At 34.4% G+C, this 112,041-nt stretch overlaps 5 protein-coding genes and 2 pseudogenes across 9 annotated transcripts; 3 read left to right on the top strand and 4 right to left on the bottom strand.

Moving 5' to 3' along the window:
* Window positions 1-5,730: 5,730 nt before the first annotated feature.
* On the top strand, window positions 5,731-11,372 carry LOC132276581 (histone deacetylase complex subunit SAP18-like). 2 transcript variants are annotated; one of them, XM_059778065.1, is made up of 6 exons: window positions 5,731-5,907; window positions 6,979-7,011; window positions 7,126-7,219; window positions 9,481-9,596; window positions 10,894-10,971; window positions 11,096-11,372. In XM_059778065.1, exons 1-6 carry the CDS (start codon window positions 5,797-5,799, stop codon window positions 11,129-11,131), a joined length of 468 nt encoding a protein of 155 aa, XP_059634048.1. In that variant the 5' UTR covers window positions 5,731-5,796; the 3' UTR covers window positions 11,132-11,372. The 2 variants fall into 2 exon arrangements, with proteins under 2 accessions (XP_059634048.1, XP_059634049.1); XM_059778066.1 differs by having other exon boundaries at window positions 5,733-5,907; window positions 7,126-7,236; window positions 9,501-9,596.
* A 1,274-nt stretch (window positions 11,373-12,646) lies between these two features.
* LOC132276580 (polygalacturonate 4-alpha-galacturonosyltransferase-like) lies at window positions 12,647-25,972 on the top strand. 3 transcript variants are annotated; one of them, XM_059778063.1, is made up of 11 exons: window positions 12,647-12,997; window positions 13,113-13,266; window positions 22,000-22,034; window positions 22,121-22,180; window positions 22,295-22,432; window positions 22,547-22,613; window positions 22,758-22,804; window positions 23,083-23,417; window positions 23,520-23,877; window positions 24,335-24,922; window positions 25,343-25,972. In XM_059778063.1, the coding sequence occupies exons 2-11, from the start codon at window positions 13,116-13,118 to the stop codon at window positions 25,619-25,621; spliced, it is 2,058 nt and encodes a 685-aa protein (XP_059634046.1). In that variant the 5' UTR covers window positions 12,647-12,997; window positions 13,113-13,115; the 3' UTR covers window positions 25,622-25,972. The 3 variants fall into 3 exon arrangements, with proteins under 3 accessions (XP_059634046.1, XP_059634045.1, XP_059634047.1); XM_059778062.1 differs by having other exon boundaries at window positions 13,103-13,266; XM_059778064.1 differs by having other exon boundaries at window positions 12,648-12,997; window positions 13,103-13,266; window positions 22,547-22,610.
* Window positions 25,973-32,645: 6,673 nt separating this feature from the next.
* Window positions 32,646-34,536, top strand: LOC132278298 (gibberellin 20 oxidase 1-D-like). The gene is made up of 3 exons (XM_059780097.1): window positions 32,646-33,235; window positions 33,467-33,788; window positions 34,273-34,536. The coding sequence occupies exons 1-3, from the start codon at window positions 32,673-32,675 to the stop codon at window positions 34,534-34,536; spliced, it is 1,149 nt and encodes a 382-aa protein (XP_059636080.1). The 5' UTR covers window positions 32,646-32,672.
* Window positions 34,537-42,014: 7,478 nt separating this feature from the next.
* Window positions 42,015-55,112, bottom strand: LOC132276579 (UTP:RNA uridylyltransferase 1-like). 2 transcript variants are annotated; one of them, XM_059778060.1, is made up of 6 exons: window positions 53,602-55,109; window positions 51,705-52,073; window positions 48,110-48,333; window positions 47,958-48,021; window positions 43,643-43,839; window positions 42,015-42,411 (listed from the first exon to the last, which is right to left on the bottom strand). In XM_059778060.1, exons 1-6 carry the CDS (start codon window positions 54,931-54,933, stop codon window positions 42,201-42,203), a joined length of 2,397 nt encoding a protein of 798 aa, XP_059634043.1. In that variant the 5' UTR covers window positions 54,934-55,109; the 3' UTR covers window positions 42,015-42,200. The 2 variants fall into 2 exon arrangements, with proteins under 2 accessions (XP_059634043.1, XP_059634044.1); XM_059778061.1 differs by lacking the exon at window positions 43,643-43,839 and having other exon boundaries at window positions 42,153-42,411; window positions 53,602-55,112.
* Window positions 55,113-58,810: 3,698 nt separating this feature from the next.
* Window positions 58,811-63,075, bottom strand: LOC132278297 (cytochrome P450 76T24-like; annotated as a pseudogene).
* Window positions 63,076-79,397: 16,322 nt separating this feature from the next.
* On the bottom strand, window positions 79,398-81,726 carry LOC132276578 (cytochrome P450 76T24-like). Its single transcript, XM_059778059.1, has 2 exons — window positions 80,577-81,726; window positions 79,398-80,211 (listed from the first exon to the last, which is right to left on the bottom strand). Exons 1-2 carry the CDS (start codon window positions 81,480-81,482, stop codon window positions 79,600-79,602), a joined length of 1,518 nt encoding a protein of 505 aa, XP_059634042.1. The 5' UTR covers window positions 81,483-81,726; the 3' UTR covers window positions 79,398-79,599.
* Window positions 81,727-94,508: 12,782 nt separating this feature from the next.
* LOC132278296 (cytochrome P450 76T24-like) lies at window positions 94,509-101,787 on the bottom strand (annotated as a pseudogene).
* Between the last annotated feature and the right edge of the window lie 10,254 nt (window positions 101,788-112,041).

Raw genomic sequence — 112,041 nt, 5'->3', positions numbered from 1 at the left:
TGGCCCAGTTCCAGCTATAATACAGTAGTTTTTTATTTTTGGCTAACCGACCAAATTCGTTTTGTGTCTTAAATTAAATTCTTTTTACCATTCGGAATTTTTTTTTTTTTTACATTCTTTAGAAGTGCCCTGCCTAGAACGGTTCATTGGAATGCCTTTGGCAACAGAGCTGTTGTTGAGTTATGGCTTGGATTCAAGACCCTGGACATCCAAATTCATGCCCAAAAAGGGGAAAAAAATTTGACCCCTCTTTTGCAATTCAATCAAAACAAGAATGCTAGAGCTCGTATGTTTTAAGAGAAGTGATATGTCTTTCGATCTCGGTTGTCGATTTATTCTCTGAATATAACGTGGTTGGGGATGAGTCGAAATGAAAGAGATGTTTGCGGGATTTTGTTTTAAGAGTTCCAATATCATCCAACCACATTGTATTCGAATGATAAGTAGTCAATTTTAATCGGAAGACCTATCATTTCTTATGTTTTAATTAGGAAAAAAACATCCCGAAATAGAGAGAAGGGCAAAAGGGGGCCTTGGTGCGGAGTTTCAGTGCATTGGCCAAGTGCAGCATTGGCCCTATGTTGGGCTTTGTGCCACTGCCTTTTACACTTCACTGACACTGTAAGACGAGGGTACACCGAATGGTGCACAAATCCCTTTTGCACAAGAGGGTATTGGGCATCACGCCAGTACACACAAACGACATTGTTTTGGTGTCTTTTGAGTCGGGGTACAACTTGGGCTAACAACCCGAGCTCAACTCTATTTTTTGATGTCTAGACAACTGTCTTTATAATTATGGTTCGGCTTGGATTAAAAACCCGAATCTAATTAGGGTTAAGCTTGGATTGAGGTGTTAGCCGTCCGAATCAATCCAAATCTGAATTATAATATTATTTTTATATATATAATTTTTTTATTTTAAATATATTATATATAATATTCAAATTATGATCACGTTTTTTTCAACTTTACTTGTATATTGTATTTTAACATTTTAGAGCATCAATTACATAAGAATTCGTTTGTAATTTATTAAAAACTTAGAATATATTTTAAAAATTTTTGTGCGTAGGAGTAATTTAATCTGAAATTAACTAAAGATCACATTAAATTATCATGTTAATTGGTTATATGTGTAATCCAAAATCTCAGCCTAAATTACAAACTCGAATTTAAAAATAAAAGAATAGGTTGAATTCGGATTGAATAGTTGTGCCTGAATATCATGTTAGAATTCAGTTAAAATTGAAAATTTCATATGTCGGTTGAGATCCACATATAACACTAACTCATCCAACCCCGGATTCACTGAATGGTGCCTATTCAAGTCCTTGAAAGATTTGTACATCACTTCTTCTTTGTTGCATAGTGAAATCCCTTCCATGTTTTTATCAGTTAACATATAAGCTATAAAGCCAAACACATTAAATTTGTTCCACGTGTTATTTGGTGTTTCCCTTTTGTTTCTATTTTATTTCGTTTAACTTTGTACATTGTCATATTTTGTCAAAAAAAGTAGCAAGAGCATTTAGACCTAGTTCTCCCTTCCATGAAATTGCAATCAACCCATGTGAAGTCAAAGCTCATACTTGCCCAAAATTGACATCCTAAAGTCTTCCAATTTTTTGGTTCTTGGATCATCATTAAACTCACTTTTTTCATTTTTTTTTTATTTAATTTATCTCAGTGGTAATCATGACTCACTGCATAACATCTTTGCAGTACAAACAACCCTCACACGATTAAGCAAATTGGAATGACTATGTATACCCCTTCTCATTTCATGAAAACCCCTTTAAACCAAACACCCCCAAACTTTCAAAATTTTACCACAAAGAGGTAGAAGTAGGAGGAATATTGAAATGATAAAAGATGAACAAAAAGAATTATACAGAAGAATTAAAAAGTAGCACATGGATTTTGCTAATGTGGGTACCACTGCATTGAACACTGATAAACCATACATACCATCTGTACTCAAATAAAGTTGATAGTGGGGTCTACTCTTATTAGGGCTTTCCTTTTATAGAAGTTTTTGAAGGTTGAGAAGGGTTCTTAATTGCATTTTTCCATTTTTAACCCATCCCTTCACTATCAGCTGAGTTTTCAATCCTCATGCCCTACTAGCAACAAAGAGGGTACACACAGTCAAATAGGACTTTATTGGAATTATTCTTTAGATTTTCTTCTGTATTGTTACATATATTCATTAAAATGTGTATAATTAATTACATGTTGTTTTGTATGGTTGTAGAAATTAAGAGAATACTATATTTTAATAGTCATGCTGTTAATATGGCACTATATTGGCAGCATAGTAGGTTGAACTTTTAAAGCAACTTTGTATGGCATGAGAGCCATCCCTGTCTTGGTACTGCAGTTCATGTGGGTAGGGACCAGGGTTTTTTAATTTGCCGGATTGTGACATTTTTAGCCCAAATTAAATCAATAGACATACAAGGATGAATATATATATACATATATAACTTCATAAAATAGTATATACGTATATAACTTACTAGAATATGTTCTTGTGTGTGTCTACTTATGAAGATAGGTCATTTTGTGGGAGTTAAATTTATTGATCCTTCACTCAACAATTGAAGAGATAAAATGATGTTGCTACGAAGCTCAAACAGGTATGAGCTCATAAATTGCCCACTAGGGGCATCTCGAACTCCTCATCTCCTTTTTTGAAAAAAGAAAAATTATACCATTAGACTACTTAGCCATTGGTACCATTTTTGTTTCATTGAACACGGATATTTTTGAAAAAATTTAGTTGGACAGAAAAGAACCTGAGAATGGAATGAGAGGGATGGTTATTGGCTGAACCTTGTGGCCCATTTTAGCTCTCTATATTTATCAACAATGTATATGTAACACATTAAGCATATAGCAGCCCACAGCTGGACAAATTGATTAGTAGTTATTGTTATTCCTTTTTTTTTTTTTTTCGTAAAGAGAAGGTTTGTGGAGATTTTAAAAAGGGTAAATGTAGAAATATGAATGTTAGGTCGAAGGGTATAACTGAGTCAATTTTTTATACAAGTAGAAGTATATTTTTACAGTAAAAATATACTGACTCAGTTATACCCTTCTAAAAGTATATTTTTATACCAAAAAATAATAATAATAATATAGTAATAATATATACTATCTACACTAATGATTGTAAAAAAAATATAAAAACAATCATTATTAATGTTAAATAATTATGGTAAAAAATTCTTAAATGAGGTCTAGTTCATTAAGTGGATGATTCATCAGGTCCCATCATTTGCAAATAAGTTTCAAAGCTAAAACCCTTAAATGGGATGCCCAATTAAGGCCAGCTTGAACTTGGGATCAATCTGGAAGTGAGCCTGGACTGAGCTTAAGGTGGGTCGGATGGTGTGTGACTTCAATATGATGGCCCAACCAAAATTAAATGCAGATCTATGGACTAAGGCCCATCTAGCAACGTTCTTGTTTTCTATTTGATTCTCTTTGTTTGTTGTATCGTCTGAAACACAGAGAGAAAAATAATTTGGAGCACATGAATTTCGTTTTCTTGTCAAAAATAAGTTCTAGATTTTTGTCCAAAAATTCAATATAGAAATGTGCCAACAAAGAAATACGAATTGAATTGCACAACACCTTTCTTGTCGTGAAGGTGTCACATAATTTCCATAAAATTATTCAAAATTTTAAAAACTTCTTTTTAACTCTTGTAATTTTCTAGTCCTATGAGTCAGTATAAAATTAGGGACCATTGGTGATAAAATATTTTCCCTACCAAGCGTAAATGTAAATACAAATCATAGTAGTCACTTGATGCCATCATATCAAATATTAGGTTTGAAATTATAATTGGAAAAGGAATTGAATTGTAATTAAAATATAATTTTATTTGCATGTTTATTTAAAATTTAAATTTGTGATCAACGGGTCAATGACTTAGCAATATTAGGCTCCTTATTTTCAAAAGGATGTAAGAGGTTCGAACCTCGGTGGCGACATGTGTGTGTGAATATCAAGTACCAACTAGTAAAAAAAAAAATTTTGAAATTTGTAAAAAGGAATTTGGCCTATCAACCTAATAATATATTTTATACCTCCTAAAGTGAATGAGAAGATTAAGTGCGAAAAAAAAAAACATATTGAGATAGTCTTTCTCCTTAAGTGTCCCGCGTGAGCAAATGTATGTGTGTTTCTTGTCATAAAAAATAAATAAATAAATAAATAAAACATGAATTTGAAAAAAAAAATAATTTTATATCATTTTATGACAAAGAAACATTATTCTTTTATGAACCACTTTAAATTCTCTCATTCTACCAATTTATTTCACAACCGTCACGTTTATGATATTTTAAAATCTCATCATTCTAAACAAGTTGTGAAATTTTATTTCAAATCTAATTCCTATATATGAAATCCCAAATTTCCAAATACAAGTAGATAATAATCCTTTGAAATTTAAAAACAATATTGTATATAACAAAAGAAAGGATATACCAAAAAAATATGGCTTGAGCAGTAGTATGCCACCAAATAAGAAAGAGTTCAATTTCTTATATTTGAAAACTAATGTAAAAAGAAAAAATCCTCACCCACTCACATTTTTTTTTTTTCAAGCATGAGAAGTAGAAGATGAAGTGAGTCAAATTTGGACTCCAACTTGATTCAAGCAGGCGTCTCTATCAATTGGATTACCCAACTCATCATTTTCCTTTTCTCTTTTAAAACAACTGGATTACCCAACTCATCACTTACCCTTTTCTCTTTCAAATATTTTCTTTTGTAAAGATAACAAGAATGCTATTTGAAGAATTAATAAACTAAAAAAAAAAATCGTCATTTCATCTTCTTTATTATTTTATTTTTTCTCATCAATTGTAAATCAATATTCTTCTATAATTTTCTTCAAACTTTTTATTTCCCCAAACAAAACAAATAATTTAAGTAGATATTTACAGAAGGACCTTTTACTTTGAATTTAATTATTAAAAATTTCCAATCTTTGTGTTATTTTGATAATTATTTATCAACTATTTATTTATTATTTATCAAATACATAGTAAGATTTGCCTAAAAATACTAACATAGCCTACGGATGCAACTTGGACCGGGCAACTCGAACCTAACTCAAGCCTAACTTGATTTTTTTACAAGCATGAGTAACCATTTTTATAATAGGATTGAGTATGGGTTGAAAATTTTAACCTGAACTTAATTAGGATTGGACTTAAGTCAATGTGATAATAGTTCGAACCTGAATTCTAATATTCTTTATATATATATATATATTTTAAATACATCATATATAATATTTTAAATATGATTGACATTTTTTTTTTCTAGCTTTCTTTATTTAAAATTTAATTTATTATAGGTTAATAGTTAACACTTGAAAGTTTTGAAAAATTTAAATTTTTATTTGTAATTTATTAAAAATTTGTAATAAAATTTAAAATTTTTATGTGTCTGAGATTATTTTAATTCAAAACTAATCACATTAAATTTTGAATTGACCATGTGTGTAAAACCCAACTTTTTATCTCGAAATCTCACAATCAATTGTAAACGCGAGGTTACAAATAAAAGGATAGACATAAGAGTAGTTAGAGTTGTTAGAATTGAAATCGGGTTAGAATTGAGTTAGGTTAAACATTGTCTATGTCGGGTTGGGCCTCCAACCCGGCTGAGTGAGCCCCAATCTGGTGTAAATGCCCTATTACAGTCATAGATGATTGAATACAGAGAAAGCAAAAGAGTGTGAAGCAAGGAGAGAGAATCTGAAGAGAAGAGATGGCAGAAATGCAAAGAAGAGCTGGAAGACTTCCTCCTCCCTCCGCCAGGGCCCCTCCTCCTCTTCCGCCTAAAGTTGACCATCACTTGGCACCCGTTGATCGCGAGAAGGTCCGCGTCCATTCCTAACTCTCTCTCTCTCTCTATATATATATATACATACACACACATATATACATAGATTCACACATATTGTGTCCATACTTGTGTCTATGTGTTTATATATTTATATCTGTGGGTTTTTGCTTTTCTAGGGTTTCTGTGTACGCGTGGGGGAGTTTAGTTCAAGTTTTAACATTACCGTTATTTATTTATTTATTATAGAGTTTCTTGTTATAATTTCACGGATTGGATTCGAACTTATGTATTTGATAGCAGTAACACTTTGTTTATGGAATGAAATTATGCATGATTTCATTGATTTGTAGTGGGGTTTTTCATAATTCGGGCAACTGTTATTTAATTATTTATGTATATTACTTTGGGGAAACAATGTACACTGGAGGAAGCAAGTTGATAAAATTATGTAAGAATTAGGTCTAAACTCAATCCAACTCAACTAAACAAAGCCTTTCCCTAACATGGCGAACCATGTGCGCGCGCGCTCTCTTTTTTGTAAAGAAAATCCCAAAAAAGGCTGGTAGGAAGTAAATGAAAAATGAGCAGAAGTTAGAGGGGTCCCTCAGATTGAGTTTTATATGGGATTAGGAGTCACATGCACACTGTAAGAAAACACCATCTTTTTATTTCATTATATAAGTGTGATTTTGTGCAACATAAATGGTAGTAATTATATCTAAAACTAGAGAAATCTGGTGCAAGGAGAATTGTACTTAAATGAAGAAGAGAAACAAAATAAAAGAGCGTTTCTAAACAAACCCGAATTTCCTTAATAAATGAAAGGAAAACCTACCAAGCAAAGAGAGGATGAGTATGGGATTTTTTAAAATTGGGCACTAGGCACTTTGTTTAGTATTTTAATCTATCAAAGTCGCATGTTTTCTAGTCGCCTACTCTGTGATTGTCACTCTCTCTCTGATATTAGGTACATAATGACACATGGTTTATTGTTCCCTCTTAGTGATGGACTGTGACTTCTGTATTTTGATTATTTATTTTTTTGTTGTTGTTATTGAAGTATTTATTATGCATATTGATCATTTATTTTTCATTCATATGCAGACCTGTCCTTTGCTGCTTCGCGTTTTCACAAAGGTATGTGCAATACACTTATTTTTAGTTTGTACAAAATGTAAACATAAATTCAGAGTTGTTCTAGATGTAAACTAAAAACTGAGAGGACCATTTTGTATCTCTTGAATTCTACAGACTGGTGGTCATCATTCTGATACAGATTTTGCAGTGAGGGGCAAGGAGCCGAAAGATGAGGTCCAAATTTATACATGGAAGGATGCTACTCTTCGTGAGTTAACTGATCTGGTATCTTGAAATGTTGTGCCATTCGCCTAGTTTTCATTGCTGTCCTTTTATTCTTGTTCTTTGTGTTTTCGTATATGGCAACGGACGTACCTTTAAGTTTATTTTCTAGATATTCTTTAACAACTTCATGCTTATGTCATTGAAATTGTAAATCCATTGAAATTGACATAGGACCACTTAGTCTGTCTAAGTTTTGGTAAGAGGTTGGGAGGGATTATAGATGTAGAAACTACCATAAAAGTTTTATGGGAGGAAATGGGAGAAGGGGCCTACTGTTATGATGTGCAACTACAATTGATGCAATATGAAGGTCTATTATCTTCATGTTGGGTGGTTGTCCCTTTTGTACTTGCATATGGAATTTTCGAGACCTCCACTGAGAGGTTTGTTGTGTATGGCGATTCCAGTTGTCTTTCGTTATATTAAGTGAGTTGGTGAAAAATAGTCAGGCCTATTAATTTGGATTCTGACAAGTTTGGGTAATGTCTAAATCCAAACCAATGATACAAGGAAGTTTGGATATGAAATCCAAGTTTTAGCTTAATGCTATGTTTGGTTGGAGGGAAGGATTGAGAAGGGATGGATGAGAGGAGGGATGGATGGAGCTTTTCGTGTTTGGTTGGAGGGAAGGGAAGAGAGGGAGGAAGGAAGGGATGAAGCATCCCTCCTTTCTTTTTGTTTTTGTATCCGCCCAATTTTAGGGGAGGAGGAGGAGAGAGATAATGAATAACTACTACACATATACAATTTCCAATTTTAAGCTTTTCAAAAAAATTCAGATGGATATCTACTTTTTATTATTTTATACAGCGAGGGTATATTGGTAAAAAATATATAAAAACTCTCTTTCCCTTCAAACCAAACAAAAAAAAGTATCACTCATCCATCCTTTCTACTATTCATTCCATTCAACCAAACAAAAAATGGGAGAGACACCTTTCCTTCCCTAGGGATTCGTCATCCATCCCTCCCCCTACATCTTCCATCAATTTTTCCATCCCTTCAACCAAACGAATCATAAGTGAATCTTTTGTCTCTCCAAAGGAGAGGTGAGCCTTATATTCAGCTGAGATACAAGTTCTGTGTTGAGGTAAGCCTTATAGTCTGTTAAAATATGAGTTCTCGCATATGTTTGATATGATTACCTAATGCATTGTCATAAAGATTAAATTTTATTTAGTACTTGAAGAAATACCAGAGAATTTGAACTTTTTCGGTTAGTGAGTAAGGTAGAGTTTATGAGTTTTCATTTTAGTAAACATAGTAGTAAAAATCAGAGTACATTGAAATTTGATGACATACAGATAAAAGTGCCCTTTTTTATTTGATTGATTTTTCATATGGAATAATAGTAGGAAAAATTGAGGATTATGTTCACCATTGAGCTAGATTAGGATGGATGAAGTGGAGATGACTTATGGAGTGTCATCTGACCTTTCAATTCGTACCAACTTATCAAGTTATAAGAAAAGGTACAAGATGGTAGTAAGATTGGTTTTGCTTTATTATATACTCCCTCCGTCTCAAATTAAATGTCCCTTTTTGGGAATCTAACTTTGTAAGAGGATGAGTTTTAATATTTTTTTATTGTATTGGTAGTGAATGAATTCCCAAATATGTCCATAGTGGGTCCACAAGATGTGATGGTTTCCTTTTTATAAGTTCAATGTAAGAAGGTTAAATTGGCAGAAGGTTACAAAAAGTATTACTTTGACTTTTCAAATGGGACATTTATTTTGAGATAGCCAAAAATGGAAAGGTGGACATTTAATTTGAGACGGAGGGAGTACTATGTTTGAAATTAAAGAGCCAAGTAACCAACATGGTTACAGAATTAGGGTAGTTAAAATGAGAATTTTAAGATGGATGAATGACAACACAATTAGTGATAAAATAAAAAAGAATGCATCTGTAAGAAGAGGTGGCACTAATTCAAAACAATATGAGGAATCATCTAAGAGGATGGTGATGGATAATTAATGTATTGCGATAATCGAATGAGAACAAAAAAGTCAGTTGAGGTTGTGAGATGCATATGAGGGCCGAGGATTTAATAGAAATAAGTAAGTTGTGGTTGTGATGATATGATTGCCAAGGATTTTGTAGAAATATGGCATCCAAATGGCCTGTTGGAGTTGGTTTGAGGAGAAGGATGTGTTGTTGGAGACAAGATGATGGAGCTGTTCTGAAACCTGCTAAACAGTAAACACTAGTCCTTTTAGTTTTCTAACATGCCAATTTCAGTTTCTTGTGCTTCTTTGCAGGTTAAAGAGGTAGCTCCCGATGCAAGAAGAAGAGACGCAGAATTGTCCTTTGCTTTCGTATATCCTGATAAAAGTGGGCGTTTCGTGGTTAAAGAGGTATCTCACACACTCTCTCTCTCTCTGTGTTTGTCCGTGTGTGTGTGCATGTGTGTGTATTTGTTGATCCTGCAGCCATATGCATGTGCACATGAACTTGTGTTGATTTTTCTTCCTAGTGTTTTGATGTCTGATGGGCGATTATGCATCTTTTGTCAATTAAATTGCACACATGTCTATAAATCGGTTCTTTCACGCATTTGTGAAATCTGTACCCCTAAATTGTTCAATTCCTTCTTTCAGAGAGTTTTTGCTACAAGCCTACAACTTCAGTAGTATTAACATAATTATTTTGATACTAAATCTTATGTAACTACAAACCATTGAAACCTTCATGAAATTTTTTCCCTACATTTGAGAAACTACTACATTGCATTCACATTTTCTTATCAAGTATATGTAACTTTATTACTTATATATGTATTCAAAATCCCGACTAGCTCTAAGTAACCCAAATTATATATATATATATATATATATATATATATATATATATATATATAATTTGGGTTACTTAGAGCTAGTTGGGATTTTGAATACAGTTCAAGTTATTAGGCCTCTGGCAGTGACATGTAAAAAGAGAGTGAAGAATAACTAAATAATTTAATGAATTGATATAGATTCAGAAGATACAAAGCCCTATGACTAAATTCATCAAATATTAAAAATAGTAGATTTGAGACTAAATCTTCGTAACTGTCATTAACCTCATCTAAAGCAGTTAAACCTAATTCAGATACAAACAATTCACAAGGTTTCATCACTGAAGTACTGTGAATGCTGCAAATAATTCTCAATCTGTCTTCAATTTTGCTTGTTTTTTTTTGAAAACCCATAACCACATTTTCCTCTTCTTCATAATCTTATTTTTGCTGCTAAATCGTGTGATATTTGTTAATCATTTTTAGGACTGAACACGTTGCTGGCATTAAAATAGTTTCCCAGTTAATTCCTGAATTTAGGTGTCTCCTAGTTCAATTATTCCTTAGCATTTAAAATTGTCTCTATAATTGACAAATTAGGCTAAAATAAAAAAGAAAAATCTGGTCTGACTTCTAAACATGGTCTGTATTGTAAAACATATTTATCCAATGTGATTATATGCATGGTGGAATAAATGCATTTGGATTGATTTTTCATATATGCTTGTGGTTGATATCCGGGCTTAATTTAAAAATACTATTATATATCAACTTGAGAATAAAAAATGACCAATTTGGTTTCCACGCCAAATCATGTTATTAGTGTAAAAGCATTGTTATGCGTTGATTGTTGAACTCTCTATTGTGTCATCAAGGTGGGAAGAACTTTTTCTCATCCAAATGGGAGACGACCAGACAATGGCAAGAGGCAATTGGGTGACCTTAGCTTCCGGGTAAAACGACTTGATTTCTTTTGAATTACCAGAACGTCCCCAAAAAAATAAAATAAAATAATAATAATAAAAAGATCTGTACTCCTTGTAGTCAATTCTAACTTGTATTAACATACGTCCACAGATTGGAGATTACTTGGATGTGGCAATTCTACATTGAATCTATCCAACTTGTTGAGTACACTCTGTTTCGGTTGCCCGTGGTGTGGTTAGGTCAATACATCCCATCTGTTTCATGATAAAAAGTGATAGACTGTTTTATGCATGGATAAGTATGGATATCTAAGGTTCTACTTCGAAATGTAAAGCGGGCAAATAATGTTTTATACTGTGTTTGGTATTGTGAGATGTTTTTTTCCCCGACGATCTTTAATTGCCAAATCTTTGTTAATTTCCTTGAATTCCTATCATGTTCCGAATATTTCTGATGCAAGTTCTGCAATGATGTCACTAGGAGAAAAGTGAGCTTTTCCGGGCTCATATTTTTTGCCAAGATTTCTTCATATTAAGCACATATATTTGTTTTGAAACACCACAGTCCATCTGGAGTTTTCCGTTGGATCATATTTTTTGGTTTGTAACAGTAGTTAGATGGGTATTCTTCATTTGTTCTACGGAAAATGAACGAGTCGTTTTATTCTGGTTTTGCATTCCTTCAAGGGTGATGTAACCTAATAATATGTTGAACGTGACGTGGATGTAACATATGATTTTGAAAACAGCGCAATGAGAAGAGTAGAATGGTTAGGGAGACGCTTTTGGTATTAGTTTGAAAACTTAGGGTCAGATTGTAACTCCTTGAATAGTTTTCTGTTTTAAAAAAATTGAAAATAGAAAATTAAATAAAAAACTCGTTCGGTTTTTTAAAAACTCAATTATAAAAATGTAAGTTTTTTGTTTTTAAAAAATTGAAAATAAAAAACAGTATAAAAAACTCTCTTTCTTTTATAGTATTAGAAAAATAGTTTCTGTTATCTGAATTTTTTTAGAATTGTTTTAAAAGTAAACAAAGTCTTTATTTTATTTTATTTTTAAAAAATAAAAATTATGCCCCCCCACCCCCCCAAAAAAAAAAAAAAAAAAACTATATGGTTTCCGCTAACGGCTTTTATAATATTCCAAAAATGAGTAAATTGAAACCCAAGACATCTTGGGGAATTTTTTTTGCTTAAAATGCATATTCTTATTTCTTTGTAAGAAATAAAAGCAGGAAAAGAGGGCTGCAACTTGGGTGTGTGAGCTTAACCTTCAACCCTTAGTACTCAGTTCCATCCATCCTATCCTTCCATTTCTAAACTCTTTGCAACTCTGAGATTTTTGGCCCATATAGTCAATTTCCACACTAAAAATTATATATGATCTTGAATTAATTTAAGATTAAATTACTCTTAAACACAAAAAGTTTAATAATAAATTACAAATAATTTCTTGAAAATTTAATTTTTCAAAAGTGTTCATACAATAAATTAAATTTAAATAAAGGAAATTGAAAAGAAAATTAAATATAATGTATTTATATAAAATATACATAAGAAAATAATATTAGAATTTAGTTTGAGATTTTTTTATTTTGAATAATTTAGTTTGAGATTGCTAGCACTACCCCTAAAAAAAATAATTGTCAGCACGACGTCGTATTTATAGCAAATTAAACCGAAAGGAAAATATATACAAGTCAAGAAACTAGAAAGAAGGAAGACCATATCGAAGAAAGTAGAAACTTGAAAGAGGAGAGAAACCATACCCGAAACTTCAGATCTCTCTCTGTCACACACACACCAGGGTCGCCGATAATCTCTCTGTCTATACACACTTCTTCCTCACCACTGATTGTTCGATTGCCACTGTATAACACACACTATACCCTGCATTTCTTTTCATCCTCCCACATCTCATCTCTGTCTCTCTCTTACATACACACGATTCAAACCTTATATATATAGATTCGATCTTTCTGATGCTTGCTAATGGGCTTAAATTAGCAATGCTCATAAATTGTGGTTTCTCAAGATCTTGAAATTTCATCGTAATTTTCATTCTCTATCCACACATAAACATGAAGTTTTTACTTTTTATTTATCTGTATCTATTTCTACTTTCTCTACTAACCCCTATATCTCTATCTTTCAAGTTTTTGATAGGAAATGGCAATTAAGAGTGGACTACACGGTACGGGCATTCATAGGAATAGCGTCGGTGGGTCTCGTTTTCCGATCGCAATTCTCATTTTTTTCTCAGTTCTCGCGCCGTTGATTTTCTTCGTTGGAAGAGGACTCTATATCGCAACTCCGATTGGTTAGTAATCTATTTATATATATACATATGTATGTACACATGGTTCTATTTTCTGTTTCAGTGTAGATTTCACTCTGTTAAAGTTATAGATTCATATGGGATGTATGTATGTATGTACACATGGTTCTGATTTTCAGTTTCAGTGTAGATTTCACTCTGAACTAGGACTTCAAATTTGATTAATTTACATGATTTGAGTTTAGAAAAAGAGGATTCTATGTTGTTTAGTGGTCAAGTCATGCCCAATTGATTAGTGGAACTCGTGCAAATGTTATTGGAATGCTTTTACTTGTTTCTATAGTTGCTGAGTGGAGCCACGGTAATTTTTTGTCTTCTAGATTGTATAAAAAAACTACTGTATTCAGTTTTTTTGTCACTAATAAATCTAGGACTTCTCTCCATTTACACCTTAGAGAGTAGCCCAAGTCTAAAGACCCGTGTGTCAAGGGCCGCATTGTTGTTGTTCATTTTACAGAGAGATATGAATTGTTTAAGGAATTTGTAATTAATAACCAACAGTTGTGTTGTATTATGTGGCTCAAAAATTATTACAACCCAATTACACAAAGCTTACATATTGGCTACAAAAGTGTGATGGTGAAGCTTCCAAATTAGCTTCCAAAGAAAGCTTCGAAATTCTTGGGCAACAAGTACCATTTGGCTTCCAAAGGAAGCTTTTGAATATACTTGGACACCAAGTATTTTTGGGCTATGTATAGCCTTACACACATTTTATGAAAGGCATCCAAGATAATCAGTTAAGTGAGTTTGTAATATCAATTAGAGAGTGAGAGAGTTAGGGTGTAATTGGGTTTTTGGGTGTGAGTCACTTTGCCTTGTATCTCTTTATTTCCATAGCAAAATATCGTTCTGTTTTCTCTCTGTGGACGTAGGCATAGCCGAACCACGTAAATTCTTGTCTCGTTTGTGTGTATACCTATTTATTTTTCTTGTCATTAATTTTTCTTTTTGTTTTCATAAACTCCTATTCGATCCTTACTTCGTAACAAACTGGTATCAGAGCTTGGGTTTGTGTATTGTGTACAAATAATGTTCACATGTACAATACTATTCACCGGCATTGTTCATACGTACGGTACTGTTCACATATAATATTCGGGTACTGTTCACAAATACGGTACTATTCACCAACAAATATTTTGGGAAGTTTTTTGATATGTCGACCAAATACGAGATTGATAAATTTGATGGCAAGATTAGCTTCAGTCTTTGGTGCATTAAGATGCAGGCCTTACTGACTCAGCAAGGTCTAAAGAAGGTGTTGTTCGGGAAGGACAAGTTGTCAACAACTATGTCCAAATGAAGACAAGGATGAAGTCGATGAAAATGTGCGCACTGCGATTCTTTTGAATCTAGCTGATGAGGTGCTGCGTGAAGTTATTGATGAAGACACGACGACAAAGTTATTGCTGAAATTAGAGAGTTTGTATATGACGAAGTCTCTCACTAGCAGACTCTACCTGAAACAGAGACTTTACACCTTTTGTATGAAAGAAGGTATGCCTCTTAAGGAGCATATTGATAATTTCAATTCTGTTATTATGGATTTGAAAAATACTGATATTAAAATTGATGACGAGGATCAAGTCCTGATTTTGTTGTGTTCTTTGCCTCCTTCCTATAAGTATTTTGTTACCACATTGCTCTATGGAAAAGACACTATTGGTATGGAGGATATTAAATCCTCATTGAACTCTTCGGAGTTGAGGAAAAAGGTGTCTGGAAATATTGGAGATGAATAGGCGGAGGATTTATTTGTAAGAGGCGAAAGTGAGACAAAGAGTTCTGGTAGTAGGGGCAAATCTAGATCTCATAAAAATGTAGAATGTTACTACTCTCACGAGATAGGGCACATCATCAAGCACTGTCCCAAACTAAAGGCAAAGAATGAGAATGACAAAGAGAAGGTTTAAGAAGCAGCTTCTGTGGCAACTGCTACAACGAGTGATTCGGAAAGTGACGAATATGTTCTCATGACAACCTTGTGTTCAGGTATGTCATTTAATAATAGTTGGATTATTGATTCTGGTTGAAGAGGTGAAAGGTGGTTTGATTTTGACGGCGGACAGGAAAGCTTTCAAAATTTTGGGAATTAGAATAGTCAAGATCAAGACACACAATGGGTTGGTGAGAACATTGTCAGATGTGCAACATGTACCGGATCTGAAGATGAATCTTATTTCAATAGGTGTGCTAGACTCCAGAGGTTACAAGGTTGTAATAGAGGGTGGAGTAATGATGGTCGTCATGGATTCTCTTGTGGTGCTACAGGGCACCAAGGTGAAAAATTTGTATATTCTCCAAGGGAATACAGTAACCGGTGGAGCTTCTACAGGGTTTTCTACAGTTAGCAAAAATCTGCATTCGGGTCTTGGCAAAAGAAGAGTTAGAAAGAGGAGTTACGATCCTAGTTCTCAAAAGAGTTGCGAGGGGACTACACAACGTGGTGGGAGAATGAAATCCGTTTTCAGATGGCAATTGAAATTGCAGCTGTTAGGGTGGCAGACCCATGAGGACAGGTTTGATATTGACTTGCAATAATCTTGGTGGCAATGAGATAGTCCATTCGAGTGCCATTAAGATCCGTGGGCGGTAAGTAGTTGGTCACAATAGAAATGCGAGAAAAAATCAAGGACGTCCTATTCTTCACAAGGGTGAGAAGATGACTTTTCATTATCAACCGGTGGTTTGTGGATGGTTGGAGAAGGTTGCTAAAGGAGATGTCAAATTTAGAGTTTCCGAGGTTGCTTTTGGTAAGCATTTAGAATTTGACAGAAATACTGGAGGTATGCTTGTGGCTGCGCAAGACATGCATGGGTTGAAGAATGAGAGCCCGAGGTTTAAGTTTGAGGATGACTCAAACTTAACTAAAATTCTTAATTAATTTGTTTTGTAGAGAAGACAGGTTGTTTGGCGGAGATATAGTGGCTCATTTGGAATTTTTGGCCAAGGTGGAGATTTGTTGTATTATGTGGCTCAAAAATTATTACAACCCAATTACACAAGGCTTACATATTGGCTAAAGAAGTGTGATGGTGAAGCTTCCAAATTATCTTCCAAAGGAAGCTTAGAAATTCTTGGGCAACAAGTGCCATTTGGCTTCCTAAGGAAGCTTTGATATATACTTGGACACTAAGTATTTTTGGGCTTATATATAGCCTTGCACACACTTGATGAAAGGCATCTAAGATCATCAGTTGAGTGAGTTTGTAATATCAGTTAGAGAGTGAGAGAGTTTGGGTGTAATTGGGTTTTTGGGTGTGAGCCACTTTGCCTTGTATCTCTTTATTTCCATAGTGAAATATTGTTTTGTCTTCTCTCCGTGGACGTAGGTATAGCCGAACCACGTAAATCCTTGTCTCGTTTGTGTATGTGCCTATTTATTTTTCTTGTCATTAATTTTTCTCTTTGTTCTCATAAGTTCCTATTCGATCCTTATTTCATAGCAAGTTGTATTCCATTTTTTTAACAGCAACCTAGATGAATTGTCAATAAAATGAGGTTGGCACAGAGAAACTTATGATCAAGCTGTGGATCCAAAATAATGAATTCTTTTATTACTTGAGACTTGCAAATGACAAAAAAATGAAATTCCTACAAAACTGCAAGCAACTATAAGTAGCACTAGAAAATTGTACTCAGTGGGTGGAATTTATAAATCAATAGGGGATCTTGTGGATTTTGTGGATAGCTTAAAAGTATAGGTGGCCGCCTTTGGCCATTTTTGTATTCTCTTGGGAGCGCCTTTAATGGTATCCTACCTATCTAAAAATAAAAATACACCATTGCTTAATCACTTGAGCGCTTGAAATGGGTTTGTAAGGAGCTAAGAAGCACGGACACTCCAAAATGGGCGAAGAATCCGTGTCCGACACGTGTTGGACACGGACACTCGTCGGACACGCCCCGACACGTGTCGGACACGCCAAAAAACGTGTCTAGAATTTTTTAATTTTTTTTAATTTTCGGACACGGCTTGGACACGGCTCAGACAGCTCGGACACGGCTCGGACAGCTCGGATACGGCTCGGACACGGCTCAGACACGGCTCGGACACACTTTTCTGGATTTTTTTTTTTAAATTTTTAATGTTGATATGTTATATTTTTTGTTTTGTACTACCCTAAAGATGCTGATATATATATATATACTAACCTAAAGATGCCACAATTCGCCGTGTCCGTGTCCTAAAGATGCTGATATATATATATACTAACATATCAGTGATATATATATATATTCCAACCTAAACATATCAGTGTTTTTTTTTTTTAAATTATTAATGCTGATATATATATATATATATATATATACTATTCGCCGTGTCCGTGTCCTAATTTTTTTGGATTTGCCGTGTCGCCGTGTCCGTGTCGTGTCGTATCCGTGTCCCGTATCCGTGTCCGTGCTTCTTAGGTAAGGAGAAGTGCACAATCTGATATGGTTCCCTTGCAGCATGTTTTGGAGAATGGTATGACAGGGAGATGCAGTCCTTTGGTTTGCTATGTTTAATGATATTGAGATGGCTGATAGATACCTTTTAAACTGGGTTGATACTTATAAAAAAAAAATGAAGCAGGGTTTGTCATTTGACAGTTAAATTAAATACACTTCTACTAGGAAGTAAAAGGAGAATGTGGGTTGTGCCGATAAGAAAAGCTAGGTAGTGTACAATTTACCAAAAGATATGGCCCTAGATAAAGAGCTGAATGGTGAACAAGGATTCATGTATTCAGTCACAAGTAATAAGGATATAAGGGTTTGTGGAGTTGTTTACTTGAGCTATATTAAAGGTCAAACAATTGCTTTTCCTAAAAAGAATGGGAGATTTTTTTAAAAATTTGTAGGAGTTTCCGTGGCCAACATCTTAGATTTTCGCATTTAGAGAGTACGAATAATACTTGCCTAAAGTATGAATTATTAAGATGTATAAATAAATGTATAAGGGATATGTGTGTTGTTCATAGACGCATATACAAACTATTAAGTTTTAAGTCGGTATATAATAAGTGGATTTAAGATAAGGCAAGAAGATATTTGCTAACTTGTTAGATCAAGTGGAAGGGGAGCCCACACAATTCCATAAAAGTACTTCCATTGAGGTGCCTGGTGGAATATTATGATAATAAGAAGCATTCTTCCTGCCTGTAATTATATTCACAAGATCTCGGCAAAAGGAGGGGGAGCGGTTGGTTTGACACCCAAGTCCTTCCTTGGGAAGGTATATGTATTAAGGACTTCGTTTAAAAGGAATTAAAAGAGAAAAAAATGTTTGGTAATATCTTATTTAAAATTCCTTTAAATACCAGATAAATTTTTAATTGACAATATTATCCTTTGCCTTCTTTTGGCACTCTAGAACGGAGTGCCCACTTCTAATACAATTAGTTTTTTTGCATTCTTTGTAATTCATGCCACTGAACCTTGGATATTAAAATGTCAGAATACCTTACTATTTAGCCATGAAAAATGAAATAAGTATATAACCTAGAAGGAGGCTGGTTCGAATTCAATCTGTGCTCCCTTCCATTTTCTTTTTCATTCTATTAGAAATGACGTTTTTTCTTTTTCTTCCTCACCCAAGAGGAGTTGAACCTTAGACCTGATGCTTCCTAAGGCACTAGGGCCAAGTTCTTACCCAATTGAGCCGACCCCTTGCAGTTGATATGACATTAACCTAAAAAAGAAAAGAAAGTTAGTCATAAAAACAGAAGCAGAAAAACGATACAAGATCTAAGATCACCCACTAATACATCAGGCAAGTAAGTGGTTGTGAGAGCGTGTCCTGGCTTCCTCTTTGGCCTAGAACTTAGCCTCCTTATTGGTTGACCTGTTAATCCAACTAAAGTTGTAAAGAGAAGAAGACCACTTCTGATGGGACACAAACCATTGCATCGATGGCTGGGCTTTTTCCATTAGCTTTGGGAACACCCTAATAACATGTCCCTCTGATCATAAAAAGATGCCACCATCAACAAGTCTTTATCTCATCTACTGGCTGTTTGATAGATATATAGATACACATCTACTATTGACTCTGTGAAGTGATAAAATCTTATCCTCAGTTGATCCTTTGGCAATTGTTTCCTTTCCTATATAGCCTCTGTTTTTTGGTCATCCTCTTGCCATTTTAGCACATTCAACTTAGAACATGTTTCTTTCTTTATACCAGTTCTGTAACATGCCCAAATCATGTTGAAGGATTCATTCTCATTTTATTTTCAATTAGTGCAACTTTATATTTCCGCAGATTCATGCCTTTCTTTTTGTATCTTTTCAGCACCATTTTCAGTTTAAAAACGTTGTATGAGTGACTAACAGAGTATAAGCATGTAATTTTTGGGGCCTTTTCCTTCCATATCAACTTCCAATTGGAAAGTACAGGAATTGTTATTTTTATTGAGGAACCTAAGATGAGCTTTAGAAGAAAACGAGCCAGTACTTTTAAGACACCTACATATTTTATTATGAAAGAGTGGAAGAGTAGATAAAATTATATTGTTATCATGATCGTTGAGGTTCTTTCATATTTTTCTTCTAAATACTAATGGTATACACTTAAAGAGCTTAAATAAGCAGAACCAACTATAGGACTTAAAGCTTGGTTTTTTTGAATGTTGGTGAGCTGCAAGCTTACTAAAGTTTCTTCTGGCCCTTGTTGGAGAGTTTGTGATGGATATGTGTACTATATACGTTTGTTTTGGTTATGCTTTAGTTGGTAAGAAGTTGGATAGTTTTTGTAGTTGTTTTCATTTTAAGTAGTTGGATAGTTCTTTTTTTTTCTTCTTCTTTTTTCCCCACTTGGTTAACTTTCAATTTTTTATTCTAAGGTCAAAGTTAGTAATGCTTCATAAGATACACACCTACTTCTTTTCGTCAAGGGTTTTACGCGATCTGATCGCCTAATTAATATATGTACAAGAGATGCGATCAGTATTTGATAATATTATCTACAAGTGTTTGTTTGTTTTTTTTTATAAATTTTATCACGTTTGATAGTGATAAATTTTATCATATTCTTTTGAAAATAGAAACATATATATGTATGTATGTGTGTGTGTGTGTATATATATATATATATATTTTACCTGGCAATTAAATATTTTTTTTCTTTCTTTAAACAGATCTTAAACCTTGACAACCTTGGGCAAATATATGAACTTTTGATTTTGACTTGGTACTGCGTATGGGGCTATATTAACGTTATTATACTCTTTTCAACTCAACAAAGAGATGAGATCTTTCAGTCTGCATCTAACATCTATCACCAGTTCTTTCTTATTGGTTGTTGTTTCTGTGCTTTCTTTATATAACTGGTATGGAGGTGGAGAAAGCTCATGGTAGTTCGCCACATATTTAGGAAGTTGGAACTTTCTAATTTTTATGTCATGTGTTGGTCATTGGAAAATATGTGTACATATATTCGTTTAAGCATAGCCCCTCAAGTTTTTACCATGTTGCTTAGATCTGTCAACTCCACACAAGGCAGATTATTAAGTGTTGCTCATGTCATGAGTTTTTTTTGGTTCTAGTGATAGTAGGTTGAAGCTTTGTGTCTATATTTTTAAAATGTTAATAGTCTTCATGGATTGTCCTTAGAGAGCAGAAGAATTCTTGAAGGCAAGTGAAAGGGGTGGCATTGTTGACCCTTGGCATTTTAGCGTTCTTGATTAATTTAATTTTGTCGAGTCTTGTTTTGAATGTACATTGCAATGATTGGATCAATTTTTTGATGTGTCCATTGCTTGTGCTGTTGCTTTAGGGTTCCATTCTTACACAATCCTCAATTATTCTTTTTCTCATTTAGTCAAAGTTTGTTGCATATCATACTCCAGGTAAAATTTGAGGAGTGAAATAGAAGTGTCCATGGGACGCGTTCCCCTATTGAACGCCTTTTTTAATTTATTATTACTTATCAAAAAAAGAAAAGAAATAGAAGTGAATATTTGAGGAAAAAAATGGAGTTCTAGAAGGTTGCAATGAGCTTAAGTATAGATAATCCTTGTTGAAGATTATGCAGAAAACCTCAATTTAAGGTTGCATCGTAATCTGTACTTCCATCAGCTAGAATCCTTTAGCTTTAATAAGATTTAAGTAGCTAGAGAAGTGGATCCTTGTGGGCGATTATCCAGAAAACCAATTCAAGGCTGCATCATGCTCCGAGTGTTACTTCCATGAGCTATAGTAAGTAGTGGAAGTATAGGCTACCATGTGCCCATGTCTACCCTAATTCCTGGAGGAGTGTCCCAATCTATTTGTGTAATTATTGCATTACCGATTTGGTGAATTACAACTAATATTGTTCCTTAGTGATTTTGGGGATTGTTCATTTGTTATAGATATTTCTGTGAGTTTGGGTGTTATTCTATATGATAACAACTCAACAACTGATCAAATCATTTTCCTAACTTTTTTGAGTTGTTGATCTCTTGTTGTTAGGGTTTGGATTAACACCCACGCTCGCAGGAAAATCTGTAACAAACAAAGAAGCCCCAAAATTTTCCAATGACCAATATTAATTGATTTACCAAATGTTAATTTTGTTAATTCACATATAAAAGTTTAACATTTAAGCGTTCATAAAAATTGTCATTATTTACATGTTCCATTAATGTGATAATACATGTTGTATTCTGGTTCGTGAATTTGTGCTATTCTATTTCTTTCACTCATTAATAGATATCAGCTAATGGTAAACTAATTTTTCTTCTGCAGATCAAAATGATATTTCAACTCGATTTGGTGGACAGGTAGCCTTCTTTGTCTCCGTGTATTTTGAATTGCAGTTCCTGGATGCTTCTCTTATCTAATGAGTAAAAAGTACTGGTTGTTTTAGGATGTAGATTGGAGAGAGAGACTGGCTTTGCAACACTTTAAATCTCTATTCTCGAGAGAGGCAAGTTCAAGTTATGAAGACCTATTTATGAGTTTATCCAGTTATTGTGATCTACCTTCTCAGTTTTTGTAGTTTCTTGCTGTTATATTAAACTCTGATTAAACATGTTTTTAGGTAATTGATGTCATTGCAGCCAACACAGATGATCTGGGACCTCTGAGTCTTGAGTTCTTCAGAAGGAATAATCTGTCTGCTTCTTGGAAAGTTGTTGGTCAGGAATCTTCAGTTGAGAATGACAACACTTTTGCTGAGGTCAGGATGACTATCATGCTTTGCCTTGAATTTTTTGCTTGTGTGTTTTCTTTTCCACTTTTTATGATGGATTATTCTTGTGAACTTATGGTTTATGATACATGATGTGTAAAGCCAAACCAAATAGCTGCAAACATCAAACAAGATGCTCGTAGAAGCAAACAGGAGGATTCTTCAGGTGGTAATATCTCTACTGAATCAATTTCCATGAAAAAAAAAGAAAAGAAAAAGAAAAAAGAGTCTTTCTTCTTAATATATTGATTTTAGATTTTACTATGCTTTGCTTACACTTTATTCTGATAGATGAATCTCCTGTCCCTTGCAGATGACCACTCTCAGTTTGTTGATACACCTGCCAGACTAGTGCGGAGGGTAAATGTCATTAATGGATGCATTTTATACTTTGATTGATATATAGTTCTTCACATATTGAAGACATAGTATTATGGAGCATTCTGGTAATTGCCAACTGGAGTATTATGGTGCTTTTTGGTAATTGCCAAATGGAAGATAAAGAAATAAACATCTGTGAAATCTTATGTCGTCTTTCTCTCTCTATATGTGTGTGTGTAATGTGTATATATATATTTAAGAAAAAAACTGTGTTATCCTGTTGAGTTTTATTTTTACTTGTTCAAGCTTTTCTGCAGCAATTGAGAGAGATAAGACGCGAGAAGCGAGTGGCTGGCTTGGTAAAACAAGATGATGAAGTAATTGTAAAACTTGAAAATGCAGCTATTGAACGTTCAAAATCGGTTGACTCAGCATTTCTGGGGAAATACAATTTATGGAGAAAAGAAAATGAGAATGAGAACTCTGATATAACAGTACATTTAGTGCGAGATCAAATGATTATGGCTAGGGTGTATATAAGCATTGCAAATATGAAGAACAAGCACGACTTGGCCAAAGAACTACAGAATCAACTCAAAGAAAGTCATCGCGCTTTAGGGGAGGCAACTGCTGATGCTGATCTACATCACAGGTAGTCTGGATCTGTGCATTTATTATCATTGGCATTTCTTCCTGTGCTACATATTGACGGTTCTGGTACTTTCATTTAATTCCACATCAAACATGTTTACAGTCCATCCGAGAAAATAAAAGCTATGGGCCAAGTGCTGTCAAAGGCTAGAGAGCAACTATATGACTGCAAGCTGGTCACGGGAAAGCTTAGAGCAATGCTTCAATCTGCAGATGAGCAAGTCCGGAGCTTGAAGAGGCAGAGTACATTTCTGAGTCAGTTAGCAGCCAAGACAATTCCAAATGGAATCCATTGCTTATCTATTCGCTTAACCATAGAATACTACCTCCTTCCGCCAGAGAAAAGAAGATTCCCCAGAAGTGAGAATTTGGAAAATCCAAATCTTTATCATTATGCCCTCTTCTCTGACAATGTCTTGGCTGCATCAGTTGTGGTTAACTCAACGATTATGAATGCGAAGGTAAAGGACTGTCATTTGACACTGCTGTCTCATGTACTTTTCATTTGTTAGATTTTGTTTACTTATAGTGACATGCCTTAAAATTACTGTCTACATTTCAGATTTTTGTATGTTGAAATTTTCAATCTGAATGCTTGGACCACTTAGGCCTCATCATTTTCTGGTATATATTTTCACGATTAATTGGTCACACATCAAATATGTGCTTGCAAAAATACTGGAATAGTCCGATGTTTGTACAATTGACCTTCTTAAAGAAATTGTAAAATGAGGTTTCTGAATCCTTCAGAATTGTTCTCTATCTTAATTTTGTTTGCATCAGCATTCTTTTCAGTGGGTTGACTTTGTTATGGATTTTTCACATTTTCGATGTGCTCAGAAACTGTGAATTATAGTTTTAGATTGTAGCTCAGATGCAAGTTTTTTAGACTGAATATGCCATTTGGCTGAATTGCAGGAGCCTGAGAAACATGTATTTCATCTTGTTACTGATAAGCTGAACTATGGAGCCATGAATATGTGGTTTCTGTCGAATCCTCCTGGAAAAGCCACCATTCATGTTGAAAATGTTGATGAATTTAAGTGGCTTAATTCATCCTACTGCCCAGTTTTACGGCAGCTAGAGTCTGCTGCCATGAAGGAATACTATTTCAAGGCAGATCATCACACCACTCTTTCTGCCGGTTCTTCTAATCTTAAGTACAGGAACCCAAAATATCTTTCAATGCTTAACCACCTCAGGTTTTATCTTCCCCAGGTTTATCCGAAGTTGGATAAGATCCTGTTTCTTGATGACGATATTGTTGTCCAGAAAGACTTGACTGGATTGTGGTCGGTTAATCTCCATGGTCAAGTGAATGGTGCAGTAGAAACCTGTGGTGAGAGCTTTCACCGTTTTGATAAGTATCTGAATTTTTCAAATCCTCATATTGCAAGAAATTTTGATCCCAATGCATGTGGCTGGGCATATGGGATGAACGTTTTTGATCTTAAGGAGTGGAAAAAGAAGGATATCACTGGCATATACCACAAGTGGCAGAATATGGTTAGTTCTATAAACCTTCTCTTTTGTGTCCTGTGTTTTCTTTTTCTTTTGTAAAAATCATTCATGTGTACCTTCAGCTTGAGTAGCTTAATTTCTGTGGGGTTGACATTGGCAAGTTACTGTTTTATTGAAAATCAGTCATATCGTGACTTTTGGATAAATACATAGTTTGATGTAGTTATTCCAGAAAAGAGGTTTTCCAGTTAATGATTCCCCCTGCCCCTCTTTAAAATGAGCACGGTCCTTCTATGGGCAGTTATTTGGCATGATGTAAGTGGCATGTCTTTAAGTAAATTTGTTGGTGTCACCTCCTCAGGTTTTATTTTTTAAATTACACTACAAGCATAACAGGAAATGCATCTTCCAAATGTTCTGATTTTTCCTTTCTTTTGTTTCTTCCTGTTCTTGTGGTGGTATTAGAATGAAGAAAGGGAACTCTGGAAGCTTGGTACTTTACCTCCAGGACTGATTACATTTTATCGCCTGACACATCCTCTTGAGAAGACGTGGCATGTGCTTGGTCTGGGTTATAATCCCAGTGTTGATCGGTCAGAAATTGAGAATGCAGCTGTTATACACTACAATGGGAACATGAAGCCATGGCTAGAGTTGGCAATGACCAAGTACCGATCATACTGGACCAAGTACATTAAGTTTGATCAGCCCTACATTCGCAGCTGCAAACTGGTGAGTAAATGAATGTTGGAATAGTAAGGTACAACCAGATCCTCTCTCTCTCTCTCATTTGAATCATCAGTTTAGCTTGATTTAGTATTGGACAGGGGAGGTGTTTTGCCTGTTCTGTGCTTTGTTTCCTTTCCCTATTTTTTAAATTGTTCATTCTTATGTGTAGTTCAAATTTTCTTTTCCATTTTTATCATCCCCACTTTCTGGAACTTGCTCATGAAGCCTACACTTTGTTGAATTGTAACAACTCCCTTCTGTATAAAAGTTATGTCTGATTTGAACTAAGGCAAACTTTAATTTTAAGATTTGATTGCGAATTTGGTGTATTATTTGAATGGAATCTTACACTTTTTTCGTAGTTAATTTTCAATGGGCTTGGAAATATTAATTGGTCAGACCTACGATTTTAATTATTTTAATATTAGTTGTTGGTATTATGAGCACTAACTGTATTTCAGGAGCACTGTGACAGGTCACCCTCTCTTGTGTTTTTTCAGACAGTGGCGTTGAAAAGGGTAAAAGGAGACATTTTAACTACAATGCTTTTGTCCTCCATCCTCCTTTTCTCTTCTTCTCTCCCCCATTTAACGAGTTTTGAGTCATCCGATTTCTTTTAAGTTTTGATTTAGCTTACGTGATAGAACAAGACCTCCATGCCAATTTGTGGTTCAGCCAAGTACTTCCCATTTTTATTGCTGCTTGATTTCATAGTAAAGTATTTGAGTTGTTTGTGATGTAGGTAGAGAATGGAAGTTTGTTTGTTACTTTGCAGTGGCATTGTAGGCTGAAATTAGTTGCAGGGAGGAGTTTATTTATACTTTGGGTCTCCCAATTTTGGACTTTATTTATACTTTGGGACTCCCAATCTATGATTAATTGTTGCTTTGCAGTTCCATTGTAGGCTGAAATTAGTTTCAGGAAGTAGTTTATTTATACTTTGGGACACCCAATTTATGATTAATTATTGTTATGAGCAATGTGGAAAGAGCAATGGTTCATTTGGACTTCAAATTTTCATTAGAAACAAGTGATGTTACCTTCCCCATATGCTGGAGGAACTGTAATTTTTTTTTTTTTTTAATGTACCCTTGGTAACTTGTTCATCCACATAGGCAATCATAGTACTGAACCCTTCTTTTATAATGGTTTTACAGAATCTGTAAATTTTAGTTGTGTACTTGGGTTATTGGAAAGACTATGACCTTGTGTGCATCAGATTCTATTTGGCGTAGAAGCTGCAGGTTTTTTGCCTGTCAAACAAGCAAATTTTTTGGAAGGGTATTTCACTGTAACAGGCAAGAATGTGATTGTTATTTATATGTATCATCAATCTGCTATTGAGCAAAAGAGTTGTTTCAGTTCAGTTTTGTGCTGCATTTTAAACCACTGGGCTTGTATGTATTTCGACTGTGAATTGCACGGTGAACTACTTTCTTCAGTGTCAGGTTCGTTCCATCGCCATTTTTGTAGACTTATCTTTTATGCTCTTTGATTTATCTAAAGATTGGACTGGGATTATTTATCATCTAATTGTTTTGAAAATGACACTTAACCTTTTGTTTTCCCCTCATTTTTAGAATGATGGGTTTGATTCAAACATGGACCAGTAATGGTGATTTTGATAATACAATTCATAAGTAGATGCTAAATTCGGCCAACTTATGGTTATTATTATTTGGTATTTTGCAATTCCACATCTTTGGTCTTATCACTATCTTTTTATGTATATCTGAGTGTACAAATGTTATACAATATATAAGACATACAAGGATGTGAAATGCAGAGGTATTTTGTCGTCCTGATTTTTTTGGTATCACAGCCAATATGGTGAAGACAGAGTAGCATCCCACCCAGGTCCAATTCGTTTGAAGTATAGAATGTCCTGATGGTCATGTTGAGTCGATGAGTTGAGCGAAACTAAAAAAGAAAAAGATTCTACAATCAACGATCGGGCAGTCAAATTCGATCTACGAATTGGACAAATTATTCAAGTAGACCACTCTTTGAACTTCAAAGTGGCCACAGCACAAACTTATCAAAAACAAAAAATTCAGGTTCTTGTCCTTCAAAGAAGAAAGTTCCATAAATTGGCACAGTCTCCATTTCTAGAGCTGCCGGTATCTCCTTTCCTCAGATGTGATGTGAGGTGATTCTCTTCTTTCTTTACCACTTGTTGTAATTCCTTTCATTTATCTTGGACAAAACATCTTTTCTAGCTTTTTCTCTCTCTACTTTCCTGACCATAATCAAAATGTGAATATGGGGTAGTATCACATCTGCTCTCCAATACCTCAAACACTCAAAAACCTGTAACTCCCCCACCACCTAGTCAAAATTTCTTTACGCATCAAAGGGTAAAAAGCTACGGTTCACATGTACGGATCATCAAAAAGTTTATTTCACTGGTGGGAATGGAGGAACTCTTGACTGGTTACATACAACTTCACAAAAAAGGGGTTGCGTCCTACCGTGTTAGTGTTACTAAAACAAAAAATAAAAATAAAAAACACCAAGCAAAAGCAGTTTATCAAGAGTTAAATGTTTTTTTCTAATTTAAATGAAAAGTGAATATCCTGATGCACTAGTTTTTGTGTGTGTGCGTGTGTGATGGAATAATGTTAAACAGGATATTATGATGTGTTGCATGACCAACCTCACAAATTACATCCCCACATTGAGTGATCAAAATCAATGTTTATAAAGTCAAACCACACACACACACACCATTTGTAATTTTTGCATGAGATCGGGAATTTAATTACTTTATGCTAATGTCTTTTCCATGAGTTCTTGCAGGCCATGAATTCAACATTCGTGATTCAGTCCGCAAATGGTGGGCTCTCCAACTCCTTACAATCTTCATGATTCACATTGTTTAAGATTGTACTATAATTGTTGTCAAGACTTTCATGGGAGTTTTTTTTCCCAGTAATTAAATATGTATACAAACAAGAAAAAAAAAAAAAAAAACAACCAAGCACAAGAACATGGAAAAACCAGAGAACAGAACAGATAAAATAAACTGAAGAAATAAACTTACCAACTGCAAAGCTCACCAAGAGTTTAGTGGGAATCATTCTAGTTCCTGAATTTCGTTAAATTTCTTATTTCTTTATTTATTAAAATATAAATAAGCTGCTCAATATAATAAATTACATTTATGGCCTCTACATCAAAACGGGTTTATTTGGTATGAAATTGAGTTCGAATAGCACAAGAATTTTGCAATTTTTATACTTAATTTTTGGTGTCACGTGGTATTATACAACCTTTAAATATGGTTGTGCAATGCAATACTTTATCTGTTTGTATAATGAAGATGGAGACAGCTTACTCTGTTTTATGCATGCGGTTAAAGTGTTTGCCATAACAGTTGTAACATTATGTGTTTTATCGGAAATGCTCAAGTTTGGTGGCTGAATTTAAATGTTTGGTATGTTAACATAATGTTGTAATTTTATTTTTTTTTATTATTATTTTTTTTCTGCAAATATAACTTTGAACTTTTGATAAAATTATATATAACTTTTGAACTTATAATATGTTTACAGTGCGAATTATACCCTTCAAAAATATCCCTAAAGTTTTAATTTGTGCAAATAAGTCCCTCTTAAGTCCTGCCACATTTAAGGTTAAGTTTGCCTAAATTGCCCTTATTTACACATTTTATATACATAGTATTATTTAAAACTACATATTTTGTGAAATGGCTAAAATGGACACAAAGCGAAATGAATTCATTCAGCATATGAGGGGTGTGATACACACTCTAAGCATATTATAGGGGTATTTTCTGCATTTTACTCCAAAAATTGTTGTTTTGAATTCGAACAACAAGTTTTTGCTATGTAAAGAATTATATATAAATATATATTTGTGAAAATTTATTGCAAATTGTAAGTTTAAAAAATTAAATGTATTATATATATATATATATATATATAATGAATAAGTATCATTAATTTAATTTTTAATTATATATTTAATAAAAAAAATGACTATTATATTAAATTTTAATTGAGAATAATTTTTTCTTTTTTATAATTATAAAAAGAATTGAGGTTTTCATTCCATGTGATATACTCTCCATTAATATGATAACTGTGAGAGCAATTTTTTTTTTGGAGATATTTTTTGTATCTCCATTTGACCAGTTAAAAAAAAAAATACATATATTAGAAATTTCTAAATTACAAGTGACATTAAGTCTTAAGAAATGTATAACTCTCAAGTCCGAGAGAGATAACACATTGTTGGGGGAAATATATAGAGAAATTATTAATTAAATTTTTTTTTTTTTTTTTTAAAGGTGATAAAGTGGGTTAAATGTGCACATAATACCCCTATATTATGAGATTATTAGCATACACACCTCTTGGACATTTTCAGAAAAGTAAAAGAGCAAAGGACATTACAACATTACTTTATGTCAGATTTATGTTTGAGGAGTATTTTCGCACAATGTTAAAAAAAATAAAATGATTATTAGTACATTTTTTCAAATATGAGTGGAAGTGTTAGGCAGTGTTTTCTGCATTACACCCACATATATATATATATATATATATATATTTCATGGTAGCTATAAACAATAAGACAATCAACAACCTCTCAAAGTTGAAGACAATTGACAAAGAAAACCTCAATGAAAATGCTATGTATACGATGTGACAAAGCAAAACATAAAACCCATTAATTTAAAGCGTGAAAATATGATTTTAAAATTAGCACGCGATAGTCATGAAATTGTCTGCATCAAAAGTGAGATTGCAATTGATGGAAAGACAAAGTTTGGCCATTTGATATTCATTTATTGAGATATTTTTACTGTTAATGGGAATGCCATTATTTCAAAGCTTCCATGTGAGGAAGGACGTTTTAGAGAAGAAATCATTCTAAAGACCAAACACGTTTAATTGCTAGGAAGTTATGTAGTGAATTTAAACACATGATTGTGAACATACCTAACAGTAACAGAGCACATGCATTTGGCTAAAATCTTAATATCTACTCTCAACTTTCTATGTACATTCATTGATGAGGACCTCTAGATGTTTGCAACTTCTTCATTGTGTGCATTTCGCGTGTTCGCTATATGATGTGTGTGTGTATGTATATATATGGTTCGATATTTCATTATTACAGCACTCAAAGCCAAAGAGGATATTAATTATTTATGACCTTTAAAATTTAGGCATGCATTGGATATAATGGCTAGCATAGGAGAAGGTATACATTATGATTCCTATAAAATGAATTTTGGGACGGTTACACTTATGTTATGTTTGGGAGCATTGAATCGGTGGCTTGAATTTAGAATTGGAGAAAGTTTATTTCAAAGTTTGTATTAAATTTTCTTCAATCCCAAATTCAGTGACACCAAACATAGCACAATCTTTTTTTTATAGATTGTCCATGTTGACATAATCTTTTTTTGTAGATTGTCTGTGTAATAGTGATTTTTCTTTAATTTCAAATATAACACGACATTCCTTTTGATTCAGGTTTGAGTAATACTGACCTTCGATCTCATAAAATCTGGCACTCTTGTACGCTGATCTCATAATGCTCAAAGTTGGGTTGCTTGTAGAGAAGGTATGCATTATGGTTGTAATGAATGCTTCAAAATTAATGAGTAATATAGAATTAGAAAATAGGCACATTATTCTGTACCAATTATTGATGATTGAAAGGAAAATAGTTTCTCATGCTCAAGGAATGAGCTATTATAAATTAGTGGAAGACCAAATTGAACATAAATTATAACAAAAAGCAGAGTCCTGATCGATGAGCAATGATTTATGTGACATGTAACACAAACAAGTTACACATACATAGATATACCTTTGTGTGTGTAAATGAAGGAGCAAATTGAACAGAAAATTTAACCAAAAACAGAGTCCTGGAGCTAGTATTTGTGACATGTAACACAAACTAGTTACACACACTTACATAATTTGTGTGTATACATACATACATATATATATATATATATATATATATATATATATCTGTATGAGTGTGTGAATGAAGGTAACCTAAAAGTTAATATGTAAGGCAGACATGTCAACAAATTAGTGTCCATATCCATATGTTAATATAAGATTGAGCATAAACGGCTAATAAAAGAGTTCTAATGCAAAAGAGAACAGCATACACTGACAAATACAGTTGTTGAAGATATTTATAAAAAATACATAAACGAACATAGCATGACTGTGACACCAATATATCTCAACATAATCCTATTGGTGAGAGAAAGGCATCCAATGAAGAGAACCTTTATCTCCCACAGCTCTCAAATCATTTCTACAGTATATATACACACACACACACATCACCGTACATACACCGTATGTACTATATTACAAGTCTTATTTTTTATTTTTTGGTTATATATATGCACTTATCTATTTATTTTGTTTCCAGACTTAGAGGATAAGGGTTCGAGTTTACCAGGACTAAGTTTCTACTTACTTGGTTCATTTAGTCAATATCGAACTCAAACTCAGACTCCAATTTGAGATCAGGATTTATGTGAAAAAATCAATCATGCTTATGTTTACACTTTCAATGAGATTGTATATGAATAGTTAATATATCTGGGTCGGGTCATACATAGCTAGGTTCTTTAAGTTTAACTTGTTTACATCGAATTCAACTCATTTACGTAGCAGTTAGCAAATCAATACACTATTACAAAAAAAGAACAGAATTAACGCACATAATTATTATATAGTATATACTGAGAGATCGAAAGCACACTGTATATACGTCTTTAATTTAGTCATTTCTTGTCAATTGCATATTCATTTGTATTTGGTCTAATGAAGTCCATGACAAAACACAAAATATTTTAATGTATGGAGAGGAATGACGCAACAGTGAAATTCAAAAGATTCCAACCATTGTATACCGACCTCCCCAATGAAGGGCTTTGGCTTTTATATTAAAGCTCTCTTTTCACTTCCTCTTCTTAAACTCTCTCTTCGACTCATTTCTCACCATCTCTCTCTCTCTCACACACATACACTCTCTCTCATGGTACAAACTTACATATCCAATGCCAACTGATTGTTGCAATACTTCAAACATGTCAATGTCTCCAACAATAGACAAAGCAGCAAGTGATCAAAAGGAAACTAATCTGGTTTTTGATGCATCTGTTCTTCAACATGAATCCAACATACCAACACAGTTCATATGGCCCGAAGATGAACAAGCTTGCCCTGAGCCAGTTCCACAACTTTATGTCCCTCCCATTGACTTGGGAGGCTTCCTCTCCGGTGATCCACTCGCCATCTCAAACGCGACTAGGCTCGTCAATGAGGCTTGCCAGAAGCATGGTTTCTTTCTAGTCGTGAATCATGGCGTCGATCCAAAGCTCATAAATGAAGCTCACAAGAACACGGACTTCTTCTTTGGCTTGCCACTATCACAAAAGCAAAGAGCTCAGAGAAAGCCTGGTGAAGTATGTGGTTATGCTAGTAGCTTCACTGGTAGGTTCTCCTCCAAGCTCCCTTGGAAAGAAACACTCTCTTTTCGATATTGCAACGATCATCACTACTCAAACATCGTTGAGAAGTACTTCTTCAACTTAATGGGCGAAGAATTTAGACAATTCGGGTATGAAAGCTACTTACCAATCTCTGTCTTTATATATTTTTTATTTAATTTCTTATATAGTGTGGAACTTGACGCAATGTTAAAGTTGCTCCATTGTGACCTGAAGGTCAGGATAATTCAATTTTCATTTGTATTGATTAGTTGGCTAGCTCATTTTAATTTATTATTATCATTGTTTTTCATTCTTTGAAGCATTTAATTTGAATATTTTCTTGAACTTGGTTATGTTAGGAGGGTGTGCCAAGAATATTGTGAAGCCATGAGCAAACTCTCCCTTGTGATCATGGAGCTTTTGGGCATGAGCCTAGGGGTTGGACCATCCCATTTCAGAGAATTCTTCAAAGGCAATGATTCGATAATGAGGTTAAACTACTACCCTCCTTGCCAAAAACCCGATCTGACTCTCGGGACCGGGCCTCACTGTGATCCCACATCTTTGACAATCCTCCATCAGGATGATATTGGTGGCCTTGAAGTCTTTGTCGACGAAAAATGGCACTCCATACGTCCCAATTCAGAAGCTTTTGTGGTCAATATAGGCGACACATTCATGGTACGTACGTCAAGAAAATGCTATACTTTCACTTTGAAATGATCTCTTTCATGAAAAAGTTCTCTCAGTACTTTTAGTGGGCTCTGTCAGATTTCGTAGATTTAATAAAGCTTGTTGGAATGGAGTCACATCAATTTTTACATTATGTCAAAGTTTTTAACAGCTTGATCTATGTTTAAGAGTTTAATGCATGGCTAAATTGAATAAATTAAGGGACTCAATTATTTGGAATCAGTATGAAGTCCCTTTCAAGCCACTTGATTAATAAGGTTAGACAATTGTAATGTTGCTTCATTGTGATTTGGAGGTCACGATAGGAAACAATCTCTTTACATACAAAGATAAAAAGATAAAGCTACATACATCTGACGCAACCCTACCAAGCACCGCAATGACGAGAGCCTAGTTTGCCTTTTTCTTAGCATAAACTTCAATATATTCATATATGATGCAAGTTAATTGATCTGAGAGGTTTAATTTGCAGGCTCTATCAAATGGAGTTTACAAGAGTTGCTTGCACAGAGCAGTGGTAAACAATCGAAGTGCAAGAAAATCTCTAGCATTCTTTCTATGTCCAGAAATGGAGAAGGTGGTGTCCCCACCAAAAGTGTTGGTTGATGCTGATAATCCAAGACTGTATCCAGACTTCACATGGCAAGCACTTCTCGAATTCACTCAGAAACATTACAGGGCAGACATGAAAACCCTTCAAGCATTCACCAATTGGCTTCAACTTAGAAACAACTGATCATCAGAGATATATATATAAATAATATATATATATATATATATATATATATATATATATATATAAACTGATATGTCCATTTTAATTAATTAACTACACTGAGAAAATGGACACAGAAGGGGGAAGAGAGAGAGACAGAAGAAGAAGAAGAAGAAGAAGAAGAAGAAGTGGGGACTTTGGTGTCCTTGTTGGTGGTTTACGGAGGAGAGAGCCAACAGAAAAACCAAAGAGAAGGGCTCTGGTCTGTAACTATCTTTTAGGGTTTATGTAATGGAGAGAATCATATGTATATGATAAGCTACTTTGAAGAAATAAATGAGGTCCTCTTGTTCATAAATTTGAGTAGTGATTGGTCCATTTGAATAGAGTTGGACACCCTTTTCGGTACTCTCTCTTAAAAAACAGTATCATTTTTCTCTCTCTCTCTCTCTCTCTATAGATATATATAAACTTTCGTCCATATCTCAATTAAGAAGCAACTTGCATGTAAGATATAGTTAAACTTTGTTTTTGTTCACCTAATTCTATTTTTGACCTTGACTGACGGGTTCAGTTATCTATAGTTCAAGCAAAATTACATCCCAATCATTCTTTACTGAAAAAATGTTACATGTGTGGCGCGTTTGACCATATCTATAACCTAATAACCAATACACTTACATGCACGTGTGGATGTTACTGTCTTTCTCTTCTTCTTCTTCTTTTTTCTCTTTTTTTCTTTGTTTTTTTTACATTAAATAGACTATGCTAATAATCTTGTACTATTTGGCAACATGTTGGTATCTGAGTAATTGAAAAGACCACACTAAACTGAGGCCATGGAGTACTTTAAAAAGAAAAAAGAAAAATAAATAGAAGAAAAACTAACTGAGGCCATGATGAATCCTTTATAGTAATAGTGTTTAAGTTTCATTAATATTAGACTACACTACCTTTAGTTACTTTCATATTCACCAATAACATATTTTAAAATTATATTTGGAACCCGTATTAAAAGAACAATTTCAAAAAAAAAATACACACTTGTGTTCCAAACATGTTCTAGAAACTAGAGGGATCCCTCATGTATCGCAATGGTGTCCAAGTGGTGTTTCTGAGATATTCTAGTCATATATATATATATATATGAAACCACACTCAAAGACACTGTCCTGCAAGGCTGCAATGTGGCCACGTGTCAAACCTAGGACCCTAGGAGAGAGCTAGTTCATGTTTTAGAGGAAGGAAGTCATTAATGAAAACTAATTTGTAGGTATTTTAAATAACACTGATCCAAACACAAACCCTGTTAAGGTATGTGCAATCCTTACACTAAAGACCAGCTTTATGGTACGAAAGTGCTTTCCGAGTGTAAATGGCATTAGCAAAAATCATATTGAGTCATAAGCTTTCAAGACTAGATAGCATTGGCATATATGGTTTGGGTTGGTCTACAAAAAGCTACAAAGAAAGAATGCTATTAACAGTCATTGTATTTCTTCACATGAAAAAAAGAAAGCTAATAACATATATATATATATATATATATATATATATATGTTATTAGCTTTCTTTTTTTCATGTGAAGAAATACAATGACTGTGAGGTTCTCAAACAGTTGAAGCATTTTCTGATGCCGACTTATATGGAACAACACGCTTCAACTAACTTTATTCATTAAAAAGTCATCCCTCTCTCTCTCTCTCTCTCTCTCACACACACACACACACACCGTGCACACTGCACACACTCATTATATATGATAACAGCCACAAAGAAACAAGTAAAATGTTAGAAACAAAATGACGTATGCAGAAACAATTTGATATGGAATGCATAATCAAAATGGAGATATTTTAAGCTGTATCTTGAGTGGGGATTTCTTTTGAAGTGCATTGCACTTAACCAATCAAAATGAAGATATCTCAACTTGTATCCTGAGTAGGGATTTTCTTTGAAGTGGATTGTGCTTAAGTTGACATTTTGGTGTGACCTCACTCATTCACAAACTCCTGAGTAGGGATTTTCTTTGAAGTGGATTGTGCTTAAGTTGACATTTTGGTGTGACCTCACTCATTCACAAATTACTTTTTGTGAGATATATATTTTGTAGTTGGCGAATTTCGGTGTCAAAATAAGTCCGATCGAATTTTCTCTTCAAATTTAAAATTCAAGATCGAGATCGGTTGCGGAATTGAAGATTTACTCGTGTTTGATAGGTTGAAGTCTATGAAAAGGTAAGAACGACACTTTAGGAAGTTGAGTTAGAAGGTTAGAATACTTGCATGTATGAGTTTATTTTAAAACTATAAAATTTTCTAAGTGTTAACCATCAGTTCAAGTCTGGGCAACTTGAATTGATTCCATGCAGCTAAACCGGCTCAAGATTCATTACTTTGAATTTTTCAACACTGGCCAACTTGAACTGGTTCCATGCAGCTGAATCGGCTCAAAATTCATTACTTCGTTTTCAACACTGACCAACTTGAACCGGTTCAACCTTCCTGAACCGGTTCAAGGACTTTAAACAGTTTTGATAACTTAGTTTACTGATTTGTTTAAACTTCCTCTTTGGTATAGAATTCATTCCAAAAACATGAGCACGAATTTAACTTTTTTTCCAAGTATATCTAGGTTTCTGAAAGTCTATATTAACATGTTTTCTCATCTAGGTTGGTATGACTTTTTGCATTAAACTTTTGATTTCTTTTAAAGCCTTTTTATGAGATTTTTAAGAGTATACACACTGTATACACATGAGTGATTTTAGAGTGTTGTTCAAATCCTTATCATGTTCAAGTCAATTGAATATTGAATCTATAATGATCAGAGAAAGCAGATCTATTAATTTTTTATCAAATTTAGATTTGAAGAAAATGGGTGAAGCGATTACACTTTGAAATGGTCAAAGTATTCGTGGAGTGTTAATTGATCTACTTGCAACTCTTCTATAGAGATTAAGTGTAAACCTAAGGTCGAGAGCTGTTGAATAGAGGAGTCGCAAAGTCAAGGATTGTCAGCAATTGATTTTTATTAAAACGGTAGAGTGTAAGCTTGAGTCAAAGTTCATTATATTTTACTTCAAACATAGTGAATTGTTTTGCTCTGGACTGTACAGTCTATGAGGTTTTTCCCACAACAATTGATCTCTTTTGCCAATCAGGGTTTCCTCGCTAAAAATCCTGATGTCATCTCTAAACTTTACTTGCTTTTATCTTGCATATGAATGTTTAATTAATCATTAAATTTACTAGAATTAATTGAATAGAGAAGCACGAGATTAAATCCTCTCTAGATAAAAACTTAAACTTTCCACAATATATTCCGTTGCACAACTCACATTTTTTACTGTTAATTTGTATGAAATTTTAGTATCAGATGCTAGCTTGTACTATTAATTATGTTTATTAGGGATTATTAAAACTAATTAAGTTATTGCATCAATTTTTTTCCCCCCTCTTTTCTATTATGCCTTACCCAAAAAAAAAAAAAAAAAAAGGACGAAGAAATGTAAGGAGTTTGTTTAATGGTCATAATTTAGAACTCAAAACAAATGGTATATAATATCCCAACGTATATAGTGATATTGTATATTTTTCAAGCATTACATTTGTTTTTCAACACGTTACATATATTTTTCAATATAATGATTTTCAACTCATTATATCTGGCTAAAAATAATAGATGTAAATGTGTTAAAAATAAAAGTAATAGTGATGTAGAAAATTGCTATGCTACAACATCAGAATTTATAGCAGATTATCTGGACGCCATAATTTAATGAAAATTGATTCTCTGTTCTAACAAATAAGGCTCCTCTTTTCAGTTTTGTCTTTGGCTAGTGTCACTCCTCTCATGAAATTGGTGTTACGTTTGCTTCTCAACACATTATATTTGTTTTTCAATACATTACATTTGCCTAAAAAAAATAGATATAAATATGTTGAAAATAGATGTAATAGTGTTCAAAATCACTATATCACCAAAATTTATAACAGAGCGGGTGCCATAATTTAATGAAAGTCGCTTTTATGTCAGAAAGCACGAGATTAATCAAATAATGGAGTATTGAAATAGATTTTGGAGTGAGGAGGATGCACCAAAACAAAATAGGGCCACATGAAAATATTCAAATATATAGTCCGATCATTATCATCCCAGTGTGATATTGACATGAGGGGGAGGATTCCTAGGCCAGGGTCATGCACATTATGTGAGAGTTACATCTATACATATATATGTGTGTGTGTGTGTGTGTAACAATGACATTGAGACAGATTATAGTTCAACAAAACAGACAATTGAAGCTGCAAACTTTTTTTATTATAGTGAATCAAACAAAAGATTTTGAACTTGAAAGGGGGATAGAGCTAATGCAACTTCGTATATATTAATCCTTCTCAATTAGGTTGAAAGAGTTTGATACTAACTGTCCCTGCAAAGGCCAAATAGTACTTTATGATGAATGCTGCCAAAAACATCATATATTCATCTTAATTTTTAAGGAGTGCAATTAAGGCTCGTAACAACATCAGCTATATCATTTCGGTTCTATCTCTTCAGCTATTCTTTTAATTTATTTTTACAGTGGTATTTAACCAGATGATATTGAGATATTTTAGTGTTTGGAGTTGTCTCGTTTGTTTAAACTTACCCCAAAAAAAAAGAAAAAAGAAAAAAGAAAAAAGAAAAAAGGAGGAGGAGGAAACTCTTAATTATCAAAGGTTAATATATAATATATGTTGGGTAAATTACATTAACACTCCTTGATGTTAGGTCAAATATTATATAAATGAACATTTTAGTTTTAATTTTTACTTACGCCCCCAAATTATTTTTTGGACTCTGACACATGCGAATTGATTCATTTACTTCATTTTTTTAAAATACAATTTAGTACAAAATATTTATAAATTTAAATGACAAAAACACCCCTGTATAATATTTTCATAAAACCCAGACATCCAAATCACATTCTCTCTCTCTCCCTATCTACAAGACCCATATTATGTTTGAAGTTTTCCCTATATTCTGATTCTCTAGTACTTTTCTCATTTTAGTTAGCAACTTGGGTGAGTTATCCCTATAAATAACTATTAGATTAAAGACACCAATTAAATGATAATAATGATGTTTTGGCATGGATTTTTATGTGGAATTGAGTATATATGCATGATAATTTATTTTTTATTTTTAAAAGAGAGCTCGTTTGCTTTACCAAATTAACAATATTCTAAGAAATTCTCTTTAAGCTTTTCTTTACTGATCATGTATATATAAAGCAGTGTTTCAATGGAGCTTTAACTTTTACATTTTGCTGATCTTTTTACACATATATTCTTGGAGGCATGCATAGTTTGTGTAGGTATTAAGAAATATTATCTTCTTTTTGTTCTTTTCCACATTCATGTCTTTAAACATAAAAAGAGAGAACAATGGATGGGCCAACTCAGACTATGCTTGGCCTGGTCTAAATATTCCAAGTAGGTGAACAGGTTGAAGCAAAATATTCATTTATGTGAGATTTGATTTAACTTCAAGAGGTGTTAAGTGTAACTTAGCGTTAAATATTTGTACATATGTGTCTTTTTTCCTGTGTCATCCTGTTGGATGTATGTTTACTCTCTCTATTTGTATCTATATATGTGTATATGCATTATACACAATCACACAAATATATGTGTATATAATATATGTGTGTTTTTGTGTGCCTGCCTGCCGTCACTACAGACGAAAGCGTCCTCTCTTTGTTCAACTTGGAAAACGCATAGTTTCACGAGGAAGCATATGGTTTTGTATCACTGTATAGGTTCTCTAACCCCCATTGTACAAAGAAAACTCTTCTCAGAGTCGAAATCGGCTTAAGCCGAGTAGACAGTTGACACACCTCTATGTTTATTCCCTCGTCGCAAGTTCGATTCACCAAATAATCGACACTATTTATGTACATATTGTGTGTGTATTCTATATATTCCGTCCCTTGTGACCAATTATTATTTGTGGATGTGTGTTTGAGTGTCTGTTACACCTTATGAAAAGTGTCCATACATTTTTAAAGAAAGAATTAACCATCACCGAAGATTCGATCATTTGTATCATGTCACATGTGGTCAATAAAACTAACCAGACACAATTTATTACTCGGAATTTATTAACATGCTATTATTATGTTAACTATTATCCTAAATTAATTTGTATTAACTTGCCTACTCTCACTCCTACAAGCTTCAAAGTAAATCTAGTTGACAGATCTCGTGTCACTATCTTTCTACGTGGATATATATTTATTTTTACCTGGTTAGAAAAGGATGGACATCATCATCCTTCGCCATAATTGAACCGCAAGTGACAAATGTGAATATATATAAAATGAAAAAAAGAAGAAGAGAAAAGCATGAAGTGACTAATCTGCGAGACCATTATTTTTCAGACCAACAGAACAACATTTTTTTCATGTTGTAATGAGGAATATGCTGGTTAATTTGGCTTGTGCATGCATGTATATACTGCTTTTTGGTGTTTATACAGAATCATCTAAAGAGACAATAATAAGATAGAGAACAAAAGAAACAACAAAGTAACAAAACCTAACAACAGTCTGATCCCCCAAGTTGTTCATATTTATAATGCATATTGTCAATTGACCCTTCAATCATTCCAATCGGTGTGCACTACCTCCTGACTTTAATAATCCAATTTCATAGGGATCCAATAATATGTTATTACACTATCAAATATTGCACAACACGTTATATCTTCTTTGTCTGTGAATGATTCATTCATACAAGTGATGCTACAATTGATGACATTGCACGACAATTGAGAGAGAGGAAAGTGCGTAGAGTCCACCACCTCACACTCCTATCTCTTAATTGGTGTCGCAATGTCGTCACCTAGCTCTTAGTTAGTGTCGCAATGTCGTCAATCATAAGCTTTTCTCATGCAAAATACATCTAAACATCTTTTTTCTTTTGAGTTCCTTCTAATTAACAGTCTACTTTTGCTTCTTGTATTTTGGCATACTGTCTACTATTTTATTATCAGGTCCATGGTATGTCTGCCTATAAACCAGAAAACATAAAAATTAAAAAATTAAAAACAGACGCGTAACCAAGTTAAAGAAGCACAAACCCTAACCATAAAAAGTTATTTAGAAATAGGTTTCATTCGAAAGGTAAGTGTGATGCGGCTACTTGATCCTCTGATGCATGTGAAGTTGTCCAAATATGGATACCGGTAGAGAGTCACCAGATACACAGCCAACTGGGTTATACCACAAAGGGACTTTAGCTTAAATTTGGTCAAGTAGATCCTCCCACGTGATACCATCTGCTAATATACTAAGACCTTCGTTGCAAAATTGAAGATGCATAATTTTGACCTAATTTTGTAAAAAGTGAGTAATCTCATACTCCAAACTATATGTACCTTCAAGCTTGCTAGTCTTCTACCGTTAGACCTAGCAATGCCCATGTGCCATCTCATAATACAGCAGAAAGGGGCAAAAAGGCAGTATATGGAAACCTTGAGGAACTTGTAAAGCTCTACAAAACATTTCTTTACAACTGGGGTAGAAGTCGAATACCCTAAATACATTATATATAATTAAAGGGCAACCAAGATAGATAGAGAGGGAATTCACAGGCAGAGCCAAAACGCTATAAATACTCAACAAAATATGCGAGTTAACTAGGAACATAGGGTTCAAAAAGTTTTACACAAGGATCAGGAGCATATTGCATAATTTCTGCAGCAACTTCAAATTCCTCCCGCAGGACTTTTATGCTATATTTGTCCACCACTCGACCTAGATCGTGAGACATCACAAAGGGATCCTCTATGCATATCAGATGACGATCATTCCCAATCCTCCTAGTCCAGTCTTTGGCTCGCTTGCTGTAAATATAATAACATTAAGAAGCTATTAGTTGGATAGTCGAAAGAAAATAGGATCAATGCTTCGATTTCTGTGGAACTTCTATATATTAATTTGCAATTTTAAACTATTTGAAAATTTCAACAAGAAGAAGAAATAGACACTAGTGCAAACACCCATGAATGTGAGTCCTTAAATGAGGCACAAAAACATTATGGTAACTACATATCACGTATGAAAGAAATTGTTAAGAGTTGTTGGATGCCACATTTATACATATATATACAAAGACAAACTTTGAATTCATTACTTGGTTAAAACCAATACACTCGATAAAAATTTCCCACAGTAGAAATTAACCAAGAAAAGAATCTTTAGACAGCCAATAGCACTAAAATGGTATAGCCAGGGTAGGAATGAGGAACCCAGCATAGAGACAATGGCTCTACTACTTCCTCATGGGCAGCCTTCCAACTTCTCCGGGCTGTCCGCATTAGAAGAGGCTTGACAAGATACAACAGTCCCTAGCTGACATCAAGTAAACCACAGCGAGCATCCTGATTGCATGGAGTAAGATGAACTTCTTGAAGATAAGATGCTATAGCTATTTCTAGGATTAAGATACTGTGGTCAGTACTTAGGTGCTAGTTTACCTACTGATATTTTGTTTCTATTTTGACATTTAGATGAGAAACTTTAGTTGTTTACTAAATACACACATATTCTCTCATGACTTGTTTTATCCATATTTCTAAACTGCATGTGATGTGATTTGGATTTGTGGGCCGTTTAGTCATATCAAGACACCTTTAAATATTCAAAAAAAAAAATCTACTAAAAATCATTAAACACATTTATAATTGAATTCCCAAGTTAAAAAACATTTCTCAATTTGTTTTGCCCAATATCAGTGAGGTTGAAAAAAATTCATGATTGCAACAACCGATACCGTCAAGTAATCCCCATGACAGGTTTACAACCCAAGTTTGTGTTGCCACATTTGCATCAATGTCAGCAGCCGTGACCGCATTTTGAACCCTCGTGTGTGGCATATATTAAGTGCCTCAAAACTATGTAGGAGTACAACAAGGAGCAAGTTAACACACAAATATGGAAAGAATCTACACCATATGAGAATGTTAGAAAGGAAGATGATAATACACATAACATGCTGTTACATTCCACATACCCATGTAGTCAACATTTACCATAACAATAGAGTTCATGTGTAACATAGAATGTGTATTTTACCTGAGAACACTTCCTGTGCGAATAGATATAACATCATTGGCATAATCATGACAATACGCCCAGTAATTGAAGAATGCCCATACCAACTGAGCAATGCTTTCATTATTACCGCATCCGAAATCATGAAGTTTCTCAACTTGATCAAAATAGGCACACTCAACGTTTTCAATATTTACCACATAAGTTTTCTCCATTTCCTAACAAAGATTATCAGAAAATGAATCAAAAGTAAGGTCAATCACATCCAGGTGAAAAGGTTCCATGAGAAACATAAACGAAAACCATGTTCAAGTTTGAAATAAATGTCTCTCTGACCACCAAAAGTTGTGTTATTGCACAAGGAAAAACTGATTATCAGAAACAACTAAGCTACTCTTCCAACTACGATCTTAACAGGATGACAACAATCAGCATCATCTCATTTGATTAGGTATTTGTATCGATTCTGTTTCTTCAACTATCAACAAACATACTACTTAGAGACCGACAAGTTATGAGTGAACTCAATAGTATTTGCAAGCAGAAAAGCATCTGAAGCTGACCCTAGCACTTCACACACGACAAGATATCATTCAAGTTTGAAGCAGGTTGACACACTATAGCACAGATACGCAATACAACAAAGGAAATCATGAAACCAATTAAAATGAATGTCTCATAACTCTGTCTCTGTGTGTGGTACATGTGTGGGTGGAATACCTGTTTTGACAATCTGGCAAAATCCATGTGATGGCAAACTAAAAAATGTTCTTGTCCAATACAAATAAATCAAAAAAGCTTTTAAAAGATCAACCTAAAAGAATACTAAAAATAAATTATTATTAGCATCTGACACAGCCAAAAAGATTTTAGAGAAGGCATGTCCAGAACATTCCAGTTTCATAATTGAAAAACATTCACCATGAATTTCAGGGACATTTTAGCATTCTAAAAGATTCATTCAGTTTTTTTTTTTGGTGGGTGAGGGTTGGTTTAAGCAATCTATTCTGAACAAAAAGAAGTGCAAACAATTACAACTTCCAACGTCCATCTGTTGTGATTCAAGAGGTTAACCACCGCTGCATCTAATGAAAGATTTGAAGAGTTTTTTTTTTTTTTTCCTGAACACTCAAATCCTCCTTATTTGTCTGTCTTCAATTTCCATATATGAATAATGGAACATTAATCAGTGATCATATTGGTGATGATTATAATAATAATAAGGGTAAAGTGCATTAAACCCCCCTGAACTACTGGGGTATGTGCAAGAAACCCCCCTGAATTATAAAAGTTGCAAAAAATCCCCCTGAACTATTGGGGTATGTGCAAGAAACCCCCCTAAACTATAAAAGTTGCAAAAAACCCCCCCTGAACTATTGGGGTATGTGCAAGAAACCCCCCTGAACTATATATTATATTTTTTTGCAGTTTATCCCATCCGCGCAAATTGATTGACTGAAAGGGATGATGAAGCCGAGGAATAATAGCTCCATCATAGTCATTGCACCACCCGCCAAATCCGTCGGCCATATATATCGCACTTCTCTGCACCGTTGCGTCAGCCCATCGCCGTCACCGCCTTGCCCGCCGTTCAGCTCACCTTGCTCGCTGGTCCATTCCATCGTCCATTCCAAGCTCGCTGGCTCATTCCGCCATCTCCATAACCGAGCACACCGCCGTCCGTGTTTTGAGCACACAGCCGTCCACAGTTCACCACCGAGCCCCCTTGAGCTCACTGCCGCTTTCACAGTTCACGGTTGAGTCAACCGAGCTCTCATCACAGCCGAGTCCTCCGCGCACAAGCCGCCATCATCCGAGACCGAGCCATTCCGCCGACCTCGGATTTCTTTGGTCTTTTCTCTCTCTCTCTAGCTCTCTGTTTTGGGTTGTGTTGGGTGAAAAATATATTTTGGCAGAAAAAAAATGTAAGAAGTGTATAAGTTAAAACGACGCATTGTTTTATAAGGGTAAACTGGTCCTTCAAAATTTTCGGTGCCGGAAGCTGATGTCATGGGGGTAAATTGCAACAAAATCATAGTTCAGGGGGGTAAATTGCAACAAAATCATAGTTCAAGGGGGTTTTTTGTAGTTTAGGGGGGTTTCTTGCAAATGACCAATAGTTCAAAGGGGTAAATTGCAACAAAATCATAGTTCAGGGGGATTTTTTGTAGTTCAGGGGGGTTTCTTGCAAATGACTAATAATTCAAAGAGATTTAATGCACTTTACCCTAATAATAATGATAACTCTTATTTAGATTTTTTTTTTTAAATCAAGAAAATTTCAACTCCAGTGATATTCACAGGACCTCATTACTCTCTCATCGAAAACAAAAGTAGTGGCATAATTATCATCCACCAAAGGACAATTCAGTATAGTTGAAGAAAATAGATCATAGACCCACAGCGACATTATTGTATTAAAAATATCCATTGGGTCTGTTAGAGAGTTTGTTATAGTCTTGGCCTATAAGGGATTTCTTGTAAGCAAGTCTTGGGCTCTAAGAAATTGTGTTGAAGAGGGGCGGTCCATAAGGCTTTCATATACAAAGAGAGGTTGTTTTTTCTTTTATTCATCAATGGCATGATTGTGTTTTTGTCTACTTAATATATAATAGGTGAGAGGCGTGGGGTAACCCCAACTTTTGACTCTCACCATCATAGAACTCCTCTCTTTCCTCCTCCCCTTCTTCTTCTTCTTCTTCTCCACTTCTATAAACCCTAGTTTCTTAAATTCTAACTTGGTATCAGAACCATTTCAAGCCCAGAACTCATTCACACTCAGTTGCCCATCACCAGAAGTGGTTGACTTCAGTGTTTGTGCGCTAACATATGCAGTTCGAGGACCATACCAACTGGGTTGGCAGTCGTTCTGATAGGCGGTCTACGTCTGGTTATTGCACCTTTGTTAGTCGTAATCTTGTTACTTGGCGAAGTAAAAGGCAAACAATCGTTGCTTGCTTTAGTGCTGAGGCTGAATGTTGTGCTATGGCTCACACCGCGTCCGAGAAGTTATGGGTTCGCTCTCTCCTTCAAGAGATGGGTATTGACATTTCTATTCCTTTGACAATGCATTGTGATAATCAGGCCACTATCTTCGTTGCTAGCAATCCAGTTTTCCACGTGCTTACCAAGCATATCGAGGTGGATTGTCATTTTATTCAGGATTTGTTACTCCCTATATTAGCTCCGAAGACGTGCTGGGTGATATTCTTACAAGGTCACTTGATCCACCTCCAAGCTGGGCATGTTTGATAGGTATGCTCCAGCTTGAGGAGGAGTGTTAGAGAGTTTGTTATTTCTTTTATTCATCAAGGGCAGTATTGTATTTTTGTCTACTTAATATATAATAGGTGAGAGGTGTGGGGTAACCCTAACTTTTGACTCTCACCTTTCACAGAACACTCTCCTCCTCCTCCTCCTCCTCCATCAACTTCTACAAACCCTAGTTTCTTCAACTCTAATTGGGTCAATGTAATATGATTAAGCAAATAATACTTTACACGTGTTTGGATATCCCATCAAAATCATAACCTTGTACAAAACACAACATTTGAAATGAGTAACCCTGCCACATGTAAAGGGATCATCTATAGTGACCCCCAAAAAATCAAGTAGTCTCCATTTTCTTCGCATGGCACCATATTCTTCAATGGCTCCATCCTGAAGGACAGAATTGTTTCTCAAATGAAATGGAAAACATATGCAGTTGCAACTTTCATAAGAGAACCAATTGTTCCTGTTACGACGAACACAACGAACCAAGAACCAATCACGAATCAAGACATAAAAGTAAACACATCACACACAAAGAACGCAAAGGTTTAGTGTGGTTCGACACAAGTTGTGTCTAAGTCCATAGTGATCCTGTAAAAGTTTTCACTATGCGAAAAACAGGAGATTACAAGTTTCAACCCCGAAACCGTAGCTCTACTCTCACTCTCTTTCTCGGTGATTTTCAGTGTTCTCACTCTGCCACTTCAAACTCTAAGCGCCCTCCCTTATATTCCGAGCTACAAGAGAGTACTAAACAAGGTCAACAACCCGCAAGCGGAAAAACCAGTCCAAAAATTTCCTTGGGACCACTACCCTCGATCATTGGGTTGTAGGGTCGTTGCGACCCGGAACCAAATTTGGGCCACAACATCACAGTTCCCATGGTTAGGATTGGTCAAACTTTACATAAAAAAGGGTTATGACTTATAAGTACATACATCAAGCAAAAAAAGGACAGGAAAGCCATTATTTGATCTAGAGCCTACACCCAATGCATTAAGACATTCATAGATATCTTCATGCTCAAGGGACAGGAATCAAGAAACAAAAGAATAGCACACACCTGTAAACATGGAAGGATAGCAGGTTTACGCTGTTGTAAGAAATGAATGCACATTAGAACATACCTGAAAGGCAGCCAAAATAATCAGCAAATGAAAATAAAAATAAATAGGCAACAAACTTTTTTGAACAACACAAGCTAAGCTAACTTACGCATAGCTAGAAAGTGTTCCTTGGTAAGTTTCATTTACTCCTCTTGATTTGGCCCAGTGTTTCACAATAAAAGTCAATTGTCGCAATCTCACGTCTATTTGTGCGTAATCCCGGAGAAGTTTTGTATTTACAACAGCCAATATGTTGTTTATGCATATATCACAAGAGATTCCAGTCACTGGATCCATAAGCTTCACTATGGGGACCCTAGCGCGTGTAAGTGCCTGCAGATAAAACTAAAATGTGAACCCATATAGAAAATTGCATGTAAGATTCATAACCCTTTCTATTTGATGCTAAAGATGTATAGACATCGATAAAGCTCCTAAAAACACCATTATAACTAACAACAAATAAGAAAACTTCCTTGCAAAAAAAAAATAAAATAAAATAAAACTTGAAGTATATGATATTTACAGCATGAAGGACAGAAATAGAGATTTTGAGGATAAACTCAATTCAACATTTGTTTGAAAGGGTTTTAGTACTCCATCTGCTAGGATTTTAATGTCACCTGAACCATCTAAACAAGAAACCAGGAGACAAAAATAGATCACTTATCTTTCTATTTATTTTTGTTCCTTTGATACTTCCAAAAACTTTAGTACATCATTACATCGTCTAAGTTATTGAAGTAATGAAAAAATGATCAGAATGCAAAAAAATTTAGAATTTTTCCAAACTTAAAGAAAATCAACTTCAACAAAATAAGTAATGATAATGATAACAACAACAACAACAATAATAAACATCACAAACAAATAGAAAAAGGGGGGAAAAAAAAAGAAAAAAAAAGCAGATGATGAAAAGGAAGAACAAAGTAATTTCCTAAACTCTTGGGTAAATGTACCTGAATTAGAAGGCCTATATTCAACTTCCTACTTTCAGGCATTTTTCGTGCCACTGCAATCCACTCATTAAGAAAAGGCACTCAAACCACACATTTCTAAAACATGGGAATCTTTTTTTTTTTTTTTTTCCCCTTTTTCTTTCTCCCTTGTGGTAGGCAATTATTAAGAACCTTTCCTTTGATGCAATCTAAAGCATTGATTCCCTTCTCAGACCTTTCGCATTTATGATACTGTCTCTTACCTAGAGTACAGACAAAAGGTAAAGAACTATTCAACTTCCTTCTTTGTAGACGGGCAAGAAGAGTGCAACTATGTCCCTGCTTTAGTTGCAAACTAAGACTAGAAGTGTTGTAGCCTACCCGACAACACCCCCACCCCCTTTTTTCTCTTTCATTTTCTTCTTGGACTTGTAGACTTGCATCCCCTAGGACAATTGCTGTGTTATAGAAAAGGCATATATTGTCAAATAGAGAAAACCTTAAATATTCATTATGCCTTGATACAATTCCCACCACTTCATTTTTTTCTGGACATGCAGGTTGGAAAGCCAGGTATGGGGTTGGTTTATTAATTTGTGTGGATGGGAGGCTCTGCTGAATACTCTCATTCTCTGGAAGCAACTACCATGTGGTTCATGTCCAGTTTGTTGCTGATTCTTCTATAAAAAGTAAGGTTTCAAGGAACTTTTACAAACCCATCATTTGGAGCTTATGGTCCCATAGAAACAAGGTGTTAAATGGTGGATCTCACAGAGCAGCTGAAGACGTAGCTGGGGAATCCTGCTTGGAATGACTTAATTCAACAGGCCTCTCTATAACTGATTTGAATGCTTGGTTTTGAGTTTATTTTTTATGTTTCATTGTATTGTCTCTAGTCTTGAGCATGTCCTTGACTAGTTAAAGGTTTCTTTTGCGATCTCATGCTAGTAGGTCACTTTTCATTTTGTACTCTATTGTCTACTTGTATCAATAAAGTTTCCAACATTCAGGAAAACAAAAAGAAACTTTAATGACATAAAATTCTGGTAAAAGTATTCAACTAAATTTAAATCCAGATGAAATTCCTAAAGCAACTTGTTTAATCTTTTAATTGCCAACTAATGCTGCAAACAAGGCCAACATGCTTGGACTTCCTAAATCTCAAGAACACCATAGGAACAAGTTCCAAAACCTAATCTAAAAATAAACAGGAAAAAATGCATTTACCACAAAGTAGCGACGCCTTCAAATGAAAATTTTCAGTGTCCCTCAAAATAGCAAGGTTTAGAAAATATCAATATCAACTTCACCTTCCCATCCCCTTTCCCTCTTATTAAGATCAGCTTCACCTTCCCATCCCCTTTCCCTCTTATTAGGATCAGCTTCACCTGCCCATCTTATTAACTCACTCCTAAAAGGAGCGCGTTGCTTAAGATATCAAGAGTGGAAATTGCTCTTCTAGGTAAGACAATATTAATACAACCTTCACTAATTCTGAATTTGTATATATCAATAATTTTATGTGTTACAAAGAAAATAACACGGTTTTACACATTCATACACTTACGTACATATATATGCACGTGTATCATCATCTTATATCACGTATTGCAGGATTAAGATTTGAACCATTTAATTGATTTTAGAAGAAATTTATTAAGGACCCGAGTAGTTATTGCAAGTTCTTGGATCCCCTTCAGAAAACATATTCAACTTTGGCATAAATTATTATGCTACTGTATACAATTTCATGTTATGTTTAGGCATGAGAAACTAAATTAAAATTTAAAATCTGAAATGGGTAATATATATATATAAGCATGAAGAATCTTAAACTATTGAATTAAAGGCTCATATGTGATCAAACAATTGAGCCTTGAATTATTGAATTATTAACATGAATTTGCGAACTCTCCCTGTATCTCTTTCTCCCTTTTGTTCTTGCTATTCTCAGTCTCTCTAGCCTATCTCTTTCGATCCATCTTCTCAAATCCTTCATCTGCTTTCTCACCTCTTTCTTCTAGCCTCTTCTCATCTTCTTATTCCCATCCCCTTCATCTTCTTATTCACATGTCCAGACTTTTTCTATTTCTGAAAATGATGTACCATGTACAGCTGAAAGATTCACCAAGTTTAAAATGCCATATTGAGATTGATGGGAGGCAGCAAATTGGAAACAAACTTAACTTTTGATATGATTCACAGAAAGTGCTGTATGCTCACACGCTTAGCTGCCCAAGCTTTCGAACCTGAACCAAGTAATTTCATATGCGGTTGGCCACAATATTATGTCACAATTCAACTCTCTAATCCGCTACATAAAAATTAAAGATATTAAAAGGAAAAAAACAAGAAGAAGAAAGAACACAGGTGAGTTAAGGTGGAGGCATAAAATATGCATAGGGTAATGAGTAAACCACAGGAGTGATAATAAGAAGGGTAGTAATGGTTGAGATGGTGAAATTTTTGTGAGAAATGGTTGCCATGGCTGCTTTCTAGATGAAGTATTTTCCTCTTTGCATGGAAAATCAAGCCTAATAAGTGTTATCCTTGAACTGTAAGGGTGGGCTACCCGGCGGTTATTCCTAATTTCAGTGAGAAGGCAGCATCACACCCTTTTTCAGCTTTTAACCAAAATGAAATTAGCACCACCAATATCAGAGCAATAACACCACAAATTTTTAATGGCACCATTGAAGTAAAATAAAGATGACATCTTCCATAATTTGATATAATGCGAACAAGTCGGAAAGGCAGACCAATTACCTGGACATTCTGTAGATTATTCGACTGCAGTATATCTGCCAATGTCAACAAGATCTCAGATTTGTCAACATCTGTATCCTTAATTGCAAGGCAAACATCAATATCACATTTTGAAACCCCAAATGAGTTAGCACATGATCCATAAAGATACAACTGAGCTTCAGGCCATTCTTTGCTAACAAGATTCTCCAATAATGTTAACAATTGCTTCTGCTTTGCTTTTTCTTCCTCTGCTGGTATTAGGGATTCATAAATTGCAAGAAAAGGAGCATTTAGCCTGTTTATGTCAGCTCGACATTCAATCTGTCTCTTGAAGTTTCTCATCCTCTGGCCAAGAATGTTTTGTCCTCTCATATCTGATCTGTAACCCTGAACACAAATAGAACAATTAAATCCTCAAGCTCAAAAAATCCACACACCCAGACCCTTACTTCTCGAAGAGAGGTCAAGGGTTCAAGTCTCAGTAGAGACGTGTATGTGAGTATCAACTATGACAAAAATAAAATAAAATCCACACACTAAGCATTTCTATGCAGACAAAAAGACACCCTTGCACAGATGCACCTATCAACTATCTTAAGAAAAAAAAGTTCCTTACAAAAAAAATTAGGTTATGTTAAATCTAAAATCAATATGCCCTAATATCTTGTTGAACCGTTGCCCAATGCTCTGATTAGGTCAGAGTGCGTGCAGTTAATTAGACCTAGAAGAGGGTGACTACGTCTTATGGATATTTACTTGCAATTAACTAACCTTTTGAATTTCCGTCAATTCTTGTTCAAAATTCAGTTAATTAGCTTGATTTGTGTCTCAATTTCCCTCCTCATTTTAGCAGAGATGTTTCGCATCCTTTCCTTTTACAGCATGTATTACACCACATTGAATTACAATGGGCACTGCGGGTGGAATAAAAGGCAAGCGCCGCACCAAAACAAATAATCAGCCAACCAAATCCAATCTCAAGGGCTCAACAATACCATGCAAAGGAGGATTAAGTGACAGTACTGGACCTACTTGCAACCTTTTGGTTAGAGTAAGTTTAGACATTAGCCTATAGCAAAAGCTCCAGGAGTTGGCATTGCGGAAGTACAGGTTTGAGATTTTGTTATATTTTCCATGTATCCACCTAGAGATGACTCAAAATTAAATTAAAGTAAAGACCATCACTGCCCAATGTCAACTCTTACCAAACCCAACAAGATTGGCTTTATATGGGGAGTACAAAATTTTTAAATTAACCGGTTTGAATTTGATCTGTTGCTCGACAAATAGAAGGATAGGCTCAATAATTCATTCAGTATCCAACAAACTAAAATGAGATAAAAATCCATCTAATCATATGAAACATCGAAAACAATGTAATATCATATAATACTCACTATTAGATCATTAATTATCTGAGTATAAGGCCATAAAATGAGTTGAGCTACAGGTCTAATTTTCGAAGAGAGAACCCTTTACTGTTGGATGCATGGTAATGCAAGATAGTTCATGTCTCCTCATACGAGAGTAACGAGATGACGTTGTTAAATGATTAGTAGTTCTTTAACAGCCATTAGCTCCTATAACATAGAAGAATCCTACAATGGAATATTTTCCCATGGTGGTTCAACACGGCTCAGTGTTTAGCTTCTCTAACAGAGTGCGTCTTTTGGTACCAAGATCTGACACTGGGCTAACTTCTTCTTTCCCCAACTAAGATTTAGAAAATGAAAATCAAATCCCAACCACTAAAAAAGAATGCAACTTTGCACACTTTAAACTTTAAAAATCCTTGAAATTAAATCATACAATCAAATTTACAGTAGTAAATAGATTTCGATTCCAATTGAGCTCTTGATTTATCAATTGAATATAATCAACAAAAACACAGGGAATGATTGGACAAAGCATTTACCTTTTCACGAGAACTTTTATGTTTCCTTTTATCATTTTTGTCGTCCAATTCATCTTCAGGTGCTAAAGACCCCATAAGCTGTTCACCAAAATCATCCAATTCAAGGCGTCTTCTACCACCATCCTTCTTCATCTTGTCCTGCCTCCGAACTTTGTCCCCATCTTCACCAATTTCACCATGCAATTCCAACAGAGACTCTTCAATATCAGACACCGAAACGGAATGAAGATTACTTCCTGTTGGTGGGCCAGGGGAATCAAGCTGACGAGTAAGCCCCAAACCATCCAATACATTGCCACGAGCTTTCAAATGACCAGATGACAATTTTCCTTCTCTATCATTCTCAGCATTTGAAGTAAAACTCATGCGATGAGGTTCACCAAAACGACCCCTTTCCCTATCCACATTATGCTCAAAACTTCTCCTCCTATTCCTAGACTCCCGATTCACTGCATCCTTTTGCTTTTGCTTGCCAGAAAAACCAGGTGGGGGTCGCCTCACTTCCCGTGATGGCGCCATTGTGCTATAATTACCTCCATGCTGATGTCTATCAGATCCACTGCCACCACTTCCTCTCCGTTCTTGCTCGTGATTCCGAGATGCACGCGAATTCGCTGGCGGATCCCGACTCAAATCGACAGAATTGCGAAACTCATTGTCCACACCATTCAATCTTCTATCTCCTACACTGATATCTCTTTCTTTCGACAATAAACCCTCTATTTTAGCCCTTGTAACTAAATTATCATGTGAACTGCCATTTGATACCCCCTCATTGTTTCGAATTTCACAAGGCAATGATCCAAACATGAGTTTATGTTCTTGCTGATGAGTTGAGATAGGTCTAGGATTCGTACCAGAAAATCCTAGCTTTCGGATGTCATCGCCGAATAATTGGTGATTGAGTTGGACAGGTTGGTGATGATGAGTCTGATTGAACCCAGGCGGAAGCGGAAGCGGAAGCGGAAGCGGAGGCGGAGAGGGCCAATTAGGATTTGAATTAGGGTTTTGGGGAGGTCCTCGGATGAAGTAGTTGTGTGGTGCGAACGGAGGCAATTGGGGCCAAGGAGGGTGGTAGGGAAGATCGTGACCGTTGTTGGATGGGAATGGCAGGAAGGGAAGGGTGGGGCCCACTGCTGCGACGGCAGGATCGTGAGTAAGTGACTCTGGCGTAGGTGGTGATGGTGTTGGCGGTGAAACTCCGGTGACTGCGTATGGTGGTGGTTGAAGGGGCGTTTGGTGTTGATGGGGAGGTTTTCGTAGCATTTTGAGGAGAAATTCACCCCCGTTTTCCGGCGGTTGCAGCGGCGCGTCGCCTTCACCGCCTAACATGGTGGTGGAGGATCGGAAGATTAGATGGTGAGAGACGTTTTAAAATTGAGGCAAACTAAAGAGAGCGAGTCACACATCTTGAAAGACAGAGAGAGAGAGAGAGAGAGAGAGCGAGCAGAAGAGAGTATGATCAACAGACCCAGATTGATAAACCCAGTTGTAAGTATTACTTTTTCCGGGTTTATAATTTCCAAAGCTTGATTAATTATCTAAGGAATATATAGAGTGTAATTACTTATACTGAAAGATATGGAGTGGACGACCTTTGCCTTTTTTTTCATCAATCTTGGTCTGCATGTGTATTGTATATGGTTGGATTTGGAACCGCTAGATGAATAGTTGAGGTTATCAAAGGTGTACAGTGTCGCGATCATTTAGTTGCTACGATGTAGGGAGTTACATTGTGTGATTTGTTTGTAATGAGGTGTGGGGCCTAATTCGAGGTCAACAAAGTGGACGACTTCTATAGTTCCTAGGTGGAGCGAGGAAAATAATGATAAAACTCCTGATGTATTTATGAAACCTCAAAAAGTCCATCCAGTTTAAAAAGAAAGGACTTTTTCCATGAAAATTCATTTTAGACCAGTAAAAATTTGTTAATTTTGAAATCTCATTTTAAGAAGTTAATATTTTTTAAGGATAAATTCATTATTTTACTAATTTGCTAATGTATTTTTTAATAAATTGATAATATTGTCCTATATTTTTTATTGGTCTCTCCTTCCATCACCACCACGTGACCTTCTACCACCTTTGTCATTGCCATCGCCATCGCCATCGCCACCGCAACTTTCCATCATCACCTTCCCGCCACCACAGCCATTGCCACCGCCACTTTCTATTACCATGGCCGCCACCACCGCCACTACTATCTCCTTCACCACCTTCCATAGCTAACACCACCGTCGTTGCCACCCTCAATCACGACCTTCTATCATTGCTACCACTGCCAACATCATTACATTTTACCACCACCACTCTTAACTGCCACCTTCCACCGTCATCGCAATTGCCTTCTGTCACTGCCACCACCAACATCGACATTTCACACTTCTTTTTGGAGACTTGCAATAATTACCAAGGATATGATATTGTTGTCAAGAAAAAAATAATCTAAAAATTATAAAGTAAAGAATAATCTAATAAGAATTCCTTTTAACTAAATTCCTTTCACGAAAACCTTATCAATGAAAGACATTAATATGAGAAAATTCTCCCAAACGGGGTATATCAAGTGATGAAATAATTATTCAAAGCCTATCTTTGGTAGCACCAATTCATCGTACTCTGACAACTTATAGAGTCTGATTTTATTTTATTTTTTTTATTTTATTTTTTATTTTTTGTGACAGTAAAAAAGTTAATAGAAAAATCACCCTTGCAATTTGAATGAACTAGATTTTTCAAATTCAAATTAGTAATTAAAGTTACACAAAATTGGGTCTACAAATAGAGAAAATGGAATCTGAAAAAGTAATAACACCAAGCGAGTGCTTTCAACTTTTTTACACTTTCCCTTCTTATTAAAGTATTCCATCAAAATCACTTTTCTCCTCGTTAAAATTTCTTAAACTAACATTATCATTTTTTTCTACAACAAAATAGGATACTTATCCAAAGAAAATGAAAATATTAAATTCATCAACAAAACTACAATTATAGAACATATTTTATCAAACATGAGACTTTTATATTAAGGCATTGAGAAAAAAAAAACTAAAATAAGTTACATTAACATTATGGATTCTCAAAACGAAGTTAAACCTTATTTTTCTTGTATAATTGTTTAATGTATGTAATTGAATCTTTACGCAAGTGCGCTAACAAGTGGAAACAAAATTAGGAAAAGAAATATTTTGAAGTTTAATTATTAATTAATACTAGGGAAAAAGTTTTTTGATTTTGCAGAATTTTATTAAACACTATTGATTAATCCGAATCCAAATATTAATTAATTATAGGGAAATATTTTAATTCAATATTTTAATTCTAAAATTTAACCTGTGGAAAGATCATTGTCCAAAATTTCTGTCAATTTTAACTTCAGCCGCCGCGTCCCTATTAATGAAAAAACATTTGTGTGGTAAGTACCATATTTTATGGTAGAAAAGTTGGTAATGTTAGTTTAGGAAACTTTAACAGGGAAAAAGGGGTTTTGCTTCTCTACCCCTAAAAAGTGTTTTTATTTTAAAAATTTGTGTTATGTATTTGATAGTCATTATAAGTATTTTTAATAGTTACCAAATTTAGTTAAGTAAAAGTTATAATTTAGAACTTATAAAAAATTACATTTTGAATAAAGATTGAATATTTTAGGTAATTCTTTTTTATTAAACAATTTTGTTCATTTTATTTTTTATAACAACAATTATACACATTCCTTAATAAAGTAGTTATTATCAAATATGATAACATTAAATTTAAGGATATTATTGTAAAATCAGCAATAGAAGTATTTAAGAAAAAGAGATAAAATTATTTTTTAAAATTATTATTATTATTATTTTGAGACTTACAAGGCAGCTTGTAGGTTTTGTTTAGAGAATAAATTCTCTTCATTATTCCGACTACAAGTTCAAACTAGATTAATTTTTTAATTGGACAACAGTTCTTTTAAAAAGGGAGGTTGAATATTGGAACATCTATAGAGGCATGCGCATGCAAGTGTTTACTTAACCTTTTTAAAAAAATAAAGTTCAAACAAGATTATAAAAACAAGATTTAATAAACAATGGTCAATTAGTGAGTTTCTCTTTGCCAGAAAAAAATAAAATAAAAAAAAATAAAAATTATACTCAGAAGTCACGTGACTATCATGGCCGGTGAGCTTACATTTTCAATATCAAATAAAAAAATTATTAACCTACTAATTATTTATTTATTTTTAAATTTTTTTATCACACACTTACTTACTTTCATTTTTAACCTTAATTGAAACTTTAGAAAACTAATTAATATTTCGATTAAATAAAAAATAGATTTACCCATAATTGTACAAAAAACAGATTCAGTGTCAAAAGTTATGAATGCGATTTCCTCCGCAAAAGCTAAAAACCTGAAGACTTGTTTGATATGTTTCGTGATTCTCAAAGCCAAGCTCATAACAGTGGCATTAATGTCTAGTTCACATGTTTGTGCCCAATTCGGTATGTAACTAAAAACCCACTCCACTCATTTCTTCATTTGGTGAATCCTAATTAGGGATTTTTGCTTCTTGTTCATAGAATCTGTAAATGCATTTGCCCACATGTATTATGTATATGCTTCTTGTTGATTTGAGTTGTACATAGTAAAGGTGATAATTTTTGGACTATATATTGCAATAATTAATTTCTAAGTCGTATTATTATTATTTATGCTATTGTAGAATGATTAGGGTTTTAAATTCCGGTTTGCATTTGTTGTAATAAGTAAATAAATAACTTCAAACAGTGGGGAAAATAATAAAATTAAGGGATAATGAATATATATTTGCTGTGCTGTCCTTGAAATGATCTTACCATCATCTCTATGATTAAACTGTAAAATTTGATTGCTATTCATTCCAATGACTCTGGCAAAGTTATATTTATGTTGGAGTGGCATTTTAGTGGCTTAAATTAGAAACTCTTGTTTGCAAATGTGTTGGGAGTTTCATATGTGCATATTTGAGTAGGCATATATATTGACTATTTAATGTAGAAAAGTTGTGTGAGGTACAGTTAGTTGTTTAATGTAGGAAGATTTTTTATTTTAATGTTAACACGCACGTCTAAGATTACTATTATCATGGAAGTACAAAACATTCTGCATCTTCTGCAACATCCTATTTTGGTCATTTTAGGAGAACAATTCGAAGATATAAAATGCTATTTAACATTTGAAGTGTGACAAGCACTAGCCTTACTCCACCATAACATAGCATTGATCTATTTAGTGTTTGGAAATTCCAAGGTTACAGAATAGAGAAATTGACGGTCACAGTTTAATTGCAATAGCCTTGAGTGGTAAGGCCTTCTGCAATGTAATCCCAAACTTGTCATTCATGTCAATGTCTTCTGGTTTCACTCCTCCTTCAAGCTTCCAATCGACAGAGTGCAAAAGAGAGGCCAACATGAGATGCACCATCCGAGAGGCCAATGGCATTCCAGGGCACACCCTTCGTCCTGCGCCAAAGGGAATTAGCTCGAAATCTTGCCCTCTAAAGTCCGTTTTATGCTCTAAGAACCTTTCTGGCAAAAATGAACTAGGGTTCAACCAAATGTTTGGATCACGCCCCATGGCCCAAACATTAACAAGGACTTGTGCATTTTTGGGCATAGTGAAACCACAAATTTGTATGTCAGCTTCAGCCTTGTGAGGAACAAGAAATGGGGCAACTGGATGCAATCGGAAGGTCTCTTTTACTACTGCTTGCAAGTAAGGGAGCCTTGGGATGCCTGATTCTTGAACTAGTCCATCCCTGCCAATGGCTTCCTCAAGCTCATTTCGTGTTTTTGCCATCGTTTCAGGTCTTTTCATTAGCTCTGTCATTGCCCATTCCAATGTGGCTGATGTTGTATCTGTCCCTGAAACAAATAAGTCCTAAAAACTAGAAGTATAAGTTTTGATGAACAATCTATTTTTACATTGGTCGTTTCAATGTTCAATAAGCATGTGCATATTTTCTGATAAGATAAGACTCAGCCACCAGAAGAATGAAATAGGGAATTGTGGGTCATAGCTCACCTGATAGATGAGTGAACAAGAATAGCCATAGTTCTTATTTCGAGGGCTTACTCATCATCCAATAAATGAAGAACCAAAATTGTCACACTCCTCGGTCCTCATAACCAAGTGTTGCATCTATAATGCAGTCATAAGATACATTATAGAAGCAACAATCAGTTTAGCGAAACAACTTAAAATAGTGCTGTGCACATTTCTTGACAAAATGGCCCTAAAATGATTATGAAGTTGATTTTTTCTTATATAGATTCATAGGATTTGGAAAAGTTGTTGTTCAAAAGGCACTATTAAGGTTAAAAAATTCCTCCATTCTAGATTAGAAATCACAATCATAGTTGTAAACAAAGTGGAACCATTTAACACGGGTCCGGCTTGTTGTATCCCATCGCTGGTGGTCCTATGCTTGGTGCATGTGCTTTGCACGGTGTCCCGGATTTAGTCGATACCCCAATTACCTTACAAAAAGAAAAAAGAAAACAAAAGGGTTGTTGGCCCTAATTTAGAAGTTTATTAGTAGGACAGTGTAGGGGCTTGGTAATTAAGGACCAAAAAGGCCACACACATGCTCATTTTCCGGCCATCGAAATGGCCGGACGACATTTTATCGTCCATTGTCAATTTCCGGGCACTATCTTATGTTTATAAGAATGTAACAAAAACTTGAGAATTTCTTTTTCATGGGTTCATCATCCCAACACACCAAAATTTTTTTAAAAAATTACTATAGAGTAGTGAAGTAAAGACTTTAAAATTAATTAATTGATACTTACCAAAAGCAAATGCTTTATGTCATTGAAGCTGATCCCAATATCATTTTCTTTGGTGAGATTAAGGAGCGTTCCTAATACATCATTGCCCAACCCAGAGGAAGCTCTTGATTGTAACCTTTGGTTGATAATTCCTTCAAATATCTCTAACAACTTTTCAAAATAAAATTTCATCTATCGCCGAAAATGTTGTGGGTCGATCAATTTAAGTAGAGGAAGATAGTCTGCAATATTAGGCTTCCCAACAAGTTCCATCATAGCCCGCACAATATCTTTGAATTATTGAGACGAGTTAGATTGATAATGAGCGAAATCAATAGAGAATAAAGTGTTTGATAGCAAATTAAGGGATGTGGTAAAGGCAGTTCGGCTAATATCCACAGCCTGACTACCAGTGCGGCTTTCATGCACATTGTCAACTAGTTCTTGCACCTTTTTCTGTGAAGGTCTTGGCTAGTATCTAGGACTTGGGTTGAAAACTACTCTTTGGATATCTTTCGGAGTTTTCGCCACTAATTTGATGCCGGCAGCCACACCATGGAGACTATGGAGTGATCGAGCGCATGGACGGAGTCGGGGATTACCCCGGCTAGAAAAGTTCAGGTGATGTTTTTGCAGCACTTCTTTGGCAATTTTGGGTGATGATACAACTATGGTAGTTATACTCCCTAGTTTGAGAGACATAATAGGACCGTAAGTTTTGGAAAGGGTGGATAGTGACTCATGGGGTTTGCTGCCGAGTGCTAAGAAGTTTCCAATTACCGGAAAAGCAAAAGGGCCCGGTTGGAGTCTGGCTCTGCTGGACCTCTTGCAAATTGGGTTGGAGACAAGGATATGAATTCATATCGACACAAAGAACAGCACAAGAACAAGAAAAAATGTGATGTAGTCCATTGGTGTTTGTTAATGAGTTGAGTACTGATGGAAATGATTTATTGGCAAATTGTCGCCAGAGCATCCATAACCTTATAGCAAGGACAATAGAAGCAAAAGCAAAATTGTGGATGTAATTCCATTGATGAGACTCATCCCTAACCTTATAGCAAGGACTTGGGCCGAACCACATGTGGTGAGACTTAGAGAGTGGATTCCACATGCATTTTACATAACACATGTTCTGCTTTGGTTCAAGAATTTGGCCAACTCTTATCAATTTCAGCCCTTTCATCTGTCTTGTCTATTTGAAGGGGAAAACAAAATCTCTCTTTGTCTATTCATCATTTAAACCTTATAGTGCGCAATATTCAATTGTCGCCAGAGAATCCCTAACCTCAATGGACAGTCAACAACGAAACATTAAAATTAATACAAATAACTCATTCTGCCTATTATTCTTGTTAAAAATTATTTTTGGAAAGAGTATTTAAATGTATTATATTGGTATCAATAAATAAAAAAACATTAGATAGGTCTATAAAAAAATGAAAATATCTTGGAATAATTTTAAATTTTTTTATTTTTTGAAAATTAAAATAGAAAAGAAAACCTAAAATGAAAATCATTTTAAAGAAAATCTATTTTTAAAAAAATTTTATATTAAGAGAAATTTTTATTACTATAACATGGTCCAGTTAGGATTTTTAGGTATTAAAAATTTTCAAAACTTATTAAACCTTTCAAAACATAGAATAATATTAATGGATACAGAATACGAGAAATATTATGCTATGTTTGGTACTCAAGAAGAGATGAGAAATGATAAGAATAGTTGAGAGAGAGAGAGAGAGAGGAAAAAAAAAAAACAAATGAAAAAATATTGTTAACCATTTATCATCTTTGCTTAATTACTAAAGAAAAATAAAGAAAATGATAGTAGGAAAAAAGAAAAAGAAAAAGAAAAAAAAAAGTATATTAAAGAAGATCAAAGTGATAAAAAACATCCCTAATGCTTACATTTTGGACAAATAACACCCCTATTGTTCATGTTGTGTATATAATTCCGTTTAAGTTTGAAAAAATGAACAAAAAGGGATTGAAGTCACTATTTCGTTAAAAATTTAGTCATGGACATTGTACTTGACATTTTTAAGATATTAAATTCCGAAAATAGTCATATGTCTTTCGATAATGCCTTTATATACATATACACTGAACCGAAAAAAGGGATGCTTTAGTCATTTCACATTTAATTTGTTTATTTATTTATTTTTTATTTAATTATAGATGAGCATTTTAATCTCTTCAATAGTCAAGTCCTTATTTGCTACAAAATTAAATGTTAGGGATTTTTTAGAACGTACAGGGAGTTACACGCTCTATATGTTTACCGCATGGTGTTTTTTGCTCGCAACCCTTTAAAGAGTTTACTGTACCATTTTTCATAGATTTTGTCTTTTATAAAAATAAAGACAATTGGGTATTAACAAAATTTTATTAAAAATGTTAGCATTTTCATCTATTTTTACAATGATAATATGTATAATTTGTATCCCTCTGAATTCCTCAATTTATTTTCTTTTCTTTTAAAAATTCAAAAAAACATAATATTTCATTTTCCTCCCTTATCTCTTATTATTATTATTTTTTATTTTTTATTTTGGTTCTTTTTTCATCCAATACCCTCCAACCAAACAGTGCCTTAAAAGACGCTTTTGCAGAATAGCATTTGCAAATATCCTGTGAATCTTAAAGCCAAACTCATAACAATATCATGTGCCTTAAATGGCATCATTAGTGATTATTATTAGGGTTTTATTATTTATGCTATATATGTAGAATTAATTATTAGGGTTTTAAAATTCAGTCACAGGTCTGCATTTTTTGTTATAACTTATAAGTATTAATAAATAACTTCATACGGTTGGGGATAATAAGATTTAAGAATAAAATTATGGTTCGCAATCGCGGTATGGGTTGCGGTGTAACGGACTCGGGCGAATATCGGTGTAAACCGGCCGAACTGGTCGATTCATGGGGGTGTTTAACGATATCAGTCTTATGACGTCCCAGATTTTTCGGTATTTTTCGGACATTTTTCGTTCTATTTTATTTATGCACGGGGATGCGTGCCACAGTATTCTGGGAGTTGTGTGGGATGTTTCCTCGGGCTTAGAACCCTTAGAAACTCAATTGGGTTCGTTTCAATCAATTTCGATTTTCGTGTTCAAGAGGTGCCGGGTGGCCCCCGAGACAGATTTTCATGTTTGAAAAATTTCTCGACATCACTGTGTTCTTCGTTTGCGTTGGAATTATCCGTTTTGCACTGCGTTACGTCGTTTGCGAGTGTTTGGGACTTAAACGGGCTGTTTTATGATCTCGGTTTTATCTAACAGGTTTACTCTAATGAGCTAGCCCCTTGGTTGGAGGATGAATGTGCCAATGTGGAACCTTTGGCTGTTTTGCAACCTGATTCTTTTGCAGATATAGGTAAGGATTGGGTGATTGATAATATAGGAACCATTAGCAAGTTGTTGGGTGTCTTATCATAGGGTAATAACGATCAAACTTTATTTATCCTTCATGATATAGTGGAAGGAAGAGAGATTGCTGTGACCACTGAGGTAATGAATACCAGGCTTCTATCATCTTGGAAAGGCGTACAGGAGGCCAAAAATCTAATTTCTGAAGTTAACTATGAAGGGAAGAAAAGGGTGGTGAAGGAAAGGGGAAGGACCAGAAGTAGGAGTTTAAAGAAGGAGGGAGGGGAGTTATTCTTATCTGGTTCTTAATGAAGTTACGAATTATTACTTGGAATGTTCGTGGTCTCAATGACCCGAATAAGATGAGGGTGCTGAAGGTAGCTTTAAGGAAATGGGGGGCTCAGGTGTTTTGTTTGCAAGAAACCAAGTTGGTATCCATTTTTGTCGGGGTGGTTAAAAGCTTGTGGGGAGGAAGGTTTGTGGAATGGGAGGCTTTGGATGCTACAAGTTCTTCGGATATAATTTTAGTTATGTGGGACAGCAGATGGTTGTCTAGAATGGATGTGTGGATGGGGAGATTTTCTATTTTCTGATAGTTTAAATGGGAAGAGGATAATTTCAGATGGGTCTTTTCTAGGGTCTATGGACCACTTGTTGATAATAAGAGACCTATTGTTTGGGAGGAGCTAAGCCATGTTCAAGGAATATGGTCTCTCCCTTGGTGTTTAGGTGGGGGCTTCAATTCTGTTAGATCCCCGTTTGAGAGGTCTACTGGGGGAAGGAGGTCTTTAGATATGGATCAGTTTTCTGACTTCATTGATGAGCATCTTCTCATTGATCTACCAATGGAAAGTGCAACCTTTACTTGGTCTAGTGGCAGGGATCCAATTACTCTCTCAAAACTGGACAGATTTTTGATCTCTGGGAAGTGGGAAGAAAAATTCTAGGATGTTGTTCAGGCGGTCTTAGCAAGGGTTATTTCTGATCATGTTCCTCTGGTTTTGGATTGTAGGGGTTGTATTATCGCAAAACCCCGTTTAGATTTGAGAATATGTGGTTGAGATCAGAAGATTTCCAAGGGAAAGTTCAATCTTGGTGGGAGGGAGCAATGGTTACAGGTGCACTCAGTTTCATATTAACACAGAAGTTAAGAGCTCTCAAATTCAATTTGAAGCAGTGGAATAAGGATGTTTTTGGGAATCTTGAATGGAGAAAGAATAGAGTCCTTGCTAAATTTTTTGAGATTGATTGTCTTGAGGAAGTAGGTAGAGATATGGAGTCTCTTTGTACTAGGAGAGCTTCCTGTCAGGCAGTTCTTACCGAGATTGCTAGTATGGAAGAGATTTTGTGGCTACAAAAATCCCGGGCTTTTTGGTTGAAAGAGGGGGATCGTAACACAATTTTTTTTCATAGATTAACTAATGTTTATAGAAGGAGTAATCATATTGGACGCATTCGGGTGGAAGGTGTGGAGCTGTAGAGGGAGGAAGAGGTGCATAATGAGATAGTTTCTTTTTATCAGAAGCTTTACACAAAATCATTAGGTTGGAGACCCAAACTTGATGGACTCCCTTTTAAGGCTATTTCTGAGTTGGAGAGAGATGGGTTAGAGCTTCATTTCACTGAAGAAGAAGTTCTAAAAGCCTTATCAAGTTGTAATGGGGATAAAGTTCCGAGGCCTGATGGGTTTACTATACGTTTTTGGATGGAAAATTGGGTGGTAGTGAGAGGTGAGGTGATGGGTACCTTTCAGGAGTTTCATTTTACTGGTGTCTTTGAGAAGTCGCTAAATGCATCATTTATTGCCCTCATCCCTAAGAAGGGAAGCGCTTCTGACATTAAGGATTTTCGTCGTATCAGTTTGGTGGGTTGTATTTACAAACTTATAGCTAAGGTGCTTGCTCAAAGGATGAAAGAAGTTATGGATATGATTATCTCAGACTCCCAGGATGCTTTTGTTGGAGGTCGGCAAATTCTTGATTTAGTTCTTATTGCAAGCGAATGTGTGGATTCAAGATTGCGTAGTGGTGTTCCTGAAATTCTATGCAAACTTGATGTTGAGAAAGCTTATAATCTTATTAACTGGACTTTTCTACTCTATTTGCTACAAAGAATGGGGTTTAGAAACAAATGGAGGAAATGGATTGAGACATGTCTTTCATCTGTCAAGTTCTTAATTCTTGTGAATGGTTCTCCTGCTGGTTTTTTTGGGTGTTCTCGGGGAATAAGACGAGGTGATCCATTGTCATCTTTCCTCTTTCTTATTGTTATGGAGGGTTTTAGCAGACTTATGCACAGGGCAGAGAATCTTGGAATCATTAAGGGATTCAGGGTGGGAAGAGATATAAACCATCAAGTGGAGATATCTCATTTGCTAAGATGACACTTTGGTTTTCTGTGATGCAAATGTGTCTCAACTTAGATATTTGAGGTGCATTCTGGCTTGTTTTCAGGCGGTTTTTGGGCTAAAGGTAAACGTGGCTAAGAGTGAGCTTGTTCTGGTTGGAAATGTTCAGGATATCTCTTTTTTAGCTGCAATACTTGACTGCAGGGTTAGTTCCTTTCCTATTCCTTATTTGGGTTTGCCTTTAGAGGTATCCTCAAGTTTAGTGGGGAGTTAGGATTCTGTGCTTGACAGGTATGCAAAGAGGTTGACAGGATGGAAAAAGTAATATTTGTCAAAGGGGGGCAAAGTAACTCTTATCAAGAGCACTTTATCTAGTCTTCCCACATATTTTCTTTCTATGTTCCAAATTCCTTGCTCCGTTGCTGAAAGGATTGAAAAAATTCAAAGGGATTTTCTTTGGGGCGGAAGGGGAGAAGAGTTCAAGTATCACCTTGTCAAATTGAAGCGAGTTTGCAAGCCTATGAAGTTGGGTGGCCTTGGTATTAGATGATTGATTCCTTTTAATTAAGCTCTCTTAGGCAATGGGTGTGGAGATTCGGGAAAGAAAGGCATCGTCCTTGGCGAAGGTTAGTATCTTGTCGGTATGGGGAAGACGTTGGCGGTTGGACTACACGCCCGGCTTCTATTACGGGAGGAGTTGGGGCTTGGAAATCCATTCGGAAGGGATGGGATGCTTTTTCTTCTCATATTAGATTCAAAGTTCGTGATGGTAGATGCGTCCGTTTCTAGGAAGATCTTTGGTGTGGGGATCAACCATTATTTCGCACATTTCCCAGATTATATAGTATTGCAGTTGACAAACATGCCTATGTGGTTGACTGTTATCGGCTTGATAATAGTAGAATTACGTGGAGTGTAAACTTTCGGCGGTCATTTCAAGACTGGGAGTTGAACGAGGTGAGTATTTTTCTTGACCAATTGTATCGACAAGAAGGAATTGGTACAGGCATGACAATTTGATATGGATTCCTTCTTCTCATGGTTATTTTGAAGTAAGATTCTTGTTCTTATGTTTGTCTAATTTTGTTAGCTTTGACTTCCCTTGGAAAACTATATGGCGCTCTTCGGCACCTACTAGGGTGGCATTCTTTGTGTGGACAACTGTGTGGGGTCAAATTCTGACGATTGATAATTTGAGGAAGAGGGGAAATTATATTGTTAAATGGTGCTGCCTTTGCAAGCAAGATGGGGAATCTGTTAATCATTTTCTAATGCATTGCCCTGTGGCGTACAATTGTTAGAATCTTATTCTTGGACTGTTTGGCATGTGTTGGATAATGCCACGTTCTATTAAGGATTTGATTCATGCCTGGATAGGATGTCGCGTGAGCAAGGGTGTGCGTGATTATTGGAGAAATGTCCCACATTGCGTCTGGTGGTGCATTTGGAAGGAGAGAAATAGTATAATGTTTGAAGGGAATGAGTCATCTCATACTGAAACTTGTTATTATTTGCTCTCTCTTTAGTTATGTGAAGAGAAGTTCTTGCCTTTCTTATGATGTTTTAATTACTTTTCTGGATTCTTTGGAGCCTTAGACCCCAATTCCTCTAATGTTTATGGGACGCGTTCCCCATTTGAATGCCTTTTTTTAATTTATTATTACTTATCCAAAAAAAAAAAGTGGGAGGTGGGACCTGCGGTTTAACCGATGTATATAAGAGTGGCTTAGCTTTTTTTTTTTTTTTTTGCCACATTTTTCATTCTTTCTCTTCTCAGCCGCACGATCCCTCTTTCCCCTCTCCTTTTTCTTTTTCTTCTCTTTTTTCATTTTTTACATACTTTAGGCATGGATTTCATTCTTGGGTGAGATTTTGATGACGCCATAGAAGGGAAGTTTGACGAGCATGTCGAGAGCTATGCACCTATAATTTATGATTTTGATTTGGAGTGTTCAATAAGATATGAAAAATGTTAGAAATAGTCGTTTCTTTTCTGATAAGATAAGACTCACTTCGGGAGAAGAATGAAATAGGGTATTGTGGGTCATAGCTCACCTGATAGATGAGTGAACAATAATAATCATAGTTCTTATTTCTTTGGCTTACTCATCATCCAAATAATGAAGAACCAAAATCGTCACACTCCTCAGTCCTCATAACCAAGTGTTGCTTCTATAATGCAGGCATAAAATACATTATAAAAGCAACAATCGGTTTAACGAAACAACTTAAAATAGTGTTGTGCATATTTCTTGACAAAATGGCCCTGAAATGATTATGAAGTTGATTTTTTCTTATATAGATTCATGGGATTTGGAAAAGTTGTTCAAAAGGCACTATTAAGGTTAAAAAATTCCTCTATTCTAGATTAGAAATCACAATCATAGTTGTAAACAAAGTGGAACCATGTAACATGGGTTCAGCTTGTTGCATCCCATGGCTGGTTGTCTTATGCTTGGTGCATATGCTTTGCACGGTGTCCCGGATTTAGTCAACACCCCAATTACCTTACAAAAAAAAAAAAAAAAAAAGGGAAGAAGAAGAAAGGGTCACACACATGCTCAATTTCTGGCCATTGAAATGGCCGGACGGCACTTTATCGACCATTATCAATTTTCGGGCACTATCTTATGTTTCTAAGAATGTAACAAAAACTTGAGAATTTCTTTTTCATGGGCTCATCATCCCAACACACCCAAAAAAAATAATAAAAATAAAAAAATAAAAAAAAATAAAAAAAATACTATAGAGTAGTGTAGTAAAAACTTTAAAAATAATTAATTGATACTTACCAGAAGCAAATGCTTTATGTCATTGAAGCTGATCCCACTATCATTTTCTTTGGTGAGATTAAGGAGAGTTCCTAATACATCATTGTAACCTTTGATTGATAATTTTTTCAAATATCTCTAACAACTTTTCAAAATAATATTTCATCTATCGCCAAAAATGTTGTAGGTCTATCAATTTAAGAAGAGGAAAATAGTCTGCAATATTAGGCTTCCCAACAAGTTCCATCACAGCCCACATAATATCTTTGAATTCTTGAGACGAGTTAGATTGATAATGAACCAAATCAATAGAGAAGAAAGTGTTTGACAGCAAATTAAGGGATGTGGTAAAGGTAGCTCGGCCAATATCCACAGCCTGACTACCAGTGCAGCTTTCATGCACGTAGTCAACCAGCTCTTGCACCTTTTTTTTGCGAAGGACTTGGCTACTATCTAGGACTTGGGTTGAAAACAAGTACTCCTTGCATATCTTTCGGAGTTTTCGCCACTTGTTTGATGCCGACATTCACACCATGGAGACTATGAAGTGATCAAGCGCGTGCACGGATTCGGGGATTACCCGGCTGGAGAAGTTCAGGTCATGTTTTTGCAACACTTCTTTGGCAATTTTGGGTGATGATATTACTATGGTAGTTATACTCCTTAGTTTGAGAGACATAATAGGACCATAAGTTTTGGATAGGGTGGCTAGTGACTCTGTTGGGAAACGTGCTAGTTTTAAAAACTTTTCGAGGGATTTAAATTCATAGATCTTGATTCATCACATAGAGACAAGTTTTACGCAAAAATAAAAATATGATGTATCATTCAATTAACAGATTGAATACTTACATCAAAGGTCTGAGTAAACCTTTAAAACTTTCCTCTAAAGTGAATGTTCTCACTTATTGTAGATCCCTTTTGCTAGACACCTTTTCCATGGATCTCTATCTTCTTGGTAATTGTTTTGCCTTTAGGAATCACTCATAAGCCTCCATGATTGACCTTGGAAAACTAGGCTTGTGGGAGCCTCCATTAGATGAGAGCATAAACCCTAATTTTCTAGAGAGAGAAAATAAATTCCTTTTTCTTTCTCATTAAAATCACCCCCTAAAATATACATAGACCATGTATATTTATAGGCAACATAAAAATAAAGAAAAGGACACAACAAATCCTTCTCCATCTCTAATTCATATGTCTCAAATCTAATATGATTCCAATATCAAGTTGGGCTATGAGTGAGAATCCATTGGGCCTTTTATTTTATTGGCTACAATGAATTAATAATTGGCCCGGTCCATGGACCCAATTCAATTAATTCATAAATTAATTTCTACTCCACTAAAAGAAATTAATTGAACTCCAATTAAATAATAAATAACCTCTAAGTCAATATTGCACTTTGACCCCTCTATGCATAATTAGTTATCGGATAAATAAAGTCATCAATCCGACTACTTAATTAATATATCTATTTTGGTACCTCTGATTATTTCTGACTCGATCACAATAAAACATTTATTTGACAAAAATAATAATTTAAATAAATAAATATATAATAAATCATTTTGTCTAAAAACACACGAAGACCTTCGAATTTACTTTGTGATCAACCATAATCAATACAAAATAAATACAAGTAGCAATGATGCAAATATTGAAAATATAACCCTCTAACTATTAATTACATAACTACCCAAAGTGTCGGTCTAAGGATCCCGAAGAATCCGCCAAACAAATCAAAGTAATTATTAATTAATAAAAGAGTCTATACTTTTCTCATGCTTAAGAGTCAAATGCCATGACGGTGATAGGGAGTAATTGCATACGACGGCTCTCGCAATATATCTCAACCTAACGCGGATCCAGTTCAAGTCTTAATTAATTATGAGTCCATCCATAATTACTGACTATGAACAATTTATAATTACTATTTATATATCATGCATTGATTGCCATCACATACATATATATAAATATTTTTTGTAATTACATGGACACTATCAATTTCATAGTGAATCGAAACATAATACATTGAATTCACCAATTATATAAATCATAAATATTTCAGATATGTCAGGAACATATGTCACTATAATCCAGATAGGAATTTGTTATGCCAGGGCATATAAATCCCAACAGCTCCCACTTGCCCTCATAGCCAATTCAAATTGCACCTAACTCCAATGTTATCCAGATGATGATCAAAATTATTGATCAATGACACCTTTGATAATGGATCAACAAAGTTGTGTTCCAATGCAATGTTCTAACTACAAGTGCATTTTCTTGCCGGACAATATCATGTAGAACATGATACTTCCTCTCAGTGTATCTTGTTCCTCTATTGAACCTTGGGTCATTGGTTTGGACTACTTCTGCACTATTGTCACAACATAGCTCAATAGGCAGGCTAGTATACTCCACAACCTCTAAATCAGTGAGATCAAACTAATAGGCTTCCTTTGCCGCCTTTAAGGCTGCAATATATTCCACCTACAGGTTTGAGTCAGCAGTTGAAATCTGCTTAACAATCTACCAACTGATCTCCCTTCCATTAAGTGAACATACACTAAGTCATGAACCTCATAGTATCTACTTTTGATTGAAAATCAGAACTAGCATACCTGACTAGGACCATATCATCACATCCATAAATGAGTATGATATCATTGATTATCCTTAGGTACTTAATGATATTTTTCACAATAAACCAGTTGTCAAGTCCAGTATTGGACTGATCTCTACTGACTATCCCTACTATGTAGCGGATGTCCTGTTTGGTATAGACCATGGCATATATGAGACTCTCATATGCCGAAACATATTGTTCCAGTCTCATTTGCTCAATCTCCTTTGATAGTCTTGAAAAACTACTTACTAGAGAGAGCTATCCATATCAATAAAGCAAGAACTCATTCTTTGAGTTATGCATACCAAACCTGGTCAAAACTTTATCAATTTAGGATTATTAAGATAAGCCTATTTTCCTTTTAACCTGATCTTGCAAAAGCTTGATCATAGGAATCTAGCTTACATCCTGAAAATCCTTCATTTAAAAGTAATTGAACAACTACCTCTTTATTGATGACAAAACTTCCACATCATTCTAAATGAGTAGGATGTCATCTATATATATAGAATTAGAAAAATAATGACATTCCCTTGTACACGCATGATTTATTCACTAAGAAATCTTCTGGTATCTTTTTGTAGATTAACTTGCCTTCCATAGGAATCACCCTACTAGAAAGTTCTACAAGATCCCAGAATTTATTAGAATACATAGATTCCAACTCTGATTTCATAGTAACTCACCAAAACGATCTGTATCCACATCGGTTCACGCTTCCGTGTAGCTTACTGGGTCCAACTCATGTTTAACAGGGATGTCCATAATGGTCTCACCTAAAAACATGATTCTATCGGTTGGATGATAATCCTCCCACTACATTAATGTACCGATGCAGGAATCTGTGTACTAGATGATGTTGACGCATCAATAGGGAATTCATCTATAATTCTAAATCTCTATACTAAGTGTGTTCATATGTGGTACATCTGGTACTCATACCAAATTCTCTAACATTATGCTACTAGGGTTGTGATTCATAATATGATTCTCCTATAGATAAACAGTGAGTGAAAACAATCAACTTTTATCTTTGAGATCATAAAATAATCCATCCTAGTGACATTTAGAGTAGCTATCAAATCTAGCATGCCTATGATCTGCTTCCAACTTACTTGTCCATATCAAGCGCACATGTGCAAGACTACCCCATATGTGCATATGATTCAAACTAATATTTAGTAAAAAAAAAACACAGCTCAACGGTATCCTTGAGACAGACTAAGATGGAATGCAGTTCATAATGCGCATCGATGTCATTAACGCTAAACTCTTAAATAAAAGAGATAATGAAGCATAGCTGATTATAGATCTAACTATGTTAAGTGAAATTCTGTTATTCCTATTTGACACCTAAATACATTTAGCGTCAATTGCGGAAAACTGGTACATAATACCCTCATTGACCATATAGTCTTTGCACTATCCGAAGAAATACTCATATCCTTGATCAGATCGAAGTGTCTTGATAAGTTTACCTAATCTGTACTCCACATCAGTCTTGACCCTCTCGGAATATACCAAAAGTATAAGACTTGTGTCGCAACAGGTAAATTTATCCAAAACGTGAGTAATCTTGCTTGGATGTTCACAAGACCACACGTGTCTGTGTGTACCGACTCTAATTGTTCTTTATGTCTATTTCATTTGGCTGATTAAGCCCTTAGAGTTATTTATCCTTTAAAACAGGATTCACAAGTTTGGTTTAGGCTCCTCTGCCTCACTAGGTAATAAACCTTCTTTGACCAATCTTTGAATCTCATTTTGATTGATTACAACCCAAAAATTGACACCGAAAAATACAATGAGGCAGGAATAACAAATTTTCTCTTAACATTCAATCTAGAGATGCAACATTAGTTTCTACATCCTGCAAATCTTAAGAGTTTGTGATTATAGTATATTAACCATATTTCAATGCACCAGAAGCAATCGCATATCTATTCAATTTTATAAAACCAGTTTTACAAAATAACAACACAGTTTTTATAAACCAATAGTGAAATAAGAATGAGATTGCGTTTCACTTCTGTGCATAAAGATAGTTCTCTAATACTAATATCCTCATACTGTCTAATTTCAGATGTAATAATCCCACTGACTTAACTACAACCTTGGCATTAGGTCAAAAAATAAATATATATCCATATCATCAAGGCTTCTGGATTCCTGAAATCCTTACAATAAATTGCAAACATGTTTAGTGGCTCCAGAATCTATCCATCAGGAATTAATAGACGCAACCACATAACATGGCTCAATGATTAAATATATATTTTCCTATGCCACGTCATTGCTTAAACAGTTCGTCCTTTAGTGTTTTAGTTAGCGACAAAAGAACAGTTTTCTTCGCCCTCAACATACACTGCCTTATTCCCTTTAACCTTTTTGAATACCGATGTTTTGTGCTAGTCTAGTCCTATTATCATCCTTTTTCTTTGCTTTGCCCGTCCACTTGGGCCTAGAAGAAGATGGTATAGACTAGGTTAGATTGATAGCAACACCCATACTCTTGATTATCCCTTCATCTGTTACCAATTCTATAAGAATATCAGCGAGTGTGAACTCAAACTGATTCCTTATTTAGTTTACTCTAACAGAGTCGAACAAGTTTGGTAACAAGGCAATAATCATGTCAACTTGAAACTTACCACCCAAGTCAGCCCTATTGATCTCCAGCTAATTTTAAATAATAAACAATCATTTTTCAAAATTCGATTTCATACTGGAATTCCTTGGGCTATCTTGATGCTATTCAAGTCTGATATAGTACTTTAGCATACTCTCTATCTAATATCACCAAAATATCTTATTGACATTTAACATGATGCTTGAAGAAAATAAAATAATATAAATGTTAGCTTTGGAGCGTATTCGAGGTAAACTCTAGAATATTGCACCAATTCATCTTATTTGCCTTATTTCACTTATTCAAAGCATTAATGTTCTCTTGGGTATCTTAAAGTAAAAGGATTAGGTTTTAGGAGTAGTAAATACATTTGTACCATCACGTTGTGAATAAAATATCTAAATTCCTTTTCTAGTCATTATAAATGAAGTCCACATACATTGAAATTAGCAAGCAGATAAAATGGATTAGACATAATTAGTCTGAATATAAATGCATTCATACAATATACAAGGTGAATTATTAATACTGTCATGCATATTTAAAATTAAAATGAGTTTGTTTATCACATAATATAATAAATCTCAATCGAACAAGAGATCATTATCATTATTGGTGAACAATCCCTTTTAATTAATGTGGGTCCCTCAACTCTGTAGCATAATAAATCAACCAATCAATATGTCAATAACTTATCCTGTTGGAAGGGTTAATTATTACTATTGTAGAGATTCATTTGCTATTAGGTGAGCACTTCCATTAAAATAATATGTGGGTCCCTTAACCACTGCATGAAAAATCGGATAACCAATATACCAATAACTTATTCGGTTGGCGAAATTCATTATTGTTATTGGCGGGCAAATCCCATCATCTCCATATTTCTTGAGACAATGTCTTGTCTATCTATATGAAATGATTCCCGATTATGTTTAACCTTTCTAAAATCACCTAGTGTAGACCACTCCGTTGGGGAGCTAACACTATTGATTTTAGATTGAGTGTATAATGTTATTAATGCTCTAATGAAAAATAAAACATTAAATATCTTGTCATTATAATCTAGACTCTTTAAATAATGCGTATGGCCTTATTTTTAAAGATCTAATTACAATGAACATTTAATATTATTATTTTCATGAGACAACCATTCTTGTAATATTAAGACTCTTCAAATCATGCGTGGGGCCTTATTTTTGAAGATCTAATTACAATGGTTTTAATAACGAAGGCCATGGGGTAATGTATAAAAATCCCCGCTCCCACTCAATTTTTAATCATTCATAATTAGGGTTTTAAATTTATCTATTTACATGATATAATGCATGCAAAATGTCTTGATTTTAATCCAATTAAATTTAGAAAATATTTGGACTTTAAACGATTCACTAATATTTAATTTGAGGCACACTTTAAAAATAATTTACAAAAATAATTTTTCGTTTCCCAATAAGTACTCTCAAATTAATTAGTAATCAAATCCAATTAATTTTCATAATTTAATTAATATAAATCAAGTCATTTAATTAAATATTATGGATCCAATGCATGAATAATAATAATAAACAATTAATTATTCCATGCATCAGTTAAATAAATAAATAACAGACAGAAGCAATTTAAATGGCCAATGGATTCAGCTTTTAACATTTATACGCTCTAAGTAATGCGCGATGGTCTATCATTAGCCGCGTCACATGGGATTATTTCCCATCAATCCCTCTTGATCTCTGGACAAAAACTTGCCGCCGACAACTCTCCGGTCGCCGGAAAATCGCCGAAAAATTCTAGAAATTAAATTAGGCCTTAAAAAATTCCAGAAAAATTCTGAAAAATTTCTAAAAAATCCCAAAAAATTCCTGAAGCCTAATTTAACCCTCTTGGACCTTCTTGAAGCTTCATAGCATCCTTTGACAAAGATTACATGGCTTTAAAAATATTTACAATTTGAAATACAATGGAAAAAATTAAAGTACATCATTGAACTTTCAAACGGCTAAATCAAAGCCTTAATTACATTCATCCAAAGATAAAATTACATTAATTTAACCTATAAGCTTCATCCATGGCCCAACCATACATCATCATTCATTCACAATTATTCATACATCATCATGTATCAATATATATCAACATATTAAATCATACATCAACATACATCAATAAAAATATATATGAATATAATTTTGGATCCATGAATGATGATTTTCATAAAATCATGATCTCTAATAATGAATCAAACCATGCTCTGATACCACTGTTGGAAAACGTGCTAGTTTTAAAAACTTTTAGAGGGATTTAAATTCATAGATCTTGATTCATCACATAGAGACAAGTTTTACGCAAAAATAAAAATATGATGTATCATTCAATTAACAGATTGAATACTTACATCAAAGGTCTGAGTAAACTTTTAAAACTTTCCTCTAAAGTGAATGTTCTCACTTATTGTAGATCCCTTTTGCTAGACACCTTTTCCATGGATCTCCATCTTCTTGGTAATTGTTTTGCCTTTAGGAATCACTCATAAGCCTCCATGAATGACCTTGGAAAACTAGGCTTGTGGGAGCCTCCATTAGATGAGAGCATAAACCCTAATTTTCTAGAGAGAGAAAATAAATTCCTTTTTCCTTCTCATTAAAATCACCCCCTAAAATATACATAGACCATGTATATTTATAGGCAACATAAAAATAAAGAAAAGGAAACAACAAATCCTTCTCCATCTCTAATTCATATGTCTCAAATCTAATATGATTCCAATATCAAGTTGGGTTATGAGTGAGAATCCATTAGGCCTATTATTTTATTGGCTGCAATGAATTAATAATTAGTCCGGTCCATGGACCCAATTCAATTAATTCATAAATTAATTTCTACTCCACTAAAAAAAAATAATTGAACTCCAATTAAATAATAAATAACCTCTAAGTCAATATTGCACTTTGACCCCTCTATGCATAATTAGTTATCGGATAAATAAAGCCATCAATCCGACTGTTTAATTAATATATCTATTTTGGTACCTCTTATTATTTCTGACTCGATCACAATAAAACATTTGTTTGACAAAAATAATAATTTAAATAAATAAATATATAATAAATCATTTTGTCTAAAAACACACGAAGGCCTTCGAATTTACTTTGTGATCAACCATAATCAATACAAAATAAATACAAGTAGCAATGATGCAAATATTGAAAATATAACCCTCTAACGATTAATTACATAACTACCCAAAGTGTCGGTCTAAGGATCCCGAAGAATCCGCCGAACAAATCAAAGTAATTATTAATTAATAAAAGAGTCTATACTTTTCTCATGCTTAAGAGTCAAATGCCATGACGGTGATAGGGAGTAATTGCATACGACGGCTCTCGCAATATATCTCAACCTAACGCGGATCCAGTTCAAGTCTTAATTAATTATGAGTCCATCCATAATTACTGACTATGAATAATTTATAATTACTATTTATATATCATGCATTGATTGCCATCATATACATATATATAAATATTTCTTATAATTACATGGACACTATCAATTTTATAGTGAATCGAAACATAATACATTGAATTCACCAATTATATAAATTATAAATATTTCAGATATGCCAGGAACATATGTCACTATAATCCAGATAGGAATTTGCTATGCCAGGACATATAAATCCCAACAGACTCATGGGATTTATTGCCAAGTGCTAATATGTTTCCGATCACCGGAAACCTGTTAGGGCCTGGTGGGAGTCTGGGAGTGCCAGGCCTCCGGCAAATTGGGCTGGAGACAAGGACATGAATGCATGTTGACACGAAGGACAGCACAAGCAGAATTGTGATGTATTCCATTTTTAGTCTCTCTGTTATCAGTTTCTGCTGCACAATTTACCTTTTGTGATATATTCAGCAACTTTTTACCGACAATTTATGCAAATTATTTTTGTGGACCAGAATTGTTGCGTGGTTCAAGCCAATACTTATCCACAGTTTACAAATTTTGACATATGAAGTAACAATGATAAAAATGACTTGTGCTTACGGCACCTTTATCTCAATACTCGTATTTCCACCACTCATTTTATGCATTTTTGTGCTCTAAAATATGCCAGTAAAATGAGCTCAATGTGCTAAATTGTCAATGGTCTTACTTATATGGGCTTGTGACTCCACATTCAACACTAGGGCCAGACTGATTAAACGGGCTCGATTGACCTGAATCCAAATCCAAGCCCATTTGCTGCCGTCCAACTCCTTGCATCTAATGTTTCATGCATTATAATTTACATTTCAAAATCAAAATAGCTCACACCCAATTGTTGCCGGTGTTCATTTTCAAAAACAGGTCCACCGGAGATTTACACAAATCAACCTTTTTATGTCCCCAATATATATTCAAAAAAATATATATATATAAATAATAAACCATTCTATATATATATATATATATATATATATATATGATAAACCACAGTAGCATATACACGGTAAACAGACTTCTAAAAGCACTATCGAGTCATCAAAACCTGGTTTTATAGAATTATCAATCCAATTATTAAATGGTAGAATTTCTCAAAGGTACTGCCACTGAATTTTCTCTATGAAATAGTTATGGCGGGTTGGATTAATAAAAAAATGTGAGAGATAATCCTAATATAATAATAATAATTATGAGTTTAATAGAAAGGTGGGAAAGTGGAATAAGGAATGAGTATGACTTTGACACGAATTGTAACGGATTGGGTGATTTGTAATCCGACCAAAAAATTTAAGTTATTTAGCGGAGTTAACATCCAACCTATTTGTATTAATTTCACTTTCCATCCAGATTCCATATGAGACACCTCTAACATTAGGACGCCCCATTAATTCATCTTATTGGTTAATGCCGTAGTATAAGAGAAATAAAATTTATTAAAGGCCTTATAAATGCATTCTATTGGCTGGTCTTAGGCGACCAGTTAATTGGCCTATTTGTTGAAATGATCTTACCATCATCTCCTCTATGATTACACAAAAAAGTGGAACTTTCTTCGTTGGAAAGCACAGAAGAAATGCGTTTCAAATACTATGAAAACTAATGATTAATCAGAAAAAGAAAATGTGATAGAGAGAAGAGAACCATGTTACAGATGCAGTATGTTCTGTATGCAGAAAAAAACATGTCTCTACTTATCTTATATAAAAAACCAACAACATGCCCTGCTCCAGTTAAAGGGTTCTACAACATCACACAGCTTAAAAACCTTTGCCATTTCACAGTCCTCCACAATTTATTGATATATATATATTTGTTAAATAGGCATATGGAGAAAGAAGAAAACTTAAAAGAGTACACCGAGCATAAGGTTACTTAACCCCCTTTTCACCTTTATTGGCTAAACTGAACATAAGGTGGAGTTCCTTCTAGTAGTGGGAGGGAAATCCCAAAGGGTACAGAAATTGACAGTCACAGTTTAATTGCAATAGCCTTGAGAGGCATGGCCTTCTGCATTGTAAGCCCGGTTTTATCATTCATGTCAATGTCTTCTGGTTTCACCCCTTCTTCAAGCTTCCAGTCGAACGACTGCAAAAGAGAGGCCAACATGAAGTGCAGCATCCGAGAGCCCAATGCCATTCCGGGGCACACCCTTCTTCCCGCCCCAAAGGGAATTAGCTCGAAATCTTGTCCTCTGAAGTCCGTTTCATGCTCTAAGAACCTTTCCGGCAAAAATGAATTTGGGTTCGACCAGATATTCGGATCGCGCCCCATAGCCCAAACATTAACAAGGACTTGTGCATTTTTGGGGACAGTGTAGCCACATATTTCTACATCAGCTTCAGCCTTGTGAGGAATTAGAAGTGGGGCAACTGGGTGCAACCTCAAGCTCTCTTTTACTACTGCTTGCAAGTAAGGGAGGGTTGGGATGTCTGATTCTTGAACTAGTCTATGTCCATCCCTGCCAATCACTTCTTCCAGCTCATTTCGAGCTTTTGCCATCGCGTCAGGCCTTTTCATTAGCTCTGCCATTGCCCATTCTACTGAGGCTGATGTTGTATCAGTCCCTGCAAGAAATAAGTCCTAACAAATAGAAGTGTTAGTTTCGATGACTAGCCACGAATCCTGTCACGTGGAGGGGATTCTTTGCACTCCTCTTGTATCATTAGTGTAATGTACTACATCGTATTGCCATAGTCACAAAATATGATACTATGAAATAACGATATAACGTAGTTATTACATAAACAATGTAAAGACGCATGATAGGTCATTCTCCTAAATCAATTTCCAGGCACTATATATTGTTTCTAACAATGTAACAAAAAACCTAGAGAATTTATTTTTCATGGGTTCATAATCCCAACACGCCAATCTAATTGACTTTCAAGAAGTTCAATAGTAGAGTGGTGAAGTAAAGACTTAAAACTTAATTAATTGATACTCACCAGAAGCAAATGCTTTAAGTCATTGATGCTGAACCCTTCAGTATCATTATCTTTGCTTTGATTGAGGAGCGTTCCTAATACATCATTGCCCAACCCAGAGGAAGAAGCTCTTGATTGTAACCTTTGGTTGATAATTGCTTCAAATATCTCTAGCAACTTTCCAAAATAAAATTTCATCTGTCGCCGAAAATGTTGTGGGTCGATCAATTTAAGTAGAGGAAAATAGTCTGCAACATTAGTCTTCCCAACAAGATCCATCACAGTCGACACAATGTCTTTGAATTCTTGAGATGAGTTGGCTTGATAATGAGCCAAATCAATAGAGAAGAAAGTGTTTGCTAGCAAATTAAGGGATGTGGTAAAGGCAGCTCGGCCAATATCCACAGCCTGACCACTGGTGCAGCTTTCATGCACGTAGTCAACTAGTTCTCTCACCTTTTTTCTGCGAAGGCCTTGGCTACTATCTAGGACTTGGGCTGAAAACAAGTACTCTTTGCATATCTTTCGGAGTTTTCGCCACTGGTTTGATGCCGGCAGCCACACAATGGAGACTATGGAGTGATCGAGCACCTTGACGGAGTCGGGGATTATCCGGCTGGAGATGTTCAGGTCATGTTTTTGCAGCACTTCTTTTGCAATTTTGGGTGATGATACAACTATGGTAGTTATACTCCCTAGTTTGAGAGACATAATAGGACCATAAGTTTTGGAAAGGGTGGCTAGTGACTCATGGGGTTTGTTGCCAAGTGCTAAGAAGTTTCCGATCACCGGAAAAGCATAAGGGCCCGGTGGGAGTCGGGCTGTGCTGGACCTCCTGAAAATTGGGTTGGAGACAAGGATATGAATGCATATAGACACAAAGGACAGCGCAAGAACAAGAAAAAATGTGATGTAGTCCATTGGCATTTGTTAATGAGTTGAATACTGATGGAAATGATTTATTTATTGGCAAATTAGCAAGGACGAAACACGTGTTCTGGCCGGACCACATTCTTTTTAGGTAACATGTGTTCTGCTTTGGTTCAATAATTTGGCCATCTCTCTTGTCAATTTAATTCAGTCCTTTCATCCGTCTTGTCTATTTGAAAAAAAATAAAAAAAAGGTTGAATTACGCAGCACCGACTGATGTTTGGTCATTTTTAAATAGATAAAGATTTTATTTTTAACTTTTATTTATATCTTAATTTACTTTTCGACTTCAAACACATGCAAATTAACTCTTTTATCTTTAATTTTTTAATATAAAATATCCTTAATCTTAAATGACATAAATGCCTCTCAACAATTTTGAGTTTCATCTCTCTCTACAATATATACACACAGACATCCCCAAGCTCGCCGTCACCAAAGGATTTTGATGATTCCGATTCCCTTGACCTCTCTGTCTTTGCTGAAAAGGGCCAGGTTAACCTCATTTCAACCCTCTTTCTCTCTCTACAATATATACACACACATACATATGCATGATAAGGAGCATTAATGGATTCTGAAAATGGGTTGACATCAGATTCCTCAGATTATCTCTCTCTTTTTTTTTTTCTCAAATATCTATTCAAATTTGGAGTGATGATGAATTAATGATGATGAACAGGGGACTTGTACTCATATTGAACCCATCTAATTAATGCTTTGCTTTTTGTATACCTACTTGAAATGGGTTTTCCTTAGATTATGCTTTTTTTTTTTTTTTTTTTTCCCTCTTATTGATGTAAATGATTGTAGATTGCGCGTAGAGATTACCCACATTCAAGGCATGTATCTGTGAAATTTCCCTTTGAGAAGACGCCTCATGAGAGCTACTGTGAACGATGACCTTCTAATTTCGACGAGCGTGATACCGCCGGTGCAATTTTGGCATCGAGATCGAGTATCCGGGTTCTCCGAGGCCATCATCGCCGGTGATTCACAGCCGCCGTTCTGAGCTCGCCCAGCCACCGCCACCTCCAATCCACAACCCAAAACGATACGTACCCTGGTTCGCACTTCGCAGCCGCCGTGTGTATATATATATATATATATGGATGAGATTGATGTGTGTGTATATATAAATAGATATAGAGATTGATGGGTGGAATTGAGGGGATGGTCTGAGCAGCAGCAGCAGGAGGAGGAGGATGTTGGGGGTAACTTGGTCACAAAAATAATCAATAACATGTTAAAGGGTAACATAGTCGTTAATTACCTCAAAACTACAACGACTCTGTCAAAATTTAACATTTGAGCTATAAGCAAAATGTTAAACCATTAATTTAAAAGTCAAAAACAAAATCTTCACCTATCTGGTATATGACCTAAATTCAAGAGATATAACTGTAATTTACTCAAAAAAAAAAAAAAAAAAAAAAAAAAAAAATGTCTTGTCTATTTGAAAAAATGCCTTCCAGCGCACTATCCAATTGTCGGCAGAGCATCCCTAACCTCGAAGTACAGTCAACCACGAAAACATTAGAATTAATACAAACAAAAAGTATTTATATTTGTATAAATAAATAAAAAAATAAACATTAGATAGGTCTATAAAAAAATAAAAATATTTTGGAATAATTTTTAAAATTTTTTATTTTTTGAAAATTAAAATAGAAAAGAAAACCTAAATAAAAATCATTTTAAAAAATCTAAAATTTTTAAATTTTATATTAAGAGAAATTTTTATTACTACTGTATAACGTGGTCTAGTTAGGACTTTTAGGTTTTAGGTCAATTTTTTTTTGTTAAAAAAATAATAATAAATAATATTTTATCCAATTTGCCGGGAAATTAATTTACTATGTACCATTGTATTTTCTTTATGACAATGTTATCACAAGGTATTTATTTTACATGGCAGATAGCTAGTGAATTAATTACATGACATCTATGAAGCACGAACACGGACACAAGATACGAGTACGATATGACACGGATATCGCGATACGATAAATGTCAAAAAAATAGGACACGAACACGGCATAGATACTGTAATAAAATAATAATATAATTAATATTATATATATATATAATATTTACTTTTACTTAATTTCTTATATATATTAATAAATACAAACTCATTTATATTAGGCCAATCATCTTTTTTTTCAAAAACATAAAGTCAATAGCATATATTATATTAAAAAAAAAAAAAAAAAACAAATATAGAGAGAGCACTATTTATAAAATAAAATATGTGTGTGTGTACATAAAAGAAATAACACACTTACAGACTTACCTAACCCCCCTCCCCCTTCTCTCCCCAATCACTTTTTTCAATGACCCACTCACCCACGTCTCTGCTCCTACCTTACCTCTATCTTCACAATTTGAGATCTTAGATCTATCATTTTTTTCAATGACCTACTCACCCACGTCTCTGCTCCTACCTTACCTCTATCTTAACAATTTGAGATCTTAGATCTATCATTTTTTTCAATGACCTACTCACCCACGTCTCTGCTCCTACCTTACCTCTATCTTCACAATTTGAGATCTCAGATCTATAAACACAAAAGCAATCAATATTATGCCATCGTCTTCCCCCATAGTTTCCGATCATTCTCTTACGTCTTTCTATCTTCACAATTTTTACATCTATAGATACATCAAACAAATTTCGATTTCAGTATATATATATATATATATGATACCATGTTGCACTGGTTTGGCTCCCTTCTCAACTTCTTCCTCTCTGGCTTTCTTCATCCTCTTCCTTCAACTGCAGGCAAAAGAGGCACGGTGAAATAGCTTAGTCCAGAGATGAGAAGGCCGTGTCCGCTCAGATCAGTGCGTGTCCGATCAGTGTCCGATCGGTGTTCGGCCGTGTCCGTTTGGTGTCCGACTGCATCAAATATATAAAAAATGCAGGACATGGTTAGAACGTGTTGGACACGAGTCCAAGTCTGGGATACGTGTGTCCGTGTCAGACACGTGTCTGACACCGGTACTTCGACCCTTAGAGCTGCGTCGGTGCTTCATAGCTTCACATATATGGCTGTTAAATTTTTTTAAAACTTATTAATCCTTTAAAAACATATAATAATATTAATGGATACAAAATACGAGAAATATTAGGTTATGTTTGGTACTTAAGAAAAAATGAGAAATGATGAGAATAATTAAGAGAGAGAAAAAAAAAAAATGCAAATGAAAAGACATTGCTAACCATTTATCATCTTTGATTAATTACTAAAGAAAAAAAAAAAGAAAAAAAAAAAAAAAAGGAAAGTATTTTAAAGAAGGGCAAAGTGAGAAAAACCACCCCTAATGCTTACATTTTAGACAAATAATACCTTTATTGTTCATGTTGTATATATAATTCCGTTTAAGTTTAAAAAAATAAACAAAAAAGGGTTGAAGTCACTATTTCATTAAAAATTTAGTCATGGACATTGTACATGACATTTTTAAAATATAAAATTCCGAAAATGCTCATATGTCTTTCGATATTGCCCTCATATTACTGAACTGAAAAGAGGGACGCTTTAGTCATTTCATATTTAATTAGTTTTTTTTACTTATTTTTTATTTAATTATAAATGAGCATTTTAATATTTTCAGTAGTTAAGTCCTTATTTGTTCCAAAATTAAATGTTTGCGATTTTTTAGAACGTAGAGGGAGTTATACGCTCTATATGTATACCACATTGTGTTTTTTGCTTGCAACCCTTTAAAGAGTTTACAGTTCCATTTTTCATAGATTTTGTATTTTATAAAATAAAGACAATTTTGGTATTAACAAAATTTTATTAAAAATGTTAGCATTTTCATCCATTTTTACAAGGATAACATGTATAATTTGTATCCTTTTGAATTCCTCCATTTATTTTCTTTTCTTTTAAAAATTCGTAAAAACATAATATTTCATTTTTCTCCCTTACCTTTTTTTTTTTTTTTTCAACCAAACTATGCCTTAAAAGGCGCTTTTGCAGAATAGCGTTTGTAATATCCTGTAAATCTCAAAGCCAAGCTCATAACAATATCATGTGCCTTAAATGACATCTTTAGTGTATACTTCGCGTTTGCAATATCCTGTGCCTTAAATGGCATTAGTGTTGCTTCGAATTTGTTTGTGCCCAATTTGGTATGTAAAACCCCATTCTACTTCATTCCTTCATTTGGTGAATCCCTAAGGGTCCGATTGGTTAGCGTCAAGTAACTAAAAAAGAAAAGAAAAGGAAAATATTTAAAAAATTTTGAAGTTTGGTTAGAGAGAAAGTGAAAGTTTTGAGGAAAGTATAATTCCTACATCTAAAAATTTTTCTCAAAATTTTTCGTGCAAAAAACACAGGGAAATTTACTTTCTCGCAAAACTTGTGCACTTTATATATTACTTTCCTATTATATCCATGTTAGTTGTCTCTCTTCTTCTTTACTTAATTACATAGTGTTCTTTGAAAAGGATAGCTTCTTTCTTCTGTAAATTGCTTTTTTATAAAATCATGTATTACTAATTAAATTGTTTGTATTTTTTATATGTGCATCCAAAATTAATTAATTTTTTCTTTTTATTACTGAATTATTTTTTTTCATTTTTTTTAAATGTCTTAAATAAGTAAAATATTTTTTTCTATAATTGATAATGATTAAGAGTTATTATATATATACATAACTATTTGTTGATAACAAGAGTGTTAGGTGAAAAATAGTCTATATTATTTTAACACAATTTGTTTCATACCTAGCATCAAACATTATCTTGAAATAAATAATTGATAATTCGTAAATAGTTTACATAATCTATCTATGACTTTATTTTCTCAGTGAGAAAGTTATAATTAGATATATAGTATCTAGTTACATTATTTACAAATAAATAATAAATAATAAAATTAAAACTAACATAAAGAGAAAATAAATACTTGAACTTTGATAGTCCACTTTACCAAAAACTTATTTTTCTTACCTTAAAAAATAAAAGATCGAGAATTCAAGTTTACACGGGAACAAGTGAATATATAGAAAGAGAGATGAGAAAGCAAAAAAAATTGTATTATGATATCACATATTATTCTATTCCATATTTCACTATTTCCTTACTAAAATAAATAATTAAGTATAAATAATATTTATCAAACATAAATTTATTTATTTATTTACTATTTAAAATTATAAGGTTATTTTCGGTAAGTACAATCTTTTTCTTTTCCTTTTCATGCTATCAAAACTAATAAAATAATATTTTTTTACAACTTTCTTCAAAATATTTCCTGTTAACCAAATGTATGATAAAAACTTGATTTTCCTTTCTTTCACTTTCACTTTCACTTTCCATAAAATTTTCTGTCTAACCAAACACACGCACATATGCCTCTACTGATTTTTATAGGGCTTTTTGGTTCTTTCTCAAGTCCCCCCCCCCCCCCCCCCCCCCCCCCCCGCCTCTACTGAGACTTGAACCCTTGACCTCCCTTTAGAAAGTGGCCCGATACCGCTAGGTGGCCGGGGCGATGTGTCGCCACACCACCACCGTTAAGCTTGAAAAGTGCGTGGATTATAAGGCGAGGGCCAAGAGTTTTACATTTATAGAAGCCACTACTACCTTTCACTAAAAATATAGCTAGGGCGAGTAGGGATCATCTCTAGGGATTTGTGAGGATTGAGCAATGTCGTGGAATCGTTATTAGGGCTAGTAAGTCGAGTGATCAAACAAATGGTTGGTTGGTTAATTAAACTAGAGAGCAACTAAATTAAACGAAGTAATTGAATGTGACAAAGAGTAAGTAAGAGAGAGAGATTTTGGGGTTTAGAGATCACCACCAAACAATGCATTTCTATATCATTGACAAGTGATTAATGAGGGCAAATGGTGTGTTGTAATATTGGTGTGTGTGTGTGTTTGGTTGATTCAACAAGCAAGGATGACTAGTTAAGCATGTATTGTCTAAACATCATGTGAAAGGCACAATATATCTAAGCAATGAAGCCTATATTGTCTAAATAACATGTGAAAGGCACAATAGATCAAAGCAAGTCATTAATCCTTTCATTAAGCTCACAATCCAAATACAACACAAGGATAGAGACATATGCTACTTGCATTCAAAAGTTTGGATCATCAAACAACAAGCATAGATTGTCCTCCTATTTAACACTACACTACAACTACAATAATAGCATGAAAATAAACTAGGGGAGATGCACAATCCATTAAGGAATAAGTATGAACCATCAAGAGAATCACAAGAGCATTCCTTTAAGCACTATATTTTGACAATCTCCAAATCTATAGCATCAATACACATAGACATGCATCAATAACACAAAATTTAGAGACAAGCACATGAACATCTATTCTAACATACATAGACAGGTGGATAGAATGAAATGATCAATTGGAAGCATTAAACCACATAAATCATGGAATAAACAAAATCCAAATATATCAAAGTGTCAAAACATTAATTACAATACTAATCCCTTAATAATACACAAGATTAAGATATAGAAAGCATGCTTGGGGCTAACTCTAGCCCCAAGAGGATGTCTAGCCACTCATGGTGATGTTGCTCCAACCCTCAAGGGCTAACTCCATGGTTGAAATCTGCTCCTTGTTAATGAAGAACTCCAATGGTGTCTCTAGTTTCCTCTTCCTTTAAACTTCCTCTCCAAGAGATTAAACCCTAGAATAGTCTATATGCTCAAAAAGTGCATTATATTCCTTTTATAGGTAGGTCAAGTGGCACACAAAATGAGCTGGGGTCGTGCAAAGAATATTATCTAATGATTGGATAGAGGACAGATTGCACAAGCTGGAATTTTAACTTTTTCGCACTGGAAGAAGTTCGATCGATCAAACCTTGGACTTGGATCGATCGAACTGGCTGAAATCTATCGAACTTAGGCTGGATCGATCCAACTGGTTGAGCTTTTTGGGAAAAAGAAAAATTTGAGATATTTTGGAGAGATATTTATGGAAAAATGACAAAAGTGGTTAGTGGGTGGTATAGCTGTGGATATGATCAATCATTTGAATAAGGATAAAAGTGTTCGATTGATCGAAGGGTGGTGTTGGATCGATCAAACTTTTGGACTTTATGCTTTTGGGTTAATGCTTGGATCTATCTTGAAGTGCTGAGATCGATCATTGTTTGATCGATCGAAGGGTGGTGTTGGATCGATCGAACTTTTGGACTTTATGCTTTTGGGCTAATGCTTGGATCTATCTTGAAGTGCTGAGATCGATAATTGTTCGATTAATCGAACCTTAAACTTGGATCGATCGAACTTTGCTGCTTCCCACATTTGGCTTCATTTGCTTCCCTCTTTCTCCACTTTGCTCTTTTCTTTGTTTAATCCCAGAATTGCTTCAATTAAGCTCTTATTTGGCTGAGTTAGCTTATTTTCGGAATAAGTGCCTGAAAATGGAAATAATACGAAATCAATCTAAAACAGTAAAGTAAGATAGATAAAGGTACTAGAATGCTTAAGCTTAAGGAGTTTAAATACGCACTTTTCAGCGCTCATCACTAGGCCACTTGTCTGTTGATTCAAGTCCCTCTTCGTTTCCCTTTCTTGCAAATTTTATACTCTAGCTTGTAACTTCTTGTTGATTTGAAATGTACATAGTAAATTAAGATGATATTTTTAGACTATATTAATTAATTTATAAGTTGTTTGCATTATTTATGCTATATATGTAGAATTAATGATTAGGGTTTTAAAATTCAGTCATGGGTTTGCATTTTTTGTTATAAGCTATGTAGCACGGATACGGATACGGGATACGAATACATCGACACGTCAAATTTTAAAAAAATAGGATACGAGTACGGCGTGGACATGACTACATATAAATATAAATATTTATTTTTATACGTTTATTCTGTAATACTATTATAAAATTTTAATTCATTTATAATTTCTATACTAAGAGTTGCTCTAAAATAAATTAGAAAATAAAATTATATCATTATTGTAATAATTTTTATATCATATATACCATTATTTTATTATTTTGTCATAATAATATTCATATTATTTTAAAGATTACTAAGTAAACTTGTGTTATAAATATCCGGGAAGTGTCGGCGAAGTGTCTGGGAAGTTTCAGCAAAGTGTTCGAAATAATAAAATTAATTTTTATTTATGAACACATATATGAAGTGTCAAACAAGTATTCAAGGAGTGTCAGTATCCGACACGGGTACGGCTTCTTTATAGAAGTGTCCGTGCTTCCTAGGTTATAAGTATAAATAAATAACTTCATACTGTCGGGGATAATAAGATTTAAGAATAAAATTATGGTTCGTAGTTGTAGAATGGGTTGCAGTGTAACGGACTAAGGCGAATATCGATGTAAACCGGCCGAACTGGCCGATTTATGGGGGTGTTTAACGATATCAGTCTTGTGACGTCCTGGATTTCTCAGTATTTTTCGGCTATTTTTCGTTTTATTTTATTTGTGCACGGGGATGTATGCCACGGTATTCTAAGAGTTGCGTGGGATGTTTCTTCGGGCTGAGAACCTTTAGAAACTCATTTGGGTTCATTTCGGTCAGTTTCAATTTTCGTGGTTCGGGAGGTGTTGAGTGGGCCCTGCGACAGATTTCCGTGTTCAGGAAATTTCTCGACATCACCGTGTTCTTCGTTTGCGTTGGGATTATCAGTTTTGCATTGCATTGCGTCGTTTGCGAGTATTTGGGACTTAAATGAACTATTTTAACGTTTAAGTAGGAGACGGGACACGCGGTTTGACCATTGTATATAAAGGTGGCTTAGCTTATTTTTTTTAGCCACATTTTTCATCTTTCTCCTCTCAACTGCACTATCTCTCTCTCCCTTCTCCCTTTTCTATTTCTTTTCTTTTTCATTTTTTACATACTTCAGGCATGGCTTTCATTTAGCTCAGGTGAGATTTTGATGATGATGTAAAAAGGAAGTTTGACGAGCATGTCGAGAGTTACGTGCCTATAATTTCGGATTTTGATTTGGATCATTTTAGAGAATTTGGATGAAGACGAAATTCGGATTTTGGAGGCGCTGTAGAGGATTATTTGACCTCCTTCGCCTCTTCTTTTATCCTACGGAGTCAGTTTCACAAGATGAGCAATTTGGTTTCGGTGGGATTAGGATTTTCATCCTAATTTGAGGTAGGGGTGTCTAATTTATGGAGTCCTTAATTAGTTGTTTGTGAGTCCTTATGTGTTGATTGCATATTGGCATGCTATGGATATCATGTTATAGTCATTTAATTGATTATGTGAAAATTTAAGTAAATGAAAATGAAAAGATATTGTGAACCAATACCGGGTAATATCGGGTATATAAGCGTAATTTTAAATTCAGAGATTAATCGTATTCTGACAACTTTGATATTTTTTTGGGTGATAGTAAAAAAGTTGATAGATAAATCACCCTTGCAATTTATATGAAATAGAATTTTGAAAAAAAGTATTCCATTAAGAGGGGTAATTAAGTTAAATTCATTTTGTATCGTACAACAAATGAATAATACCAAGCACGTGCTTTCAACTTTTTTACACTTTGCCTTCTTATTAAAGTTTTCCATCAAAACCACTTTTCTCCTTGTTAAAATTTCCTAAACTATCATTACCATTTTTTTCTACAATAAAATACGATACTTATCCAAAAAATATGAAAATATTAAATTCATCAACAAAATTACAATTATAGAACACATTTTATCAAACATGAGACTTTCATATTAAGGCATTAAGAAAAAAACTAAAATAAGTTACATTACATTATTGCAAACTAAAATAAGTTACATTAACATTATGGATTCTCAAAACGAAGTTAAACCTTATTTTTCTTGTATAATTGTTTAATGTATGTAATTGAATCTTTATGCAAATGCACTAACAAGTGGAAACAAAATTAGGAAAAGAGATATTTTGAAGTTCAATTCTTAATTAATACTAGGGAAAAAGTTTTTTGATTTTGCAGAATTTAATTAAATACTATTGATTAATCCGAATCCAAATATTAATTAATACTAGGGAAATGTTTTTTTTTTTTTTTTTTTTCAATATTTTAATTCTAAAATTTAACTTGTGAAAAGATCATTGTCCAAAATTTCTGTCAATATTAACTTCAGCCGCCGCGTCCTTATTCATGAAAAAACATTTTTTTTCTTTTTTTTTTTTTGTAAGTACCATCTTTTATGGTAGAAAATTTGGTAATGTTAGTTCAGGAAACTTTAATGAGGAGAAAAGTGGTTTTGCGTTTTTACTCTTTAAAAGTGTTTTTATTTTAAAAAGGAAAATGATTATTACACTAAATAGTTGCAGTGAATTGTTAAACTTATTCTTTTAATTGGTTAATTATATAACAAATAAGGAAGTGAAGCTTTCAACTTAGTTGTATTTAGTATAAATTGCCTATTAAAAATTGTTTCCAAATTTAGTTCGGTAGAGCGTTTGAATGAAGTTTTTGAGTGGAGGTTAAATATTTTAGGTAACATTTTTTCATTAGACAATTTTGTCTATTTTATTTTTTATAACAACAATTATCAAATATGATAACAAGTAGTTATTATCAAATAGAGTAATAATACTTTCACCAATTCCTTAATATACTATGCATAAATAACTAATTAGAAACATTCGGTGCAATTATCAATACTCTTATTATATATATACATATAAATTGAAAATCAGTAATTAATCATAATATTTTATTTCATAGTAACGATACTTGCACCGATTTGTTGTATCGAATGTTTCTGATTGGTTATTTATGCATAATACATGTAAGTGGAGAGCCCCACTTCTTTATTTATGCAATTTGTTGTAATGAATTGTCAGACATATTTGTTTTAATAGATCCATTTATGCATAAATAAAGAAGTGGGGTCTTCCATTTACATGTACTGTGCATAAATAATCAATCAGAAACATTTGGTGCAACAAATCGGTGCAAGTATCATTACTCTTTCAAATATGATAACATCATATTACATGATATTATTATAAAATCTAGAAGTATTTAAAAAAACTTTTGTTACCAAATAAATTTAAAAATAATTTAATTGTGATAAATACTTATTATAATATGTTACCAAATACCTAATATGTTTTTTATTGACTGTAATTTTTGACAGCTCTATTGATAATTTTTTTATTTTTTATTTTTTATTCAAACATCAACCCCAAACGGACTCTAAAAAAGAAAAAAAAAGAAAAGCAAGTTTGCAATATTGCAATATGACAATAAGATTAAATTTAATGATCACTATTCTTGCTCACCGATCAGGAATTGAAACACATTCCCATTTATCATATTTAAAGTCCTTTTTGATAAAATTATATAAAGTGTTTAGTGATTCATTTTATAAAACACTTTTCATAAGTAGAGTAATTTTTAATTTTTAATTTATTTGACAACAGCATTGATTAAAACACTTTTTATTAATCATGTAATAATTAATGAGGTGTTTTTATATTTGATAGTAGAAAGACTTTAAGAAAAAGAGATAAAATTATTTTTTAAAAAAATTTTCTCTTTGTTTTTTTGAGACTTAGGAAGGCAGCTTGCAGGTTTTGTTAATAAACCCCCTTTTTTATTCCGACTAAAATTTCAGATCTGATCAATTTTTAAGTGGGTAAAAGAACTGATACAAGCCCCCCTTTTGAAAAGGGAGGTTGGATATTCGAACCACTACAGTGGCATGCACATGCACTTGTTTGCTCGACCTTTCCAAAAAAAAAAAAATTCAAACTAGATTATAAAAACAAGATTTAATAAACAATGGTCAATTAGTGAATTTCTCTTTGTCAGAAAAAGAAAAAGAAAAATAAAATTATACTCAAAAGTCACGTGACTATCATGGTGAGCTTACATTTTCAATATCAAAAAAAAAAATTATTAACCTACTAATTATTTATTTATTTATAAATTTTTTATTACACACTTACTTTCATTTTTAACCGTAATTGAGACTTTAGAAAACTTATTAATATTTCGATTAAATCAAAATAGATTTACCCGTGTACAAAAAACAGATTCAGTGTCAAAAATTTTCAACGCGCTTTTCCTCCGCAAAAGCTAAAAACCTGAAGACTTGTTTGATATGTTTCGTGATTCTCAAAGCCAAGCTCGTAACAGTGGCATTAATGCCTACTTCACATGTTTGTGCCCAATTCGGTATGTAACCAAAACCCCACTCCACTCATTTCTTCATTTGGTGAATCCTAATTAGGGCTTTTTGCTTCTTGTTTATAGATGTAAATGCATTTGCCCACATGTATATGCTTCTTGTTGATTTGAGTTGTACATAGTAAAGGTGATAATTTTTGGACTATATATTGCAGTAATTAATTTCTAAGTTGTATTATTATTATTTATGCTATTGTAGAATGATTAGGGTTTTAAAATTCCGGTTTGCATTTGTTGTAATGAGTAAATAAAGGCATTTTAGTCGCTTAAATTAGAAACTCTCGTTTGCAAATGTGTTTTCATTTCCATGTAAAGATCATTTCCTTCGCGAATACGTTCACCAACTCCGTCCCCCTAGCTTTGGCAATATTGTTAATCAATTCCACAATGAGTACTGTTTTACCCACTCCCGCTACTCCGAACAATCCAATTTTTCCTCCACGTCGATAAGGGGCTAAAAAATCTACTGGGAGTTTCATATGTGCATATTTGAGTAGGCATATATATTGACTATTTAATGTAGAAAAGTTGTGAGAGGTACAGTTAGTTGTTTAATGTAGGAAGATTTTTTTTATTTTTATTTTAATGTTAACTCGCACCTCTAAGATTACTATTGTCATGGAAGTACAATACTTTCTCCGTCTTCTGCAACAACCCAGATTGAAGAAAAGTTGAAGATAAAAGATACATTTATTTTGGTCATTTTAGGAGAACAATTCGAAGATATAAAAGGCTATTTAACATCTGAAGTGTGACAAGCACTAGCCTTACTCCACCATAACATAGCATTGATCTATTTAGTGTTGGGAAATTCCATGGGTACAGAAATGAGAAATTGACAGTCACAGTTTAATTGCAATAGTCTTGAGAGGCAAGGCCTTCTACAATGTTATCCCAAACTCGTTATTCATGTCAATGTCTCTGGTTTCACTCCTCCCTCATGCTTCCAATCGAAAGAGTGCAAAAGAGAGGCCAACATGTGCTGCACTGTCCGAGAGGCCAATGGCATTCCAGGGCACACCCTTCGTCCTGTGCCAAAGGGAATTAGCTCGAAATCTTGCCCTCTAAAGTCTGTTTTATGCTCTAAGAATCTTTCTGTCAAAAATGAACTAGGGTTTAACCAGATGTTTGGACCTTATGGCCCAAACATTAACAAGGACTTGTGCATTTTTGGCACAGTGAAACCACAAATTTGTATGTCAGCTTCAGCCTTGTAAGGAACAAGAAATGGAGCAGCTGGGTGCAATCGGAAGGTCTCTTTTACTACTGCTTGTAAGTAAGGGAGCCTTGGGATGTCTGATTCTTGAACTAGTCCATCCCTGCCAATGACTTCTTCGAGCTCATTTTGTGCTTTTGCCATCGTTTCAGGTCTTTTCATTACCTCTGTCATTGCCCATTCCAATGTGGTTGATGTTGTATCTGTCCTGCATTAAATAAGTCCTAACAAATAGAAGTGTTAGTTTTGATCAACAATCTGTTTTTACATTGGTCGTTTCAGTGTTTAATAAACATGTGCTTATGTGAAAAATGTTAGAAATAGTCGCAGTTTTCTGATAAGACTCAATCCACCAGAAGAATGAAATATGGGATGGTGGGTCATAGCTTATCTGATACCTGAGTGAACAATACTAATCATAGTTCTTATTTCGAGGACATACTCATCATCCAATAAATGAAGAACCAAAATTGTCATACTCCTCATAGCCAAGTGTTGCTTTAATGCAGTGGTAAGATACATTATAGAAGCAACAATCGGTTTAGCGAAATAACTTAAAATAGTGCTGTGCATGTTTCTTGACAAAAAGGCCCTAAAATGATTATGAAGTTGATTTTTTCCTATATAAATACACGGGATTTGGGAAAGTTGTTCAAAAGGCACTATGAAGGTTAAAAAATTCCTCTATTCTAGATTAGAAATCACAATCATAGTTGTAAACAAAGTGGAACCATGTAGCATGGGTCCAACTTGTTGCATCCTGTTAGAAGTTATATATATAATAATGGGTCGTTATGTAATTATGTTTAGTTAATAGGCCATTTGTGTTATTATGTAAACCTTGTAACATATATAAGCCTACATAGGCTTATTAGGTTTAGTGTGTTGTTATTGAATACACAGAGAATACGCTTTCACTCTCTCTCTTTCTCTTTTGATTTTGAACATGGTATCAGAGCACAATGATCATGAGTGTGAAAGTTAGTAGGTGGGTTGGTGGTGAATCACGATCTGAATCACGGTTTGAATCACGATCGGAATCGTGATTGTGGTTTTGATGTCTTTGTCGGCAATTTCTTGTTCATCATAATCAGATCTGCAGTGTGTTCGTTGTCGTTTCTGCCTTCTTCATCGTCACCGGCAGCTCCTTTTTGGTTGTCGTCGTCTCTGCCTTCTTCGTCGTCGCCGGCAGAAGCTTCTTCGTCTCGATTTGCAGAGGTGAGATTGGTTTTCGACCGAAAATTGAATCGGCCGCTGCTTGTGGTTGGGTTGCCGTCGCCTCCGCCGTATTGTTTACCGGAGTTTGTGACGGAGTGAAGAAGAAGACCCGTGTTTGGCTACACGGTTGTGCTACTCCAACCCTGGTTTACTAAACCTGGGATAGTTATTCCAATCCTGATTTACTAAACCAGGGATAGTCCAGATCCGGTCCGGTTCCAAGATCCGACTCGTACTAGGATCCGACCCTTGCAGGACCCGACCCGGTTTCAAAATCCGAACCGTACCAGGATCCGACCCGGTTTCAGAATTCGACCCGTTTCAGACCCGCTTCCAGGTTCGGCCAGTATACAGAATTTTTTTTCTTTCCTTTTTCTTCTCTGTTTTTGTTGGATTCAACATGGCCTCAAGTTCAAGTTCAGATTTGCTTTTACCCACGAACAGTCTTAATTCTCCCATGACTTCAGTTAAGCTCAGTAGGAAGAATTACATATTGTGGGCCAAATCTGATGCCATTTTTCTCAAAGGCAGAGGTCTTGGTTCTCATTTGACTACAGAGAAACTCAAGGCAACTGATACTTCCTTTGATGCATGGGAAAAGGAAGATGCTCAGATCATATCTGTGATGATAAACAGTACTGAACCCTAAATTAGTTCAACGTTAGTTTTTTTGGATATACCTCAAATTTGAATATTGGACAGAGTGGTGAGCGTTTAGCATTGGTAGTTTCAAAGAGTGAACATAATACTTACTGTGGAGGTCGTGGGGGATGCTCCACACGTGGTGGTCGTGATTCACGTGGAGGACGTGGCCATGGCAGGGAATTAAGAAAGTGTACTCATTGTGGTCTTTCTAATCATACTGTGAACTTTTGTTGGGACCTTCATGGGAAACCATCTAGTTATGCAAATCAAGTTTCCTCTTCTCTGAATGATGTCGCTTCTGGATCTCACAATGTAGCTGAATCAGATACAGTTCATGTTCCACGGGATGAGTATACTCAGTTTTTGTCTTATAAGCAAGCATCTAATTCATCTTCCAAGGCTACCTTTGCCCAGTCAGGTATTGCACACACATGTCTATTGTCTTCCACTCGTAGTCCTTGGATCATGGACACTGGAGCATCTGATCATATGATCGGATGTTCTTCTCTTCTATCTGATTTTCATTCTGTACCTACTTCTCAAAGTGTTACTCTTGCTAATGGTTCATCCATTCAGGTTTCAGGTTTGGGGACAAATCAACTTAGTGATTTATTGTCTATCTCATCTGTTTTACATGTTCCGCAGTTTCCCTTTAACATAATGTCTATCAGTAAGCTTACTAAATCTCTCCAGTGCTCTGTTATATTTGATCCTACTTCTTGTGTGTTTCAGGATCTTAAGACGAAGAAGAAGATTGGTACGGGGCATGAAGCTGGTGGCTTATATTATTTTGATTTCGAACCTTCTACTGTGGCTCTTCAGTTTTCTCTGTCTCCATTCCAGTGGCACTGTCGCCTTGGTCACCCGTCACTTCAAGTTTTGAAGCGTCAAGTTCCTAGTCTTAGTTATTTGAAATTCTTGTCATGTGAAGTTTGTCAACTTAATAAGCACCATCGCATGTCTTTCAAGTCTAAGGTTAATAATCGTGTTTCTAGTCTTTTTCATTTGGTTCATTCAGATGTATGGGGTCTAATAAAACATTCTTCAATCAATAAATTTCATTATTTTGTGACATTTGTGGATGTTATTCTTGCCTGACTTGGTTGTTTATAATGAAAGATTGTTCTGAGTTATTTTTAATTTTTTAAAAATTTCGCAAAGAAATCAAAACTCAGTTTGGATGTCCAATTCGTATTCTACGTTCTAATAATGCTAAGGAATATTCTTCAACTCCCTTTGATACATATCTTAGTGATAAAGGAATTATTCATCAAAATTCATGTGTTTATACTCCACAACAAATTGGAGTTGCAGAACGTAAGAATCGACATCTTTTAGAAGTAACTCATGCCCTTTTGTTTCATATGCGTATGCCTAAACGGTTTTGGGGTGATGCTATTCTTACAACCTATCATCTTATTAACCGTATGCCGTCATCTGTATTAAATGGCAAATCTCCACATTTTATTTTATTTCCTGATTCTACCTTGTTTTCTCTTCCTCCTAGGGTTTTTGGATGTGTATGTTATGTCCACAATCTTGGTCCTGGTTTTGATAAACTAAATCCACGTGCCACAAAGTGTGTATTTCTTGGCTACTTTCTCTCTCATAAAGGTTATCGCTGCTATAGTCCTGTTTCTCAACGGTACTTTATTAGCACGGATGCCACATTTTTTGAGTTCATCCCATATTTTTCAGATACTGATTCACTTCTTGATATCAATCTTGGGTCGCCTCCTTCTGCAGTTCCTCTTCCCTCACCTTCTCTTCAATCTCAATCTCTGGTTCCTTTATCTGCCCCGTTATAGGTGTACACTCGAAGACCAAAGCCATCTGCTGTCGTGCCTCCTCCATCATCTTCAGAGTCTTTAGATCTGACAAATTCCACTGTGTCTGATTCCTTGCCGATTGCACTTCGTAAAGCTCCTCGCTCGTGTGCTACTAAACATCCCATTGCTCATTATGTTTCTTATAATTCATTATCACCATCATTCTCATGTTTTTCCTCTCAGTTGTCTACTACATTTGTTCCTAAGACTGTGCAGGATGCTTTGTCTGATTCGGGTTGGAGGAAAGCAATGCAGGATGAAATGGATGTTTTGCATACGAATGGCACGTGGACTCTTGTTCCATTACCTCCAGGTGTCAAACCTGTTGGTTGTTGCTGGGTATATACTGTGAAGTATCTTCCGGATGGGTCCGTTGAGCGTTTAAAAGCACGTCTTGTTGCCAAAGGTTATACCCAGACTTATGGTATTGACTATGATGAGACGTTTGCACCTGTTGCTAAGATTTCCTCTATTCGTGTTTTGATTTCTTTTGCTGCTAATAGACATTGGCCTCTGTTTTAGTTAGACGTTAAAAATGCCTTTTTGCATGGTGACTTAGCAGAATAGGTTTATATGGAGCAACCACCTGGGTTTGTTGCTTAGGGGGAGTATCTTCACACTGTTTGTCGCCTTAAAAAGGCCCTATATGGCTTGAAACAATCTCTACAGGCTTGGTTTGGAAAATTCTCTGAGGCGGCATTAAAGTTTGGTCTTTAGAGGTGTCAGACTGACCATTCAGTATTTCACCAGCGCACTAAAGCTAGTTTCATAATTCTTGTGGTGTATATTGATGATATTGTGATCACAGGTGATGATTCTGAAGGCATTGCTGAGTTGAAGTTGTTTCTGCAATATCGATTCCACACTAAAGACTTGGGTAAACTTAGGTATTTCTTGGGTATTGAAGTAGCTAGATCCAAGACAGGTATAAGTTTATCCCAACGAAAGTATGTGTTGGACTTATTAGAAGAAACAGGTATGTTAGGTGGTCGTCCGGTTGATACTCCTATGGATTCAAATACAAAACTCGTAGCTGATGTGGGTGATCTATTTAGTGACCCGGGCAGATTTCGTCGCCTTGTTGGGAAATTAATTTATCTTACTATCACTCGACCTGATATTTCATATACTGTTAGTGTTGTAAGTCAGTTCATGGGAGCCCCTAGAATGCCACACTGGATTGTTGTTCTTCGGGTTCTCCGATATCTCAAGCAAGCTCCAGGTTTTAGGTTACTATATAAACCAAATGGTCATCTCAGGGTGGAATGTTTTACAGATGCCGACTGGGCCGGTTCTCCTTCAGATAGGAGATCTACTACCGGCTACTGCACATTTGTAGGAGGAAATCTAGTTACATGGCGAAGTAAAAAACAAACGGTGGTAGCTCGATCTAGTGCTGAAGCTGAGTATAGGGCAATGGCCCATACCACTAGTGAGTTGACATGGATACAACATTTTCTAAAAGAACTTGGGTTGATAGTTGAAGCTCCAACTCCATTATTCTGTGATAATCAAGCAGCAGTTCACATTGCATCAAAACCTGTGTTTCATAAGAGGACCAAACGTATTGAATTTGATTGTCACTTTATTCGAGAAAAAATATTACGTGGGAGCATCTCTACTCCATTCGTGAAGTCTGAAGATCAATTAGCTAATATGTTTACCAAAACATTGGGTCATAATCGATTAAGAACTATCTGTTCCAAGCTGGGATTATTTGATATATATTCTCCAGCTTGAGGGAGAGTGTTAGAAGTTATATATATAATAATGGATCGTTATGTAATTATGTTTAGTTAATAAGCCATTTGTGTTATTATGTAAACCTTGTAACATATATAAGCCTACATAGGCTTATTAGGTTTAGTGTGTTGTTATTGAATACATAGAGAATAAGCTTTTGCTCTCTCTCTTTCTCTTTTGATTTTGAACACATCCCATGGCTGGTGGTCTTATGCTTGGTGCATATGCTTTGCGCGGTGTCCCGGATTTGGTCAATACCCCAGTTGCCTTACCAAAAAAAAAACAAAACAAAAGGGTTGTTGGCCCTAATTCAAAAGTTTATTAGTCGGACGGTGTAGGGGCTTGGTAATTAAGGACCAAAAAGGCCACACATATGCTCATTTTCTGGCTATCGAAATGGCTGGACGGCACTTTATCGGCCATTATCAATTTCCGGGCACTATCTTATGTTTCTAATAATGTAACAAAAACTTGAGAATTTCTTTTTCATGGGTTCATCATCTCAACACACCCCAAAAAAAAAATTTAATAAAAATAAAAATAAACTAAAGCAGTGAAGTAAAGACTTTAAAATTAATTAATTGATACTTACCAGAAGCAAATGCTTTATGTCATTGAAGCTGATCCCAGTATCATTTTCTTTGGTGAGATTAAGGAGCGTTCCTAACATATCATTGCCCATCCCAGAGGAAGCTCTTGATTGTAACCTTTGGTTGATAATTCCTTCAAATATCTCTACCAACTTTTCAAAATAAAATTTCATCTGTCGCCGAAAATGTTGTGGGTCGATCAATTTAAGTAGAGGAAAATAGTCTGCAATATTAGGCTTCCCAAAAAGTTCCATCACAGCCCACACAGTATCTTTGAACTCTTGAGACGAGTTAGATTGATAATGAGCCAAATCAATGGAGAAGAAAGTGTTTAATAGCAAATTAAGGGACGTGGTAAAGGCAGCTCGGCCAATATCCTCAGCCTGACTACCAGTTCCGCTTTCATGCACGTAGTCAACTAGTTCTTGCACCTTTTTTCTGCGAAGGTCTTGGCTAGTATCTAGGACTTGGGTTGAAAACAAGTACTCTTTGCATATCTTTCGGAGTTTTCGCCACTGGTTTGATGCCGGCAGCCACACCATGGAGAGATCAAGTGCGTGGACGGAGTCGGGGATTACCCGGCTGGAGAAGTTCAGGTCATGTTTTTGCAGCACTTCTTTGCCAATTTGGGTGATGATACAACTACGGTAGTTATACTCCCTAGTTTGAGAGACACAATAGGACCATAAGTTTTGGAAAGGGTGACTAGTGACTCATGGGGTTTATTGGCAAGTGCTAAGATGTTTCCCATCACCGGAAACGTGTAAGGGCCTGGTGGGAGTCTGGCCGTGCCAGGCCTCCGGCAAATTGGGCTGGAGACAAGGACATGAATGCATGTTGACACAAAGGACAGCACAAGCAGAATTGTGATGTATTCCATTAGTCTCTCTGTTCAGTTTCAGCTGTACTCTTTACCTTTTGTGATATCTTCAGTAATTTTCTACAGACAATTTATGCAATTATTTTCATGTGTAGCGTTGATGTGGACCACAATTGTTGCGTGGTTCAAGCCAATACTTAGTTTGACATAGGAAGTAACAATGATAAAAATGAGTTAATGCCCAAAACACGACCGAGATTCTGTTCAATTCAGTCCAAATTCCGAATCTAGTCCTGGTCAAATTACATGTTATCACATTTTTTTGATCTTTTTCTTTTTCTAGTACAACATATCACTCTTTCCTGATGCGTTTAAAGATTTTCTTTGCACGTTTCTAACCCCATCTGAACCATTTTTTTTTTCTTATTTCATCTCTAATTTGTGCTACTTCAATCATCTCTTGGATGTCATCTTTTCTAATTTTATCCTTTCTAGTCTTACTGTAAGTTTATATCAATACTTGTATTTCCACCACTCATTTTATGCATTTTTGTGCTGTAAAAATTGAACTCAATTCTTGTAAAATTATAACTGGTTTTACTTATTTGGGCTTGGGACTCCACATTCAATACTTGGGCCAGACTGATTAAACGGGCTCGATTGACCTCAATCCCATGATCTAATCAGCTGATCATGTCTGACCCACATAATCAAAATAGTTCACAACCAATAGTTGCCCGTGTTCATTTTCAAAACCAGGTCCAACGGAGGTTTACACAAATCAACCTTTTTATGTCCCCAAGATATATATTAAAATATATATACTATAAAAATTAATGATTAATCATTGACAAAAAAATGATCTTTCTTCATTGGAAAGCATAGAGGAAATGTGTTTCAAATACTATGAAAATTAATTATTAAATATGTGTTACCTAAGAATTGACTCTAGAAGGGAGTGAATAGAGTCAATGGCCAATTTTTGCAATTTATAGAATTATAGTTTTTAATCAACAATTTCAGCAATTATGCAATAATCAAGATATGAAAGTAAATAATTTATAATATAATTGTAAAAGAGATAAGGGAAGAGAAATTGCAAACAATGACTCGGCGATTTTAACGAGGTCTGAAAATTTATACTCCTTAGCTCAAGACCCCTCTTGAGACTTCTCAATCCACTATAGCTTCTCTTTACGGGTGGAGAGCAAACCTTTACATAAAGCAAGACCTTACTTCTTTTCCTTGTTAAGAGAACAACCTTCTCTTGGTCTTCCTTTGGGTCATACCAACCCGGTGGGTCAAATCAACCCTTACAATTGATTGTAGAAATTACAATGAAGTACACTGAATATCTCTCAAAGATTGATGTACAAATTTCAGCTCACAACTAGAGTATATATGAATATAAATGAAGCTCAAATTCTATGAATGATATGAATGAGAGAAGATGATTTAAGTGAAGAACAAGAGCTCTTACAAACTCAGTAGAATCTCTCAAGTCTATAATAGAGCAAAAGCTCTTTGAGGATTCGAACAAGAGCAAAAACCCTTTGAATCCTTAGTTGAATCTCTCAAGATTAGTATATGAATGAAAGAGAGATGAAGAAAAGATGTGAGAACAAAAGCTCTCTAATGCACTATAATGTCTTTCAAATGATGTCTCTTGCATGTTCAGACATTCCCTACTTTATTTGTTGAGTTTTGAAGCTCAAAATAGCTGTTGGAAGTGAAATGCACAAGGCTCAAGGTGAAAAGAGCCGTTCCTAAAATTCGAATTCTGGGCACATGGATGTGATACCCTCGGATCCGAGACACGGGTTGATCAGACCCAAGCCCAAACCCGAGGGAATATCAAATAATTAAAGTATTTTAAATGAACACAGATTACAAAATGAATTCAGAAATAAATAATTAATAGTTGGAAGAAATCTAAAAGAGAATCCTTTAAAATTAAATACTTAAAATTCCAAAACCTCCAATAGATAATAACTCGAGAATCCATCCATTAGATCTTTGATACCAAAATCCAAACTGAAACATAAATAGCTAAAAGACATCCAAAGTTAAACCATGGAGAGAAGTCCTACGTCGTCGGAAGAGTGAGTAGTAGTCTCTGCTCAGCACGATCACGTTTAAGTCTAGAACTGACGAGTACCTGAAAAAAATAGAAGTGGGTCAGGCCCACGAATAAGTTATATCTTACTACAATCCAAGCAAATGCTCGATAAGCATATACATTCTAACCAACTCAACAATAGTTATATCATCCGTATATATATATATATATATATATATATATATATATATATATCCACACTATGGGACTCTCACTAGACTATGATGAGGGTCTCAACCTGAGTAGAAGGCAACATGCAAAACGCACCTGAGTGGGCATGACTACCTAAGCCTAACAGGGTTTACCTCAACCAACATAGCCCAGCTACACATCCTACTGCATATACGCTCCCTAACCGTCGACTCTGAGACTCAAGCTCATATCGCGGTACCATAAAAATATATTTAAAGTCCGATCCTATTCATCCATAAGAAATCCAGTTAGTCATTCAGCTTGTTCAGCCGCACAGACTTACATATGAAGAGGATTCTATTTTATAATCCGTACCCTTATTCCAAAATAGGTAGGACTTAGCAATTTGAGCTAAACCATCCATAGTATGCCACCGTCCCATACCAGTGCATACAATCCAATCCATCCAGCAGTTAATAGCATAAATAATAAATGTAACTATCAATTAATGCATAAATCCCACAATTGATAACAGAAATATTAAATAAAAGCATCAATTGTTCCATGAGTCCAATAATTGTTACTACAGGTCATATTTGTAAACCAAATTAATTATGAGTAAACACAATCGAATATATATAATTTCACATGCTTAGTTTGATACCATTGGAATATAAATAACTGAGAAACCATCAATGAGTATTACTATACTAAGATTAAGCAATATCAAATCCATTCCTTCCAGAAAACAGTAAATTAATTTATTAAAATTACCTACTGCTCAAGTATAATCATCAAGACAAACAGAAGTCTGTAAATTTTCATGCTTATATGAGATTACTGAAGCATATTAACTGTAATCCATCACTGAGAATTGCTATATTAAAATTAAGCAATTTAAACTCCTTTACATCCAGGAACAGTAAACTAGCTTATTTAAAAGTTGCTTACGGTTCAAGTAAAAACACTAATTGGTTTAATTTTTCATTAACCTATTCAATAAAGTTTTAATAGAGCTTAGAACCTCTCTGAATACTCCTAACACAGCCTGTAACTGGACCTGTTACCTTCAAGAATCAAGCCCCGAAGCAATAGAACCACTGGAACTAAAAAAAAAATAGAAAAATTGATGGAGCAAGCTCCCTTGAAGAAGGAGCCGCCTCCAACCTTCATGGAGCTGGCTCCCTCTTCAAGGGAGCTGCCTCCAAGTGCCTTAAAGCTGGCTCCATGCTTTCATGGAGCCTGCTCTTCCAACGGGAGCCAACTCTCCTCCTGATCTTTCATCTCTTTCAACTCCGGCAGTTTTCCAACGGACTGTCCTCCATTCCTAAGATACCTAGGTGTTTAAACCAGGCTCTAGTGTGATCCAGAAACAATTTAATGCTTGATTCATTCGCCGACATCAATTGAGACACCAATTATGTAACAAGAAGTTAGAACGAACAATTATTCATTCATTAATAGTCACTATTTAAAACACTCAACCCTGTAACCTAGATTACTTCCAGTGGTTCCCAATGCATTCCAGACTAATTAAAATCGTTACACATCAATTTACATGAATTAAATAATGAGTTACACAAAAACGAATCTAAAACAAACAGTACACAAATTATGACTACGTTCAGTTCAAAACATCGAAGACATGAAATCCAGTTTAATTTTAATCCTTATTTATTCCTGAAGTTGCATTAGATATGCAAAGAACACGAGCCAAAGGAATAGAGTTAGGATTAGAACTTGCCTTTAACCTTCACCGTCGTTTTCCTAAGTTCTCCGGCGAAAACCGACTACCGCAATCCTCCTCTGTTCTCTCTCTGCCTCCACAGTCGTGAATAGGGTTCTAAAACCCTAGACAGAACCTTAATATATAGTTATAGGCGTTAATGAAAACCCTAATCCTAATCCTAATCCTAAGCTAATAAAAAGTCGGCTAATTCAATCTATGTCTAAGGCGGCTAAAAACATGACTACGAATAACAAACCCTAATTAAACTAAGGAAAACAAATTTCCAGCTAAAGAAAAATAAAAACCTACTCAATTAAACAATTAACAAGTACGTAATTCAATTTAATAAAACAATCAATCAAGTAAATAATTTAAATACACAATTAAACAGTTAAATCAAATAAATAAAACAATTAAATAATAAGCAAATAAGCAATTACACAAAGAAAAATGCAATTAAATAATTAAAAATAATTTAACTAATAAATTAAATACCAGGACTATCCTTTTGAAATTACGGGTATTACAATGGAGGCAGCTCCTTTTGAAGGGAGGCGACTCCCTTAGCTTTGTGAGCCAGCTCCCTAAAAAAGGAGGCGGCTCCCTTGCTGGGAACAAGCTTTTTATCTTGAAATTTGCTACTAGAGTGAAAAGAGTTGGCTCTTTTTCTTGGGGAGGTAGCTCTCTAACTGGGTAGACTTCAAATGGACATATCTCAGTCCATTTAACTCCAAATGAGGTCAAATTTGAGTCTAAATTTATTGCCTTGAAGTCAGCTTTCTAATGCCATCAACTTTACTCAAAAACTCCAACCACAAAAATAGTTATGGCTATTTTAGTGCAACCTAGTCAGAAATTTTGCAGTCCAGAGACATACATTTTGTGATGGTCGTATCTCAGTTAATTCAAATCCAATTCTGGTGAAATTTGAGTCTAAAATCAAAGGCTCGAAGTTAGCTTTCCACTTCCACTGGCCTTACTTAAAAACTCCAACTACAAAAATAGTTATAGCAGTTTTAGTACAGGATGGTCTGGAAATTTTTTGGGCTGAAAATTATTTCTTATGAGATAGCCATCTTTCTAGCACCTAAGACTTTAATGTATGGTTCAATTCAGTTCAAGTTCAGTTTCTAAAAGTCTAGGGGCATATAAGGATGATAAATATCAAGTGCATTGTGTCCTAAAGTCATTTACCAAATCATGGTAACAAATGCTTTAAAGATGGAAGATTAAGTTCAATACTTTTACATTTACTTTCTAGAGACCAAAATGAATCATGTGATTGATGTGCATGGTCCTAGCATTCTAGCACAAGTGTTGAGTTCTTTCAAAGCTTCAGTAAGCTTGAACTAACTCATTCTTTAACAAAGATTCCATATATCAATTATATATGTGAATGAAGTTCATAGTCTATATTGTTAATGGATATAAAAAACATATGAATGATGTAATGATATGCATGGTCCTATATAGATGAGTTTCAAATGGATTAATAAATACTTTAACATTGAATCCTAATCACTCACCATCCTATCTATCTCTTCCTTCATGCTTTAGCCATGATCATTTATCTTTTAAGGTGTTTTTGTTTTTTTCCTTTATTTGAGTTGCTTGCTGGTTCATTGTTGTCTAAGCTATCAAAGTGCATATAATGAACATAATATCATATAATAGCATGCTTGTACATTCTTCAAGAATTTAGACATTAACATGCATACAAGATTATTTTACTCTTCAAGAGATTTCTACAAATCTCCCCCTATCAACATGCTTCTATCAAAAGATATATATATCATTCATTTGACATGTAAGAATAAGTATGATAACATAATGATATATAACATGAGGTATTTGATCCCAAAAACTAGAGGCATATTTCTTCCCCTTTTGTCCTATGATATGAAACAACATATCATTTGACACATCACACTTTTTTCCCCCTTTGTCATCCCAAAAAGGTGGGAGGGGCCTAGATAACTTCATTTGGCATAGATCATTTAGTGTAGTGAAGTACTGGCAATTATGAAATGGCAATACAGTGGTAATGACTATAGTATGCCTTATAGTGTAACATATAATCAATTATATCACAAGAAGCCAATTTCATTGATAGCATGAGTTCAATAGATCATTAAGGTTAATGGCATATACAAAAGTATACATAAGACATGAAACAAAGGTGAACATAAACTCAAATAGGCAAAATAAAGTGTAACCAAAGAAAGAAAAAAATAAAAATAAAGCATGAACTAGAATAAGCCAAAAGGCAAAAACCTTTGTAAAGGCAAATCTAGGAACTTGAGTGCACTTCAATCTTAATATAATTTTCCCATTTGATATCTTCAAGAAGGAGGAAAAAATCATCAAAATCATGAAAGCTAATATTAATTAATATAATGACCAAAAAGTCATTTTATAGCATGCTTGTCAATTTTCAAAATAAGTCAATGAAGCTTAGCAAATCATGCAATAATCATTCATAAGAGATTATTAATAATCTCCCCCTATAAGTGTGTTTCTATTTACATCATATATCAATCATTGTGGATATGCAAAAAAACAATGATATATGGAATAAGATCTTGACACCAAAAAATCTTCTTTTATTGAAGAATATAACATTTTATATGATTTAATGCTCAAAATGCTTTTTAAAACATATATAACATGAAAATCATATATCATATGTAAGTAGTGGCACTACTCCTAGTCATATGAAATGAACTCCTAAATTATGCATAATTTCTTGAATATATATTATTAGAGATAATTGGTTACATGATTTTCCATGTGGATGAGCTAACTATCTTTTCTAGACACATTTTTTAAGAAGTGATGTAGAAACATCATATGAAATTCTAAAGTGATAAAAGTGGATCCATGAAATAACATAGCACTTATGAAAACACATTAGTCATCTAAGCTCGAATAAAAATGTTCTTTAAGAAACATAATCCTAAGATAAAAGTGTCAAATAAATATATGAACTTTAATTTCCATGACATTAAAGGAGTTTCACTTCTTAGAAGAAATCAAGTTTACTTATCATGCTAATTTCAATTTATTTTGCATGCTTAAGGTAAACTTCTTTGTACAAAACATAAATGTTGATTTAAAGACAATATCATCAATGTAAGTGCAATCAACATATTTTTAGCAATGGTTTTGAAAACTAAAAGATATAAAAATATCAAGTTTGTCCAAAAACCATCATTCTTGAGGAAATCACTAATCCTTTCAAAAGAGTTATAGGAGCTTGTTTTTAAGAATATAAGGTAATTGATAATTTTAAATATATAGTTCAAAATTTTATACATTTCAAATCCAGGTGATTTTTCCTCAATAGACTTTTTGATATGAAGTTAATAAATTATGCATTTGATAAAAAAATCATTTCATACAAAAACATATAGCATTCTCATTACTTTAATCAAAGTCACATGTGCACAAAAACATATATTCAAGACATTTTTCTGGGTTGAACCCTTGGGAATAAAATTCTAACTCAGTTACCAATAATGACCCACAATGCCTATTATGACGTGATAAGATTGAAAGTAGAATCATGCTAGCATATTCAAACCACATAATCCAAAACAAGTCACTTTTTATGAAAATCTTCATATAAACATTTTAAGATAAGTAGCATGATAAGATCATCATAATAAATAATTATGCCTAAGGATAATCATGTAATCCCTCTTATTTATATCAATTAAGTTAAATATAAGCTTATCAACTAAGAGTACATTAGTAATGAAAAAGAGGATTATTTATCGATGGCACTAACTCCATTAGCTTAAGAGTTGATTTTCAATATGGTTACCCTTCATCCTTTTGATGGTGAGAGAAAATCATGGCTTGATTTCTCTTTATGCGCTTTAGTCATTCACTTTTGAGAATCCATTTGTTTTTGAGTGAAAGATATTTAACCTACAAAACATACTCAAGTGGCATTCTTTGGTACCTAATTCTTTTAGGGTCTTCATGAGTTAGAACACATTAATTCAATACAAAGCACAAATGTGATATTAACTTTAATCAACATGCTTCAAACTAAATTGTCAATTTAAATATCTTTAGCATGCTAGTGCACATGTCAATTCAATAAATAGACATGCTTATGATTACATTCAACTCAATGAATCCATATGAGATAAATAACAATGAGTGAAGTAACAACATTTTATACATTGATCATAATGTAATTCCATGAATATTGTCCGTAATGAAATTCAAGAATTGACAAAAAAGAACATGATTCTTCATAAGTAGGCAAACATGAATAAAGTTCCCTTTTTAGAAATCCTTAAGGATTCACCGATTAGAAGGAAGATGCATTTCAAATTTATATTTTCAAAGAATGCTAGCTCATTTGAAAGTAAAGTTTCTTCTCAAGACATACACTTTTTAGAGTAATTTACTTCTAATTCAAGTGTAAATCTTTAAATGTAATTTCAGGTAATGTAATACAAGAAAAATTATTTTCAATAAATAAAGGCATGTATTGAAACAAATTGCATAAACAATGAATAATTGTACCAAGAAGATAAAAATTCTATAATGTATATCATATCATTTTCAATGATCTAGTATAATTCTCATTTTAAGGATTCTTCATATATAATGATCATTGGCATGAGAATACATTTTCATTTTTTTTTTTATGCTCATAGATGATTTCAACATATCATGGAAATATGTCAAGCAATTTTGAGCATGAAAGATCCTTGAGAGTTTACCGATTACCTTACCCTTGAAGTTGTTCCAAGGTGTAATGTTTCCTTTATAATCCTTGAATGAACAGGATGCCATCAAGCAAGCCTACAAGACAAACTCAAGCATTCACCTTTTGATACCCAAATTTTCTTGGGTCCGTATAAGTTAGGTAATTGCACATAAGTTTCTTTTAGAACCCAAATCTTCTTTTTTTTTTATCTTTTTTATTTTTATTTTTTTATAAATGGACAATTATAAATTTTATGTCCAAACTTGTTACAATAATTACATGTAGAAGAACTTTTCACAAATGATTCACAAATGAATCATTTAATGATTTTATCTTTTCAATAAACATGCATATTTATTGTAAGAATCATATCCTATCCCATTTTTGAAAAAGATACTTCTTTGCATACCAAGCATAATACTCAAATTTTTCTTTCCTTTTGTGAACTTTGCTGAAGTATCATTTTGATCATCAACGATTTTCTTTAAAGACTCATTTTCGGAAATAAGATCAATTGATGATGATTAATACACATTCATTTTTCTTTTTCAAAAACTCATTTTCAATTTGAATCTTTGCAAGTTTTTGTACTAGATTGTGGTTTTCCTTTTTAAAAAAAGTACATTTCACAAGCATTTTTTCTAGCACACCATGTAACTCTTTAAACGTATCAAGTAATTTATTATGCTCATTAACTAACTCATTATATGAAATATTTACATCAAAATCATGATGGTTAGAATTTACCTCATCTTCGTCGTTATGAGATAAAAAGCAATATCTTCATGATATTCAACCATCTCTATGATGCCATTTGCTTCTTTGCTAGTAGCTTGGAGAGTTGTACTTTTCTTTTGATTTGCTTCATTTTCTTCACTATATGAAGATAAGTAAGTTCTACCAACAGAATTCAAATAATTAGTAATGTTAATAGAACTAGAATGCATCTTACTAATTGATTCATTTTCATTTATGCTAGAAGATAAATCTTTATCAATAAGCATATGCATATATGATTCTTTACCACAAATTGATTCAACATAGGCTAATTCAAGTGAGTCCCAAATTTCTTTAGCCGTTTCACACTCTGCAATTCTAATGAACTCATTTTCATTCAATGCACAATAAATATTTGCAAAACCTCTGAACTATTGGGAAATTTGCAACTAACCCCTTAAACTATCAAAATTGTAGAAAACCCCCTGAACTATACAAATTTGTTGCAGATTACTCCATCCGGCTATCGGCCGTCCAAAAATGAGTGCGTGATTCTCACGTGACAGACAAACTGAATTTTTTAGACAATAATGCCCTTCTATGTATGAAAATACCAAATTGTCCTATAATCACCACCACCACCGTTTGCAACCACCACCACAAAACTTAAAGAATTCATACACAAACACACCCTTCAGAAATCATAATCAAAATCCATAAATTACTTGCCCTAGATTAACTAAACCTTTCTTCCCAAATCAGTCATAGGGTTTGGTAAGACTATAACCATGTTATTGTTTGTGTGGCGCTATAAATTGGGAATAATGCAACTCGTGGTCATGGAACTGTGGTGCAGCAGTTGTGAACTCGCTGGATTGAATCGGCAGC

Source organism: Cornus florida, unplaced genomic scaffold, assembly GCF_030987335.1.
Source record: "Cornus florida cultivar Cherokee Brave unplaced genomic scaffold, ASM3098733v1 CherokeeBrave_3.0.0_Hap2_Chr10, whole genome shotgun sequence".
Taxonomy (NCBI): domain Eukaryota; kingdom Viridiplantae; phylum Streptophyta; class Magnoliopsida; order Cornales; family Cornaceae; genus Cornus; species Cornus florida.
This window is presented reverse-complemented; position numbering and strand designations above follow the sequence as displayed.

Bases quoted from the DNA above. Each gene is read 5' to 3' on its own strand.
- LOC132276581 (XM_059778065.1), top strand. From the start codon at position 5,797: ATGGCAGAAATGCAAAGAAGAGCTGGAAGACTTCCTCCTCCCTCCGCC. The intron at 9,597-10,893 runs GTATCTCACACA...TGTGTCATCAAG, and splicing joins GGCGTTTCGTGGTTAAAGAG to GTGGGAAGAACTTTTTCTCA. The intron at 10,972-11,095 runs GTAAAACGACTT...ATACGTCCACAG, and splicing joins TGGGTGACCTTAGCTTCCGG to ATTGGAGATTACTTGGATGT.
- LOC132276580 (XM_059778063.1), top strand. From the start codon at position 13,116: ATGGCAATTAAGAGTGGACTACACGGTACGGGCATTCATAGGAATAGC. The intron at 22,181-22,294 runs GCAAGTTCAAGT...ACATGTTTTTAG, and splicing joins AATCTCTATTCTCGAGAGAG to GTAATTGATGTCATTGCAGC. The intron at 23,418-23,519 runs GTAGTCTGGATC...ACATGTTTACAG, and splicing joins GATGCTGATCTACATCACAG to TCCATCCGAGAAAATAAAAG.
- LOC132278298 (XM_059780097.1), top strand. From the start codon at position 32,673: ATGCCAACTGATTGTTGCAATACTTCAAACATGTCAATGTCTCCAACA. The intron at 33,236-33,466 runs GTATGAAAGCTA...TGGTTATGTTAG, and splicing joins GAAGAATTTAGACAATTCGG to GAGGGTGTGCCAAGAATATT. The intron at 33,789-34,272 runs GTACGTACGTCA...TTTAATTTGCAG, and splicing joins ATATAGGCGACACATTCATG to GCTCTATCAAATGGAGTTTA.
- LOC132276579 (XM_059778060.1), bottom strand. From the start codon at position 54,933: ATGTTAGGCGGTGAAGGCGACGCGCCGCTGCAACCGCCGGAAAACGGG. The intron at 48,334-51,704 runs GTAATTGGTCTG...TTTTATCTGCAG, and splicing joins ATAATCTACAGAATGTCCAG to GCACTTACACGCGCTAGGGT. The intron at 42,412-43,642 runs GTAAAATACACA...TTATATTTACAG, and splicing joins CGCACAGGAAGTGTTCTCAG to CAAGCGAGCCAAAGACTGGA.
- LOC132276578 (XM_059778059.1), bottom strand. From the start codon at position 81,482: ATGCCAATGGACTACATCACATTTTTTCTTGTTCTTGCGCTGTCCTTT. The intron at 80,212-80,576 runs GTGAGTATCAAT...TCTATTTGTTAG, and splicing joins ACTTAAAGCATTTGCTTCTG to GACTTATTTCTTGCAGGGAC.